The sequence below is a fragment of the Pholcus phalangioides genome, unplaced genomic scaffold (genome assembly GCF_987345545.1).
Source record: "Pholcus phalangioides strain wild (caught in Gottingen) unplaced genomic scaffold, Ppha-v1.0 ptg000022l_1, whole genome shotgun sequence".
Lineage (NCBI taxonomy): Eukaryota > Metazoa > Arthropoda > Arachnida > Araneae > Pholcidae > Pholcus > Pholcus phalangioides.
In genome coordinates this window covers 106,714-231,351 of record NW_028301615.1, presented here as the reverse complement: position 1 = coordinate 231,351, position 124,638 = coordinate 106,714, and the positions used below count along the sequence as shown (strand labels likewise).

Sequence of the window (124,638 nt, the reverse complement as noted above, 5' to 3'; positions counted from 1 at the left end):
TGCGGCACCACAACCTAGAACTACCTCTTACCCAATCGATACTGGTGTCCCCTTGTCGAGGCAGTTGCTTGATGATGCATTAATAACTTATGGTCCATTTATTCATCCCGTTGAAACTGTTAAGCACTTCAATCATATCCCCCCTCCCACACCTGCACTCTTCCAACGTAAATATTTTCAAAAAATCAAATCTCTCTTCATAGCTTAAGCCCCATGTGCCATCAAGAGCACTCGTAACTCTTCTCTGCACCCCTCCAACCAAGTCGATGTAACTATAGTCCCCAAAACCTGACGGCAATCCAGGACGAAGTAAGCCCCGGAAAAATGGAAGGATCACTTTAGGAGAACGCGAAGAGACCTTGCTATAAATCATTCGTGGAGTGCACGTGCAACTTCGGATTAGATCGCAGTCTGTTTTTTTGTTTGTGCAAGGACCACCAAGGTTATGTTGCGCCAGACAATGATTAAGCGGTACAATGACGTGTGGTAGAATTTTCGTTACCCAGGTTGCACCATGACAGGGGTTCTTAATCGGGGGGTGCGCGCGCGCATTCCTAAGGAAGAGAATTTTTGAGTGCCACGCGGGGGGGGGGATTACATGTTGACTAATTATTCAGGAAAATTCAAATGAAGTTGAAAATTAAATTGTTCAATTTTGAAAAAAATATGAATCATACTAACATTTCGACTCTTGCAAAAATATGCCACGAGAAATTCGCGTTGTAAAAGTTTCTTTTTAGATTAGCGATCGTACTTGTTTTCCATTTTGCTTGAGGAAAAAATATCATTGTTTTTTTCTTAAAATATTTCGTGGTTTGCTTACATTGATACCTCGTGTTATTAGCATGTTTTGCTTAGATTTGATGCTGTCGTGAACATGACTCAGGGAAAACGTAAAAAAAATTAGTCAAGTGTCATTTGTCAAGTATAGTTTGTGCGGCTGGAATCAATGAGTGAAGAACTATCCAATGAATCTCCCTTTTTCTCAAATCTCAAAAAACGTTAAAAAATATTAACTTTTTTTTTAGTTTAGTTTTTGAATTAATTTTCAAAAATAAAGGCAAAATTAAGTATTGGCCACAGCCGAAAAGGGCGTCAAATAATAAGTAAAAGAATCCATAGAAATTAATTAATGAATAATTAATGTAATTAATTACAGAAAGAACTAAATTTCTAACAGGTAAAAAACACATTATCCAAGTAGGTGCAGGAAGGTAAATCGCATTGCGCTGGGGGTGCGGGATGGACGAAAAGGTTAACAACCACTGCATCATGAGAAAAAAAGCCGCCTACCACATTACAATACTGTGCACCCTCAAATGGTTGCCCGCATTTGATGCAACAAATCCGTCAGAAAAATGTATTTACTTTTGATGAAGCAATCCCTAAACACAACCTCTACCCAGGGCCATCTTAAGAGCATCATGGCCCCCCCGGGCCAAGTGGTTTTTGTGAGGCCCTACCTGATAAATGCCAGTAAATTTTAATCAGATCTCATTTTTATGAGGCCCTCCACTCTTGAGGCCCCCGGGCTGTGCCCGTGTGGGGCCATGTGTTAAGACGCTGCCTCTACCACGTTTTCTATTGTGATTCGACCGCACATTCTGCGACCAAAATTGCTTGTTTAGGTATCTTATATCACCTCCTAAAGTTTCTTCCATAAATTTAGAATAACCCTGTATAAAAACTTCACCACTATATATGTAGAGGCGCCTTTATATATATATATACATAAAAACCCAACAAAAATAAATAGTATTACAATATATTACAACATAATTGTTCATTTATCGGTGTCTGGCACGCTTTGTATTGCATTGCGCTTGCACTGGACATAGGGGGCATTTCTTTTTCATGGTGATGTTTCTTGTTCAGCAGGTCAAAACCATCCGGAATTGCATATTTTCAATTTCGGCCACAGTTTTTCACTGTTATCCAGTGTCATCTTCATAGATCATAGTTTGTCAAACTTTTTTTGTTCCATCAACCTTTTCTTCAAAAAAAAAATATATATTTTGTCTCATCGCCACCCCCCCCCCCAAATAAAGCGGGGTCGCATAGGATCCTATAATGTACCCATTGGCGTACGCAAGACCCCCCCCCCCCTTGAGCCAAGATTATAGTGTTATTTTTCAGAAAAAAATTTAATCCCCCCCCCCTCAGAAGGGAAAAAAATCTGAACCCCCCTCGAGAGAAAATTCTGCGTACGCCTATGAATGTGCTCATGTCTTCTACCCCCCTCCTCCTTCCCTGGACTATTCCATCGGACCATTTGGGAAACTGGTTTAGATCAACTTATTATCCGTTGAAGTCACAGCCGGTGAGATGTTTTTCCTGCACGACATATTGTTGTGCAAAAAGACCAGCTTTACACTTACATTCACAGGAAAAGAGTTACGAAATAATTCAGTTACTATCTAATAAAGTCACCCACTTCTCCCGTCATAGTTTTACCTCCTATAGTGTCAGGGGGTAGGGGTCATGGATGATGATATTCAGGTTATCCAATAAGTTGCAAACAAAACAAAAACAATCAGATAATCTTTTGATTTCTTCAGAAACGACTTCAATGTCGTTAAAATCGATCGAGCACGAATGAGAAAAATCTCCATTTTACAATTTTTTTTTTATTCCTCCAAAATGAAAATGCCAGAAAATGTGCTAGATATAGCCGTATTTCGTATACAACCGTCCCATCTTAATTTGATCAATCTACCTGCAGATCTAGATAATCGACTAGATATTTCGGCATGCCCAACGCCCTGATCCCGTTCGGCAGCTGCCAGTTGTCGTTCAGCATTTTGCGCACGACGTACCGGCACTGATGTCTGAGCGAAGCCGGATCGACCAGCCTTTCTGGTAAGGTCGGGAGATAACCCTTGAGGGATAGCGCTCTGTAGAATCGCACTGGATCTCTGGCGACGACACCTGGTGACGCTACCAACGACGTCGGCGACGTCTTCGTTCCGAAGTGACGGACCGCCCTGAGCAGGAACCGGAGAGACGGCACGAGTCGCCTCTTCACGTAGTCGATGTCGCACGATTCGAACCCTGGCAGGTTGCTGTAATCGACGATCGAGAAGTTGTATTCGTCGTGCAGGGTCGTGAACAGCAGTGTCAGGCAGAATAAAGTCTGCCGGAGAAACAAAAAAAGCGTGTCGGTGAATCCAGTTGCGTGTACGAAATATCCGTTGATAACCATTGAACGACTCAAGGGCGTATATTTCCAACTGGTGGGTTTTGTGGAACCCTAGGAATCCTTAAGAGAGCTTTTCTTTTTGGAAAGGGAGTTCTTTCTTGGTTCTGAGCTTATTATAAGTCGTAAAATAAAGATTAGTGGTTCTTTTTTTTGTTTCGAAACTAGCAGTGAGGATATTTAAGAAAATAGGCTTACGCAGAATTTTCTTAGGGTGGGGGGATTCAGTTTTTTTCCCCTTCTGAGGGGTTTTTTACGTTTTTCCTGCAAAATAACACTATAATCTTGGCTCAAGGTGGGGTTAGAACCCCCCCCCCCCCTTGCGTACGCCAATGTTTAAGAACCATGGAACTTATGTGAACTTTACAGGACACACAGAGCCGTCTCAACGCATCAGCCCAACCTTTCACGGCCCTGGGGCATAGGTGGAGATAGACTTGAACGTCTGGGGGGGGGGGGGGCCGTTATGATGATGGTAATGTCAATCCATATATACGCATAATTTATTAGATCAGTCGGTTCCACGTTCGACGATGGGGGGGGGGGGGCATGGGAAGCATTGCAACCCCCTATCTCCGCCAGCGCATGCCCCCTTATGAGATGAGAATAAGAATTGGTTCAACTTTTCTAGAGTTAGCATGTAGGTGGAAATTGATTCAGAAAAATCAATTTGCCCGGGTGCCCATGATGCTTTTGAAAAGTCTGCAGCTGCATAGGGGGAATCAACGATATCAAGATCTGACGTTATGATTTATGGGAAAAAGTACTATATATATATGTATTATCACAAAAATTAGAAACTTTGCCTGGTTTTAATTTATACAAAAATTGCCACCTTTTCAAGACAAATAAATTCAATTGGTCGAATGGTCGACGCGTTTCGGCTCTTCAGTGGAGAGCCGTCAGCAGGACCTCGTGGTCAGAATTCACACGAATGAATCGTCAATGGGAGACTGATTGATTTTCTTTTGAACCAATTTTAGAAGGCTAGGAGCTGGATCCTTATTAGCCCCGTTCACAAGTGCAAGATTGGGGGTCGCTTTGGTGATAATTACCGGCATGACAACTTTTTTCCCCTCGTAGGGAAGAAAGAGGTGGGAGAGAAGTTCATCAAAAAAAGCCCATCTTTCTTGGGGTGGATTGGAGGTCGACACCGACCTTCTCTCCCATAATCCTTTGCGCCGCGAAAACTGCTATAAGCTCCTTCGTCAACCATCTTGAATCAATCACTTCCGTTCAACCTACGTAACAGTGACGACTTCCGGAAAGAAGAGGGGGGATTACCGGCATAAACTTAACGTCACGTGAACGGTTTGTAGCGAAAATCCCCGTTACCGGGAAGTTCCCGGGATGTTTTAATGTACATGTGAACGTGGCCATTGAGACAAGTGTATATAGTCCATCGTTAATTAATTTTTCAACCGACTCTTGATAGATGGATTTATCAAGTACAACAATTTGGCCACCTTTGTGAGCTTGAGTGATGAAAATATTGTTGTTTCGTTTAAGTTCTCGAATGGCAGAGATCTCAGATTTCTCAAATGGTGAAGAAGTGGTTTTTAGATTGGCCGAAAAACTGAAGAGGAAATTAAATGCCGAAGAGATTCTTTTTGATCGGGAGAAAGTTTACTGTTGAGAAACGACCGTTCGATGGCGCAAGAAGTTTTGTAGGACAAAAATGAGGTCGGGTGATGTGAAATTAAGTCCGTATTCAAGTACTTTCAAATGGGCATCAGACAATGTTTCACTCGAAAGATTGACAACTTTTGGAGAATTCGAGAAGTCAGAAAATTTATGAGAACGTTTTTTTCGAAGAACTTCTTGCAAAAAGCTGGGTGAACTTATTTTCCAAAATTTCTTGATGTTGGCGATACACGTGAAGTGCCCGGTCGGAACGATCTTGCGTCAAGTTGGGCGAAATCGTCACGAGAATGTGCGAGAGAGAGAGATGCAGTTTGTACAAATCCAATTCAATTTTAGCAAGATTGCAACGGTGACCATGGATGATCGATCGCAAAATTGCAAGTCGACAATTGAAAAGGTTGCGTTTGATGCGAACGGAAACAGGCTGATTGGAAAAAACTTGTAAAAATTGTGGCATTACCTTGTGATCTCTGCAACGTTTCAGGAATGCAATCTTGTTAAGAATCCGGAGTTTCTTGATACGGAGGGCACAAAAGTGGTTGATCGAGTTCATATTGGCGAAGTCCCAGGAGTCAACGGACGTAGTATGAAAAGAAAGCACACGTTGGGCTTCACACGACTCATTCGTGTGAATTCTGACCACGAGGACCTGATGACGGCTCTCCATTGAAGAGCCGAAACGCGTCGACCATTCGACCAATTGAATTTATTTGTCTTGTGGTGCCCCCAACATATCATTTTTGAACGGATGAAATGATGCTGTGCCAACCCAACGGCGGCAGGGACACCCCTGTAGGTTAGATAAAAATGCACAATTTGTGTACGTTCCATGGAACAGACCTGTAACCATGAAAGGCTAGCTGTCTTTCAACTATTAAAGGTTCCGCTAGAGTTTTTACGTGGGAAATCTCTGCTCTAAAAGATCATAGGCGTAAAGTTGCACTCGGCCGATAGGCCAGCACCAATATTTGTTACCATCTCCATATACCTATACCTATAGAATATATTGGGATTGAGCTCTTCCTCCCCCCCCCCCAATAGTTTGAAGCTCACCAATATTTCCAGTAAGTTTATGCCTATGCTAGGATGTGTGATGATTTAAGAGTCGATGAAAAGGAAATCTAGTACATAGGAAAGACCATAGGTGACCTTAGAAGCATACTTCTAACTAGAAAAAAGCATCCAAACAACGTGTAGACCTCAGATATGTCATTCATGTTGAGAGGGGTTGTATAGTTATTAAAATACAAAAACTTACTTTTTATACATACACCCTGTCCTCAAAAAACCCAGTTAGAAAGTTGTTGCCCTTTCTTTCCTGAGGCCAACAGAGAAAATCCCACGTTTCTAAGAGCAATACTCACTGAGATATTCGAATTCAAAAAAATGGGGGAAAGTTGGGAGAAAAAACAGCGTAAACGAGGGAAAGAAGCGTTGTCCGTTAGGTTGTGCTGGTCTTTCCAAACTTTTCTCAGATTTTCGAATTCAAATACCTCAGCAAATATTGCACTTGGAAACGTAGAAGACAGGGCAACAACTGTCTATTTGTGTTTTTGGGCACAAGGGGACCATATAAAAAGTTAATTTTTTATTTTAATAACTATACAACCCCTTGCGATATAAATGACGTATCTGAGTTCTACACGTTATTTGGATACTTTTTCTAACTGGAAGTATGCCTATCTATAGGATCAACGGTTCATCAGTAAAATGTTGCCAAATGTTGCCTTTCCTTACTACCCTGTATAACGATATAAGAACACGGTACAAACCTCTGCTTTTGTGCTGCTCGTGGCGCTGGACAGTCCGGCGCCGTACCTCAGAAGAAGTTCCGTTTTGACGGGGTCGGCTCTGAGTAGAGCGGTCTTCAGCGGGAAGAATTCGGGTGTGGTCTGCAGGTCGACGAGCCTCTTCTCGTCTCCACCGTCGTAGAAAGTGATCTTCAGCTTATTGCTCTGCTCGACGAAAAACTTTTGTAGCACGTCGTCGTTGATGGTCCCGTAGCGCAGCAAGGTTCTCGGCTGGTTGCTTCGGAAGGATATCCTGTTGTGTATCACCGAGAAATCTCCCAACAACTCCCACACGCATTCTAGGATCTGGAATAAGCACAAGAACGCACAGACATCGTCAACACCCTTTGCTCAGATGAATCGGGGGGGGGGGGAGGCATCAACCGCTGACACAACCCGGGCCATATTTGATCCTAAGCGGATACAAAGGGTGGTGATAAGAGCGATAGTACTCCCCCACTCTGTAAAAAATTGAATTATATTATTGTCATAGACAGAAAGACGGAGGTGAAAATTCACCGCACCCCCCCCCCCGTTCACTATAAGCTCCCTCGGTGATTCGCCCCACCCCTTGAGGAGCCTGTTCCTACTTTCGACGTTTTAGCTAGGCCCTGCGGGCTACTAGGGTATGCTACCGTGCCCCCTCCAATCGGGCTTTTTTTTCCTTTTTTCAAACCAAGCCCAACCAACACCATCTATAGCAGAAGGCCCCCGCATGAAGCTCATGACGTCACTGAAGAAGGTCTCACATATAGCCAATGGATATATAGCACCATCTTTACCCTTTCTGTCGTCTGCATGCTCCGGTTTGAAGGAATGGGGAAGAAAACACAACCAAAATGAAGAGAAGATCGGCGATACACGCGGCACACGACGCATTTGACTTCTCTAGAAGCAGTCCATCAATCACGCCCGACGCAAACCGCTACGTGAAACCTGTTGCACTCTGTAGGAAAACAGTCGCACCGCTACTCCTATTGATGAGAGGACGGCGTGTCGCGCTGGGCGATTCACGTTGCGCACGGTACAGAAAACCTTCTCCTAGGAAAACCCGGCTTAATACCCTTTTTTGCCATCATCCCTTCCCCTGTATTCACCTATGCCCATATCGATGTCCCATCGGACTTATGGTAAGTAACTGTTTGCATTACTTTTACTATAGGTTTTCAAAAAATGTCTGCCCTCCAAGAGTGGTCCTTGCCAGAGTATTTCGTGACCTTTGAGAGTATCTCAGTCAAATCCATCCTAACATCCAAGACACGATGTGATGGGAGGGGCGAATTGTGTAAGTTCCTTTGATCGCCCCGTACTTCACGGGACATGCAAATTTTACCATATTAGGCTTTTGAGGAAGGGAAGTCGTACCAATCGTCAACCTCTGGATCCCCGCCTGAGCGGAGGCTGACATCTTCAGCTTCGAGTAGAGTGGGCCCAAAGGCAGGGCTGACTTTTTTCTTTTTTTTTTTTTGAAGCCGAGCACAACTCAGGTCTATCGCCATGGGCAATTTTCTACCTAGTGAGTTGTGCCGGAAGTGTAAGTATGTGTACCTAACAGTCTGAGTGCGTATTTAGTGTTGTGTGATTTTTTTTAGTGCTGCCATCTATATCTCAGAAGTGAAGTGAGTGTAGTGTAATGACTGAATATTTGTACTGTTTGTAGGACTGTTGCTCTCTGTGGCGAGACTTTAACGGGGAGATCGGCTCGCATTTGCGCCTTGAAGTTGGGAACCACAGAAAACCAACTTCAGCCGACCACCACTGTGGTGACGGTGGGGCTCGAACCCGGGTCCCCGCGATGCGAGTCCGTCATTATGACCACTCGACCACCACAGCGGCAGCAGGGCTGACTGGGCTTTGGCCCTGGGTCCCAGGAAGATTCTTACCTTTTTTTTTTTTTTGTTCTTCACATTATAAATTCACTTTGTGGGGGGGGGGGCGGCGTTAAAAATCCCAGTCAGTAGGGGATACATTACCGAAATACATCATTACAGCCCGGCTGCAATATGTGGGGACCATGGGGGTGGAGGCGGATATCTTCAGCTTCGAATGGGGTGGTCGGAGGTATCTCCACACACAACACACAGCTACAAAGAGACAACATGCACACATAGCGCGAAGGCAGACGGATTCAGGGCCGTGCCATCTAGGTCACATGGGCACATCTAGCTACAGCCCGGGAGTCTCAAGACAAGAGGGACCTCACAAAGACGAGATATGGTTGAATTTTTTTTAGAATTTACCAGGTAGGTCTTCAGCCCGAGTGGCGCAGCGATAAGATGCTCGTCTTACACTATGAAGATTACCGTCAAGGTCCTCAGGATCGAATCCGGGCGTAGAACGTCAGAAAAAACTTACTGAGCTTGGGGCGACCACCGATAGATGGCACCTTCATTTCCCACCAAACTCTACTGGTTGGAAATCCCCGTATGGCGATATACATTGGCGTACGCAAAAGGGGGGGGGGGGAGTTGGGGTTCTAACCCACCATTGAGCTAAGATTATAGTGTTAAACCCTCCCTCGAGAAAATTCTGCGTACGCCTATGGCGATATATGACCGGAGTGGGTGTGCGATAAAGTAGGTAGGTCCTCAGAAAAACCACTTGGACCTCATGATGCTCTTAAGACGGCGATGTGCAGGAGAAGCGATTTATTGAGCATGTTCTCCCATCGGATCATCCTGTTATTTTACGGCACCCTCAAATTTTACCCCATATTATTCGGCTTTCGGGAGAGGAGATCGTTCACCTCCCTCTGAATCCGCGCTTGAGCATCATGTGTTCAGCTCCTACAATTCTGTCAACAATTGGTATTGATTGCTATGCAAGGCCATGAACCCCCCCCCCCCCCCCCCCCATGCTGGGCCATGCTTCAAACCAACCCGGTATTCTTTTAAGATTCTCTTTAAGTTATAGACGCTGCAGGGGCTGCACTTTTTCCTACCAAGGGATTCAATCCTTTAGACGAAAATCATCCGTAAACAAAACCTATCAATCCACTCAACACGGTAAGTACACCAGTTCAGAGCCCGCGAGTAGTAGAGTCATGAGTATCCGGCCCGCGGACTGAAAAGGTCGGTACTAGAGATATACGATAAAAACGAAATTAAACTACTTGGATCACCTGTCCGACCACTTCACCATCTTTGATCTCATACTCGACGCAGAAGGAGGTGAGGGCGTAGGCGAATTCTACTTTTATTTCATAGTTGAGCGGTCTCCTGAAGAGGTTCCTCTGCAACTTGAAATCCTCCAGAACATCTTTCAGTTCGCATATGAACTCCGCTTTGTCCCGGGTGTTATGAGCAGCTCTCAGGGTCCTCAGGGCGTTCGGCAACCATTCTATGTCGGGACTGACGTGAAGCGGGATTAGCGACATCTATGAATCGTATATGAATGACTATTTCTACTGAAATTTAGAAGAAAATCTTTACTACATACACATTTAATGTTATCTTACAGAATTTTGTGCTCCTAATCAACGTGCCTGATCAACAGATATAATATGAACTATGGCTGAGCTAAGCGTGGAGGCTATCTAACAAAATTCTTTCAAAAAATGTCTGTTATAATACAGTTGGCGTGGATTGTTGGCTGTGTTTTTCAAGTTGATTTAGGTAAAGTGCGAAATGCTTCCCAATTTTCTAGTACTGTGGGTGATACGGCAAGAGTGCGTGCTCAAACTTTTGGAAATTGTGGGCCACTTCGTTGATGTGAAAGAACGGGTATCAAATGCATAATGGCACCGAGCGACAGGATAAGTTTTCGTTTCTAGTTGCGGCACTGCGGCACCTCTGCCCATGGGACCAAAGATTTTGTCTGCTTATGGGGAGGTACAATATACAGTGGAACCTTGTTTGTGTGTGTGTAGGACTTTCACATTTATACGTGCTGCGGTCACAATTGGTTCCTATACATTTTAATGTTAAAATTCATATGTTATTGTGTGTAAAAGTGATGCACCGGTGGTTATGCATTATTTTTAACCGTACATGATACGTGCACTGCACACATTTTGCAATCAAAATTTAAATAAGTGTGAAGAAAATAAAAAAATTGATAACACACACATTATCAGTATTGTAATGTTGGCTTTCTTCACACGTATCGACCAACAAAACCAACATTGCCACTCGAATATTCACCATCCTAGATCATAGTTAAGTTCAGTTATTAAGTAATTAATTGACGATTCGTCATATTTAATAACACGAGCTTGGGATTAATCATAATCTTAGTTGAATATGGTAAATTCTCGGTGTATGACTAAAAATTAATAAATCAGAGTTTGGGGAAAAAATTAGTTTGTCTGATTTTACTGTCCGCTATCGAGACGGGGCTGACTCCGCTGACGGGGAGTGGAATGCATTAAAGCCCTATTCCACGGGACTGGGGGAATCACAAAAGTGTCCGTTAAAAGGTGCCCGTTAGGGGAGGTTCCACTTTATACATATTAAATGCACTTCTGTTTTGGTTGGGACATAATCGCTGTTCTTTATTGGTACAGAGGTATCATCTGTGGTGAAAATGTACAAGTAGCGCTTCCAAAAGTGAGCGTGCACCTGTCCACATTTCCAAGTTTCGGAATCCGGTAACCCTATGTCGAAAGTCGAAAAAAAAAATGTTGTAGCAGTTTTGTTTTAATTAGAAAACCAATCCGGTCGCGGATACTGTGCAGTGACGCCATGGGGGATGTGAACAGAGGTAAATGAGTAGTAACTGAAGTGGCACAAGCGTTTGCCTCACCTTGGAGTTTCTGAATCGTGTAACCAGAGGAGCATTTATGGTTTTACTGCCTGTGGGCCACACGAATTTCCCCCCCCCCCCATTCCAGTTTCATTTTCTTGACCACTCATTTCTCGAATTCACCTTCCTCTACGAAAACCCGCTTGTGCCCCCCCCCCCCGTTACTACGTCTACTACGTCTGTATCTCTGTCACTCTTTTAATCACTCACACGCTTACATGCTTCCCAAATCCTGGAGCAAGGCCCTCTGTGTTGGGATTTTAGGAGAGCCCCCAACTCAGACGTTCCACAAATCCTTCCATAGTGAATTTATAGCATGAAAAAAAAACAAAAAATTATGGTAATTGTCCCAGACCCTAGGGTTGGAGCCCTGTTAGCCCCATACTTGTGTGGGGCCATGCAGGGCCGGTACCAGGCATGAGGTGACGAGATGGCCGCCTATGGCGGCATTTTTTATGGCAGACTCATTATAACGATGTTTTCACTCTCGCAAATTTTTTAACACCGAAATAATTTTGAAGGGAAAGCACAAAAAGTGGATAAATAAACGCAGGTAAATGCAATACTTTTCAGTGTTGAAATGATATTCAATGCTTAATTCATCTCAACGCTCCTCCTTTCTTGCACTTCCAAAATTTGCCACCTGTCTCTAGTCTAGAAAAGCCGATTTCCGAAAAATAATTTGGTTCCTTTTCTTTTTTGTTAAAGATCTTTTCACTCCTATCACAAAATTGACTTTCCTTTCTTTTGTCTAGGGGCTTAACTAGGGGCTTAGAAGAGTGCGGACCACTTCATTGACTTGAGGTCACGGGCCACTTAATTAAGTGATCTGGAACAGCGCTGCGGATTACTTGAGCGATCTGCAACTATGCCGTGGGTCACTCAAAAATCTTTAAATGCGCCGCGGGCCAATTAATTGATTCATGAATGCATCACGGACCACTCAAGTGATGTGGAACTGCACCGTGGTCACTCAAATGATCTGGAAATTAGCTTCGGGCCACTAAGTCATCAAGAATTATACAGAGAAACCTGTACGAAACAGAACGTCAATGACAGAAATTAGATTCCGTTTTAGACAGATTTCTGTTTATAAAGGTGCAAATTAAAGCACTAATCATTGAACAGACTATATTTTGATTCCGCTGAAGACCGGTTTCCGTCTCATACAGTCAGGACCGTAACTAGGGTTTTTGCCGTCCGGGGCAAACATTACTTTGCCGCCCCATAACTTTAAAATTCGGTAATTTTGTAATGGTGTTCTTTGTTCCCACCTAAAATTGCCACCCATAAATTTTGCTTTCTATTTTATTTGTCTTTCTAATTTACATTTTGTCTATAAAACACCGTAATTCAAAAAATATATGTGATAGACCTTAGATTTTGGTTCATAACCTCAACAATATATAGCAAAATATCATATTAAAATTTCGTAAGGATGCAATGCATCAATTTTTACAAATCATGTTTTAAACTCAAGTAAAATGTCAAAAATAGCATTCTTCGTAAAACACGTTTAAAGTCTTTATTCGCGTATTACTTGTATGTAAAAACGCAACACTAAAGTGAACGTAACTTTGATTCTAAGCATCATATAAACAAAACAAGGCCCGTTTTGGAATCACAACAAACAGGGCTTTTATAAAAAATAAAAAAATGAAAATCCATATTTTCTTCCAAAATGACGTTTTCAACGTAGTCGGATACCTTAACAGAACTAATAACACATAGTTTAAAGGTATTTTCTTCCGATATTTTAATTTTTCACTAAAATATTTGAAAATATTTTCAATTTTGGATCGTCTTGGAGATGGAACGGGCTCCCTGTGTCCATCTCTCCTGCGTTCGTCTTTGATCCTAAACTCTGGACTGCTACTTCGCTAGAAAATTTCACAGCAACATATAAATAAAAAGGTAGGAAAAACTTAATCATCATGCTACGCGTATACAGGCCAATGTTTTTCAACCACCGGGCCCTGGCAATAGTCAAACCAGGCTGTGAGTTATTCATCATTTCATACTTCGCCATTCATTCCCAATTAACCGTCGGACCGGGCCTTCCACTCAAAAAGGACAATCCTAACGGGCCGCTTGCTTCCAAAGGTTGAGAACCACTGGTACAAGCACCATAACGCGGAGAATCACGATTTCAAAAACTAGGAAATGAGGAGAGTGGCACTTGTGTTTTGAATAAATAAATTTTGTCCTTGGATTTAGACAGGGCCGTCATATGTATGTGTATATATATACACTGCTGGCCACCGTAAATGCAACACCCTGAAGGAAGCATGCAAATAATATGAAATTTACAACATGCATTAGCGGAGTACCCCGCATCATCCATACCCTCCCCCTTCCCCCTTGTCATCAAAAGTCAGCAAATCGGGATCCCCCCCCCCCCCATTGATGCTGACGTTATACTTGAATAACCCCTTATCTAAGGGGCCTGGTGCATCTCAATAGTTTCAGACACGAAAAATATTTGCCCGATTCTATATACACTGCTGGCCACCGTAAATGCAACACCCTGAAGGAAGCATGCAAATAATATGAAATTCACAACATGCATTAGCGGAGGTGAGATATGCAAATGATTAGAATTTCAGCGCAGACGCACTTCGCGCGCGCCTGTGGCGCCACTTCAAAGCGCTATTTAAGGCTTGGAGATTTCGACGATTTGAAGTACGGCAATTGTGTTTTTCTTGTGGTTTTTTCAAAAAAACGATCATGTTTTCTACGATGTCTCGTAGAAAACAGCGATCATCTTTTGATCAAGTATCCGAGTTCGACAGAGGAAGGATAGTGGCCTACCGAGATTGTGGATTATCTTTCAGGGAAATCGGTAGTCGTGTTGGACGAAACCAAACAACTGTAATGCAGATGTGATCGTTGGATGCAGGAGGGTACGACGGACCGACGTGTTCGATCGCATCCACCTCAGTGCACCACTTCACGTGATGACAGGCGTATTGTGCGTATGGCAGTGACGGATTGCTCAGCCACATCACGAACCATAGCACAGCACATTCAGTCTGTACCGCATCATCCAGTGTCTGCGCGTACCATTCGACGCCGTTTACAGCAGAGTGGTCTGTCCGCATGACGTCCATTGCTTCGTCTACCCTTGACGCAGAACCACAGACGTCTCCGCCGCCAATGGTGCGATGAAGGAAGGATGTGGACGGCACAATGGAATGAAATTGTCTTTACTGACGAGTCACGCTTCTGTCTGCAACACCACGATGGTCGGATTCGAGTCTGGAGACACCGTGGAGAGAGGATGCTGAACAGCTGCGTTATGCACCGCCACACTGGTCCTGCACCGGGTATTATGGTATGGGGCGGTATTGGATATCACTCTCGCACTTCTCTAGTACGCATTGCCGGTACTTTAAAAAGCCAGCTCTACATCTCCGAGGTGTTGGAGCCAGTTGTCCTTTCTTACCTTCAGGGCTTGCCCACAGCCATATTTCAACAGGATAATGCGCGACCACCAAGGGCGTAGCGAGGGGGGGTTTATGTTGAATTTTAATTCGCTATCTGATGTACCGCATTTTGATGTGCGTAAGGAACCCCATTTTTGAAAAAATTGGGGGCCCGAAAATAGCGGGGGTTTCTTATACACGGATAGTCTTACAGATACATCTTTTTAACTTTTTTCCAAGGTTTAAGACTAGAAAATCAGGGGATTACATATACACGAGGGTTTTTATACACGTTGAAATACGGTATACGTGCTAAATAGCTCAATTAACCATTTGATGGGCATACATGGTTTCAAAACCCTCAGGAAAAAAATATAAACAGGTGCGCCCACTATGGGACTACCCTCCCCCTTCAAAGAAGGGTTAGTATATTGATTTGATATATTTACTCTCATCGGGACGTTTTTATTTAGGAAATTCTCTCGTGACATTTTAAATCATCAACGTTACCCCCCCCCCCACTTCCAAGGGGGCCGTGATCAACATTTTGGGAACCACTATATTAAGGTAATACAGGCGAAGAAAGAAAACTCTTTTCAGATTAATATTCTTATTTATAATTGTAATTATCATAATTTCTGAGTGGGAAAATAATTTCATCCTTTGACTTCAATAAAGAATAAAAATTCAAGTAAGGTTCGTGTAAAAAACGGAAAAACCGGGGCACTTTCGCTAAAAAAGTCGGGACGGCCAAAAGAACATAAAAAACCGGGACTGTTCCGAGAAATACGGTACGTATGGTCATTAGATAAGGATAAATTTTCTTCAGCGGGGTGATCGAGTAATAAAAGCGTGATGATCAGGTATGAAGTGTTGGATATGAAACCTAGATGGCAGCATCAACTCCACCTTCTTGTCAAATATTTCTAAACAGCTGAGTGGCAACAGTCACTCCAAAGTTGATGGTTTCCAGATCTCTTTGATGTTTATGTGAAGAAAAAAAAAAGAAATCAAAAAAGAAAAATGTCTAGACATTTCCACTGATTAAGAAAAAGATCCCTACGTGACACTCATGTCGATGCATTGTGCCGATTCCTGACATTGTCTTTTATTTATATTTTTACATTGTTAACTTTCTTTTAATCAGAATTTGAAATGTAAGTTGTTGAAAAGTATAGCATTGTTGTGTTTATTGTTAATTTATTAACCATATATGGTCTTTGATCATCATTTGAAACAAATATATATATTCACCAATATATTTGAATTGCTTGCATGTTTTTTTTTATCAGCCTTTATTTGATCACTTTGTTTAATGATCTTTTTTAAAAAGATCTCAATGTTTATTGTAGGAAAACTTTTATTATTATCATTATTTATGAAATATTATGGCAGCCTGTACTTTTTGTATCTTTGGCGGAAGGAAATTGTATCAAGTTTTTTTTCCCCCTTTTAATGATATATTTTTTCAAGCCTTGAAGACTATAAAGTTTTCCATCGTATAAAGTCTTTTTCAAAAGTTGAAGCACCAATCAGAGGCGGATTTGTTGTTTTTCCAGCCTACAGGCCACACAAATTTTGCTGCCCTTCTCCTATTCTAGTGTGGTTTTCGGGTTCTCACATTCTATGAATTTGCCGCCTTGGGCTATAACCGGCTTAAGGCAGTATTCACCGACATGGTTTAAACTGTAGTCACAATTTTTGGATAGATTGGTTATAACCTAAATTTAACCAATCTGTGTCGATCTCTTATAAAAAAAATTGTGACTAGTTTAAACCATGTCGGTGAATATCGCCCTTAATCCCCCCTCTCACCCCGTAAATACACCTCTGTCTTTAAATCACACACATATTTTGCACACTTTCTTGGTAACTCCCATGTTTGCACATTCTATATGTGACTGGTATATGCTTGTACACTTTTTGATCATCCATTTTGGTTATTCATGAACCTGGTCCCTCGCTCACTCACTCTTTTGGTCAGTGGTGTCAAAGCTGGGGTTGCTGTGGGTGCTCAAGAACCCCATGGTAATTTATAGAATGGTTCGGAGCAGTGAGCACCCACTAAATTGATTCGGAAATCAAAATTTCCTTCTCATTAATACAATACAATACAAATACGCCGCCACAACAGGCAAATTGCCCAACGAGGTGGCTGACTTAAGAACATCATGGATCCCCGAGCCATTTTTTGGAGGCCCTACCTACTACTGCTACACCACACATGCACCCCCTTCCCCCCCCCCCCCCCGCGGAACCCCCCAACGAATCGGTACATGCGGGAATGTGCGTGAACGTGTAGTGCAACCTGACGTAAAGTTTGCTTCTGTGTAATGCTGTCACCTGCCCCCAGTTTTAAGGCCAAGACAAGCACATAAGTTCCAAACACTTCCGACTCTCCTCCTTTTGGTCACTCCCATGCTTACACATTCTTCATTTCACTCTTTCTCTCAGTCACTCATACGCTTGCACCTTTTTTGGCCACGCTTTTTGGTTATTTACTGATCTGGTCCCTCACTTACTAGATCCTTTTGGTTATTCGCTGACCTTGTCCTTTGCTCTCTAGGTCACTATTTTGGTCACTCCCATGCTTAAACACTCTAGGCCACTGTTTTGATCACTCCTATGCTTTCCACTCTTTAGGTCACTCCTATGCTCATACTCTCTAGATCACTCATTCTGTCACTTCCATGCTTATACACTCTATAGATTGCTCTTTTGGTTGCTCCCATGCTTTCCACTCTCTAGGCTACTCTCATATTCATACAGTCTCTGGTGGTCATATTCATACAATCTAGGTTGCTAATTGGCCTGGTCCTCTCACTCTCTGAGTCACTCTTTTGGTCATTCACATGCTTGCATGCTTATTTTGTCATTTTCACACACTCTAGATTACTCACCGACCTGGTCCCTCACTGTAGGTCCACCCTGAGGATATCAGAGCTACCCATGCCTGTTAGAAGAACTACTAGAATAAGATATCAAGTACACCCAAACAGTGACCTGATATATCTGTTTAGACAGGAGAAGCTAGAGTAGTCGAGGATAGATATGATCCATGTGAGCTTACCGAGAAGCTGATTACAGGTAGCAGTTGCCGAGTGTGATGAATGTCTTCTGGACCTGGATGAAATCAAATTATGTGGCGCAGCGATTGGACCAGCCCAGCTCTTGTGATTGATTCAGTTACTATCAGTTAATGAAAAGTTTCAGTGAAAATCCCTAAAGAGAAGCTGTACAAATTTTATCAAGAACTATTCTAGATTATGTGATTTATTTACATTTATTTATGATTTTTTGATCATACATTTTATACTTGTTTACTGGCGAAGTGCATAATGGTACCTGCCTATGTATGTATATCTTTACTTTATCCTACTTAATAAATAGTTAGGTTCCCCGAAGGCACCTGAGTCCCCTGGGACAATGTACTTATATCACCTAATGTGACTCAGCCTGGGTATCTGTTGATGCCTATCATTCTGCAGGTCACTAATTGATCTAGTTACCTCGTTCTATTGACCTCATCACTCTTTTGGTTACTCTCATGCTTTTCACTCTTTAGGACACTCCTATGCTTCTAGGTCACTATTCTCTAGGTCACTCTTTTGGTCATTCACATATTTGTACACTGATTTTGTCACTCACTCTATGGGTCATTTGTGGTCACTGGACTTGGTCCTTCACTCCATCAATCCCTTGTTCTATTGATCACTTGTTTGGTCACTCACTAACCTAGTCCCTCACTCTCTATAGAGCCATAATCATGGGCCTATTGGCAGATTAGGTGTATTAAATGAATGTGCAGCTTAAGCTTAGTTATCGAAAATTATAATGCCAAACTCATTCTGTATTGACTTCAATACGGAAGAAGTAAAGATATACATACATAGGCAGGTACCATTATGCAACAAATGAGACTTTAAAATAAATCAACAAATGGCCTCAGCACCTTAATCAACAAATGAGACTTTAAAATATCACGAGAAATACACACTATAGCTGACTTCAATACAGAATGACTTCTAATAAAAATTTGTCTTGTGTACCCTACACTTGTCAGACGGTTATAAATTTGGTATGTCAGCTATAGTGTGTATTTCTCGTAATAGTTTAAAGTCTCATTTGTTGATTTAGGTGCTGAGGCCATTTGTTGATTTGTTTTAAAGTCTCATTTGTTGCATAATGGTACCTGCCTATGTATGTATATCTTTACTTTATCCTACTTAATAAATTGTTAGGTTCCCCGAAGGCACCTGAGTCCCCTGGGACAATGTACTTATATCACCTAATGTGACTCAGCCTGGGTATCTGTTGATGCCTATCATTCTGTAGGTCACTAATTGACCTAGTTACCTTGTTCTATTGAGTTCATCACTCTTTTGGTTACTCTCATGCTTTTCACTCTTTAGGATACTCCTATGCTTATATATTCTCTAGGTCACTCTTTTGGTCATTCACATATTTGTACACTGATTTAAATCGGATTCACATCTTGTAGTTGAACAAAAGCATATTCTAAGTGTGATATGGTTTTTCAGTTTATAGGCGTTCGTTACTCCCGTTCATCATGCAGCCGAAGCTCTTATTTATCCTCATCTTATGCATATGCATTCATTCATCGTCTGTGACATATGGAGAGGTCTTCACAGCTGTCGTAGACCTAGAGAAGTTGCTCTACACTGAAGGCGAAATCGTGAAGACCATAGAAAAGTATCTTGAGGTTGAAGAGAAACGGTTACAAGAAATCAGGAAGTAAGTGGAAACTTTTTTTTTAATGATAAGATAGTGAATGGCATGCCGAGTTATATTGCAGTGAGGAATATACGTAGCATGTGAATTATATTCCTAAATTTGGAATCTATCTGAACTTGCTGCTATGGGCTATAGTTCGCTTCATCCCTCCCCATAAATATGCATTGTTGTGTGCTGGTGGTTTTAATGTTTTGGTCTATTTGTTACAGTGGAACTTTCCATAATGGTTACCTCTGAACAACGGCCAAAATTTTCTTGGAACAATTGTGATCCATTCATTAATATTAAGGTTAACCTCCTAACAAGGATTTCTAAATAATTGCCACTTTCGGGAATGAAAAATAAAAGATAAATGTTAAAAATGTAAAATTATGTTAAAAATAGCCCTGCATATTTTCTCTGAAGGAATTTTTCTTCCTTGAACCCTACGAACATAAATATAAGTATGGCTTTTTGCCTATGTATATATTCGTCCATTGCATTCCAGAAGCATAAATGTGAAAATTTTCCCTTTTTTATCAGCTAGTTGGTTACCTTATTTTGCTATTTGTAGCCTCATTTACGTGTGGATATAAAATAACCTGGGATGTTACCGGTAACAGATTTTCGTCACAGCCTTTTTACTTGGCATTTAGTTTATGCCTGTATCCCCTCCCCCTTCTTTCTGGAAGTTGTCACTGCAGTGAAGCCTCCCATAATGGTCATCTCAGAACAACAGTAACTTCTAACAACCATGACCACATTTTCCATGGAACAGAACACGTCCTATTGGATTAACATTAAAGTCAACCTCTGAAGAAGAATTTTTGAGTGTGCGAAATTCATGCATATTCAATGAAAAATAGTGCTGCAAAACAGCTTCTTTTAATTAGTTATAGCATTGATTCTTATATATATAACTATGCAGGAAATTAAAAAATTTAATATTTTGAAATACTGAACCTCTTAACGATAACCACCTCCCAATAACTGCCACATTTGCTCAGTCCCATTAGTGGCTGCTATTGGTGAGGCAGTAGCAAGAGGGGTGGACCAGAGAGTCTGATTTCTTCCCGAAATGTTAGAAAATGCCCCCTCCTCCAAAATAAATATCTGGCTATGGACCTGGTTATTATGGGAGGTTTGTACTATATATTTCTTTTGATTTCACTTGCTTCACCAGTAGTATTGAACATTTTAAATTCTAGCATGTATTGATATCTTGTTGTTTTCAGGCTAAAAGATGATTACGGGAAACTCCATGAAGTTGCATCTATCGACAGCAAGTCTTTCCTAGCTAATCCAATCAATGCATTCGTACTAGTTAAAAGGCTGACATCGGACTGGAAAACTGCTGCGAATCTAATGTTGCAAGGTGAAGGGAAAGGTAAGAAACATTTCTAGTGTATGAAGGCTGAGATTTGTGTTTGGAATCGGTCAAATTTCATTTCATCTCAGTTTGGAGATCATAATTTTTTTTCTAGCTTAGGATCAGCTATAAGCATAAGCAGAGATAGACTTGAAATACTGGGAGGGGCACGATGATGATGTCAAGGATGAGGGAGTACGTGGATGGTGATGTAAAGGCTGGGGGCACAATGATGATGATGTCAATTTATATACATTCCTTTACGTGAGATAAGTCAGCTCTGTAATTGGCCCATGGGGGGGACATGATCATACAAAACATAGTAATGTCACTGAAATGCTATAACAAATTTTAGTAATGTAGTTTAGTTTAATGTAATGTAATATTAGTTTAATGTTATGTAATATTAGTTTAATGTTATGTAATATTAGTTTAATGTTATGTAATATTAGTTTAATGTTATGTAATATTAGTTTAATTCTTGTATTACACCGTATTTTTACTTAGTAAGAACACAGGACCCTGCCTGCTTATGAAATCCTGAAAAGTTTCATTCAAGTAAACATGTTTTTCCTGAATGCTTTTTTAAATGCAGTCAAAATCTGTTTTAACAAATATCGTTATAGCAAAAAAAACTCGTTTAAACGAGCACTTTTCTAATCCCTCAGATAAGTTTACATAGGAACAATGGAAAAACCTGGAATTCCTTTATAATGAAATTTCATTATAACCGAAGGGATTTCTCCAGTCTCTTGGAGGTCATTATAACAGGATTCGACTGTATATGTTTCACTGCGTCATTTACTCCTTTACATTCTATTCCTTTTAAAAAATTCATTTAGAATTTTTTTTTCATGAAATCATGAATATGTATGATTTATTAATAGATTATATTCATTCAATAGCTCTCATCGAGAACATAACCCAAACCAGAGATGATTTGAAATTTCCGGAGGATGAAGATTTAACTGGAGCTGTAGAAGCTTTACTTAGGTTGCAAGACACATATAAGCTGGAGACATCCACGCTAGCTCGCGGGCAGATATCAGGGACCAAACATTCTCATGAACTTTCAGGTTAGTTTGCATATACAGTTCCCCCCCCCCCCCCAATATTTGCGGTTTCCATATTCGCGGTTTTTTCCTTTATTGGAATTTTTCTTAAAATACTCAGCAATCGTCGTTCACGTGTTTTATTTACAAAATTTGAGTTGTGCTTGTTTAGGATGGCTCATTTTTCTAGTGCTACTGATAATGCTTTGAAAAGGTAAATCAAAATGAAAACTTGACAAGAAAAATTTGATATATTGACTGCTTGGCGAAGTCAATACCTTCTGTGGTCCGCCATTACGGAATCAACGAATGTTCGGTGAGTTATATCAAGAAAATGGAATCTGAAATTCGTTCAGCGGTAGCTGTAGCCGCACCTGTGGCAGTCAAAACTTTGCAGCACCTATGGGATCCATGTGTTTCACGTACAGAAAATGCTGTGTTTTGTGGGTACAAGACTGACACAAAAAAGTATTTCAATTGATTGTAATATTATAACAGAAAATGCGAAAAATTTTACTATTCCATAAGGAAAGGGCTGGTGAAACGTCTATTCCATCAGAATCTTATGCAAGTAAAGGTTGTTTCATAGGTTTAAGAAACGATTCGGATTGTGCAACGTAAAAAGCACTGGCGATCAAGCCTCTGCCGACCAGGAGGCAGCTAGAAAATTTAGAAAAATTTGTAGAAAACTATTAAAGAGAAGGGTTATGCACCTCACCAGGTGTTTAACGCTGACGAAACTACACTATTTTGGAAGAAAATGCCGCAAAGAAGTTAAGCAACAGGAAGAAAGCGAGCTCCTGGTTTTAAGGCAAATAGAGATAGACTTACTATGTTGTTTTGCACAAATGCTTATGAGTACATGATAAAGCCCACCATCATTTTCAAATCTGCGAATTCGCGAGCTTTGAAGGGAAGGATAAGCCAAAGCTCCCAGTATTTTGGACGAACAATAAAAAGGCTTGGACTATGAAAACACTTTTCCTGAATTAGTTTAAACGGTTTTTCGTTTCGGAAGTCAGGAGGTACCTTGTTAGTGAATACATGCTATTCAAAGTTCTTTTGATATTGGGTTGACCGAGGAGGAGTTAATGCAGCTAACTGTTACTGAAACTGAAGCAGTACCAGATAAAGAAGTAGAAGACAAGTTCACCACAAGTAACATAGCGAAAGGGATTCGCAAGCTGAAATCAGCAATAGATTATTTTCATAACATAAATCCCTCTATTTTACGTTCTTCATATGTAGAAAAATTAGTAGAGGAAGCCTTGCCAACATACTCCTACATACTTAATGATATGAAGAAGACACGACAAACAGAAAAATGACAACAACAACAACATTCTTTCAGAAAACATCGCCAACAATCGCTGCATCCTCTTTTACATTCCCTTCTACCTCTGCGTCACCCTGCTCTTTCTCATGATATTCAATAAACGAGATATACAATGAAAAACCTATGGTTTCTGTTATTCGCGGATTTCCGTATTTGCGGCCACTCCCGGAACGTAACCCCCGCAAATACGGGGGCCGACTGTACACTGAAAATCCAATAATCACCTATAATTATGATATTACTCTCTGGTTCAGATGTACTTTTCCTAGTGTTAATATATTCCATCTAAAATTATAACTCCTTCATAACAATACATTCCTTCTGCCCCCCCCCCCCCTCCCCAGAAGCATATTACAGTGGGGCTTAGTGAACAGGGCAGCAAGTTTGGGAAGGACTGAAAATTTGGGGAATGACAACAGTCAAGAAAATTAGTAGAATTGGAAAAAAGTAAAGTGAAATTTTTATAGGTCACAGGCAGTAAAACCATAAACTCTCCTCTGCCAAAAGAGCAAGGTCAGTGAGTGACCAAAACATTTTGCAAGTATGTGAGTGACAAAAAGAGTGACCTAGGCCAAAGTATGTGCAAGCATGTCAGCGACTGTGAGTTAAAGATTGATGTAAAGAGTGAGGGACCAGGTCGAAGAGTGACCTAGAGCATTTGCAAGCATGTGAGGGACCAAAACAGTGTGCAAACATTTGAGTGACCTAGAGAGAATGGGACCAGTTCAATGAGCAACCAAAAGTGTGACTTATAGAGTGTGTGAGCATAGGAGTGACCAAAACAGTTGCCTAAAGAGCAAGGGGACTGAGGATTCAGTGAAGGACTGAAAGAATGACCAAGAAAGCGTGCAAGCATGTGAGTGACCAAAACAATTTGCCAACATTGAATAACCAAAAGAGGGACTTTTTTTTAGCGTATGAGATTTTAGATTTTTAGATTTTTAGTATTAGATCAGTGAGCAACCAAAAAAAGTAACCCAGAGAGTGTATGAGCATTGGAAAGATCAAAAGAGTGACCTAGAGAGTGAGGAATCGTGTCAACAAACAGCCAAAAGAGTGACCAAAAAAGTGAAATGGCATATTTACATGGGTAGAGGCTAAGCAGGCTGTAGCCCAGGGTGGCAAATTTGATGAATGAGTGATCAAGAGAATTTCACTAGAATTGGGAGCAAGGCAGCAAACCATAAATTCACTTCTGCTGTCCCTTGAGTACCCTTATACAGATTTTTTGCTGTATTACTCTTGTACAGTTCTTAAAAATCATTTCTTCATTCATGTGTTGTGATATATATATATATTTCCAATTAACATTGTTTTAAGAACTTAGAAACTGTTTCTATACAATATAACTTGAATTGAATCTTCCAGCCCATGACTGCTTTGAACTTGGTCGACAATCTTATAATAATGGTGACCATTACCATACTATTCTCTGGATGCAAGAAGCATTAGAAAGGGTCGATGAAGAAGACGAGAAAACAGTGAAAAAATCTGACATACTAGAATATTTGGCATTCTCTACTTATATGGTGTGTATAGAAATCGGACATGTCACATGTATATTAACTTTTACGCTGAATAGGGAAATCGCTCTACATTCTTTTACTGAATTAGATATTTAAATTCTGTCATGTCTGTTAGGAAAAATAATCAGTTGAAGTGATGTTTATAAAATGTTGAAAAAGTTTAGTTCATAAAAGTCATCATCATTATTAAACATTTTAGTTTGATGTTGTTAGTGTGCTAACATCAGTGTTTATTATTTTACAGCAAGGGAATACAAGACATGCATTGAAGTTGACCAATGATTTACTTGAGCTTGGTGAGTTTTTGTTGTGAAAATTTGTATATATTTTATAAAAAATTTATGTACAGAAATTAATTTTGTTTGTATAATTTGCAGCTTATGCGTTAAAAAATTTGTTCTATCATCATTGTTCATATCAGCTATTATTATATCATATGCCTTAATTTGTCAGCCAAATAAATCTATCAACCACCTTTCCACCTTTCGAGTAGAGCTGCGGGTTCAGACACGGCTTTACAGATTACCTTCTACTCACAGACAAAACAGATTAGCTACGAGTTTGTCTTCTCTTGAACACTCTCACATATGTATACAAATTCTTATGGTAAAGATTGATGCAATTTTATAAAAATAAAACACCACAAGAAACTCAAAGACCAGATTTTTTTAACCAATTTCTGTAGTATTGAGAGAGTGAGTCTCCTGTAGCTCCGTAGTTGATTGGAGCAGTCCGTAGAAACTACAGAAATCCGTAGCAGTTGACCACTCTGTGTTAAATATATTCGGCACAGAACTTTTTTTCTTGTCACTTTATATTCTAGTTTCTGAAAAGCTGCCACTCTGTTTTTAATATTTTCATCAATACATTTTTAAAATTTGCTTGAACAAATTCTCATTTCTGAAGGAAATGTTCTCCTCGTGGCTGTCCCTAGCCCATTTTTAAAATTTTAAAATGATATTCTATCTTAAAACGAAAATATATTGTATTTTTTCCAATAACATATATTTGTAGAGCCTTATACTTTCACATTTCATTTTTTTTTTTTCAATTTTAAATATTTTTCATCACTAGTTTATAGCCAAATGAAAAATTTCCACAGCTTTGACAGACTCAAACCGCGTGTGCTTACGAGGACATGCATAGTTCTCTGCACTCCTTCAACCAAGTCTATATCCCTCCGTAGGTATGGTCTCCAAAACCTTACAGCATACTCCAGTCCACGACGAACTAAGCCTTGGAAAAGCGGAAGAATGACTTTAGGAAAACGCGAAGACATCTTTTTGAAAATAAAACCGAGCATTCTATTTGATTTTTTACCGCCGCTGAACAATGTTCAGAAAACCTAAGTCGCTCGTCAATGAGAATTCCCAAATTGGTCACCTTAGTTACATAATTTTTATTTATATTTTTATACAAATACAAATTTATCTCTCAACATGGTTAAATTTAAATTAACTTTTTTTAACCATGAATTTTTAACAAACTTTATTGCTGACTATATTTCATTCATCAGCAGGTAAAGAAGTGTCCCTAAGAATTTTTTTTTGACTTTTTTTTGTTGACATTTATTTTTCATAATTTTTTTCCCATTTCTTATCTAATTTCGTGAGAATGACCCATATCTGTATTTCTTGGTAGAGATTATAGACAGCTGTTTATTATCTGAAACATTTCTTTCCCCTCCTGACAGTCTTTAATTAAAATATTTCAAAAAAATACTTCACAAAAAAATATTTTTTAACGATAATAAGTGGTGTTTGTAGATCTGAATAGAAGAATCACCATTTTTTCTAAAAAAAAACCTTACCAGCAACTTCATTGCTTAAGGTTTCATTATTGGTAAAATTTACATATATAGAATGAAAAATGAATTATTACCCTCAAAGTAAAAAAAATTGAATGCTCAGATTATACACAGGAAAGTACGGTATTTTATTTCATCAAATGAATTTTTTTACCATTGTCTTATTAAATTACTTTTTTTTTCCTCTCCCAAAGATCCGGATCATCCACGAGCAGGTGGGAACAAAGTTTATTATGAAGACGCGATAAGACAAGCTGCTTATATGAAAAGAGGAGATGATGGTGATGTTGAAATTGATAGCAAAATAAGTTTTTCAGAGCCTAGTACTCTGAAGGATGTATCTGAGCGTGAACGTTATGAACAATTGTGCCGTGGTGAGTCTGTTGCTGTAAGTATTATGTATTATTTTTTCCCCTGCAGTTTGAAAAATTATTTGCATAAGAAAAAGAAACTTTTTTTAAATTAACTCATCTAGGTTGAAACACGCCAATTTCGAAGAAATTCATTTTTTTTTTAGAATATTTGTGTCTGAAAGAGTTTGCAAATGTAACCAATAAGAGTCTAAAAGAGAGAAAATTGGTTGAAGCTTGTTTTGGCTGTTGTTTTATGCAAAATTTTTTGAAGTTAGATTTTTAAGTTTTGGCACTCCTGGCATATTTTGCGCTACAATATGATCTAACGTATCAAATACTCTTTCATGTTTCAGCCATCTATGAACAGCAAAGATTTGAAATGCAGATATAGAACATTTGGGAATCCAAACTTGCTGTTGCAGCCCGTCAAAGAAGAGGAAATGTTCAAAGCCCCAAGAATAGTCATTTATCACGACGTCGTCTCTGATAGAGAAATTGATGTAATCAAAACTTTGGCCTTACCTAGGGTATGTAAAATATTATTTTTGTATTTATCATATGGGTGTGTTTTTTGTGTTATATAATTTGTACACATATACGATGTCTGTTATTGTAATGTATTTTTAGAGCGCTGTTGACCTCTCCAAAAAAAAACTTAGCTAAAAACAGAAATGAGTAGTATTTCATGTTTATGCCTAATATATACAAAGTCCTGTATGCTACATGAATTTATATTATTAAACTTCTGAGAAATGTTTTGGTAGATGTTTTCTGAGTTGCTTTGCTGTCATTTGAGTCTTGATCCAAGTAAACACACAATGGTTATTGACTGAAATGATAATTTGGGTTTTTGTGCTTTTCTGATTTTGACCTGCAAGTGCAAAATTCCCTTCCTCTTCAAACAAAAAAGTGTCGCCATAGCTATGGCAGACCCACAACATCCAAAAAATATATTCTTTACACATTCATCCTTTGCAGATTATGATAATAGATGGCAGCAGCTGCTTAACACTAATCAAACACTAGGCATAACACACACACTATTAACCATACCCCCCACAAAATACAGTGAGATCTTGATATAAAATACTCTTGGGAAACAAAAAAAATATTATGAAGGGATTATCATTATATCAAGTGGCAATTTAAATTTTTTAAAAATGTTAAAATTATTAAAATTAAAATTTGTTAAATTTAACATTAGACTATTTCCAAACAAGACTTGAAGAGTCGTTGTAGCGAGGTTTCACTGTATGCCCACAAAAATCATCTCTTTCTGAGTTAAAATGTTAGTGAATCACCTCAATGGTGATAAATAAGCTTTTTGGGCTACCCAGAAAGGAAGGAGATATTTTCCCATTATGTTCATTTGAAATGTTTTAAAACCCATTTTGGAGTTTTTCCCATAACAGTTTTAATTATTCTTACAATTTTACAAATTTGAAAGAAGTCATTGAGACTCGAAAATTTTTTTAGTATATGATATGTATGTTATGGTAAATGTGATAAATCCAGTGATTGTGTGTAATTGCTGGCTATTATATGTAATTACCGATCATTTTGGTAAGTTTGATCAATTTTGCAAATTTATCACATTTACCGGTGATTATGCATAATCCATAACTCGTATTGTTAAAAAGTTGGTTATCATTAATGGATTATTTAAAATTTACCTGATGTTATGCTCAAACTTCAATCTAGTATGATAAACTTCAGAGGTATTGTCAGATTTATTTGCACATGTTGATACATGTGAAGAAAACCAACATTACAAGACATAATTTTTTTTGTTTCTAACTTTACACTTATTTGAATTTAATTTAATTTTTGTGGAAAATTATGTGTAGTGCATGCATCATGTACAGGACGAACTAATAAATGGTAGAATTTAAGTGATATTTCCTCCACATAATTTTTTACATATTTATCATACTAACTTCATTTGTAATTTATGTATAATCATCAGAAAAAGTTATAAATGTATTAAAATTTATCAAACTTACAAAGGTGATTGGGAATTATGCATAATTACTGCTGGCAAGAAAAATCACCAATTTATCACATTTACTGTAACATATATATGTTTCTGATAATTTCATTGTACTGTGGGCTCATTTTGATGGATTAATTTTAATTTTCTTATTACAGTTACAAAGAGCCACTGTTCAGAATTATAAGTCTGGAAAATTAGAATATGCAAGCTATAGGATCAGCAAAAGGTAATTATTATGTGTTTTTCACAAGCTTATATAGTCTATGTAGGGTTTTTGTTGATGATAGGTTTTTTTTCTAAGCTACAGTAGTCATCTGTTATTTGTTATGAAAACTAATGATGAATTTCGCTGAACCTTGTCCAACCCCTGAAAAGCAGTGTTCTCTTAAATGTGCATCACAGCTGGGGAAAGGCTACTGCCTCCCTTACCAGAGGCAGGGGCCCAGTTCAAAACTAATAGCGAGGCCTAAGGTGTCTAAATAATTTTGGGGTCCCAATTTAATATATGTATATTGTGGGAGAGGGGAATCAGAGCATCCAAAAATTCATGTACTCCTGTTATTTCAAATATACAGCAATGCTGAAAAATATCCATTCAAGAAATATAGATGCAAATAAAGATTTTGGATTAGAGAAAATTATAAATCGAAAGAAATGATTCCAGAATTTATGAAAATTCCAAATTTGTTAAAGAAATAATTCAGTAATTATTTTTTCCAGACGAAAATGCAGAATTCCAGAATTATTATTTTTTAGATAAAACTGCAGATTTCCAAAATTGATGAAAAATTCAGAATTTATGAAAGAAATTATCATTACTGTAAGTGCAATGCCTGGTGCGACCACACCTGCTGGACACCCCTAGGGGCGGCTATGGGAGGGGCACAGAGCCATAGATTTGCATACCTAAAAAATTAGCACTTAGACCAGCGCTGCATATGCACCAGTGACCTTTCCAGCAAGAGACAGAAAGAGTATGGGTTCTGGCAAAAAAAAGGGATAGCAACTAACCTTGTTATGAGTGGGTCATTACTACTAAATTAAAAGATAAATTTGTTCTTGATATATTTGGAAGAATGTGCTAGGGTCACATGCTTTATGATGTTCCGGGGATACATTCCTGAGTGGTTGATCAAGGATCATCCTTCATTAAATACTTTTTTTATCTTTGATAATATGGTTTTTTTTTTCTCTAATTTTTCATCTTCATGGAAATTTCATCTGTTTATTTACTTTTAATGGTTTTTTTTAATGTAAATACTTATGCTTATTAATTGTGAATAAAATCCTAATTATATTTTTCTCTTTTCTGGTGTTGATATAGTTCATGGCTTAGGAATTCAGATCACCCTGCCATTGCTCGTATTTCAAAAAGGGTTGAAGATGTAACTGGATTGACAGTAAGCACAGCAGAAGAGTTGCAAGTTGTTAACTATGGAATTGGTGGGCACTATGAACCACATTTTGATTTTGCAAGAGTGAGTATGATTCTTCTAAAGCATGCTTTATCTCCTCTCCCCCCCCCCCCCCCAATGTGCTGAGTTTTGGTCAAAACTTTTATGCAATATCCACAGAGCTCCCACTCGTCCTACTTTTTGATAAATACAAATACAATTACCTCCAATGTACCTGTAAATAAACATCAGAGCTTGTTATTTGCACATTGTGCTTTTGAAAGTGGTCTCGAAGGAGTGTCATTCTTAAAAATCTTACATGCCTTCATAATTTGCTGTGCATTGTCGAAGAGTGTCGACAGATTGTACTGTGGAAGACTCCAAAAAAAATTAATATATATTGTGAGGAAAGACAAAAGAATTATCTGTGGTTGCTAGTGCACTGTTTTGGCCAAAAATTATTTTTCTTACTGTCATTTCTGCCATTTTGCTTTGACTTGAGTCAATCTTTTACTCAATACTGTTTTTCAGTATTTCAAGTTTATTAACAAACACACTTGTCTGCATGAAGTGCTATTGCAAACTGAATAGCATGGGAGGGTTGCTTTCTGTGTACAACGTCAGGCACTCCTAGTCATCCACATTGCTTGCTGTGTGTGCAAGCAGCCCAAGTCACAAAACTATTCCAGACGTTTTAAAATAGCTTATAATTTAAATCGAGTCCTGATTCTTCTATGTTTATTTTAAACAGTCAAATGGTTCTAGAATTGTATTTGATTGTTGTAGGATCCCATGAAAACGTAGCGTTTTTTGAGCTAATTAATTAGATAAGTTTTTGGAAATAACACCAGATTTTCTGTTCCACAGCATTATACCCTTGGGTGAATACCAGGGATGTAATTAGGAATTTTTGTGGGTGGGGGCAAACAGGATTTTTCTGCCCCTTCCCCACTGTAAAATTTTATAATAGTTTTTTGTTCTTCCCTAAAATTTGCTGCCCATTTAAGTTTACTACCCAGAACAGTTGACACCCCCCCCCCCCCCATTAAGTGTTATGACATGCACTTCAATAAGCTGCAAGTAGGGAACTTGTTAAAGCAGAGTTATTTTCATTTGTTTCAGTAGCATACAATGATAAATATTCACTTCATTTACTATTTATAAACATGCTTCTTCTCAAAATGTGTAAAATTGAGTTACATTGTTGTAATATTCTCTCAACTATATTTATCTCTCTACAAAATAAATATTCATAACCACCTCATGTGGCAGTTTTTTTAATCACATGTAGCGAAAAATTTATTAAGCTGGGATTACACTATAAAAGTTTAATAAAAAATCTTTTATAAAACTTTTGAAATTCAACACATAAGCACATTGGTTATATTCACTCGAATGTAACCAATAGGCTTACTAGTTGTTTTTGCAAGTTCTGTAAAAGACTTTTTATCAAAATTCTATAGCGTAATAGCCTTAGGTATATTCATAATATTTATTCATTTTTACTCTAGAGGGAAGAGAAAAATGCATTTCAAAGTTTGGGTACTGGTAATAGAATAGCAACATGGCTGATGTATGTAAGTATTAGACCGTTGCCCTCTTTTTTCTATATTTCTGTGAAAACATTATAACTCACGCAACACTACATTTTCAGTTCCAATAGATACACAATTTGTGATTTACATTATTATTGACTTGCATCAATTTATATTGTTACTTTTTTAAACAAAACTTTCTAGATAAGCGATGTCGATGCTGGTGGAGCAACAGTCTTTCCACAGATAGGAGTCACTCTTTGGCCTGAAAAGGTAGTTTCATGGTTTTCTTTATAGATAAATGTAGGTAATCTTGGCCACAAAAATGTCGTGAAGCTTCAAACATGACTGTGATAAGATACCACTAAAAACTGCAATAATTTTGAAATTTCTCCCATTTAGTTTTATTTTCATTGAATGTGAACAGACATACATTCTTTTTCGAACAAGAATAAAAATTATTAAACACAGTAGTGCTTCATAATTCTATATGAATTAGTCACCAAGTTGGTACAAAATTGTGGCACAATATTTTCCATGTATATATCTTTCCTGCACGACTAATTTTGCTGCTATTTAAAAAAAGGTCGCTGTATAATCCCCAATGTCATGTAGCCTGCACATGCAAATTTCCATTGCTATATTTGTGCTACTGGTGGGTTATCAGGACAACGATTTGAACATGATTTAAAGCGAGTTTGTTATACTTGTGGTAGCAGAGTAATAACTTTTTGTCAGCTGGGGCAAGCACGTATTTTGGCTCCCTCCTTGTAGTGTAGAAGGTGCAGTTAAAAGGTAAATTTGGTGCCCCCTCTCTAGTCCACCTGCTCGCGGCCCGGGATGGTAGTCTTGCGTTTCTATTCATGGTAGTGACGTAAGTGGGAGCTTTTTTAAAATAGTTAAAATTTTATTGTTTTACACTGTTTATATTGCAGTGTTTATTGTTGTCTGGAAGCATTGCTTGTTGAAACATTCCCTTATAAGACAATCAGCTGTTATTTTGTTTTCTTACAGCATAAATTGAATGTTAATGTAAATAGAACTGTCCCCGCTGCCTGACAGTTCAGTGGTTAGGGAGCTAGCTTCTGACTGTGCCGGTCTGTGTTCGAATCCCGGTTCGGACATGGATGTCCACTAACAAATTCCCTGGACAGATCGTAAAGATATCTTGGGAATACGTGATGATCAAAAAAAAGAAATTAATTAAAAATTGGCAGTCGTTCAGATAACCAGCCAGTACCACTTTTATTTTAAATTGTAAGGAATGGAAAGGGGGCAGAGGGTTGTGTTCGCCACGCTTGTTTAAAAGATATCTATCTGCTCCGAGAAATTCAGATGTTTTTAAATTACAGTGGATCCCACTTATAACATTTTTCACAAAACCTTCATGAAAAACACAGCTAAGAAAATGCTTTCAACGGGAAATCTAGATGAGCATTGTTAAATACAAAGCAATATCAATTTGCGTTGGCCACAAAATTGCCCATAGTGCCATCTGGCAAATAGGGTTAGCTCCCCGGTTTGACTTACCCTTATACATTTTGAATAACTCACTCTAGGACAAGATTCCCCCCCCCCCCCCAACTAGTTTGATGACTAGTAGGGGGAAGAGTAGGGTAGGAAGTAGTGGTGATAATAGAGAGAGGAAGAAGAAATCTCGTTTTCAGAAAACACAAAATTTTTGTGTGCGATTTCCAGATACATACGTGCAATTGGTGAATATTATCTCTTTTCAGGATTTAAAAAAATTCCCTTATAAACCACCCTTCAGACTTGAAATTCCTCTTGCATCCTAGGAAACAGCAATAATTTGACATTTCAAATCCCGTTGAAGTAAAGGAGAAAAAATAAACTCGAAAGAAATATTGTAGATACGTAAAAAATAATAATTTCACCTAGCAAAGGGGCCTTCTGAAAAAAAAAGTTAAGGTAAATTTAAGATGAAATGAAAAAGCACCAGAAACCATGTGGGAAGGGTAAAAAAAATGTAATGGATGCCACAAGAGAAGATGCATTTTATAGTAGTTTTCACTCCTCCTGCTTTGGCACAAGCATACAACCGATTTCACTATAAGTGACAATGCTCTATCCTCAACCGCTTACACTTTGAGTAAAATGTTCTAAAAGTGAACTTTTTGTAAGTGGGACCCACTGTTATGATCCAAGGTTTGTAGGCCAAAAAACACAATAGTTGGTTACATCAAACTACAGGTCAACAGACTTAGATTCATATCCTAGCATGGAAACATACAAGTGGACATTCTGAATCAGTTTAAATTTCATTGAATATAGTTTTTCTGGGATGTGGGTGTAAAAATGGCTGTGATGAGATACAAATAGTTGACACTCTGTAATGACCCCTTGTCCCGTCGAAAATGGATGTTACATCAGGTGGCTGTTGCATCAAAAGGTAAACGTACATGATAGTGTCTATATGAAAACATATGAGACTTACCCTACCATTCGTTGCAATGGTCTTAATGTGGGGTCGTTGTAACGAGCGTCGACTGCATAAAAATATTTTTATATATATTTAGCGACTCAGAGGCAATCAGAAATTCTTGTTACCTTCGAGCATTAAAATCTTAATTTTATCTCATAGGGAGCTGCAGCGTTTTGGCTTAATTTACATCGGAATGGGGAAGGCGATATGCTCACAAGGCATGCAGCTTGTCCGGTACTAGCTGGATCCAAATGGGGTAAGATTCTATCATTTTAATACACAACAAAATGTTTTTTGAAATATGTAACAATAATGTGTTTGTATATGATTTCTAACACAAGTCAATATTTGCATGTTCATCTTGTCTATAAAATACAAGCTGTGTTTCAAGACAGTTTGATAGAATTGCTTTCTTATTTCAATGACTACTGATATTTTGTGTTATCACAGGTCTTATATATATATATCCTATTTCATTATCTGTAGTTGCAAACAAGTGGCTTCACGAGAGGGGACAGGAATTCCTTCGAAGATGTGGTCTGGCTGTAAATGACTGAACTACAGCTGGAAACGTGCAACAAAAAAAAAGTATAAGCCAGCTTCCAACACTTACAACCATGCTGTGTTTGGTTGCGTGGATGATGAAAACCTGTGCCAAAAATGGAGAAACATATTGTTTCGATAGCAGCTTTTTTATTATAATTTTCTTTTACCGTTGTTGTTTATGACTTTTTTGATTTTGTATGACTATAACCTGAAATGTGCCATCTTTTCTCGCCTGTGTTTTCAATTTTTCATTTTTATTTCGTGTTACTTTTTTTCAGATTTTTTTTTTTTACCATGATTGTTTTGCATGATTCGACATTTTTCCCCCTCAGAATATAATTGTTTTGCATTTTGATTTTTTCCCCTAAATATGATTGTTTTACGTGATTTGTTTTTTTTCTCCCTGGATTTTGTGCCAATCTTTTTAGTTTAGCTTTGTTGAGTTTTGTGTCATTTTCAACACAAGAAAAAGTATCTATATAAAAGTAATATTGTCTATGAAGAAATAAATATTTTATCCAATTTTAGCATTTTTTTTTGCATTTGTAAAAAATTATTTTTTGACTGAGGGAAAAAAAATTAAGAAAAAGTTTGTGGGAGCCTGAATCATGGGTATCAACAGCCTAGTTCAAAAGGGGAACCCAATATCCTGCATCTTGAGAAATCAGTATTTTAAAGAAACTGAATGAGTATCAGCTCAAATGTAAGGAAGGTGTATATACTGAGTTGGGAGTGGTTGCTGTTTTGTAATATGTAGATGTATTGTTCACTGGGGGGTTCTCTCATGGCACATGCGTAACTCAGAAAAATTCCATTTTCTGAGTTGCTGTTTAGAACTGGGCTATCGATATAATGAGATAAGGCCTTGACAAAAAGTCTCCATGCTAACCTACTGTTACAACAGTGTTTCCCAAAGTGGGCGATATTGTTTCCTGCAGGACGATAGAAGCTACAGATATTACACAGGATCATGTGAATTCGGAAGGGGCAATGAGAGAAAAAAAAAATGAATAAAGGGGCAATAGAACAAAAGGTGGAAACTACTGGCAAACTTTTTAAGAGCGGGCCAAAAAACAAAGAGTAAAAAATTTTGGTGGGTCAGACATAGATTCATACTTGCAATTTTTATGCTTAGAAGTGAAGTGGCAGAATGTGTTATATACTTTGAAGACTGCCGTGGTTTTATTGCAAAAAACAATGGTTTATGCATTGCAACTACGAAAAGATAAGTATATTTTAACAACTTAGTGCATGTGTTCCATATGCAAGTTTTTAAATATAATCTCAACTATATTTTCCATATTAAACAAGTTTTGTTGTTCAATTGTTTTTTGAAGCTTGGTATATATTTAAATAAAAACAAATGAATAGGCAAAAAAAGAACACCCTTTTTACCTATTTTTTTAATATTGAAATTTAACATTTCTATACTACCATTTTGAAATCTGTGATGGGCTGGATAGAACCTTTAACCTTTTCTGACTCGGTGCAGCCGTCTGAGAACACCTAAAAAAATTCATTTTTCACACACTGGAAATAAACTATAAATAAAATGGAAATTCTTTTAGGGATTACTTTGAACCCCTTCTTCATCAACACTGGATAACAGCACCACACAAGCCAATCCATAATTTTGGCCTGTGTGATTATTTTTTGAAAACACTCATTTTTCAAAAAAATTGATTCAAATTTCAGTTTTTTTTTTCAATATAAAGAACAACACTGGGGGAAAAAACCTTATTTTGTTCGCTGTACACTAATCTCTCTATTCTGCACGTTTTAACTATTTACATTCAAAGCTGGTCTAAAATCAAGTTCTGAATTCAAGTTTGGGCAACACCCACAAAATTAAACCAAGTCCAATCTTTACAAAACTATACCTGCGTTCTCTTTCTCTAGGCCTGAATAGACTGCCTATATATTTTCTTCGTGAAATTCCCACTTTAAAGGGTAGCACGCCGGAAAGGGTTAAGTGGGCTGTAGATTGCCCATCACTGTTAGAGGAATTAAGGATGCGTTTTAAATTGTAAATCACTGCAGTTTGATTGTGGCACATTGTTTTGGAACAGGTGCCACTTCACTATGTACTACATGACTGGATCAAATCTCAAAAAAATCTAGGCACCAGAATTTTTAGGCATCAAAATAATTTTTACCCAAAGAAAAGGATAATGCTTCTTGACTTTTTCGGGGCATACTGACCCTCTTTCATGTTGCCAGATATGCCGCTATAAATTTCAAACATTTTGTGCTGCTCTCATCCTGCAATCTAATAACACAAAAGAAAATTTTAGGTGCCAATACCATTTTTTAAATAGCCATGGCAACCTGGGATTTGTCCAGCCCTGGTTTACATTGGGGGTTCTTCATCCCTTTTGAATCCAAGGGCCACATTTAATAGGAGGGATGAATCAGAGACTGCCCCTGGTGACCTCGCAATGAAAAAATTGGGGTTAGGTTATATTTGTGAATTATATTTATTTTATGACATGAATGTCGCTCTCCACTTGTTAATACAAGATACACGGAAGACTGGATGTTGTGAAGATATTTATTATTTGAGATGTTAATTTTTTAAGGAAGGAAAAAACTCATCTCTGCCTCTACCGGGAGTCGAACCCGGGTCCCTCGGTTGCCGGACGAGTGCTCTGACCACTAAGCTACAGAGGAGATAGAGATTTTCCTTCGCTAGAGCGTATATATGCCGAACGGAACCGTGCAATGGACGGTGAAACCGATCAGCTAATAGCTCATGGACGACGAGCCACCAGAGGGCTATATATATGACATGAATGTCGCTCTCCACTTGTTAATACAAGATATAAAAAAATTAACATCTCAAATAATAAATATCTTCACAACATCCAGTCTTCCGTATATCTTGTACATTTATTTTGCAAAAAAAAAAAAAAGAAATCAACAGGTCGAAGGATTTAAGATTCAAATCCGGGAAATTTTAGTCTTTAATTCTAGAAAACAAGGATCAGAATGAATAACACTGTCATAAAGGTAAAGTCTCAAATTGCTGATCAAAATTTAGCCAAGAGTTTTAATTTCTTCATCTTAATGCTAGCTCATCAATGCAATGAATGACGCCAGGACTCAGAAAACAGATCTATCCCGTTGCTGAGATCTCTTCCAGCTCAGCTTCGCAGCAGAGCCTGGAACAAAGTGTGTGGACCTAATAGTCTGAACGAAATGATGGAACCTCTCTACTAATTATATGAAGTACAGATGCCGCTGGATACCAAGCAAAGATAATTGGAAAGAAAAATCACATTCTTCTGTGGGGAATCGATCCACCAACTTCGCACTTTCCGGGTGTGTGCTCTACCATTAAATTACAGAGGACATTTTCTTTCTTAAGAACACTTCTTTGTTTGTGCTGAATAGAACTGTGCAATAGACAGACTCCTAACTCAGTGACAGTTACTAACAAAATTAGCCTTCGAACGTAGCCATAGAAAACGAAACGTAGCCATAGAACGAAAAACTATGAATCTCTCTCCACTAATTATAAATCTGTAGCTTAATGGTAGAGCATGCGCCCGGAAAGTGTGAGGGTGGTTTGATTCCCCACAGAGAAATGTGAATTTTCTCTTCCAATTATCTTCGCTTGGTATCCAGTCATCTGTACTTCATATATCGTCTGAGTTAGCCCATGTTCTGCCATCTATATTGGAAATTGTGAGCGAAGTGTAATGATTGAATATTTGTACTGCTGTAGGCCTATTGCTCTCTGAGATGATCAGATCGCATCCCTGCTTCAAAGTTGGAAACCACAGAAAGCCAACTTCAGCCGACTATCAGTGGGGTTTGAACCCAGGTGTTCGTCACTATGGCCACTCACCCGATACAGCAGCAGTCCATCAATGCAAACATCCACCTTTTTTTTATAACTTGAACACAAAATGTGTTCAAATAAAAAAAAAACAAATTTCCATAATAAAAAAAATTCCCGCAAAATACGAGACTCACTTTATATTCTTTATACAAATTTATTGTGTGAAATTCAACTTCACAAAAAAAAAGAAAATGCTTTTATGAATACAACAGCACATGCATATCTGAAGTGTGACGTTACATGATTTTGAGCATATATTTTTTCCCCGGGAAGATTTCACTGTAACTAACAATAAAGGAAAAAAAAACGATACGATAAATATGCAACCGAAAGCCATTGGAACTAGTCATTGAAAATACACGTTAAGTTTTCATATATATATAATATTTTGAACTTTTCCTTCTTCCTCCACTTTTTTGCACTTTATACTAGAAACATCACAGTCCTATGCATAGTTAACGGCACAAGATATGAAGAGAAAAAAAATGCTGATAAAACAAAACTACTTTGAAATTGCTAAATAAATAAGTCAGTCAGCGAGTGTGGCACCACGATTATTATTTTCTCCTTGCCTTCGAAGAACTTTTCTCAGTTCATAGCGGAACGTTTCTTCAATGATTCAATGTACTCCTGCTGAGATTCGGCCAGCACTTTAGCCAAGATACTGGAATCTTCCCACTCAGTCAGACCAAAAACGGAAGGTGGCAACTCGTCCATGAATGATGCCGTCTCGATGAGAGAAAAACCGAGGCTACTCGAAGCACTGGATGCACAGGGCGATGGTGACTGCGTCATGGTAGCAGCAGCTGCCGTGTCTGCAGTTGGACTCTTCCTAGCTGCATAGCCACCAGAACTAAAGCCAGAAGTTTCCGCTTTAGGGCTCTCTGGCGGTTTTGTTTCCTTTTCCCCGCTGAAAGTCTCGTGTATGTTCGGGCTGGAAGATGCTGAACCCCCACGATTTCGAGGCATGAGTCGTGTGCCAGACTGAGGAGACATTCCTCCGGATACCACAGGGTCGACTAAACACGAGCTGCTAGTCGCCGTCGCTGTTCGCGTCGGAGTCTTTCTAGCCCTGCATTCATTCTCTCTCAGCCACTGTAGATATGATTCTCGAGCAACTTGCTCCTCGATTGCCTCGTTCGTCGCTTCCCAATCGGAAGCTCTCAACTTATCCTCCAGCATGGCTTGCTCCAACTCAAGGTTCTCAGAAGCTCTGATGGCATCTGTGATCAATGTTTTGTTGACGTGGTCAGGCTTGAACGATGGAAGACCCAAACCCACGCCAACAGTAGCCTTGTATGGATCGACAATCGAGTTATAATGCACATTTCTATGATAACTCAGGCGTATCGGCTCGTTATCGCTGTTCTGTTTGCAATGAAATATGTTGATTGGCTCTGTGCTGTAATGGTAAACTTCAATCTGCCGGTTAAACATTTCAGACAAGGCTTGCATCTCGACATGATTCCCATGAATATGTTCGCAGCGTTTCCTCTCCAGATATTTCTGAAAATCTTCCGTCACATACTGAGAATAGTGATCCGAGTTCTTGGCCATGTAATCCATGCAAAGCTTTCTCACCACCCCGTGCATCTCCTGGTCACCATAGATCTGGTCTGCAACCGCTCTAAACATGCAAGCTCCATCCTCGCCCATCTTCTTAATCGAATAGCCCTTCTTCACAAGCATATCTTCGAACTGTTTCTCCTTCGATTCCAATTCTTCCGGAGTGATGGAATCGAGATTCCGATCATACTCGTCTCCACTGTTATATCCAGATGGGTCTTCATTGTTATTGTCTGGATCAACATTCTGCGTGTTGTTCAATTTCCTATCCGAAGAAGTTGACTGGGTGTAGGAAGGTCCTGGATTGGGCAAACTGAGGGAGGTGTTTGCACGATGCGGGTGGTTCGAATGCGTACGGGCTTTCCGTGCGCATCTGTGAGGCGATGTCTGGTGTCGTCGCTTGGAATGACTAGGCCCTGTATCAGCATTGCTATACTCTGCACTGGGTGGACGGGCTGGGCGTTTCTCCTCACGAGAAGCGTGCGAAGACCAAGACGGAGGCGAGCTGCGATTAGTAAAGCCGAACCTCTCTCTGCCTTCTTGGGTATGATTCTGATGTGCATGAGCTTCAACGGGATAAGAATGATTGTTAGAGTCTGTACTCTCAGATTCGGTTTTCTGCTGAGAGGTCTTCTTTTTTGGCAAGATGGTCATCTTAGCTCTCTATCAGTCACGCTCAAGGAATGGCGAAGTCTAATTTTGCAAATAGTTCCTAGTCTATAGACACTCGTGATGTGTGTGCGGAATTCTGCGATCCTAAGTATGGCTCAAAAGCCACAGTTACCTTCTTGCTATAGGGGCATAATTTGAAGTCTCTTCACGAATGAGCACATTAAGCGTTACAAATCTGAAAAGAGAAATGATAGATATGAAAAATCATTTTCATGTCATTATGGAATGTCATCTCGAAAACTCTCAAAATGACAAATTTGTGAAATGAATGCACTACAAAAGCAAGTGTAGTTAGTACGAAACTTCACACATGGAAAATTAATATTCAGTGTTAAATCATACAAAGTTTCATTAATAGCAAAACACATCAATTAGAAGCTACTAATCATATAGTACAAGAGTGGATAAAACGGAAACTGAACAGCGATTATAACTTGGTTTATTTTTGTATAAGTGAGGTGACATTTACGTGTAGAGGCAGAGCAAAGGTAAGGCAACCCCTACTGTGGAATGGACTTGTCCTAGGTAGTCACACAGAAGAATGTGGTATGTGCTGGTGGTCGACCAACAGTATTGTCCAGCAGATCAGTTGTTTTTTCGTCTGTGTCTGCAACATGGTGCTATTATTTTTTTAATGACAGAAGAAGTTAGAATTTGTGAAATACATCGATGAACCGAGGGCAACACAAATTTTCAGAATTTATGTCAATGTGTCTACCAACGGGATAAAAGATCACCAAGACCTTGAAAAAACATAATCCATGGATTTAACTAGAGATGTAAAATTATTGGTAACAACTTTTTGGAGGATCTCTTAAAAAAGAGAAGATCAGAAGAGTATTTCAAAATATCCTCAGAAAGGACTACAATAACAACAAACTTCATCGGAAGGATTTAACTTGTGAATGAACACCTAAAAATATTTATAAAATGTTGAATGCTTAGGAATAAATTTAAAAGGAAAAAGGAAAAACAATAAATACTAAACTAATTACATTATTAAAAAAAACTATATTAAGTTTGATATTTCTGCTAGCAAATGTTAGAATCTGACAATCAGAGACAATCAGAGCTGTCAAATGGCGGAAAAGAACATTCATTGAATTTGACAAAAGCTGCCCCCTAAAATGATTGCAACAACAAGAACTTTCAGTACCCTTATTGCCAATAGAAAAAAGTGGGAAATAAAAATTTTTAGTAAGAGATTTGGACAAATATGCCGCTGCTATTCGGCCTATTCAACCCTTTTGTAGAATATTGCTTAGGGTATTTAGCCGAATATCTGTAAATCTAAATACATCAAACTAATTTTAAAAAATTGTGTTAATTGGAATTTTTCACATAAACTAAAAAATTTATTGATTATATTTCATTGTGTGGTGTATGTCTCCTCCGTGTAAAAAGGTTATGTCAAGGTGAATTTCTAGGAAAACTTGAAACTGAAAATAGAATCCTTCGGCAATAAGGAGGAAGTTAGCATGAATTATATAGGGTGATTCAAAACTCAAAGTACAAACTTTTAGGGGAGGTAGAACACGCAACAAAACAGAATCACATAGGAATGTATCACAAAAAAAATCATGTGCATAAGTGTGGATGATAAGAACTTTGAGCACTTGTTGTGAAATTTAATGCATACACATACTGTCCTTGTGTAAAGTATTGCTAAATAAAGAATTTTTTCCACCCATTATTAGCTTGTCATTTCTGCATCTTCGTTTATCGTCGAGCTGATCAGGTTGGGGTTTCTGGTCATACATTCCTATGTGATTCTGTTTTGTTTTTGTGTTTTCTACCTCCCATAAAAGTTTGCGCATTGAGTTTTGAATCACCCTCTATATGCAAGTTCACTAACTGAAGGATGTATCTAGACAGGATACGCCTATTGAACTACTGAAACAGGCAAAAGGGGCAAAAACATCTAAAGAAAATACAGAAATAAATTGTAAATTTCATGATGCACATTACTACTTGAGAGCAAATAATGGTTGAAGTGTAAAATTGGTAACAAGTGTTCAAAAAAAATTGATTCCGTGTAAGTAACATTAAAATACGTCATTGTTAAATTTGATTGTCAGTATCATGGCAATAAAAATCTTTCAATTACCAGTTTTTTAATATTTATTTAAATAATAGATTTGCGTAATTAAAATTCAATATCGCATTTAAAATTACAAATAATTTTATTTTTAATTGAAAACACCAATTTTTTTTGTGATGAATTTTAAGAAATTTGGTATTCGACCAAATCACTATTTGTCGCATCCCTAGTAAGCATACAATTTGAAGCTGTTGAATTCCAAAGCAGAACAGCCAAAAACGGTGACAGCTGCAGAATGCTGCTTGGAAAGAATTTTAAGAAAAAACTCCCCAGCGTAGAATAAACTATTGAGGGTAATTTCTTGCAGATGATTTTTAGTCAGCTGAGCGCTCATTGCAGAAAAATTCATGAAATTCTGCTTTGGGGTTTTTAAAGTAAAATAATAAAACCAACATGGCCGAACTGGACAACTAGGAATTAAGTACAAGTGATATAGAGTTTGAGCGTTTTGAAGTCCATTTGAAAGCAGTTTTGTATCTTCTCAAAATGAAGATAAAAATACAGTTCTTACTTCTTTGTAAATTTTGATTTTATTTCCAGCTTTGGTTTTATTTCTAAAAATTTGCTTTAATTTTAAAAGGATTTTTATCATAGTTGAAGGTTTTTAAGATCTTCAAAAACGAAAACTTTAATGAACCAACTGAAACCTTTCAACATGATCAACGGGAAACTATAAGTTGTCATCATGCAAGGTATGAAAAAAACATGATTTTTTTTAAATTTAAAAATCAGTTTATTTAAATTAATTGATAATTAATTAAAACAAATCTTGTTAATTATTAAAAATGCATATTTTTTCACCTAATCTATGTCCTGGAAATAATGGGGGTTTTTTTTCCAGTCATCAAAATTAATATACTTTCTACATTTTTTTTCTAGCATCATTTTAGAAAAAATTTAAAACAAAAAAAATTGTTGAAACACACAAACTCTGGTTTAAGAATCATATTAACAAGGATATATATATGCATCTTAAATTTTATCAATCAAAGAATAAGCATAAATTATGTTTTACAAAAGTGTTTAAAAATCAAATACCCTATTGTTCACACAATTGTGTTTGCAATGAAAGTAGCAAATTTTGTCCAAAGTGAATCAATCCTTTCTGAAATAGACAAAGTACAGTAATACCCCCGAAGTTATGTTAATGGGTGGGATTGGCAACAACTGTGTAAGTCTGGGTAAAGTTTTCATAGAAATATACATATAGATATTAATTAATTAGGACCAAATTTTAGAAAGAACATAAATCTGTAAGAAAAACTGTATGTAAGCCATAAAGACATAACACTTGTCTTTTTCTTTCTTACTATGACCACAATGCTATGGTACTCTTCTATAAAGCTTCATAAACTTAACATGCATTGTGACTGCAATATGATCTGGTAAAAAAGACTATTAAAGTCTGTATTTGCACTCTTGAAATCTGCAAAAATGAAAGTTGTGTGTTAAACGCTTTAAATGTTTTGATAACACCTCGACCCAATTAAAGGAAATGAACTGCTCGTGTTTGGAAGCAAGAAAACAGCTACGAGTTAAAGCAGACTACGTGCATTGTCATCTAAGAGCAATACATTAAGCAAAATTATTTTTTAAACTATGCGCTAAACAGGTATAAAATTGCTACTTTCTCTGTGAAAATAGTAGATATCAAACAAGCCTTGGTGACGAAAATAAATTTTTGCCAGCAAAATGCCTAACCCTTGAATAAACTACCAAGCAAACAACAAATATGAACAGCAAAAATCTGTATTTATGTAGCACGAGAAAGGTCCTTGGACCCAAATTAACTTCATGAAATAAAATTTTTCTTGCAGAGAAAAAAAAAAGTGTTTTTATTCATGAGCCTCCCCCCCTATTTTAGAGTGAATGCCTAGTAGCGACTCAGTATCACATATGGGTGCAGGTTTCTTGTTCCGCTCGATGTACAACCAAATGGTAATTCAGCATCAACTAAATGATAATGAGATAATGATAATAAACATATTCTATATTGACAAGATTGTTTCTTGTGCAATTAGTGGATGCTGTTATTATGACGTGTTTCAGACTTGTATGATGTTGCTTGATAATTTAAATGTTCTTTCACAGATTTAATGAGCTAGACTGCTTCAATTTTTGTATTAAAATTTCAAGTCTTATGTATAGATGGTATAAAAAACACACACACATCTACAATTATTTTAAACTAACAATAAGAGCATAGAATTTGACACTTTATAAGAAAACTAATTTTTCTACTTTTTTATATCAGGGGAAATCTATCGCCCCATTGTAATGCATTGAAAATACTTTTAAGCCCTGTTCACATGTGTAAATATTGCGGTAGCACTGGGTGTTCTAGCACCAGCTTGACTACTTTTTTCCTTCATAAGGAAAGAAATTGAGAGCAGTCATTGGTGAAAATTCTTGAAGTGGGTTTTAAACTCGCCTTTTCTATTTCCTATGTGAACGGGGCTTTAATGCAGTTATATCTAAGTTCAGTTCCCCGTATTTATCTGCCATTTTTACCATGCACGAAATCTAGAAATAAAGCAGCTAGCTGTCGTTTCTGTACTGTACCAAGGGATTAGGTTCAAGTCTATATTTACCAGAGATCTTCTATATTTCTTTTAACAAAGATCTCTACCACATTTCAATAACATGCATAAAATACCAGGTGATTTTTACTTCAATATCATTGAAGCTAAATGAAGCAAAAAATTTAAATTTAAACTTTGCAATTTAAATCAATTTTTAAAAAAATCAAGTGATTTAAATCAGCATATACCCCTGTGAGGTGGTTATGTAAAAAATTGTTTTGTTTTAAGAGTTTCAGGCAATGAAAACTAAATTATATTCCATAATATAAACAAAATTAGTAATTTTTTTTTAAAGTGTATTTCAAGAACACTTTCTCCTCACAATCTAGGCCTAACTACTTCCAAGAAGATGAGTAAGACAAAGATAAGTATCAGAACACTGCACCATGGAGCAGTATTATTCACTATGAAACAAAAAAGAAGCCCCCCCCCCTCCCTCATTCTTTCAGAGAAAGAAAGACATCTCCCGGGAAAACGCTGTAAAAAAACAGTGTGACATAAGAGCTTCATTGATAACTTTTTCAGTGAAAGACACTTTTTTTTTTTTGGGGGGGGGGGAGGAATTTTAAATTTTCTGTGACTTATATGATGAAGAGGTAGGTACTCACAAAATAAGGGTGTATAAATGAGAATAGAAATGACATTATTTTTCCTATACCTTTTGATGGGAGATCTCTGGAAACTGGGTCTCATAACTAAGAGAAACACATAAAGGTTAGTATTTTAGAGGAAGATTACTGTATCTATGACATTGTCAAGTTCAATGCAGCAACAATCATAAACACTATCGTGACATAAAAAGAAAAGATAACACACAGCTTTTATCAATAACATTAATCATTTGGATATTTCATGGCACTTATTAGAACAGCCGTGTTATAGTTAAACCATGGCCTAAATTAGAATCTAGATTTACCTATTCGCATTGTATGGTGAGAGCTATACTCACATGAGGTCGTAACTGAGATGTAATTCATATGTGATGTGAATAGGTATTCTTCCTATAACCATACCACTTGGCACCTTTTTATTTCCCCCTGGGTGAATTTTCTCCAAACTTATGCCTCCTGTTCATTTTTGTGTAATGTCCATGAATTTGTTCTTTTTTTTGCAACAAGACATGCAAAAAGAAACAAGTCAAAATGTGTCAATTTGGTTTCGGAAAATCCCAGAACAATCCCAGTCCCGGGCTGGACAAATCCCAGTAGCCATGGCGACTAAAAAATTGGTATTGGCACCAAAAAATTTTCTTTGTGTAGATACTAAATTGCAGACTGAGAGCAGTACAAATGTTTGGAATTTATCAGCCGAGTAGGCTTCTTGGCAATTTTTTTTCTCCCGTTTCTTATATAATATTGTTTTCTTAAAGAATAAAATATATCAATTTATTGAAAATTTATAATAGCATATCTGATAACATGAAAGGAGAGGAGATCTCAGCATGCTTTATAAAGCCAAACAAAGCATTATTTTGGATCTTTTTCTTCCAGTGAAAAAGCTTTGTGGTGCCAAGATATTTTGGCAAATTGTCCAGCCCTGGTTATAACGGAAGAATAAGAATGGGTCAAGTCAGTGTTTCCCAAAGTGGGTAATATCTCATCTTGATGGGCGATGGAATGGCCCAGGGGCAGAATAGAAACTACGAGAGAAAAAAATTTCTGAAGATGGGGGCGATAGAACAAAAATTTTGGGAAGCTATAGGTTAAGTTGTCGGTTGCATCACACTTTTGTATTCTTTTTTTGACCATGCATGATATCAGAGCTTGACAAATCCCATTACTATGGCAACTAGAAAATCTGTATTGGTGTCTAAAATGTTTTATATCAGATTGCAAAATTGGAGTCTAAAGATGACACAAAATTATTTGATTTCATAACTCTTTTTCATTTGTCAACAACAGAAGGACAAGTCATCAAGCCGCAAAAAAAAATAAAAACACATTATTTAAGAATATTTTTCTCTGACAAAAACTATGCTTGGCTTCAAAAACATTTGGCTGGCATCTTAATTTTTTTTTTTTTTTTTGATTTGTCAAGCTCTGCATGATATAGGTAACAAGGGGTGTTTTTAACCATGAAAAATTCCTCAATGCATTATCGATCAACATCAATGAACACATATGATGATAGTTAAAGCATGAATAGTATTGCTGTTCTGCAAGAGTTTCCCATCTAAGGCTCAGTCATTGATCTTCGTATATCAGGCATCTTTAACCCTTTGGCCATGAGCACCACGGTGCTCTCTGAAGCCCCCTTAGTGCTGATTTTAGGCTCGTCAGCACTTGATTGACATTAAAATTAAACAACTTGTAGAAATCGCATTCACGAATTTAAATCATCCCGATTTCATGCATTTGTATGTCAAACTTACAGTAAGAGTTCTCTTCTTTTGATATGCACAGTCAGTGCTCAAAACTGTAAAAAGGTTAAAAAAACCTCCTATCCTAGATTCTAATTAGCAGAAAAGCTATAATATACAGTAGACTCACAATAATTTGACTGAGCGCCAGTCCATCCAGTAATCCAGCGATTTCTGGATGTTCAAAGAGTTTTCTTTGAGTATAGATGAGGAAAACATGTCATTCCATGTCTGTACACAGAATTTCACATATTATTTAAATGGGCTTTTTCAACTAACTTTCAGTAATCCGGCGAACCCTAGTCTGACATGTGCTGGATTAACAGGAGTCTAATGTAATCACTTCTGTTTTTCCCCCTTTGTTCACAATTTTCAGGCAATTCATCTTTTCACAAATGGTGCCATTGTCTTTTGCTTACATAGAGGTTTACGATAATTATTTTCCCATAATCAGGTTTCGCTAATGTAACACCCTAGTTTTCCCTAATGCAACACCATTTTCTAGTGAAGCGCAGGGTGCAAAGATAGTTTTCTATTGAGTCTTGCTGTACGTTTTTAAATATATACCGTTAGTTCATGGAGTAAGGAATATTATTTTTTTAATACACGTGTTACTTGGGTACTCCCCTGTTAGAGCTATGACACACATTTTCAGCACGAAATTGGCACAATTTGGCTCATTTCTTTCATCCTCATTACAGTTATCTTACAGTCATCCCTTACAGTGCACTGGTGACACTGCTTCCAAGTGAGAATCATGATGAATTTGAAACCAAGTAAAGCCCTGAAGAAATTTCCACGGTCTTCAACAATGGTCTAGGATGAATTGAACTGTCAGAATGGAATGAGGAGCTACACACTTCTGTCATACAATCCTTGATCGATCAAACGTTTGATTGCGCCTTTTGCAATATTATGATTTTGTATAACTTTCTATAATTAATTATTACTGGTGCCCATTGCACTTTTGACTTTATTCATTTGATTTAAATTATTTTAATTATGATGCATAATTTTTGACATATCAAATTCTAGTTTTGCCGAAGATGCCATTCTTTTTTAGAGGAAAAGTGCTTACGTCGCTTCTTGTGATAGAGCCTGTGTGTGTGTGTCTCTTGTGGTCTCTCCAGCAAAAATGTCACATGAAGGGCCTGTTCCTGAGGGCCCTGGGCAAATATAAATTTTTGGGACCCTCTTAATATGTAGTCTTCTTTGAGGCAGAGGCGAATTAATACAAGGAAAGAGCACGTGGGCTGTGCCTGAAATAAAATAGGCTGCCAATATCGAGACCCTAGCCACATGCCATTTTCCCTTGTTAGAAACATACCCTGATCACACACAACCATAAATGTAAACTTATATTGGGCCTCCATGTACCCGAGCCATCCTCATTCTCAATATTTGTCATCATCCCATAGAAATAATGAGTCTGAAAGGACCCCCCCCCCCCCCCACCTAATATTTTAAATTACTTTACACCTATGGATGCAACTTCCCTCCATATACAATTCCACACACACAAAAATGTAATAAAATCCTTGAATTTTAAATTTTTTTTTTATTGCTATTCAATATAATTATAAGGGAAAACAATTAGATAAAACATGTTTAAAATTGGAAATTAAAAAAAAAAAGATGGGAATCTGGAAGAAAGGAAACTGGATTGGATCATGTCCAAAAACAAAAAACCCCTGGAACAAATGTCAAGAGATCATCTACATTCACACAAATAAAACGACCCCAGGAATTAAAATTTAAAAAATCTAAAACGATAAAATTCCAAAAAAAAAAAAAACATCGATAAAATAGATAAAATACCCACGGACAAATGAATAATAAATCGTGAAACGTAAGCCTTACCAGCTGATAAGGGCGTCAACAGCACCAAACAGAGTAAAAGTTTATTTATTCTTAACACCATGGGAGAGAGAGGGGCTTTTTTTTTTCCTCCCGTTTCTTTCTTAAATTCAAAATTACCACTGATCGATCAGTGAAATCCTCGATCACTAATTAAAAACAAAAAAAACCCCACTAGCACACTCATGACCACTAATTAAAAATAACTAATGAATTATACGTGTATACATATACGTACCAAGGCAGGAAATGTACGACTGGACTAGTACTCAAACATGGAGGAATTTTTGTCTTCTGCTTTTTTTTGTTTTTTTTGACACTTCTTTATTGCCCTCACTTCGGTGGAGATCTTTATCTCTCAACACGTTCTCGATCCAAAGAAATCGTCCATATTTTTGTTAATGAGATGGGAAAGAGAAGAAAACAATGGGGGCAAAAAAACAACTGTGAATGAAAATTGAAAAGGAGGGGACTAAAATCAATTCCGAGACTCACACACACACAACAAAATGTTTTACTCCCTTTTTTTCTTTACGTTTTTTTTGTTATTTATTTTTTTTACGAAAAAAGCCCCTCGAGGTTGGCACAAAGATGACGAGATCGTCGTAGGTAGCGCTGTCAGCTGTTGATTGTAATGTGGTTGGAGACTGTGACGTAGGAGATTACACAAAAAAAAAACCACCCCGAATCTGACGTGTTAACTAATCACATAATTTTTCTTATTTCAGTTGTTTTTAGTTTCATTCTTAAATTCGTTTTGATTGGTTACTGTTTGTAGAAAGTGGGTGGCAGGTTATGCACGTTAGCGAATTAAAAGAGAGTTTTTATTGAGGTGAACATAATTTTTGCAATAAGATGTATCTTGTGATTGATCGAAATTTCGATGATGATCCTCACGTGTGAATGTCATGAGGCTGATTTTTTGATTGAATTTTGTGGGCAATAGGGAGAAAAAATGTTTATTCTCAAAAAACATGATTTGATTTACTATGAAAATTCATTTTATATCGAAATGTAATTTTTGTTAAAGACGTCAGCACTAAATTCTGCTCTTGATTAGCATCATGACCATATTTTAATGGATATTCTGTGATAGGAAATACGGGAAAATACGGAATATCGTCATTCGTTGCCAGAAAAATTTCCAAACTCTAGTGAAATTATATTCCATAAAGTAAATGTTGAAAATGATGTATATGTTTTGAAATAAATTATACAATAAATAGATATTTATTTTTATTCAACAATGAACTGTTTATGTAGATTAACAGGTCGTGCTGCCATCTGTTAAATATAACATCAACATTAGCTGGAATTTTTCTTGTTGCGTTATTGATTAATAGATGTCAGTAGCAGTCCCATTTACAAAAAAACGGAAATGAATAAAAGACTCGCCAATTTCAAATCGTACATATTTTGAATTTTGAAATTTCCAATTTTTTACATTTGACTACTGAGCGAATCAATTCTTTGTGAATATTTCTTTGTAAATCTTTTCTTTGTGAGACGTTCCCTTTACTTGCAAAGTTTTAACATGTTTTTTTCTTTTATTATATGAATCACAGTTAGGGCCGCAGCCGTAGGTGGAGATTGACTTGGAAGTCTGGGGTAGGGGGGGGGGCAAGGTCATTATTGTTGGGGGGCACGATGATGATGATGTCAATTGATATATCCATTAGATCAGTCGACTCCACCGTTGACGCTGGGGGGGGGGGGGGGCAATGCCTAGAATAGATACTTGCCCTGGGTGACGGCTAAAATTTTTGTTTCCAGTCGTGGGCCTGGTTACACAGTCTGATGTTTCATTATATAAAGAAACGCCAAACAGGGCAAGTCCTTACCAGACGCGGTGCCCGTTGCGAAAATAATAGGGGCACCAGGGGCCACTATCATACCCCCAAAGGGCGGCTCTGATGAAAATTAGAGTAAAAAAAATTAGGTATTTTCACCGGTAAACAGTTAAAAATTAGAAACACGCAGCCATAATATGGTGTGGGCAACTGACGAAGTTGGAGCGAGATGAGACTGGATGATTCTCAAACTTTGGTTATTCGCGGCTTCCTTGTATACCTGATCACATAGGTAGGACGACTTCATAAAACTCATCATAATTATATAAATCAGGTTATGGGGGAACCCAGGGTCGTCTTAAGGGCATCATGAGTCCCTGGGCCAAATGATTTTTCTGAGGTCCTACCAGGCAAAGTTTCGAAAATCTCAACCAGATCCCATTTTTGTGAGGCTCCCTTTTCTCTTGAGGCCCCCAGGCCGTGCCCGGGTGGACCCATGCCTTTAGACGGCACTGGGGGGACCCCCCCCCTTCCCAGCGTCAGTGACGGAGCCAACTGATCTAACATATATGCAAATTGGCATCATCATCATCATCGTCCTGTCCCCCCCCCTCCAGATTTCATTGTCATGTGTGCCCCCCCCCCCTAAGCCTTTCATGTCTATCTCCGTCTACGAATAAAGTTAACTTTGATTTCTTCCAACATCAAACATCAATAATGTGAGCAAACATCAATATTCTGGACACTATGCCCTTTCCAATGCATGGAGGCTTCCCTTGTAACCATGATGCAAACTTGAAGGGGTGCCCTTTGGACTCAAAGTTTGACTGGACTAGAAATAGATTTATGGTTCAAAAACACTGGCATACGCAAGGAAAGGAAGGGTTTTAGGTTCAAACTAAAACAAAGAACCCCCACAGGCCCTTGATAAAATCCTACGTACACCACTCATGGTTCCCACAACCTCTCTAGCGTGGGAGTCCGGAACGATTCTCATTATTTTTTTTCTTTCGTTTTTTTTTTTTTTTTTTCACGCTATAAATTCACCATAGAGGGACCCGCCAAAGTTGTCGGCTTTGGAAGGTTTTGGGGACCATGACGCGACCAAAGGTGGATTTATGGTTTTTGTTACCCTCCGCCCATTCTTGTCGGCGTTTCTGAACCACTTATTCTTTAAATTTGCAGCCCTGTGTGCCATAGCCCGCTCGACCCAACCCCTGCCCTTGTCTCCAAGTCACTCTTACATGCTTGCATAACGTTCTTGATCATTCTTTTGGTCGCCCACGAACCTAGTGCCTGAGGCTGTACGTCACTCTTTTGGTTGCCCATGAGCCTAGGGCCTGGCTCTGTATGTCACTCTTTTGGTCTTCCACTGATCCATCGCTCCCCTAGGTCACTTACATACTTGAAAGCTCTCCGAGTCACTTGGTCACTCATTGACTCGGTTCCTTGCTTTCTGAATCACTTTTCTGATCCCTCTCATGCCCCTCTAGGCCACTCTTCTAGTCACTCACGAGCCTGTTTCCTAGCCTTCTAGGTACATGCTTCAAACTCTCTAGGTCTTTCGTTTGATCACTCACTTATCTAGTCCCACGTTCTTTAGGCAGAGGGTTGTTTTGCTGACTATACTACTTTTGCCACTTTTCTTCCATTCTGTAAATTTTCTTGCCCACTCATTATTCATATTCACCGCTCCTTACGATTTGCCTCTCTGGTCTATAGCCAGAGCTGCCCTTATGGGTGTGTGGCAGGTGAAGTCGCACCGGGTCCTGCGGTTTGGGAGATCCCGCAATTACGGTAATGGAAGTGAAAAATTTTTTTTTTTTGAAAATACATTTTTTTCGTAGTAAACATTATGTCTAAGCGTCCGCTGATTTGGTTCTAAAATTTTTTCCTGGAATGACTCATCATTTCTGGGATTTTTTTCCCCTCATTAATTCTGAATTTTTATCATTTCTGGGAGTTTTTCTCTCATTAATTCTTGTATTTCTTTCTCTCAATAATATTCCGAATTTTCATAAATTCTAGGATATTTTCATTAATCATGAATTTTCATCAATTCTTGGAATTTTTCCTCTCATCAATTTTGAATTTTTATCAATTCTGAGATTTTTTCCTCTCATCGGATTTTTTTCCCTCATTAATTCTGGGATTTTTCCTCTCACTATTTCTAAATTTTCATCGGTTCTAGGACTTTTTCGGTTAATTCTGGATTTCCATCAGTTCTGGGATTTTTACTTAATTAATTCTGACTTTTCATTGGTGAGTAGATATTTTTTAGCATTCTTGTATATTTTGTGACAAATGACAATGCATGAAATTTTTTATGCCCGATTCCCCCCCCCCCCACAAGAAAAATAAATAAAATCAGGACTAAAGAGCCCCGAAATTATTTTCACACTGTTCCCCGCTTCTGATAAGGGTGGCCCTGTCTATAACCCGCTAAGGGGACCCCCCCCCCTTTCCGTTGATACGCTTTTGTACGCCACTGCTTAAAATATCCACCTCTTATACTGGAAAAAAGATGGGAAAAACAATAAATACTTCAACTCATAAAGATATCACGTCAATGGAATCTGACAAAGAAAGCTGTTGGTATATATCAGAGTAGAAGATGGCACCAATTCATTCTAGAAGGAGGCACTTAACCTCTTCGCTCACATGCGTGTGTACCTCATTTTTAACGGTTTTAAATGATTATTTTTTTCAAGTTAAGACCTGAGGACTTTAAGACCTAACTCGAAAATGGTCCTAGTAAAGACATATAAATCGACCAATCATTTTCTTTTTTCCTTTTTAAAGGGCATTTTGCCATAAAATAAACATTACGGCTCAGGTTTGAATAGGTTAACCAATCAAAGCAAATAGCTGTAGCTCCATCTCCCCGTCCCATTTATTTTTTATTTTTTTAATTATTCTGATAATATTCGATTGATCAGCATCGCTCGATTCTCTGAAGCGATTGCAAGGCGAAAAAAAAAAGGCATTCCGGCAGTGAAAGCTGCATAAAACAACAATGAACACGGAAAACCATTGTACATGCATGCTTTTGGCCTCATAACGAAAAGCAAGACTGACCTCTTTTTTTTTTTTTTACTTTTATTATATTTTTCCATTTTCCCAAATATGATGTAAGTTACTCGTAACATTTTTTTTGCTCCACCTTCTATTTCGGAATTTTAAGAGGAGGGGGATCTATTTTTTAACCTAAAAATTACATTAGTGCTGAATCAAACAACACGACGTCGAATCGCATTGCATAGGCTCGAACAATCGTCTAGGAATTCCCGGCTACATACATAGTTATCATTTATGGAAATTATTCGAATGAATGTATGTACTGGGTGCTCCCTGTTTATAGTTGTCCAATTGCTAATCTTCCAGGAATAAATACTAAGTAAATCATGCTCTTGGACCACGTGAGTAACGAACGACAAAAAACTGTGAGAAGTAATTTTCTGGTAAGGATGACCTCGAAAGACCGTGGGAGATTGGAAATAACGTTCCAGGAAGACCACGGGAACCGACCGTGATCAAGGAACACTGTGAATCATGTTCTGGAGAAGTCTCCGGAAAACCACTGTATTCAAGCTCCAAGAACACGGTAATCTAGTTCTGCGATGATCTGAATACATTTCGTTTTAAATAGCTCTAGAATTCATTTTTCGCGTTCTATGAATAAAATGCATTTCATGTTCTTGAAAAACTACGCGAATAAAGCGAACCATTCTAAGAAGACCACGAGAATAAAACCAGGAAATTGTCACTGGAATAATACGTAGCAATCAAGTTGTTGAATTACCGCAAGAATCAGGTACTAAGTAAACAACGATTAAGTTCTGTGATCAGTGCCGCCTAAACGCATGGGCCCACCCGGGCACGGCCCGGGGCCCTCAGAAAAACGAGTAGTAGTCATAGGCGGTCCTAGACTTGGAAGTCTGGGGGGGGGCACTGTCATTATTGCTGGGGGAGGGGAGCACGAAGATGATGTCAATTCATATACACATTAAATCAATCGACTCCACCTTTGACGCTGGGGGGGGGGGGGCGGGTCTTGCCTCCGCCCATGGAGTAAATTTTTTCGAGAATTTCCCGGGTAGGGCTTTCAAAAAAAAAATCACTTGGCCCGTGGGCCCATGATGCTCTTAAGACGGCGTGATCTGTGATGAGAATTAATGACCGAGAAACAATTTTTCGAAGACCACGGGAATCAATATTTTCTTCCTCGTAATCATTATCTCCACAAATAACCAGTCATCCGTCTCGATGAATCTTGAATTAACAAGTGGAGAGGACATTTCTATATAAAGAACGTTTTTAGCTTTTATCATATTCATGCTCCCCCCCCACCCCCTGCGAAAACGGGGGATGACAAGTTTCCAGTTTATCATTTTTTTGTTTTTTCACACTGTAAATTCACTTTAAAGCGGCCCGTGAATTAGCTGCCCTGAGGGGACCATCAAAGATCTCAGCCTAGTGTCTTTTGCTGCTGGATGTGGGGGCCCATGATAATCACCATCTAATATTCAGATAGAGTTTGACATTCATTCTACCTGATAATTTCCCAAAATTCAATTGATAGCCAAATACAATGGTGTCCATGAAATTCCCCCCCCCCCCTCCTCTCCTCTCCTCTCCTCGTATATGATAGACATCTTACTTTCAAAGTGCAGAAGAGATGTCAGATCTTATTACTTTTGTTCCGCAAGATATCACCAGCAAAAAATAGCGGGATCTTTTTTTTATTTTCCTCAACGTTGACCCATTCATTGTGTAATGATAATCACGTGTCATCTCTGGTGGTCAAGGGATGGCCTGCAGTCAGTGGATCGTGAATTTTTGTCATTTATTTCCCTTTCTTGTTATTATTACGGCGAGTTGATCGACAGGTCAGTGGGGGAAAAAACACCAAACAATGCCCGAGAACTTCCAGAGACAACTTCACACACACATAGATATAAATAAATCCTAGATTGGAGAGATATAGAACAGAACGTTCATGGGGTGTATCAAGGTTCTACATACAGTAGAGCAGTGGTTCTCAACCTGGGACCATACAGGCCCCAGATCTGAGATTGGATCCTTCGAACTATGCCATCGCAGAAGCCGACTGAAGAGGGGCGATTTTTTATCACCAATACATTACTCGCTTACACTTGAAAAATGTCCAGAACCGCACCCCACCGCCTCGCGGTCTTGGGATATGAAATAAAGCTTTCAAGTGAAATATGGTGGGGGAAAAAATGGGACTATATATGTTCATAGAACCATGAGAGCCAACCTGGGCCATAATAGCTAGTCTTGTATATAACCTCACACACCCTTATACAAAACCTCACGGGAACCAAAATAATACTAGGTAACAGTGGACCATTTCGATTCCCTTGGGGTTTTGCTATTCAAAATAGTCCTCTCAAAACTCGTCGCATAAACAAGCGGACAACATAGAGGAGTATTCAGTTGCTCAAAATATTCCCTTGAAGCCTCTCAAAACAATTTTGAGGTATAAACGTTTAAATTTTCAAAGAAGCGTAGCCCCACGGTAACCAATAATTTGCAATAACAGTTGTACTCTAGTTCCACACACTCCCCACTACTGTGTTAGGGAAAATAAATTCTCCAGAATGCATTTAGGAACGTTTCCCGTTTTACAAGCCCGGACGGATCTCTCTGCGTCCCTGGACTGCCACTTTTCTTGTTTGCGGCGAGAATTAGTCCCGTCTTTGGGATTTCGGAACGCTTCTAGTTTAAAGAGCTACTTTAGTCTTGATTCTATCAGGCTTGCGCTTCAGTAAGCACATTGTTAGCGCAAGTCTAACATAGACACCTTCAGCTTGCTTAGCGCACTTTCAGACGCTCGCTTCATTCCTCTTTATTGACATTCTGCCCCCATAAATAGTTTCGAAGTTCGTAACAACATCCATTCTAATTCTGTTTCTCCCCACCATCCGCCCCCCTCCTTAGTTGCTGGGAAGCCAACTTCAGATCGATCTTCATATTGGTAGATTTCGGTCCTTCACTTGTGTAACATTTTGAATTTTTTCTTCTCATTTCCCACAACTCAAGCCAACCCATAGGATACTGTATTAAACCCTAAGCTTCTACCACCCCCCGCACTCTTCCATCGCCCCCGGGGATGATGAAAGTGGGCAAGCGACGCAATAAGTGCATTTATAACAGAAATTATACAGAATTTATAAGTGCATTTGTACGACTCATTTAGGAGCCGCTGCCAATCAAGTTTGGGTCCTGAGCCATAGCTCCAGAGTCCTTGACTGTTAGAGGATGATGAACTACTCATCTCGGAAGCCCCTGTGAATCAGATTTAGGTCGTGACCCATAGCTTCGCCACAGAGAGCATCAGGCCTACAAACGGTTCAAATATTCAATCATTACACTTCACTTCACTTCATAGATGGCAGAACTGAAAAATCAGACACAACAGTAGATACGCACTAAGACTGTTAGATACACACTCTCACACTTCCGGTACAAATCACTTGGTTGTAAATTGATTGCCCATGGCGATAGACCGAAGTTGTGTTCGGTTTGCAAGAAAGAAAGCTCAAGAATCCCTTGCTATAAGTGGAATTGTACCATTCATCTCGAAGACCGTGGTAATGAAGTTTGGGTCGTTACCCATAGCTCAAGACAGGGCCGGAACTAGGGGAGTAAGGGAGGGGGAACTGCCCCGGGCCGCAAAATTTAGGATGGCTGCGAATTTTAGGCGGAAACAAAGAAAACCATTATAATCATTGATCATTTGATCATTTTTGTCGCACCACGGTCATTTTCTGCACACGAGGGCTAATTAGACCGGGACCTACAATTTATTGCCGATTCCGAACGGCAGGCTTGTTTTTCATACTCATCGAGAGGTTGGTGCGCTAACCCCTCGATGGGGGACTCCCTGCGGTAGCAATTTTTGCTGCGGTCAAGTCGCCGTTTTTTTTTGTTGTACCCCTGTGTCAGTAAAGTTTTCTGACAAGGACGAACTGGGTATCGAACTCGCGACACCTCTAAACATCCTTTGGTACTTTAGGCGAGCATCTTATCGACCGGGCTACCGCGCCCGAAAACCATTATAAAATTATCGAATTTTAAAGTGGTTGAAGCAGCAAAATAACACAAAAACCAATAGTTACGGCACTGCTAATAATCCGAGACTATTCAACCACTCGATTCAGAAGCCTTTGCGACCCAAATTTGAATCGCAACCAAAATAAAGAACCCCCTAAGTTTAACGCATGGGCCCGGGGGCCTCAGGAGAAGAGGGGTCTCACAAGAATGGGAACTAATTGAAATTTTCGAGAATTTTCCAGGTAGGGTCTCAGGAAAATTCAATTAGCCCGGGGCCCATGTCGCTCTTAAGACGGTCCTAAGTTATGGAGGGACAATGGTTATCTGTTATTCCCACCGTCTCCATCACCCATCCACATAGGCATGAACTTGTAATGGGCACCCCAATATATGCCGCAGATATTATACTAGTATCTATTGAAACGCGTTAGACCCGATGCAAGGCTAACTGATTTTTAAATACAAATACAAATACAAATACAACGCCACAACAGGCAAAATGCCCAACGAGGTGGCTGATAAAAAGATGCCCATAAAAATATGGATGTCATATGTTTCAAAAATACAGCAACCCCATTAAAAATGCAATTAAACACAAATTATAAACAATATATACACATGATAAAATATTATACAATGCCCATAAAGAATACTTATGGTTGTCTTATTCTAAGAATGGATAGCTTCTCGATTTACCCCAACATGTTTATCGTATTTCTTTTTAAACGTGTCAATTGTGTTACAATTTACTACCTCCGGGGGTAAGCTATTCCATTTATTAACAACCCTATTAGAGAAAAATTCCCTGCGACACCATAACCTTGCATTGTCCCTCACCAATCGATACTGGTGTCCCCTTGTAAAAGCAGTTGATTGGCGGTGTACTAAAAGTTCATGGTCCATCCTATCCATCCCATTGAAAATTTTGAACACTTCGATCATATCTCCTCGACACCTGCGTTCATCCAATGTAAACATAAAATGGTTGACAATGGTTGATTATGGAATGACATGGTTAAATCTATTGTTCCATCACTTTGTTCACCCCCCCCCCCCGAAATAAATGTCTGGTACGGCCCTGGCCAAAGCCCTTCCCAATATTTTCTGTCAGGGCCGTAACTAGAAACGAAAATTTACTCTGTCACCCTGGACCAGTATCCGTTTTGATGCCTCCCTCGGTGTCGTGTCGTCTTAACGCATGGGCCCATGCAAGGGTGGGGCTGACAGAGAATACCTGGACAAGCCCTGGAACTCGGGATAATATCATATTTTTTCTCTCGTGCTATATATTCACTACAGCAATGCCCGTAAAAAGTCTCACTTGAAGGCCGGCCGAGGATACCAGCCTAGGGAACTCCTGCTCCAGCATGTGGGGCTATGCCGAGGGTCTCAAGTGCAGAGGCAGCCTCATGAAATTAAGACCTGGTCAAAACTTTTGAGTGTGAGCATGTAAATTGGAAGAAGAAAACATTTATATCTAGGTAAGAGAATATAAGAAGAGATAGAGGTAAGAATAAGGTAAGAGAATAATTTATATCTAGGCCTCAAGAAAAAATTACTTTGCCTGACGAGCCCACGGTTCTCTAAAGACAGCTCTGTCCCCCACCCCCCACCGCCTCTTAATTTTGAACGGAAAAAAGTAAATTCGGCGTGCCATTTCTGATCATGGGCGGAGATAGATACGGGGGGGGGGGGCGTGGGGGGCATTGCCCTCCCAGCATCAAAAGGGGAGTGGGCAGATATAATGTATGTGTATGTATATGAATTGACATCATCATCATCGTGCCCCCCCCCCCAGTAATAATGACCTTGCCCCCCAGACTTCCAAGTCTATCTCCGCCTATGTTTCTGATCCAGCGAGCGGGGCACCAGATCCCCCTATCCTCCTCTAGTTGCGGCACTGTTTTTCAGTAACCTTGCGAGAGTCCAAAGTCCCGATTTTTTATATGTTTTGGGGGAGAAGAATCAAGCATCCAGAGATTCGTGAATTATCATATAATATACAGGAATACAGAAAAATATCTACTCACTAATGAAAATTCAGAATTAATGAAGGAAAAAATTCCAGAATTAATCAAAGAAAAAAATTCCAGAATTAATCAAAGAAAAAAATTCCAGAATTAATCAAAGAAAAAAACTCAAAATTGATAAAAATTCTGAATTATTAAGAGAAAAAATCCCAGAATTGATGAAAATCTAGAATTACTGAGAGAAAAAAATCTTAGATTGATGGAAATTCAAAGTAGAGAAATTCATTAGTAAGAGAAAAAATTCCGGAATTGATTGAAATTCAGAATTAAAGAGCGAAATAATTCCAGAGTTATTCTGGAATTATTTCATCAATTATTGATGAAAGAAATAATTCCAGAATCGATAAAAATGCCAGAATTTAATCAGTTGAAGCTCAGACACTTTGTTTCACTGAGAAAAAAATGTATTTGATGCATGTATATTTTTTACTCGTATTACTTAAACAACCCCCTAAACCGCGGGGCGACCACACCTGTCGCACATCCCTTAACAGCTTTGACTTGTCCGATTATTAAAAATAGTTTGGTGACCACCAATGAGCTCCTAAGCGAACCTATGCTCTTCCAACTTCATAATATTTGTATTCCCCCCACGTTTTATAATGCGACAAGAAGAAGAAGAAGAGAATTAAACCGGTTTGGACTCTTTTGGCACGTGGGGGCAACGACTGAAGGTCTTCAAGTTCCCACCGGTTTTCTGCTGGTTGTAGATCTATCTACCTTCATCATTACACAAGAAAACCTGTGAGATGCTGATAGAGGTGAGCAATGTAGTCACCGTCACACCAACGTTGGGAATAATGCTGAAGCGACGACTCCTCTGAGACCCAGACTCGGGCCGCCTTTTCTTTGTGGTGGGCTCTGTTGAGAAGCTGTAGCAGCAACTGCTGACTCGACTCACTCGGGCGACTCCCACTGAAACTACAGGGTTTTTCTCGGGAAATTCAACACTAGACATTTTTTTCTCACCGTATGTAATTGTGCCTGAATATTTGGATATTCTTTCGTGTGGACCTTTAAGTGCATCGGAATATTGTGGATTATACATTTGTGTTTGGATTTATGGGAGTAGAGAAAGAAAAGTAAGAAAATTATATTCTTGAATTTTCTTTTTATTTAGTTTCAATAGCTGGTTGCATCAGTGATAATTCTCGAATGCTAAAGAATGGGAGCCATTATCTTAATATATAAGTGCTTATCAATTGATCTGAAGATGGAAAAACATCTGACATAGTGATGACCATTGGAGGGGGGGGGGGTGAATGGTCATCATAAGGGTGGAGATGACAGGACCAGAGCCGCTTTAAGAGCATCAGGGACCCCCGAGCAAATAGATTTTTCTGTAGCCCCCCCCCCCCCCCAATCTGACTAGAAATGCCTCTGCCTATCCATTCACATGCTTAATCTCGGAAATCTTAACCAGATCTCATTATCATGAAGCTCCCTCTGCACTTGAGGCCCACGGGCAGTGCTCGGATCGGTCCCATTCACTAAGATTGCACTGTCTGGAGCCCGGGATTATTCTTATCTTTTTTCTTTTTTACACTTTATCATCACTATGGAGGGATCCGTGGGAAAATCGGACTAGGGGTGCCACAAACGATTTCAATCTAGGGCAGAGTGCCTTATTTTCCTAAAAAAGTGGTTCTCTAACTTCTGTCACCCGCGGCTCTCTTTCCCAATTCATGTTTGATCTGCGGCTCCCCACATAACAGTTTAGTATTTTCACTTATAAAAGAACCGCTTCAAAGCATAAATAGGCACAAAAAATTAATATCTCCAGCTCTCCATGACATCCTTGACAAAGGTTGGTGACGCCTCTAGAGCCGCGACGCACACTGAGAAACACTGCCCTAAAGGCTAGACAGTTTGCAGCCTAGGACCCCGAAGTCTGCAGAGGGCCGCAAAAATCTCAATTTGTTATTTCTTAGAGAAATTGCTCAAAGCAGGGTCGTCATTTGGGGGGGGGGTCAGGGGGGGCCGTTGCCCTCCCACTGGTTTTTTAAAATACACTAAAAATGGTATATATATATATATATATATGCATACACAAATATACATACATTGAGTACATGTTCTTTGCCCCCCCCCCCCCGGAAAAAGTTGAAATGACGGCCCTGGCTCAAAGATAAAATTGTGTTACTGCTGTGTATAGACACACAAAAAGAGCGACAATTTTTTGTTGCCAAAAGACAGCCGGAGTTGGACATATAACGAACGTTCCCCCAGCCTAGGGCCCCATAAAACCTAAATTCGGCCCTTTCTGGGATGGGGCCCTTCAGCAGGATGTGGGGGAGCCATGGTGATGACACATGGTTTTTGCTTCTCATCAGTGCCGTCTTAACGCATGTACCCACCCGAACATGGCTAGGGGGGCTCAAGAGAAGAATGGAGGGTCCTCACAAAGATGAGATCCGGTTGAAACTTTCGACAGTAAAATGTAATTGAGAGTAAGCATATAAATTCGTAGGCAAGCATATTTAAGAAGGTAGGGACTTCTAAAACTCTGTAGGACAGGGTACCAGTGGAATTTCCTAGGAGCCAAGCGCTATTTTTTCTCATGAAAAACAATCCTAAATTTTCGCCTTTTCCGGCACTTAATGACAACATAATTCTTATGTTGAAAGGCACACACACACTGCAATGAAATCAGAAAATTTTGTGTTATCCTTGGACTTCAATTTAGCAATCACATGTGATGTGCAAAATTTTAGGAGCCAATTTTTTTATTCGCTATGACGACCTGGTGCCTGGGATTTGCCATCCCTGCTATAGGGTACTCATCGCCAAACAGTTCGTATATTGATATGAGAATTATACTCATCCTGATCAGAGGCGAATTAACGGTTTTTCCACCGGAAGGGGGAGTGGGGGGTCACACGAAATTTGCAGCACATTAGGCAGCAAAAATTGCAGCACACTATGATTTTCTTGACCACTTATTCCTTTGAATTCGCCACCCTGTGCTATGACATGTTTGCACACGCTCTAGGTCACTTTTTTGGTCGCTCATTGACCTGGTTTCCAGCTTTCTAGGTCACTCTTTTGATCAATCGCATGCTTACACACGCTTGCTTGCACACACTCTAGGTCACTCACATGCACACTGTTTTGGTCACTCACGTACATGGCCTCCTCAAGGATGGGTCTGACAGGTCACTAGACCTGGGGCGGAGGAGAATTCTCACCATTTTTTACTGTTTCACGCTATAACTTAACTACAGGGCTCGTGAAACGTCTGATCGGAGCGCCCGCCAAGGATCCCAAGATAGAGGCCTGGCAGCCGAGTGGCGCAGTGATAAGATGCTCGTCTTCCACTATGAAGGTTACCGTCAAGGTTCACGGGTTCGAATCTGGGCATAGAACGTCGGAAACAAGTTCTTTACCTACCGATCCTGGGGCGACCAGGGGGGGGGGGCATGCACACTGTTTCGGTCATTCACATTCTCGCACACTCTTTGGTCATTCACATGCTCGCACGCTTTTTTATTGACTCAAATTAAAATACAAAACTGTTTAGGCCACTCGTTTGATCACTCACTAGCGTAATCCCTCGCTCTCTGAGCAGAGGCAGATTCTGGACAGGAAGATAAGTCGTCAACGGGATAAGTCGATAGAGTTCTGGTGTTCATTCAGGGCAGAAGAAGGTTTATGGTGGGCTATACAAATTTTGTCGCCCTTCTCCCATCCCAATTAATTTTCTCTTGGCCATTCATTCCTCAAATTTGCCGCCCTGGGCTATAGTCCGCTAAACCTATATTCCGCTATAACCCCCCCCCCCCCTCCTGTACATGGCACTGATCAGGGCCGCAACTAGATAATTCGTCACCCGGGGCAAGCCGGAATTTTGTCGCCCCTTTGCATGTAGAGGAAGCAATTAAAGGGTGAATTCGGCGTCCCTTCTGGGGTTCAGTGCCCGGGGCACTAGACTCGCCTGCTCCCCCCCCCCCCCCAGTTGCGGCCCTGCCACTGCTGCTGAAAAAATATATAAGACTATCTTAACAGCATCATAAACTACCGGGCAAACCGGAGGAAGGCTCCTAGAAGCTTACCATAGTTGATTTTAATTTGAAAGCAGGATTATAGAGAAGCCCCTTCATATGCACCAAAGGCCCTAGGCCATGCACGGATGAGCCCATGCGTAAAAGACAGCCCCGGAGGTTGTTGTTAAAAGTATGAATACAAAAATAGAAAATGTTATTTAATACTTTTTCAATCTTTTACAGCTTATGAAAAAAGAAAAGTCCTTCAAATTTGTACTAAATTATACTGCTTGTGAAGATTTAAGAATTCTCGAAATATTTCTTAGAACCAGTTAATGTTGTATTGGCGAGTTATAATATTCACAATCTTTAACCTCCTTTTCTCGGTACTCACGCCCAGCATTGGAATCGTTTGTAAACTTGCTTAAAAGAAGACACGCCCCCTTTAGTTAGAATAATGGCTGGAAAAAATGAGAATCCCTGATTTATAAGGGATAACGATAACTTGTGTAAACAATTACATTTTTTTTCAATACTTCAAATACATTCCCAGTCTTCAAACTCTGTAGGCAGGAGCGTAGCCAGAAATTTCGTTCGGGGGGGACCAGACCCCCAAGTCACCCCTCACTACGCCCTTTTCTCTAGGTCAACCGGTAGGTGACCGATTAGGTCACTCGCTGACCTAGCCCCTCGCTGTCTAGGCAGAGATGGATCTAAGGTTTTACTGCCTGTGGTCTATACAAATTTTGCCGTTCTTCTCCCATCCTATTAATTTTCTTGACCACTGATTCCTCAAATTTGCTGTCCGTCCGAATTTCCAGCTCTGGGCTATAGCCCGTTAAGCCCCTCCCCCCTCCCTGTAAATACGCCACTGCTTGTGACTAATGTGCTTCTAACACACCGTATTTTAAAGCAGGGCCCAGTGCAAAATTAATAGCGAGGCCAGGCGCGTCTCCACAATTTCGGGACACCGAAAATATTTAGGACCCCTTTTACCCCGATTTTATATATTTCATGAGGGAGTATTCCTGTATATTTTTGAAACAATATTGACATCCGTTATTTCAAAATATACAGGAATACCGAGAAATAACAAGAAAAGATGTTTTTAATCACTCAATTAAATGTAAACTAACAGTAACGTTGATGAAAATTCAGCACTGAAGGTAATTTGAAACAAATGAAAAGAACAATTCCGAAAGTAATGAAAATTTTAGACGATGTGTGGATTGAAAATAATAAATGAATTCAGAATTGATGAAAATTCAGAATTCATGAAAGAAAAAATTCCAGAATCGGTGAAAATTCAGAATTTACTTAACAAAGAGGTCCCAGAATTAATGAAAATACAGAATCAATGGTAGAAAAAAATTTCAGAACTAATGAAAATTCAGAATTATTTATATATATATATATATATGTCTATATATACTGTATATATATAAATACAAAAAATAATTTCAGAATTGGTGAAAGCCTCCAGTAGTTTACCGTGAGTGCGGGGTCCGATGCTACCACACCTGTCTCATACTCCTAAGGGCGGCTTTGTTTTAACGTGTCTAAGGAACCGCCTGATTTTTTTGTGCTTAAAATTTGGAAAAAATTAGAAAAAGATTGATCTGTAATACACTATCCATGTATAAGAAAACCCTCATATTTTTGGAACCCAATTTTAGGCAAAAAAGGGGAGTTCCTTATACACGCTAAAATATGGTAATTGTAAATAAAATCATCAACGTACAGAGCTTGACAAATCCCAGGTGCCAAGTCGTCATGACAGCTACAGGGTGATTCAGGAAAGATGGGAGTAGAGAACATGCAATGTGGACATCGTCACAGTGGGCTTGTGCGATGTTTTCCGACGAGTCCAGGTTTAGCTTGCAGTCTGATTCCCGTCGGACTTTCATATGGAGAACGCCAGGTACCCGTTACCGCCAAGACAACATCATTGAACGACACCGTTACGGTGGTGCAGCATTGCTCGTTTGGGGTGGAATTATACTGGGTTCCAGAACAGATCTGCATGTTCAAACCGGAGCCATGAAAGCCCAAATTTATCGGGACATCATTCTGGAACAACATGTACGTTTGTTTAGGGGTGCCATGGGCGCAGAATTTGTGTTTATGGATGACAACGCCCGTCCTCACCGAGCAAACATCGTAAACGAATGCCTTGAATCTAAGGATATAACTCGTATGGAATGGCCAACATTCTCACCTGACTTGAATCCGGTAGAGCATGTGTGGGGCATGCTTGGCCGACGAGTTGCAGCCCGTCAACCAGCTCCTACATGTGTACCAGAACTTCGGAGAGCATTGCTTGCTGAGTGGAGTGATCTTCCCCAAGATCAGATCGATAATTTGATACTCAGCATGCCTAGGCGTTGTACGGACTGTATTTCATCGTATGGGAGACATACAATGTATTAACCATCATACCAACCATGTAATAGTAAGTTTTTGTAAAGGAGATATTTTTTACAATTGCTCCAGGGAGCAAAAATCGTAGTTTTTATGAATGGTATCATACATACACCATCGTTTTTGTTCTTTATCTTTTGTTTAATAAATGGGCTTTATGAATAAGTAACGTTTGTTTTGTTTCTGAACCTTTATTTGCCGGAGCTGGCATTATCCTTAATTTATGGACATGAGTGTACTTCATAAACATTGAAATTCTGGCATGGACAATTTTCAAGTCAAAATATGGGGAAAAATAGGATGGCAGCACCACTGAAAAACGAAACATGCATAACTCTGACAACATAAATGCAACAAAACTGCACCAATTCGTTAGAAATTCCTGCGAGGAATGTTTACGTATTGTATGTACGGTTAAGTAATAGTAGTGCAGAGAAATCCAAAACATAGAGCTGGACGAACAAACAGAGCTTACGAAATCACCTTCAAAAATGACACCATCGGTTTCTCGGGGCTTCTTTGACCTGTGTGTTATGCACTTGCGGGGCCGTCGTGAAGATAAAACTTGTAAATATTGGATGAATACTGTGTATAACACACTAAATAAGCACTATTTAGCATATCTCAAGTGCCAGATCACCATAGCAACAAAGAAATAGGTATTGGCGCCCAAAATTTTCTACATGTGATTGCTAAATTGGAATATGAGGTGAACACAAAATTTTCTGATTTCTTTGCAGTGTGTCTTTCAACATGAAAAAGGGTCATCAAGTCCCGGAAATATTTATGACTGTTTTTCATGATAAAAAATCATGCATGTTCCCCAAGGAAATTTTGCAGGCACCTAAATATTTGCTGCCAAGTCGTGGGCACACGTCCTCAGCTCGGCACCTCAACAAAATTTGGAGAACTGCGCTGCACACTCTTGTCAGTTAGTGACAGTTTATTACGAAATTAACTGAGATCGATTAATCAACTTCGTTTCGTTCGGACATGTGGTAATAGAGGGGAAAAAAAAAAAGGCGGGGATTAAAAGACAATCAAAGAGCTGATTGTGAAGACTATAACAGTGTCCTTCACGGTTTATGATAATATATTATATTCCGCTTGCTTTTATTTTCATTTCATGTCCTCCAATATAGTACTATAAGTGAAAAAAAAAAAGAGAAATATATATATATAAGAAGCTGACATCATTGCCGGAAATAGTGTGTTGGAATGTCTTCCTTATTATGGTTCTCATATCAAAAAAAAAACTTTTTCTTTTCCTCCATCTTACCCATTTTCACGTTCTCCCGCATTCCGTGAAGAATTTTCTCTTCCTCAATTCTATTCTGTCTGTAGGGTAAGAAGAACTTGTCTCTCGTCATTATATCGTGCCTTCCTATAAGGCCCTCCTCACACGGGGAAACTAAAATCGAGCTCGAGTTGCTTCAACTTGAGAGTTGAGTTGACTAGAACGAGTTGAGTTGCCCGTTCTCCCTCACACGGCGCTACTAAAAAAATATTCAAAGCCCGGGAAACTGAGTAAAAACAGCACAGTCTATAGTTTTCCTTCTTATCTTCCGGTACTATCTTGTTAACCGGGTTAGGAAAAATCGAAACAAATAAATAAGAAAAATAATTTCTATTATACGTGAAATTGCTAAAGAGAATTTCAGCTCACAGGTAAATACAAAATTTCATTCTTTAAATTGATATCATTTTGAAATGACAATAAAATGGTAAAAATTAGATAATTTTTTGGTATAATTTCATGTTTCATTCGGAAAAAAAATTCGCAATAAAATGTCTGTTTTTCCTCTATAAATGTGCCTTTCAGTACCTATATATGTTGGATTTAATATATTTTTATTGTTTATTAGTTAAAATATTGTCACGCAGAATTTTAAGTAGTTTCATGAGATGAAACGAATCGTACTAATAGGCAAAACTAGAGACAAACAACACATGAATTGTTGTTTATGTTTCAGGGAATGATTTTCCCCGAATACTCCCACACACAGATGTGCGTGTACGTGACCTAGATTACAGACATTCCAAGCAAGGGGGAAAATCAGGGACCATCCCTATGGAACACGTGCTTGTTTAGGTACATGTAAAAGTAGACAGTATTTTGAAATTTTCTGCAGGTTCTTATCCAAGGCCGTCTTAAGAGCAACATGGGGGCTCCCAGCCATGTATTTTTTTCCTGAGATCCTACTTGGCAAATTCATTTGGTTATTCCTGAAATTTTTTACCAGATATAATTTTTGTGACGCTCCATCTTCTTTTGAAATCGCCCCAGCGGGGGAGTGCCCGGGTGGGCCCATGTGTTTACCACAGACCCGACATCTAGGGGGATCAGGGGGCTATTGCCCCCCACCCCCGGCTTTCAAAAATACACTATAAATAGTATATATACGTACATACAGTGAGTATATGTTCTTTGCCCCCCCCCCCCGAAAAAAGTTGAAATGACAGTCCTGGTTTACCATTTCATTCAGTGGCGTCAGAGCCAGGGGTGCAAGCTGAAGCACCCACGGTAATTTGTGGCATGGATCCGAGCACCCCAGAATTGATTAAGAAATTAAACTTTCCGATATAAAACTAAAGACGAGCACACACACCCAGTTTCGAAACAATTCCGACGCCCCTGATTTGATTATAATTTCAAAATAATATCAATTTAAATAAAGAAATCGTGTATTTACCTGTGAACTGAAATTCTGAAGAAATTTCATTATATTCTTTCAACTGATAATTTATTATATATATACTCTGGATTGTTTTTCAATATGAGTCCAAACTCGCATGACGAAAGTATGAAGGAATGCCAAAGGCAGTTTCTCTAGTTTCTTCAACTAAAGTTGGCGGCCTAAGGCCCTCCTCACACGGGGAAACTAAAGTTCGGCAACTGATGAGAGAAACCGTCTCCCGAAGACCAGTACGTATATCGCTCTAGACGCCCTCACACGAGGAAATTAGCGTCTTGGCGACGAAATATCGAACGCGACTCGGTCACTTGGCGACTGACATGCTAGTCGCCGCCAACTTTTGTTGAAGAAACTAGAGAAACTGCCTTTGGCATTCCTTCAAATTTTCGTTATGTGAGTTTGGGCTCATATTGAAAAACAATCCAGAGTATATATATAATAAATTATCAGTTGAAACGATATAATGAAATTTCTTCAGAATTTCAGTTCACAGGTAAATACACGATTTCTTTATTTAAACTGATATTATTTTGAAATTATAATGAAATCAGGGGCGTCGGAATTGTTTCGAAACTGTGGGTGCTCGTCTTTAGTTTTATATCGGAAAGTTTAATTTCTTAATCAATTCTGGGGTGCTCGGATCCATGCCACAAATTACCGTGGGTGCTTGAGTTTGCACCCCTGGCTCTGACGCCACTGAATGAAATGGTAAACCAGGACTGTCATTTCAACTTTTTTCGGGGGGGGGGCGGCAAAGAACATATACTCACTGTATGTACGTATATATACTATTTATAGTGTATTTTTGAAAGCCGGGGGGCAATAGCCCCCTGATCCCCTAGATGACGGGTCCGTGGTAAACACATGGGCCCACCCGGGCACTCCCCCGCGGGGGCGATTTCAAAAGAAGATGGAGCATCACAAAAATTATATCTGATAAAAAATTTCAGGAATAACCAAATGAATTTGCCAAGTAGGATCTCAGAAAAAAAAAATACATGGCTGGGTTATGTTGCTCTTATGTTATGGCCCCATGTTGCTCTTAAGACGGCCCTGGATAAGAACCTGCAGAAAATACTGTCTACTTTTACATGTACCTAAACAAGCACGTGTTCCATAGGGATGGTCCCTGATTTTCCCCCTTGCTTGGAATGTCTGTAATCTAGGTCACGTACACGCACATCTGTGTGTGGGAGTATTCGGGGAAAATCATTCCCTGAAACATAAACAACAATTCATGTGTTGTTTGTCTCTAGTTTTGCCTATAGTTTATTTTTTGCCTCTGGGAACCAGTTTTCGTCGTTTCATCTCATGAAACTACTTCAAATTCTGCGTGACAATATTTTAACTAATAAACAATAAAAATATATTAAATACAACATATATATAGGTACTGAAAGGCACATTTATAGAGGGAAAAACAGACGATTTTTTTTCCAAATGAAATGAAATTATACTAAAAAATTATCTAATTTTTACCATTTTATTGTCATTTCAAAATGATATCAATTTAAATAATGAAATTTTGTATTTACCTGTGAGCTGAAATCCTGTAGCAATTTCACATATAATAGAAATTATTTTTCTTATTTATTTGTTTCGATTTTTCCTAACCCGGTTAACAAGATAGTACCGGAAGATAAGAAGGAAAACTAATAGACTGTGCTGTTTTTACTCAGTTTCCCGGGCTTTGAATATTTTTTTAGTAGCGCCGTGTGAGGGAGAACGGGCAACTCGACTCGTTCTAGTCAACTCAACTCTCAAGTTGAAGCAACTCGAGCTCGATTTTAGTTTCCCCGTGTGAGGAGGGCCTAAGGCCCTCCTCACACGGGGAAACTAAAGTTCGGCAACTGATGAGAGAAACCGTCTCCCGAAGACCAGTACGTATATCGCTCTAGACGCCCTCACACGAGGAAATTAGCGTCTTGGCGACGAAATATCGAACGCGACTCGGTCACTTGGCGACTGACATGCTAGTCGCCGCCAACTTTTGTTGAAGAAACTAGAGAAACTGCCTTTGGCATTCCTTCAAATTTTCGTTATGTGAGTTTGGGCTCATATTGAAAAACAATCCAGAGTATATATATAATAAATTATCAGTTGAAACGATATAATGAAATTTCTTCAGAATTTCAGTTCACAGGTAAATACACGATTTCTTTATTTAAACTGATATTATTTTGAAATTATAATGAAATCAGGGGCGTCGGAATTGTTTCGAAACTGTGGGTGCTCGTCTTTAGTTTTATATCGGAAAGTTTAATTTCTTAATCAATTCTGGGGTGCTCGGATCCATGCCACAAATTACCGTGGGTGCTTGAGTTTGCACCCCTGGCTCTGACGCCACTGAATGAAATGGTAAACCAGGACTGTCATTTCAACTTTTTTCGGGGGGGGGGCGGCAAAGAACATATACTCACTGTATGTACGTATATATACTATTTATAGTGTATTTTTGAAAGCCGGGGGGCAATAGCCCCCTGATCCCCTAGATGACGGGTCCGTGGTAAACACATGGGCCCACCCGGGCACTCCCCCGCGGGGGCGATTTCAAAAGAAGATGGAGCATCACAAAAATTATATCTGATAAAAAATTTCAGGAATAACCAAATGAATTTGCCAAGTAGGATCTCAGAAAAAAAAAATACATGGCTGGGTTATGTTGCTCTTATGTTATGGCCCCATGTTGCTCTTAAGACGGCCCTGGATAAGAACCTGCAGAAAATACTGTCTACTTTTACATGTACCTAAACAAGCACGTGTTCCATAGGGATGGTCCCTGATTTTCCCCCTTGCTTGGAATGTCTGTAATCTAGGTCACGTACACGCACATCTGTGTGTGGGAGTATTCGGGGAAAATCATTCCCTGAAACATAAACAACAATTCATGTGTTGTTTGTCTCTAGTTTTGCCTATAGTTTATTTTTTGCCTCTGGGAACCAGTTTTCGTCGTTTCATCTCATGAAACTACTTCAAATTCTGCGTGACAATATTTTAACTAATAAACAATAAAAATATATTAAATACAACATATATATAGGTACTGAAAGGCACATTTATAGAGGGAAAAACAGACGATTTTTTTTCCAAATGAAATGAAATTATACTAAAAAATTATCTAATTTTTACCATTTTATTGTCATTTCAAAATGATATCAATTTAAATAATGAAATTTTGTATTTACCTGTGAGCTGAAATCCTGTAGCAATTTCACATATAATAGAAATTATTTTTCTTATTTATTTGTTTCGATTTTTCCTAACCCGGTTAACAAGATAGTACCGGAAGATAAGAAGGAAAACTAATAGACTGTGCTGTTTTTACTCAGTTTCCCGGGCTTTGAATATTTTTTTAGTAGCGCCGTGTGAGGGAGAACGGGCAACTCGACTCGTTCTAGTCAACTCAACTCTCAAGTTGAAGCAACTCGAGCTCGATTTTAGTTTCCCCGTGTGAGGAGGGCCTAAGGCCCTCCTCACACGGGGAAACTAAAGTTCGGCAACTGATGAGAGAAACCGTCTCCCGAAGACCAGTACGTATATCGCTCTAGACGCCCTCACACGAGGAAATTAGCGTCTTGGCGACGAAATATCGAACGCGACTCGGTCACTTGGCGACTGACATGCTAGTCGCCGCCAACTTTTGTTGAAGAAACTAGAGAAACTGCCTTTGGCATTCCTTCAAATTTTCGTTATGTGAGTTTGGGCTCATATTGAAAAACAATCCAGAGTATATATATAATAAATTATCAGTTGAAAGGATATAATGAAATTTCTTCAGAATTTCAGTTCACAGGTAAATACACGATTTCTTTATTTAAACTGATATTATTTTGAAATTATAATGAAATCAGGGGCGTCGGAATTGTTTCGAAACTGTGGGTGCTCGTCTTTAGTTTTATATCGGAAAGTTTAATTTCTTAATCAATTCTGGGGTGCTCGGATCCATGCCACAAATTACCGTGGGTGCTTGAGCTTGCACCCCTGGCTCTGACGCCACTGAATGAAATGTTAAACCAGGACTGTCATTTCAACTTTTTTCGGGGGGGGGGGGCAAAGAACATATACTCACTGTATGTACGTATATATACTATTTATAGTGTATTTTTGAAACTCGGGGGGCAATAGCCCCCCCTGATCCCCTAGATGACGGGTCCGCGGAAAACACATGGGCCCACTCGGGCACTCCCCCGCGGGGGCGATTTCAAAAGAAGATGGAGCATCACAAAAATTATGTCTGGTAAAAAATTTCAGGAATAACCAAATGAATTTGCCAAGTAGGATCTCAGAAAAAAAAATACATGGCTGGGAGTCCCCATGTTGCTCTTAAGACGGCCCTGGATAAGAACCTGCAGAAAATTTCAAAATACTGTCTACTTTAACATGTACCTAAACAAGCACGTGTTCCATAGGGATGGTCCCTGATTTTCCCCCTTGCTTGGAATGTCTGTAATCTAGGTCACGTACACGCACATCTGTGTGAGGGAGTATTCGGGGAAAATCATTCCCTGAAACATAAACAACAATTCACGTGTTGTTTGTCTTTAGTTTTGCCTATAGTTTATTTTTTGCCTCTGGGAACCAGCTTTCGTTTCATCTCATGAAACTACTTAAAATTCTGCGTGACAATATTTTAACTATTAAACAATAAAAATATATTAAATCCAACATATATAGGTACTGAAAGGCACATTTATAGAGGGAAAAACAGACGATTTTTTTTCCAAATGAAATGAAATTATACTAAAAAATTATCTAATTTTTACCATTTTATTGTCATTTCAAAATGATATCAATTTAAATAATGAAATTCTGTATTTACCTGTGAGCTGAAATTCTGTAGCAATTTCACATATAATAGAAATTATTTTTATTATTTATTTGTTTCGATTTTTCCTAACCCGGTTAACAAGATAGTACCGGAAGATAAGAAGGAAAACTAATAGACTGTGCTGTTTTTACTCAGTTTCCCGGGCTTTGAATACTTTTTTAGTAGCGCCGTGTGAGGGAGAACGGGCAACTCGACTCGTTCTAGTCAACTCAACTCTCAAGTTGAAGCAACTCGAGCTCGATTTTAGTTTCCCCGTGTGAGGAGGGCCTAAGAGTCGAGTCCTACTGCACCTGCGATGCCTCCAACTTATTATTCGGCTTCCTATTGTAGATGCAAATTTGATGTCACGATATGTATGTTGTTTGAACACTATGTATGTAAACAGGGGTTCTTAATTTTAAGATGCGACCCAAAATCAACAACGTGATCTATTTTGTTACCCATGAATCTATTTAGTTTAGAAATGCTTGTTAAAATAACTCTGATTTGCACACAAACTCTGGGAACTTTAACTATTTTGTCAAACTCTGATTTGCATATTTTCAGTGATTTCTTTTCGTGCAACACCCTCTATCGACAAAAAGTAGAGCTAATTTTTTCTATACCAAAAAAAAGTCCCTCTTTGTGAGAATAACGTTTTCGCGCTAACCGCATTCAAATATACTAATTCATTCAATTTTTATGAAGTTTTAAACTATTTACGAATTTAAGGGACATCCTGTATGTGGTGTTATGAAAATCTGTGGATATAATATTGATTTTCTGTATACCTGTGCGCTCAAGTTCTCTGTACAAATCGACAATTTTACCGTCTACAATCGACTGCAATAGTCGCCAAAAATTTTGCTTATATACCAAACAGGACCTAAATTCGTCAGAGCTGTGCAAATAAATGTCCGAAATGGGCAAAAAAACTGTCGGGTAACAATGGTTCGTACACCTCAATAATGACTTTGGGGGAGCGCGGTTGCCCAGGCCGATAAGATACTCCCCTAAAGTACCAAAGAATGTTGAAAGGTGTCGCGAGTTCGATACCCGGTTTGTCCTTGTCAGAAAACTTTCCTGACACGGGTACAACAAAGAAACGGCGACGTGACTGCAAAAAAAAAAAAAAAAAAAAAAATGCTACCGCAGTGAGTGCCCCATCGAGGGGTTAGCGCACCAACCTCTCGATGAGTATTAAAAATAAGCCTGCCGTTCGGAATCGGCAATAAATTGTAGGTCTCGATCTAATTAGCCTTCGTGTGCAGAAAATGACCGTGGTGCGACAATGGTCTCTGAAACTTCTCCAATTCTCCCAGTATATAGAGAAAACCTGGGCAGCTGCCGGGTATTATAGCTAGTAAATTCATGAAATTTAAAACTAGTTTATTCAGATTTCTATCTCATTAACTCTTAGCCTCATCCGTAACCGTGTAATATGATAAATTACACTAATTACGATTTATTCAACCGTTTAAGAATATGTTACCTACCTACTCACTTTGGGAATGAAATTTGCTGGAAAAAGAAATGATTCCCTTATCCGATTATAGCATTTAGCATTTGAATAATTTTGTGATGGAGGATATTTCCCCTGCCAAATGCCAATAAATTTTGATTTGTCTGGGTTCGAGATAAATACCGTTCTACGTTCGATGGAATTACCCATTAGCATATTTAGGGCAGGCTATGGTAGAGACAAACTCCACCATATGTCTCTGTATGTGAATAAACCAGCGGGTTTCTTTTTCTTCTCCGTTGAATATTCAAGAGAATAATAACTTTACTTACAGTGGGTCATTTAAAGAGATGATTAGGCAGAGTTGATCCAAGCTTTTTTTCCATGGCGTTGTTTTGAAATCTAGAGCGGTGGTGATGGGTTCAACTCCATTTTGCGGGTGAAAAAATGATAGAGAGGGCAAAATTAACATATTTCAATTAATACGCAGTAATACTCATAGCGTTTTTTTGGAAGAAATAATGCGTTTTGCTGATACTCTAACACTATTAGTTGAACCCCCGAGCATTTTTCTGACTTTAATGATTATTACGATGCCCCCGAATCTTGAATTGAATAAATATTTATGACGCGATATAGGATTTGAATGGGGTTTCTAGAGTTTAAAAAAGCCGTGAGATATTGTATGTGCATTTCATAGCCTGTAGGAGCTACATCGACGTAGAGAAACATTACCTATGAAAGAAAGTTGTGGTCCTTGGAGAAATTTCACGGGGAGGGAGGGGCCTCTGTGAACTTGGATGAAAAAAAAAACTTATGGTATTCTATTCTAGTGTTTCTCAACCGCCTGGCCCTAACACTAGTCACACCGGGCCGTGAGTGATTCGCAGTTTCATTTTCCCATTAATTTCTCGTTACTTGTGTGCATGACCGGGCCGCGGGCTTCCAAAGGTTGAGAACCACTGTTCTATACCAGTGGTGCGCAAACCATGGGTCGTGACCCCGAGGGTTTCAATGAACTAGGATGGGGGATCGCGAGTGTTTCTCCAAAATAAAAACTTCCAAATAAGAAATTAATTTTTATTTAAAAATATGTCAATACTAAAGAATGTCTTCATTCAGCTGAGCTAATTACCATGTATCATACAGTGTAATTTTATCAAATTCTACTTGTACAATAATCAATATATCGGCTCCGTCATGACAGAATCACGAATGTGCAATGTCCTCGCAAAAAAAAGAACGTGGGGGAATGACGTTTGAATGTTTACTCTACCCATGTTTACTCTATAGAAGTTATTTTCCTAAAATAATTTTGTAACGTGTGTGATACACATTCGTGTTTCAGGCACAACTTAGATAGCAAAACAAGGTAATCCAAACAGCTGATAAAAAAAAAACAGGAAAATTTCTACATTTGTGCTTCTGGCATGCGGTGGACGATATCAAGTTAGTACTTTTACAGGGTGACTCAGAGAGAATCACCCGATTTCAAAATTTTATATTTCTTGAAAAATTAAAAACACAGAATAGAATGATAATTAATGTGTGAATATATGGAGGAAAATGTGTCTACGTTTTATGAACAATTTTTGTTAATGGTCGCTTTCAAGTGTAGAATCATTTTGAAATCGGATGGTTCTTTCTAAATCACCGTGTATACGAAAATCAAGGACCATACACCTCGCTACACTTCCATCTTGCATAAGGGACACCAAGTACATTGAAAAACAAAGTAAATATTTATACGATATTAAAAGAAAATTGAGTATCTTTGGAAGTCAATATCGCCTAATCAAAATCGAAAAAGCTTTCCGAAAAGTGCTTCCGGGACAGCACATTTATTGGCGAAAAATCGGAATGTTCCTGTCAGCCTATGTAGGGGTCACCGATAAACACTTTGGTCAAAAGGGGTCGCGCTTCAAAAATTTTTGCGCATCACTGTTCTATACCATTACTTCAGGGTCGTAGCTAGAAATTTATTTCGGAGGGGAAACGAAGTGATAGAACAATAGATTGATGTTTATTCCATAAAAATTTCATTTTCTAACATTTCGGAAGAGACCCCCCCCCCCCTCCCTTCCCTACGGCCTTGTAGTACTTGGTAAATTCGTAATGCTACTTGTAAACATGCTGTGGAATCACCTCTGTGGAATTTGTAACGAATTGATTCGTGCCGGAACGAGTTGTGTGTATATAAAAATATATTTTTGAGTCCTCCAAACATTTACAATAACTTTAAGCCTATGGCATCTTCTATCTACGATATGGTCTGACTACCCCCCCCCCCCCCCCACATCCTGCTGCAGGGCCCCTACGCAAATTTTTCGTAGGCCGCGTCCATTGTAAATTTACAGCTTGGGGAAAAATGATGAGAATCACCTCGGGACTCCGGGCTGGAGCCTTATGTCAGCCTCACCCTCGTTTGGGCCATGATCGGATTATTTGAGTTCCGATCAGGGCCATTTTCTAGCATGAGCCAACGGAGTCCCACATTTCTAAGTGCAATATTTTCGGAGGAAAGTTGGGAAAAAACAGCAAAAAAAACTAACGGAATACTCTTTTTCTTCATTTATGCTGTTTCTTCAGCCAACTTTTCTCCGATTTCTGAATTAAAATATTTCAGCAAATTTTACGCTTAGAAACGTGGATTTTTTTTTTTTTTTTTTTTTTTGGCCTCAGGAGAGGCAGGGAAACAACTTTCGAACTGGATTTTTGAGGACAGGGTATCCGTGTATAATTTTTTTTAACAACTATTCAAACCCTTGCAATATGAATGACGTATCTAAGTTCTACACGTTATATGGATACTTTTTCTGATTGGATATATGCCTCTAGGATCAACAGATCGCCTGTAGAATGCGGCAAGGGAAATGAAGGAATCACCCTGTATATAATAAGCTCCGAATATTCATATTTTCCCAAGGTCCGAAATTGGCCGAAATAGGCCCTGGTTAGGGTGAAAAATATTTTGTTAGTCAGTAAATATATTTGTTTAAAATTGGGGTCTTTTCAAATTACTGGATCCTAAACGCAAATGCTTTTTTTTTTTATCAATGCTGAAAGTATCAACTAGAGTCGAATTCAAAGAATCAGGAAGTTTCATTTGCAAATTCGAATCATTATCATCCTTCTCGCTCCTATTATTTTAATTGGGTGTAAAGGAAATCGTTCGATAATCGAAGTGTTAAAATAACCAAAAGAAAATCTTCTTCTCATTATTATTATCATCATCAATATCATGAACCTACCCGCTATCAAAATCGTTTCTTGTAGGGTCGACCGCAGCAGTGAAGCAAGGATTGGAGGTCACAAACAAGAGGTTTTTCTTTTCTTCTATTTTTTTTTTCTTTTTTGTTTAAAAAAGAAAGGAATAAAGGATCATAATCATTTCCTTCTGCCCACATTCTTTTCATGTGGGTAGGAAAAGAAAACATATAGAAAAAATAGCTGGAAAAATGAACAGCAAATGAAGCCCAGTGGTACTACTATCATTATTATTGTTGTGGCCATTGCTATTGGAACATCCGTGTTCTGATTGGATGGCCATCAAACAAACTAAAAAAAAAAAAGAAAATCTTTCATTCCGTTGAATAAGATTTTCTTGTGCTTTTATTCTTTCGAGGAATAAAATCTTATTATAACCTTTGTTATCAATTTGATATACTGTGGAGAATCGTTTAGCACTTCCGGCTGAAACTAATCGCGCTGAATCTGTTATTGTGGGTTTTTCTGCGCATTTTTTTCAATCATTTGTCGGTTGACATAAGAAAAACAAAATTAAATGCTTAAATTGTTTGAGGTAAATTTTGTCTTCTCGAAGTTTCGGCTTTTTGTCGTTCACACATAAAAAAATATTCGTATTTCTTTATGGTTTTCGTGACTGAGATCATAGTAAAATCATTAATTGTTTTGACATTAAAATCATTAATTGTTCTGACATTAAAATCATTGATTGTTTTTACATGAAAATCATTGATTGTTTTTACATGAAAATCATTGATTGTTTTGACCTGAAAATCATTAATCAAAATTTAATTGATTAAAGCCATTAATCTGTTAACCGATTCGTTGAAATTTGTTATGTTGAAGAACTTTTCTATTTCTTGGAACTTTATTACTGTACGGCGGAACGCATTCTGTTGATTATTAAAGTATGCTTGAAAGAATGTTACTCTCTATCAATTATATAATACATTTTTCCACAAATGATGCTGTCAAATAATATTTGGTTTTTTTTAAAAGTTATTTTGGATTATCTAATATTATCGCTGATTATTGATGCATTTCTGAAAGAGAATACGCTGGATTGTATTTATGTAATTGTTGAAGAAAAAAACTAGTTTTTTTGTCTATTGTAGATGCATCGTTGAAATAGAATTTTCGATGATTATGATGCATTGTTGAAACAGAGTTTCTATCGATTGTCGACATATAGTTAGACAACAGTTTCTGTCGATTGTAGATTCATTGTTGAAATAGAGTTTCTGTCGATTGTAGATGTTGAAATAGAGTTTCTGTCGATTGTAGATGTTGAAATGCAGTTTCTGTCGATTATAGATGTTGAAATACAGTTTCTGTCGATTGTAGATGTTGTAGGTGTTTTGCATACACAAACACCGTCGATTGTAGCATTGTTGAAATAAAGTTTCTATAGATTGTCGATGTATGGTTAAAATAGAGGATTCGTCGATTGTAGATGCATGGTTGAAATAAAGGTTCTGTAGATTCTCGATGTAATATTGTATAATATTATTCTCGTTTAAATATAGTTTTTGTCGATTATCAATGCATTCTTTTCCAAAAATTACTATCGATTAATCAATGCATTGATGGCAAGGCATTCTCGATAGAGAGCATTTTTGAGGGAAGGCATTATAAATGCATTGTTTAAAGAAGGTTACTGTCCATCACTACATTTTTGACAGAAATTTATTGTCGATTATAGATGCATGTTGTAAGAAAATACCTTTGTTTGGAGAAAAATTGTTGCATTTTTATGTGAGGGGCAGAAGATTCAATAATTTCAATTTGAAAACGTTTTTTGCATACACACAAACACCGTATACTTTTATAGTACAGGTGGAAAATCAAAGTTGTTTGTTTGTGTTTTTTTTTTATATGGAGTAACATTATTTACAACTGCGACCTTGCAAAGAGCTCAAACATGATATTTTTTTTGTTTCGTTTCGTTTTTTTCAATCATTGACATCCCACCATAGTCATCACTATGATGTCCTTAGTTTAAACTGTGAATTAAGAAGTGGAAGAAAAAATATTATCATGGAAATAAAAAACGAAAAGGATTATTATTTCCTTATACAGTAGAATTTTTCAAAACTGATTTGTCTCATCAGCCCCTTCACAGAAGAAAAATATTTTCATCGTCGCCTTTGCTAATCCACCCATAGGATCCCATATTGTAACGTAACTGTAGCTTCTACCGCACCCCTCCCCTCACGGAGGTAATATCGCTCACTTCAGGAAACACTACTACTACTTAACGGCAGTATGTAAACATAAAGCATTACTCAAGAGAATTTCTAAAAAATCGCTGAATGCCAGAATATTGTGTGTAGATATGTTTGGCCCTAACAACAACAACAACAAACCGACCATGACCGCCGCTCTGTCCCCACAAGGTATATAAATGTTTTTCCTAACAGAGAGATTTATGATACCAGACTTATGGATGTTTTGTGTTATTGTGGTGCTGTCACGGTCTTACATATTAGAAAGGAAAGTGGTAGATATGCTTGAAGTTTCGTGGTTTATGTGAGTATCCTGTTGAAGGTCTGTCTGCTCTCTCAGGAAAGGCATTCAAATGGGAGAGACCGATTCGAATTTGTCCTGTTTGGAAAACCTGTACGAAACATTGGTGTGCAGCAGACATCTTCAACCCGTTGCTCGTGAGCACCACGATGCTTCCTGAAGCACTCATAATGCTCCATGCCTGTGTCTGATTTCGTGCTCGCGAGCACTTCCAATCAACCTCCCGATTAAACACCTTGTATAAATTATAATCAAGGATTAATATCATCTTGATTTTATGCATTCGTATGCCAAACTTGTCGTAAGGATGCTCTTTGATGATGGGTACAGGCAGTGCTCGCGTCTAGAAAAAGGTTGAAGACCTCTGTTGTACAGTACGCGGTTCCCAACTTCGAGGCGTGAATGCGAGCGGATTCTCCAGAAGTCTCGCCACAGAGAGCAACAAGCTTACAACGGTACAAACATTCAATCGTACAATTCACTCATAGCTAGAAAAATTGATGGCAGGTGGCAGCACTATGTAACAAACATTACACAGAAACAAGCTTCGTTAGGTACACAACACATACAACCACATTTTCCAACATGACACAGGTGGTCTTCTTCTACCACCTGCTTTTTTTTCTTTATTGAGACATAGTGGCGGACCCATGATCTGATAAGGAGGTGTGCATGGTGTACATGTACAGTATGTATGTATGTGTTAAGCTTCAGTAAACCGTACTTTTTTAACTGCTCAAAAAAATGTGTTACTTACTCTTTCTTCGCAAATGAAGCCATGCTGGGATGGCAATTATGGTGGAAGTTTTTATTTGATGTGAAATATATATATATATATATATAGAGGCCTTTTTCTTCTCTTCTCGTTTGTGGCTGCTTAGCACGAGCAAACACCTGAGGAAAAAGAACGTGTGATTTTCTTTTTAAAAAAAACGTCACTGAAGCAAATCCGCCGACGAATGCGAAATGCGTTCTCTTATTACGTCATCATTCGGCTGTGACGAATTTTGGTCTGGAACTTTTTCTCCAATCTCATCTTCATGAGAAAGTTCGTGTATAAGAGGAATAATATGTATAAAAAAAGTCTTTCCCGAGGGGTGAAAATAAAGACCTCGACTGAATCACTGATATTACATACCCAAATCTTTCCCCGGGCTTTTTTATTGTTATTATATTACGCTTAGTTACGTACTTATTTTACCATCTTGTAAGTATGATGTTGTAAAAAAAAAAGCCGTGTTCCGATTGCCATTTTATTTCATTTTATTTATTTCAGATGCGCTTGATGGGATCCGGGGAGTGAGTGATGCTCAGTGAACAGGCGAAATCAAGGCGATGCCTGGGAAACGGAAACATGAGCAGATTCATCGTTACAGTCATTTTCACTTTGTACATAGCACTATCCAGTAAGAAGATCATCTTTGATTATACTTAATTTGTATGGATTTTGATCTTTTACCTTCTCTTTTTTTTTACAGTTTAGCTCTCATAAATGTACGGGGGAAAAAAATGAAATTGACTGAGCTATCGATCCTGCTATCTGAAAAGATGTGTAGATTCTTTGACAATGTTTTCAAAACTATCATTGGAATTTCGTGACATTGTGGTCATCTAGGGTTTATTAACTCCAGTAGTCAGTGAAGTCTGAACGGATGGGAATGGGAACCGAGAGGAACAAGACATAAACTACTACTAGTAAATCAGACATTCACCTCGTCCATATTCCTCTGCAGAACTTCGAACGAATTGAGATCTAAACTACTGTAATAAGTCCGTTTTCCCCAGAAATTTAGATTAAGGCTAATCACATCCAGAGAATATATTGGTCTTTTGTTCTATCTATACCAATATTGAAAAAAAAATTATTACATGTATTTGACGCTCCACCTCAATGTTTAATGGTCACTGATATGACCACTAAAGGTTTTCATTAATACGCATTATGCATTCAGAGCATAAGGTCTTCCTTTCCGACTCTAAAGGTTGTCCTATTTTGTATCTTCGCATCCTCAGGTATTAAATCCGTTCTTACTTCACTTACCGTATTTTCCTGAGTATGATCCGTAAATGCAAATTTTACTACAGTCAAACTTGGTTATGACAGTCTCGGTTGTAACAACGCGGCTACAACGTCAATAACTTGTGGTCTGGACTAATTCCCATAGATAATAATGTTAATGAACCTTGCTTATAAACAACGATGAAAAGCAACTACCTCGGATATGACGACACATTTTTCATCACTTTTTTTTCAGTTTTAATGTTGTTTTTCCCAGAAATTTCTAAGATTAAGGCTGATCACATCCAGAGAATGTTCGTCTTTTATTCTATCTATACCTAATGTTGAAAAAAATATATTTTTTATTACATGTATTTGACGTCCCGACTGGCTCATTGACATGACAACTAAACACTTCCCCCATATTTTGCCCTTACCGAATTTTTCTTTTCAAAAGGTACCGCTTTTTTCAACGAAGCTCGCTTTAATTTCTGGCCTTCACTAGAATCCTAGAATCAGGAATGAAAGTAATTTGTAGAATTTACATACATAAATTGTGTTATAATGTGAATATGACCATAAATATTCATCTCACATATTTGCAAAGTTCATTTTTCCCTATAAAATACATTTTAGCAGACTTGATTTAGCACTGTATTACTCGCCATTGATTATTTATAAACAATAATTGGAATTTTCACCGACGTTTGGCAAAATGTCTGGTAAGAATCGTGATGTCCATATCAATTAACCAGATTTTCCTCGATCAAATGTAGCCCCCCCCCCCCCCAATCATAAAGAAATAAAAACTTCATGCACAGTAATTGATAGCCTCTGATTATATTTTTTTGCGATAAATGCCTTAGAGGCGTCATCCTCGGTTGTAACGGCAAAATTTCGTGGAACCTTCAATATCGCTATAACCGAGTTAGACGGTATTCGGAGAAAAAAACGTCGTCGTATATAGTCCGCACAATGCGCACATTTCATTCATAAAATCTTAAAGGGGTTGTTGATCACGCCCTCGCGTTTTTGTAGAAAAAAATTATACTTACATCTATATGCATACATGCCAACATTGGCTTAAAGTTTGTCAGTAGTGATGAATGTTCAGCTTTGCCATGGGGGTACCCCCAGGACAACATAATCATAATACAATAAAAAATAATTACTCAAATTATTATTTTTTTAAATTTCAATTGAAAGTTCATTAAATACAGCACCTCATTGGCACTAGAACCTAGAAGGCTCAGGCCAGATGAGCCCCACCACCTCCCGAAGCAGCGTTCCGACGTAGCCGAGTCCCTTATATGAAAAAAAACCCACAAGAAACTCGATTTTTTTAAACCAATTTCCGTAGTATTAAGAGTACCTTCCGTAGCTCCGTAGTTTATTGCGGCCGCCCGTAGAAACTACGAACAATCCGTAGCCGTTGTGTAGATAATTCTGCATAATATTCAAAACATTCTTTCTGAATAAACCAATTTTTTAAAATATTTTTATTTCAATCTCAGAGAAAAAACACCTCAGATGATACGAAGCAGTATAATAAGCACCAAGAAATTACGTTTTTTACTGTATAATCCGCGGATCACAATCGGATTTCGACTTTGACCTTGGCTATTCCTGAAAAACAAAATATTTTGGTTCATCATCAAAAAGAAAAATCGTAATACTTACGCTTAACACAACTAATCTATAAATTATTTTCATCTATACTGAAATGAGAATCGCGTTCAAATATAGCCGTACCCAGGGACGGTCCGAAATAATGAAATTCTCCCAAGTGCGAGAGATTGTTTCGGCTCCCCTCCGGCGTATAAGCCGCACCAGTTAGACGATCCAGAAGGTCCGAGATACACATGCTACGTAGCAGCACAAAAGCACGCTACTTTCGAGAAAATGCAACCAACAAGCTTATTCGCAGCATTTTTTCGATTGCTACTAATAATTCCGGGTTTTCATGCGCCGCCTGAACCGAATGGGGTAATTTCGCGTCGTCAGCAACGTGTAACTTTTAGCCATTTTTGACCCCCCCCCCCCCCGTCAGCAAAAGTCAGCAAAGCGCTGACCCCTTTCCCCCCCCCCCCTTGTCAGCAAAATTTCGTCATCAGCTCTGCCCCTCTGAATCCTAACTCATATTTTCATAAAGGGTGGTTGCTGACGTAAGCATTATCCAAACTCCACCCTCCCCCCTTGTCATCAAAAGTCAGCAAATCGGAAACCCCCCCCCCCCCCATCGACTATACTACCTCCATGATACTACTTCTAGGAGGCTTTGATATGACTCCTCCAGAAGCAGTCATCCAATCACGCCCGACGTAAAGCGCTGACGTGAGGCGTGATGCGCTCTTCAGGAAAAGAGTCGTACAGCTTTTCCTATTGGCAGGTGGACGGCGTGTCGCGCTGCGCAATTCACGTTGCACGCGGTACAGAAAACCTGCCCCTAGGAAAAGCCGGCTTAAGCTTATCACTTCCAGACCCTGGATGCCATAAATGCGTGTGTTGCTTTTTTCTTACTGCAGAATTTTTTCTTTCGACCTCAGGGTGTTAAGCCCGGACTTATCGATTGTTATGAGTTAGAAATATGGTGAATATGAACTTTGGGGCAGGCGTGGGTCCAGAAAAACGTATTAGGAGGGGCAAGTTATTATGTAGTTTCCATCGTCCTGTATTTTACAAGACACCCCAATTTTTTGCCCATATTATTCGGCTATTGGGAAGGGTGATCGTCCACGGCCCTCAGTCTGCATCCGCGCCTGCTTTGGGGGCTTTCATCAGAGAGCAGCACTCAAAAGTTGAACTTTCACAGGGTTTTTACATAACACAAAAATTGGGCATTTGCCATTTTCACTTCGAAATATGGGAGACAGATGGCAGCACCAGTATGTCATGAAGCGCCCTAGCGTTACAATGGTAAGCTGAGGGTCCACGGGTTCGATTGCGGGGAAAGAACATCGAAAATAAGTTCTTTGCCTTCCGAGCCTGGGGCGACCACCAATAGATGACGTCTTCATTTCCGACCCAATTCCATCGGTTGGAAATTACCACATGGCGATATGATTGAAATTGATCCTAGGTAAAGTAGTATAACATGAAACAAGCATAACTCTGACAACATAAATACTTTAGGGCCTCACTTAGGCCAGGATACACTATAAAAGATTGATAAAATCCTTTTTATAAAACTTGAAAAATCCAACCAATAAAGCTCATAGGTTACATTCGAGCAAATGCAACCAATAATCTTACGGGTTGAATTTTTCAAATTTTATAAAAGAACTTTTAGAAAACTTTCATAGTGTAATCCTGGCCTTAGACAGGGTGTCTCATAAATTCGTAAATAGTTAAAAATTGAAGTAATTGGTTTTTTAATGCAATTTGTAAAAAAGTAATTCTCGTGGAGGGAGGATTTTGTACAAAAACACACAAGCACACACACACAAACATGCTTTCCTACATGTACCAATTCATTAGAAATTTCACCAGTGAAATGTTTATGAGGTCCATGTGTAGTTAAGTAGCACCATAGTGAACTTGACTTAAAATGAACCGATAGATGTAATGAATAAAATTGTTATTCCTGTCTCATAGGATATACTCTCATTAGATGAGGCATAGCGATACTAATTTTCGATCTCTTGAAGTTCATTGTAGCAAGGTTTAACTGTATATATCCCCTAATTTAACTCGAAACTGCGCATTGTAATGATCTGTGAAATCATTTGAAAAATAACTCTCAGAATGTCTTTCTGTAAATAAGTGAACAAATAAGCGTATTGGTTGCATTCAAACGAATGCAGTAGATATGCTTATTACTACTCCACCAAACACCTCCAACATAGATATAATTAGTGTTTCATTCAATAATTTCCAATTGTCTAGCTGTGAGTTATTCATATTAGTTTGATTATTATAAAAGATATTATATTATTTAAGAAATTTCTTGATCTGCAGGGTGCTTGGGGAATTCCCTTTACCCTTGAATAACTCTCAAACCGTTGATTCTAGAAGCATATTTCCAATTAGAAAAAAGTATCCAAATAACATATAGACCTCAAATATGTCATTCATATTGCAAGGGGTTGTATAGTTATTTTAAAAACTTTCTATACGGACCTGTGTACTAGAAAACAAAATTAGAAAGTTGTTGCCCAACCTGTCCTGAGCCGAACCAAAAAAAAATTCCATGTTTTCAAGTGCAATATTTGCTGAGATATTTGAATATAAAAAATCATTGAAAATGAAGGAAAGAACAAAATATGAAGCAAAGTATGAGCTTTTCCATTAGTTTATCACGTTCTTTCCTACATTTTCAGCGATTTTGAATTCAAATATTCCAGCAAATATTGCATTTAAACTGCTTTTTTTCGTTAGGCTCAGGAGAGATAGGGAAACAGATTTCTAATTTCATTTTTTAGGATAGGTGTCCATATAAAAATTTATAAGTTATTAGTTAATTTTTTTTATTTTCATAACTATACAGCCCCTTGCAATATTAATGATGTATCTGAGGTTTACATGTTATAATTGGATACCTTTTCTAATTGGAAGTATGCTTTTTCAGGGATCAGCGATTCATGAGTCATACCAGGGTATAAAAGGACTTTCTTATATATATGAATCCTGTATACTCCTTTTAATAATATCGTTTCATTTTTAACATTTACAGAAAAATGTATAGCTCAAACGAATCGACCTCCAGAATTTCTGAGAGGTGGAGATATGGCCAAATTTACTATAAAGGAAGACACTGTCGTAGGTAAGACTGCTGAATGCTATACAATTTTTATTTCCATACAACTTGAAAAACATGCTGTTAAATCAATGAACGTGTGCTTACTTTATCTCATCACATTTTAATCTTAATATGCTATCATGTTTAAAGAAAATAGTCAAAAATTCATTTTTAATAAAGATTTTTTTGGATTCTTTGATAAAATTAAAAAGCTTCAATAGCTATTTAGATATTTTTTATTATCACATCACCAAATTTTATGTTGTGGTTATGATTTATTCTTTCTAATTAGCATAATTCTTTTTTCAGGTTCATCAGTTTACACTCTGAGGGCACGTGACCCAGAGAATACAAAAATATCGTATTACATCAGTGGCGATGTTCTTACGGCAGAGAGAGATACTGGCGTGGTTCGTCTGGTACGACCCCTAGACAGAGAAGCTGACAGTACTGTGGATGTAATTATTAGTATTACTGATGAGAGATTTTTCGGACTCGAACCAAACACTGTAAGCATTTTTTATACTTTGATAATAATAATTTTTATCCGTGAATTTGAATCTTTAAAAACAATTTATTTTGAGTCTCAAACGCAAGATAAAAGAAACTGATGATTGTAGCTTTTAGCTGGACTTGACAACAAATCGAGAATAAAATCTAGGCCCCCAACCAAATATTTTAGGAGTCAAGTGAATTTCTTTTGCCTGAGAGAGCGCTAGTAATCACACATAAAAAATTTTAGGTGACAATACCATTTTTCTAGTCACCGCAGCAACCTGGCACCTGGGATTTGTCAATCTCTCCTTTTAGTATCATCCCTTTTCTCCCATTTGACAAAGTCTCTCTGCAGAGAGCAGGCAAACCTTCGACAGGATCCTTCCATAACATGAAAAATTCAAGCACTTATCATTTTCACGTAAAAATATGAAAGGCACATTAAACAAGCAACTTATTCAAAGATTCAAAAACTGAGAAAGGAGGACGCCTGCACACGCACCCTTGGTGACGTCACTTATCCTAATTTTCACAACAGATGGCGCCACTATTCCATTCGAGTAATGTGAACCCGGCCACAACAATAATTTTTCCCAACTCTAAAACAGAACCGCTAAAAAGAGCAAGGAACAGAAAAAATTCTTGAAATTTCGACTGCTGTTGGTGAATGCGTGTGAGAAAAAAAGCCACAAAAACACTCATACAATGAAGAAATATATGTTTCAAAGTGGAGAAAATTAATAATTCTGGAAACCTGAAAAGGAGGGAGAAAAGGCAAATTTTCCAAAATATAGAAATACATTCTCATATAACACATTCCAGCATGTATTTATTCATCAGAAATTCTGTAGAGGACTGTGCATGAGGTCATGTTTGGTTAATTAGTAGTATTATGTGTATTATTAAGCAAATATCAAGCTATGAATATATGTTAATGTCTGCTACTTTAAGCTACTGATTAGTATTAAAATTATACAGTCAGACCTCTGCATAACATCACCCCTGGGAACTGAATAAAAATGATATCATAAGAGAGGGTGGCTTAATAATGAGCAATCCCAATTCACTAATTATGTTGGCAGGACCAATTAAAAGTGACTTTACAGGTCAGGCGATGTTAAAAGTAATTACGTTATACCAAGATCTTATTGTATTATAAAAGTTATTGATAACATCAGAAATACTGTCCACTTTAGAAGGTTTTGCAGTATTTTAATTAAATGAGAAAATTTTGATGTGTTTAAATTTCTTTTGATGCACTTTCAATAAATAAAAATAATAATACTTTAACTTTCAGATATCAGTCAAACGAGAAATCACAGTTTTGGATGTCAATGACAACCCACCAAAGTTTCAGAATCTACCGTATCGAACAGTGATTGAAGAAGTGAGTAAAATTTTATAAAAAAGTTTCATTGCGGATGTTAAATTTTCCATGTCATGAAGTTGTGCTGATTAGAACTTCATTTGTATCTCCCACAGACTGCCATACCTGAATCAAAAGTGTTCGATGGAATTTTTGTGACCGACTCGGATATTGGAATTAATTCAGAAATCAAGCTGTCATGTGCAAAACACCTGGCAAGAATTTTAATTAATTCTCTTATAATTAGAAATATTACTGTAAATGTTATTATCTAATAACTCCCAGCTTCTAGATACAGTGGATCCTGCTTATAAAGTTTTTTGCAAGACAATCATGAAAAACTTTGTAAGGGAATTCCAGATGAGTGTTAGTAAGAGTTGGGAGACTACGAAAATAAGTCATTCTCAGCAGGATCCACTGTCAGAGCCACCTTTAGTGGGGTGTGTGACAGGTGCAGTTGCACCAGGCTTTGCACTTACAGTAATTCGGACATTTGTCATTTTCCATTCTAAATATGGAAGACAAATGGGAGCACCAGTATAACTGGATTATACCGGTGTGTCAGAGTGGTGCAGTGGTAAGATGCGCATGCACCCCCATGAAGGTTGTCGTCAGGTCCGCTGGTTCGACCCTGGAGATAGAACATAGATAACCAGTTTTTTCCCCTAAAACAGACCCAAGGCGACCACTGATAGATGGTGTCTTCATTTCCCACCGGATATAATCAGTAATAAATTGCCATAAATCAATATGACTAGAGTTGGTGTGCTTTGAAGCAATAGTAGTAGTATCAACTCGAAACAAGCACAACGCTGACATTATTACATTATGACCAAACACATGTACCAATTCCTTAGAAATTCTTCAAAGGAATGTTTACGAGTGGGTGGTCCTTGGAGAGATTTCGGGAAGGCTATGAGCTTAGATAATTATCAACTAGTTTTTACATTGCTATACATCAAATATTATTTTATAAAGGGATCTGGGGTTTCCATTTTATTGGTACAAAGTGTGGGGGTCCTTGGAACTCAGAATACTAAGAATCCCTGATTTAACCATTCACATTTTCTACATTAATAGGTTTTTTTCCCTTCCAGACACCAATTGCTTGTGAAACCTTTGAAGTTCAAAGTTTCACTCATAGTGATGGCAGATTGTATGGAGAATTGGTTCTGAGAGAAAAATTAGATTTTGAAGAGAAGTCTTCGTATGTGTTGACCTTAATAGCTGAGGTCAGTATTTTAAAGCATATTTAATGTGTGAGTGTGTGTGTGTCATATTAGCTAAAATTATTTATTAGTATCAATTTTTATGAAAGAGCTACATATAATATTAGCATGGCCTGATATATGTCCTTACATCTATCTCAGAATGTCAGAATTCAAATGCTTCATGCTTATTCAAAACTATCAAATTTCTGTCATAGTACAGGGTGTGCATAATTAAATTATTCAAAGAACATAATAACCTATTCAGGGCTGTCTATAGCCGTAACTGTTCATAAGAAATTATGAATATTTGCATACACCTTGATGGAATTAAGGAAAAAAAAAACTGTTCTGGCATCCATCGCAAGAGGGTGTTTTCTATGCAAATTGTAGTGTAGGGCTTATTTTTTGTGAACACGTGACCAAACTGCTCAAGCTTCATTGCAGGGTATCTAAACATCTCCAGCAGGACCATTTCCATTATTTCTTCATTAAAGAGTATAAACTTGAGTTTACAGAATATGCTTTGCTCATGAAACTGCTATACAAACACAGTGATTCACACCGAAAGCTATCAAAGTTTTTCGGTTTTCAAAGGGACTTTGGAAATTATTTCCCTTCTCTCATTAAGACATTCTTAAGATTTCATAATTTTCTGATGGGTATTGGATGTAGACAGCTCAAATCATGCTAACTTGATTAATAAAAACCTTGTACTTGTATCTCTCAAATTGAAAAGCCAATACTAATCTTGAAAAAAAATCAAATTGCATAAAAATGGTTTAACATTTTTTTAAAATTCATTTCTCATGTAAATCAGATCACTTATAAAGTTATATTACTGATATTGTAATGGAGTCCTTTGATGAGATTTTCATGATTATATTATTTGTATATCAAGATTACAGATGATTTCAATTTCTAATATATTATATAGGACCTAACACCTTCAAACAGTCTGAGTTCAACAGTAGATATCACCATTGATATAAAAGACGTCCAAGATCAGCCACCTGTTTTCCAGAATGCACCATATACAGCAACTATTCCTGAAAATAGCCCAGAGGTAACAGATGGTTGATTTTTTTTTTAAATGATTGTCCTATCAGTTTTTCACGTCTTTCTTCACCAGAGCTGTATTCTATAGAGCAGTGGTTTCAACCTTTCAAAGCCAGCAGCCTGGTTGATGGATTTTTTTTTTTTTTTTTTTTTGTGAGTAGAAGGGCTGACACACAACTAATGGACATGAAGTGAATCACTCGCAGCCCAGTTTGACTGATGGCAGGGCCCGGCGGTTGAGATACACTGCCGTAGAACAATGCTTCTTCAATGGTATTTCTCGGTTCCATGACACAAGGATGGGGGGAAAACAGCAATGAAAAGCAGTGACAATGCATCTTCAACCAGTTGCTTGCAAGGACAATGATGCTCAGAGTACTTGATGCTATTCAAAAGTTTTTTATGCTTATCCTTATTCCAGTGGGCTTGATCACGAAACAAGAACACCAGCCAAATTTCTTAGAAGCCAAACATATTTGTTTTCTGAGAAAAACGTTAAATACGGTGAAAAGCCTGTAAAACGATGCCCTCTATAATGATAATCACCTGTATAACAATATCCTATACAGGACCGTAACTATGATTTTTGCCACCCCAAGAATTTTATAATTTTATAATGGTGTTCTTTGTTCCCTCCTAAACCTACTGCCCCCCTGAATTTTGCTGCCTGGGGCAGTTGTCCCCTGCCTCCCTCTGATTCTCGCCCTGTTTTGTATATCGATAATCACCTATACATATAACAAAATGCCCTCTATAACGATAATCACCTATATATAACAATATTACTTTCTGGACCCAATGCACTTTTCGGTGTTTAATGTATTTCGACTATAACGATACATTTCTCTGGTTCCTTCAGTATTGTTATATTAACATTTCACAAAAAAAAGTATTATATAGTAATTTTCTCCTCCTATTTAGTGTTTTAAAAAAATATATTTTTTTACTCTTCAGGGCGTTTCTGTTCTGACTATCTTAGTTAAAGATGGGGATTCAGGTGACCCAAGAAACATCACGTTAGTTACTGTAAATGGTGAGTTTGTCCATAAATTTTCACATTATCTATATGATTGATCGTTTTATTACTTTATTTTTAATCAGAAAGCCCACATCTTTTTATTACCCAATACACTAGCTGTTGGTACCCTTAAAAAATATGAAAATAATAATTCAATTGATTATGACTCCAATTTATATATTATTTAAAAGCATATTTGATGGATATTACAGAAATATATATTTATTAATGTTAACCAAAATTTTTCATTTCAGATGAAATGAACTTCTTCAAGATAAGCGTCAAGTCTGTGGATGAAAGAAACTTGTTAACTGCAGTCATTGAAACAGAAAATCCTATGGACAGAGAAGATGATAAGATTCTCAGCAATGGAGGTCTATATGTTTTTCAACTGAAAGTGAGAATCAGCGTTATTTAGTTTTGATTGAAGTTTTGCTATTATTCTTATTGAATCTAGAGAAATGTAATTGAAATATTATATACACATCGGCACCTCCATAATTTATGTTTAAATTTTGGCCCCTGAAAGATTCATAAAAAAAGAAATCTTACAGGAGAATTTTTTTTAGCTTAGATAGGCATTACTAAACAGGCTGTGTCCCAAATTGTTTGCGCAGCAGATATTTCTGCAACTATTGACTTTAGAAACACATTTTTCAGATACAAAAGTTTTCAGCAGTTACTTAAAATATCATAATATTTTTGAGGGATCATATACATGAAAAATGAAGAAATTAACTGTTTACACACAGTCCCCATAAACTAAAACTTCCAGCGGTTGAAATGTAGATTCCCACTGTGAAAAGTCGTTTGCAAAATATTTCATATTTTTAAATGCAATATTCATCATGGTATTGGGAAAAAAAACTGTTTTGGAAACTTATCACTGTGTTGGCAAGTTTACATTGGCTCAAAAGTTGCCATTTTTGGGGGGGCTGTACACAAATAGAATGAACTCAACCATTTTATATTTTCATTCACAATAAATAGCAATTACATTTTCAGACAATTATTTTGATAGTTTTAGAATTTTCTCAACTTCGAATTTAATTTACATTTCACAATTTGCAATTCCACACCCTCAATCATTGATTATGCTGAAAACTTCAAAGTCAAATATCTTTGTTAATATTGCATTTAAAAATATGCAATTTTTTGTAAATGACTTCTCAAAGCTGCATTTCCATTTTACTAATAAGAAGTTTTAGCACACAGGATCTACATAAAAAGTTAGTTTTTCTATTTTAGTTTATTTTTTTATGTATACGGTTCCTTGGGAAATTTAAGACATTTTGAGTAACCGTACATCATTCTAAAACTTTTTGCAATTGAAATTCAATGGTTAAAGAGATATTCGCTGCTGAAATAACTTTGGACACTCTGTACAGTAGTTTAACTCTTTATAAGCAAGACTTACCAAAAAATATTTGGTTTGAATACTCCATAATATTGATTAAAAAAATAAATAAACTATTTGATGTGAAGTATTAAAAATCATAAACATTAGAGTTTTATTCCCCTGGGTCTGAAGTCAAGCTCAAGTAAAAGATATATAATTTTCTCTTTTCTTTATCTAACCGTATGTGCACTCTATAAGTCTAAAATATGTATTTAAATTTGCGTCTTTTTTTTTTTTTTTCTTTCTTTTATAGGCTATAGAATTGATAGATGGGCAGGCTGTTGGGGATTCTTCTTTAGCTAATGTCACTGTTGTTATCGGTGATGTTAATGACAGAGTGCCAATTTTCAATGAAAAAGAATTTCACACAACGGTTCCAGAAGACATAGGAACTAACACACCCCTGCCAGGATTGAATATTGTAGTTTCAGATATGGATGTTGTAAGTTTTGAAAAGCATTATATATAAACATATAAAATATAAGTATAATAAAAACATATTTTGTTTCCTTTGAATATTAGATTGCCTAGTAGTTTTCATGGGTATTCTAATTTTTTTTTAAGGGTGAAAATGCCAAATTCACTTTGCACCTGGAAGATATACAAAATTCTGATGGCGTATTTACTGTGTTTCCAACCTCAGCTGTGGGAAGAACTCCTATTGTTATCAGAGCAGTCGATTCTACAAAGTTGGATTTTGAGAATCCAGATAGAAGAACCTTCAAATTTTATGTATGCATATTAAAAAATGTATTTAATTAAATAGAAATGGATTAGACGAAGTAATTGTAGTGATACTCCCAAACACTACTATTATTATGTTGTTTTTGAAATGAGAAACATTCAATACATTTCAGTTTCGTTGAGACTAAATAAATACAGCTAATTGCTAGTGTTTTCATTATTATACAAATACCTTGAATTTTCAGATTTAAAACTGTCGATTTAACGTCAGCCCTTCAGTATCAGTTAACAGAATAATTATGTTTCTGTAACTATACCAAGCCATGAAGATATCAATTAATACTTCAATTAACTCATAAACTTCTAATATTCACTCTATAATATTTACGCCCAAGGAAATGACTCATCCATTAACCACTAAAATATATTAAATTACACTTTTTAGTATTACAAATTTGATTTATATGAGAGTAACTATTATTTATGAAACAATTGAGGGTAGAAAATACCAAGCCAATAAGCAATTTTGTACAGTTCTGAACCAACTTATAACATAATTAGTTTGAAAGTTATGTTGCTGTTTATTATTAGAAAACTGTCTTTAATCTGTTTTTCACATTTTATATTTCTCCTGTTTTATATTTTTTTCTTATGTCTATAATTAGTATTATAATGGGGGGGGGGAAATTGAATGTGTTGATTTTTGGGTATATATGCTTTATGAACATAATAAAATAAATATTTATGTGTTTTTTATATAAAGGTGAAAGCTGTTCAAGGTGATTTTAGTAGCTCAGCAGTAGTTACTGTTGATCTCTCTGATGCTAATGATAACTCTCCAGTTTTCGAAAATGATCAATATGTATTTCAAGTTCCTGAAAATGCACCACCAAGTACAAGTATCTTCACACTCAAAGTAAAATATATTATTACCGTTTTTTTTTATATATTTTTTTTTAGTATCATTAATTTACCTTTCGGTGCTTTTTTTTGCAAATAATCGTTTACTGCAGTGTTTAAGCATTACTCTAAAGATAGCATGTTTTTCACATCAACAGAACTTTTGAAGCAGTAAAATGTAAATACTGCATGTTTTCTCTACCAATTTTCTTTTTTGACTTGAAAATATATAAAAACTATCCTTCACTTAATTTTTGAATTTTATGGCAAAAAAGACAATTTTTTCTTTTTTCAACACTAGGACTGAGCCAGGTATTTTGATCGTTTTCGATCTTCTCGCTCTGTTTTCATAATGAACCAGATTGTTTGGAATGCCAAAATTTCATGACTTTTGCGTAAAAACACTGAAAAATTATGCTGCTGTCCAGCAACAGCTTAAAAAAAACTATCAGTCAAAAGAAAAATGAGCCGAGATATTTTTAGTTATACCTGAGAGGATCATGGCAGGTCAATTTGACCAGTAATGTTATAGGCACTTGTATTGCATGCACAGAGCAAATATTTCACCAAATCGTGGCATCAAATTTCCTCTAATATAGAGGTTCTTGTTTCAGCTAATTGAAAACATTCTTACTGTGGCCAACTAATGATGAAATAAAAAAAAGACTAGTTTTTTTTTTTTTTGACCAAAAATGTAGTAATGCGAATCTGAACCTTATCTGAAAGCTCGTAGAAATGTGACCACTTGATGATTGTTTCACTTCATCAGTACTTGTTGAAAAACTGCAGCAGAATAATACTACCTCGGTAGGTTTAATGATAAAAGATCAAAAAGGAATTTCAAGTGAAATTTAACAAGGACCCCTTTATACGAAGCACGTTTGACACAGGTACAAACAAAGATGTTAAATTTTTTTTCCAGGGTAAGAATAAAGGAAAATATTCTTCTATGATGTTCAATGCATTGAAATGTTGAGAATATATATTGTCAAAGTGAGAAAAAATTCCTGAAACCATTGAGTTGAATGAAACAAAGTAAGGTGTTGATCAGATAGCTTGTAAGCATTTTGTGCAAATTTCATTTATTTGCCTTTTACAAGAATCAACTTAGCTTCAATAAATGTTTGTCCAATTTGTAGAAGAAGAAAAAAACTGAAAAGTTAATTTATTTTTCTCTTTTTGAAACTAACTAAAAAGCTTAGAGAACCTTATGTGTTCAGAAGAAGAAAAAAAAAAAAAAAAAAAAAAAAAAACACAACAACAACAACAACAACAAGTGCTATTGTACCAGGAAAAAGACAGCCATGTCAGATAGTGTCTTAACAATAGCAAAACAAGCAGTATATTTTTAGTGGGTAAGAAATGTGAGAGCGGAAAATGCATTTCCAATATAAAAAATATATTAGAAATAAGATGTACAAATACAACTGCAATTATAATGTTTGGGCTGCAAATATACTTCATTGTAGGCAATAAGAAATTTTTGCCAATTTAATTATGTAATTTTATTTGAAAAAAATCCTATAATGCATATTTCTATTGCTTACCAACACTCATATGTACATTCAAACATAATACAAGTAAAACTTAAATGAAAATCGAGATTGTACAGTCAAAATCAACCTTCTGTCATTTTGACGGTATCTGTCCTAGGTAGAATGAAACATCGTCTTTCTGGTATTAAATATTATTATGGAAAAGAAATTTAATATTTTAATTGGAATCACAATAAAATTTCTAATTATCTTAAAAAGAATGGAATAAAGAAAACATAGGTTACCTTTACTGACACTAACCATTATCATTTCTATTGATTTTTACTTCATATATTAATATCACCAAACTTTTTTGTTCGTATAGGCTTCCGATGCTGATAGTGGTATCAATGGGCAAGTAAAATATTCACTGAAAGGTTTTGGGTCAGATAAGTGAGTTTCTTTTATTTTTGCTCATAAACATTTGAAAAATTTGTATAGAAAGTTGAGAGAATTTTCATGTAATCAAATATGAAGACATTTGAATAATTAATTTTTTAATGCATATATTCACTGCTCATTTTTTAATTCTGTTTATTTTCAGTGTCATCTACAGTTTTCACCACACATAATTTTCTTTATTTTCATTCTCAAGGTTGAAAGTGAATTCAGAGACAGGAGAAATAAGGGTAGCGGATTGTGGAAAGCCAACCTGTTTGGATTATGAAATGCAAAAGAGTTATTCACTAACATATGAGGCTCAAGATGGTGGTGGGAAATTTACTTCAGTTAATCTTTTCATTGAAGTGATCGATGAGAACGATAATGCTCCACAGTTTCCCAGGGAAATATATTCAAGAGAGATCCAAGAAAATGTGGCAAAACTTCTGCCTCCTTTGTTCATTAAAGTAGGTGAAATCACCCAAAGTGTGAAAGACGATTGAAATCTAAAAAAATAGAAATCACTTCATTTTTCAAATTGTATTTCATTGCATTTGGCATTAAAAGATGTAAGATGCATTTTAATTTGTATTAAGGCCTTTTTTGTGAACACGGGGCTGACCTTACCAGATACGAGGCTTGGGGCGAAAATAAATATAAAAAAAAGTAAGAAGGCCAGGTATGTCTCAACAATTTCGGAGTCCCAAAAATGTCTAGTTTCCCCCTCCCCCACCCTGATTTTATATATTTTGTGGGGGAGGGGAAGCGGTATCTATTATTTCAGAATATAACAGGAAAGCTGAGAAATCCATACAAAAAATTTTGCACAAACAATTAAATGTAAATTAACACAAAAATTGACAAAAATTCAGTACTGAAAGTAATTTAAACTAATGAGGGAAAAAATTCTCAAAACTAATGCAAGTTTCTGAATCAATGAATTAAAAATAATTGAAAGAAATAATTTTAGAATTGATGAAACAAATGATTCCATAGTACATGAAAATAATGAATTATTGAAACCAGTAATTCCACAATTGATGGAAATTCAGAATTGACAGTATAAAAAATTCCATAATTGATGAAAATTCTAAATTAATGCCAGCAAAAATTTAAGAATTGGTGAAAGCTTCCAATAATTTACGCTGAGTGCTGGGCCTCTCGCAAAGTGCAGGGCTCTGTGCGGCTGCACCTGTTGCTTGCCCCTAAGGGCCGCTCTGTGTGAACATCATAATTTGGGGTTTGTTTCTACATAATTTAAGCTGAAAAGAGTAATAAATTTCTTATATTACAGTTCTTTATATCAATCCCAAGCAATACTTAATAATTAATACCATGCAAGAAAACTAAATAATGTTAAACTGCAGTTTTGCATACATGTTAGTTTTTTGAAAGTTTTGAATTTTTTTTTTTTTTGCTTATTCTAGGCTTCTGATGCAGATGGTCCATCTCAAGGTGGGGGGAAAATATCATATCGAATTGCATCAACTGATCTTTCAGTTACAGATATCTTCACTATTAATGAAAATACTGGAGAGTTGACCATGAAGAGACCTATTAAATTCTCAGAAGTGCCAAATTCTAGTGGATTAGTTACTGTAACTATTGAAGCCATAGATGGTGGAAATCCTCCACTTTCTTCTACTGTTGATGTCATTGTCAAAGTTAAGGTGAGAGAAATTCAGAGAAGCAGTCACAAGATGTATCAGGATCCAAATGTTTTCACACACACACACACACACACACACTCTGTCTTCATATTTTGTACTTCTTCAAGCCAATGTCCAAACATGAAGTGCCAAGACTTTTTCTGACCTTGACTGTAACATTAATGAAAACAAAGTACTCATAAATAACATTGTAGGGGGAAAATATATTTTAGGATTTTGACAAACATCTTTCATTAGTATATTTTATAGTGCATGATATACATCATTCTTCAGATTTTCATTGTTTTTTTCCTGGTTTGGATATCATTTTAATAATATGAAGCCAACTCTAACAATTATTATGAAATAAAGATTGGCACAAATATTTTCCTGCTGTATCCACTGTTGAAATCTATGTTGTGCAATCTCTTGCTTTTTAGACAAAGTGAAAGCGCGAGACATTTAAAAAAATATTAATTTTTTTATTACTAAGTGATATATATATATATACTTAAGGATATACTAAGTTAAATACACGTATTTGGATGCGGTAGCCCAGGTTGATAGGATACTCACCTAAACTACCAAAAGATGTTCAGAGGTGTCGCGAGTTTGATACCCTGTTCATCCTTGTCAGGAAAACTTTCCTACCCCTGTGTCAGGAAGGTTTTCCTGACACAGGGGTACAACAGAAATGGCGTCATGACCACAGAAAAAATTGCTACCGCAGGAGTGCCCCATTGAGGGGTTAGTGCACTAACTTCTCGATGAGTATAAAAGACAAACCTGCCATTCGGAATCGGTAATAAATTGTAGGTCCCGGTCTAATTAGCCCTCGTGTGCAGAAAATGACTGTGGTGCTACAAAAATGATCAAATGATTAAATACACGTATTTAACTTGTTCATATGTTTTTGTTAAATACAATAGACTCTTGAAAGTTCAAGGTTCTAGATAATCCAAGGAACTTGAATTTTTGGAAATTTCTTCTCAAAGCAGTTTACACATTTCTTTTGTTTAATTCTTCCAATGAATGGGAGTAATTTCAGTTTTAAGGGGTAATGATCCCTTAATTTGAAGTTGTGATAACTATTAAGAGCAATTTAGTTCCTTTGTTTTTTTTGTTTTTTTTTTTGTTTGTTCTGTATTTGTGTTTTTTAATAACTAATAAATTGTATAACAATAATAAAACATTCATATCGAGGGCCCTGAAATTATAAAGAAGCCATTGGTCTTGACAGATCTAATCTTAACAAACTGAGTCAGTGGTTCTCAAGGTGTGCATTGCGCCTCCTAGGGACATCATCAGCCTCTGTGTGAGGGGTATCACAAGGAGTTAGTGCAGTGCAGGGATCTTCAGCTGCTGACACAGTGGGCCCCATTTTGAGTTTCAGCCAAGTCTGCGGGTCACTAAGCTATACTACACATGTTACCAAAGAGCTCTGTGGGCTACAAGTATCTTGCGAGCCATGTGTCGAAGACCCCTGGTCAGTGATTTGTGCCTGTTCAGTGCTTTGAAGTGATACTTTTCTATACTATTCTGGGGAGCAGCAGGTGGAAAACATTTGAGAATCACTGAACTAAGCCATTGAATTGAGAACAAAAGGAGCAAGAGTAAAGAGTAACTACAAATACATAATTCTAAGTGCCCCACCTCCCTAAAAGCTAATTTCTATTGGGGATTTTTTGTGGATAATCTGAGTGTTCAGTACTCTGAAACTGCCTCGGTCCCGTTCACCTTGGAGTATCGAGACTCTACTGTACATAAAAAGGGTGCTATTACAATATTAATTGTCCTTTATGGGTTTTTTTTTTTTAAAATTAGATTTGAGCATAGCTGCATTTTTTTGTATTCTTATAGAAAGAAAATGCTGGAGCTCCTGAATTTGTAAATCAGCCATACAAAACCACTGTGCCAGAAAATGCACCAGGGGGTAGGTTTAAAGTATTTAATTTATAACATCAACTTTTTTTTTAATATTTTTTTTAATTTTAAGTTACACAATTCTGTGTAAAAGTATTGTTAACTTTAGTGTTGATTGTTTTCCTTTTAGGAACTAGCATCTTCAAAGTGTCAGCATCTGATCCAGATGGGCCAGATTCCAGCTTAAGTTATTTCATTGACAGTGGAGCAAAAGACAATTTTGTAATTGATGAAAAATCTGGAACTTTAATAGTTGCAGAGTTTGCTGACTTGGACAGAGAGCTCTCTGGAACAGAATATAAGATAGTGGTAGGTCAACGTATTCATTTTTCATCACATACACAAGTTATGTTTCTTCTTGTTGAAGAACAATTCTATTTTATTCTTAATGAAAACTGATGATCAAAGATCAAAAATATTTTTTCAAGTGAATTTTCATTGAAAAATATTTGGATTCTTCTTGTGAATCCAAGGGTGTTTATATGGACTCACAATTTATTTTAAATTTTGACGGAGGAAGTAAAGGTTAAATTAATTTCAGATAAAAACTCCACTCAATAAAAGACCCTGAACTCAATTAATAAACGTTATAAAAATCAGGTCAATGCAATTCACATTTTAAAAATTATTAGCTAACTAACATTCACGACATGATAAAGTAACAGACACTCACCTAATGACAAACAATCAAGCAAGGATCAGTCTCACTACCATCACCCAAAAAAGAAAGACCTTGCTCTTTAGCACTCTTAAAGTTTAGACTTCTTTCCTAAAGCTCTTAAGTGGGTGTGTGCTTCTTCCCCTCTCTCTCTCTCTCTATTCATCACATCATGAAAAACTTAATTTCTTTGTTAAGAGTAAAACTCCTTTGATTCGTGATTGAATCACAAGCTTTCATTGAAGAAGAGGATTGGCTGAGATATATCAAGAAAAATATATCATGAGTCAGATATGAGTGCGAGAGCATTTTGGATATGGGCACCAATTCTGACTCTTATATCTTCAGTCTCTTTGACCCCAGAGATATCATATAAAACAAAGTATATAGTGGTACGACAATTTCTGTCTCGTGTAAACAAAAATTATCTTGTCGCAGTTGAGATATAGAGAAAAGAATTTAGGAATGTGTTATTCTCTAATTAATATACAGTGAAACCTCAATATAACAATATTCTGGGGACCAAGAAAAAATGTTGTTGTAGAGGGATTATCGGTTATATCAATCGAGAGGCATCATTATCATCACGTCATCAAATTTATGCTTTTGTTGTCATCTTTTCTAAATTGGCATTGTTAGTACCACTAGAAAATGCTCTTCCATGTATTTATTCGACACAAAACATTGTAATTGATTAGTTGATTAATAAAGTTCAATTAAATGCATCGCCCCATAAATATTTTTACAGCATTGCACTTTTCTTTCATACACAGAAAGTAGCAATACCAATTACTTTCTTAGTGCTTTCGGTGATTATGTGGTGCAAAATACCGATGTAATAAGACACATTCAGATGAACGATAACAAGTGATGAAGTTAAAATGAAATTCAAAATGAATTTGAAAATGAATTATTAAAAAATATCTTTGTAGCAGTTTTGGAAAAATATCATAGCAGCGAGGTTTCACTGTATTTGAATCGACTATATGATCGCCAAGTATTTTACTTTTAGTTTGCATATTTTAAACAGGACATTGCTCTGAAGACATTATTTTCAGTGTCTTATTCTTCATTGATATAGCTATGATAGATAATATATTTTTGTCTTTTTTATGTTTTCCTATATATTTAGTACAGAACATTTAAAAATTTCTTCATTGCTTTTTCCTCTTAAATTAACATATTTTTCTTCTTATTACTCTATTTCTATTAAAACGAACATAATTTTTTAAGCTTATTTTGAATTTAATGTTTCTAGGTTCAAGCAGTGGATGCTGGCATTCCTGTTAAGCAGACAGCAACTGCCACAGTTCTGGTTAACATTGAAGATATCAACAACAAACCTCCAGTATTTGAGCAAGAATCTTATGTCGCTTATATATCAGAAAGTAATTCTTCATTTTCATACATAATTTTTTTTTTTAATTTTGGTGTGATAGCATAATTTTGATATTTTGGAGAAAATAAATTTTTACAATACCTAAACAATATAATTATATCACCAAATGAAAGTGTTGCGGATAAGTTCTATAAGACTTCGAGATTGCAAAACAAGAAGTGGTTCGATGGACAAACACAGATTTATTTACAGAACAGCAATTTACACATATTTACAAGCTAATCAGACAGCTAACAACTTTCTCGCAAAGTTCAATCACAACTGACTTTTCATCTAGTCTCCTTAATCTGGAATCTCTCCTCACTATTTATAGCTCTGGTCGAAACTTCGAGAAAAAGAATATTCCACAAATTTCTATTTCATAGTACCAAGTTTGTGGCGCCACTGTCTGGATGGGCGGAACCCTCTGGAATATTCTGGCCAACCCTCCACCAGTTCTCTGCCAATCGCACATCTTAGCGCAATACCGAAACCGGTATCATCTGCCATTGCCAACAGAAGATTGTGATATTTTTTACGGGCTCTACAAAAAGAGGAATCGCGTCATCTATCATCTATAGATCGTAACAAAAGCAAGATTCATTTTGCAGGGACAATGTAATGACTGAGAAATCAATTTTTTCGAAGTATTAATTTCTTTAATGATCTAAAGAATAAAATATTCGTCCAATTTATGTAATTATTGCCCTTTTCTCATGGATTTATTTTATTTTATAAAGATTTAGGAATAGGAGAAGAAGTGTTGAAAGTTGCCGCAAATGACCTTGATCATGATGCTAGATTACGTTATTCAATTGTGGAGCCGATCTCTGCTACAGATAAATCAGGTGCTCATGTGAAATCATCAAGTTTCAATTTCAAAGTGAGTTGAATAAGAATTTTGGTTAGGAAAAAAATTATGTGAAGCAATAAGTTTCACATAGGAGTATCTAAATGCATCTCATATCAGCCTTCAATATATTTTTCTTATTTTTTGCAAAATCAGAAAACACATTGGTGAAAATATTCAAACCAATTTGATGACTTCTGATTTAAAAGTTTTTAGTTTATGATTCATTTAAATGCTAGTTCTTAGAAGAATTACCATCTCCATGAATGTAATCAAGTTTTTCCAAGGTCTGTCATTAGAATATGCATCTGTATGCTTATATAAGAAATTATTTTCTTTTAGTTTTTATTTCATTTTTTAAGCATGTACACTATTCTTCCCTTATTTTTATCTATATTAATATTCTTCATATAATTTTTAGTGCACACAATAGATACTTTTATTCAATGTTTTTTTCTTCTTTTAACATAAATCTAGGAAGCATTTAAGATTGACAGTGTTTCTGGAAGAGTGACTGTTAACCGTTTATTGGATTACAACTCTGCAATAGCTATCATATTCACAGTTGAGGCACTTGATCTTAATGCTGTGGATGCAGCCCTTGGAAAACAACAAAGAGGTTTAGGTGAGTGGTATCAACCATAAATAAAAGGGGTTTGAATTTTTCTCAATGCAAGATGCCTATTTGTAAAATTTTACATTTAGAAAAATGCATGGCAAACATCATATATGCAAAGAAATGGAAATGAAAGAAAATGAAAATTGGTCTTTGTATATTAAAAAAACAATAAAATATATTGAAACCGAAACTATTGTTTAATAATTGCTTAATATTTTCTAAATCCATAGTTTCTTTGTTGTTCAATTTATGCTTATGTGTATTTTATGCATGAAATTTTATGTGGGTAAATGATCCTGATGTTTCGTCCTTGAATGTTTTATACTTTTTTTTATTTATACTTGTAATATTTACAGCTGAGGTGACAGTGTACATAAGAGCAGAGGGTGAAATGAATCCAGTATTTTCTCCTCCATGGACCCAAGCTAAACCAGTGATTGAGATCACTGTACCTGAAGAAGCAATCATTGGCTCAACCCTTCTAACAGTATCTGCAAGAGATCCGCTAACTCACCAGAGTGTGACTCAGTATGAAAAAATTTCTGGGTCAGATCCTGATAACTATGTGTCAGTCAGTCCAGTTACTGGTAAGTAAATGATAAGTTCATATTAAAAATCAATTAATTCCACACATTTACCAGTCATTCTGTGAAAGTAGAATAAACTATGAGACATTGTTATGATAAAAAAAATTGAATTCAAATGAATAATGAACTATAAATGAGTAGTGAATTCTAAAAAATTGTGTAATGATTTTGAAAAAAAAGATAAAATAAAAGTTCTCTCAGAAAACCATACCTTCAATTGATAATGCTTCCAGCTATTCTTTCATTTCATCTTTAAAAATCAAGTGATATATACAAGCTGTCTTTCCTCTACCAATATAAAACTGTGATTTAACTTGCAGATCAAAGAAGTAATCATGTATCTCTATAAAAGCATAAGAATAATTTCATTATATTAATTCAGATTCTTGATTTTATATGTCAGGGATTGACAAATTGGTAAAAATCTAGGTGGCAACCGAATATTTTAGAAGAACCAAGTGTATTTTTTCCCTGGAGCCAGTAATCACATATAGATTACTGGTTATAACTGTAGGCGGAGATACCAATTTTTTTGTCGCTGTGGTGACCCGGCACCAGGATTTGTCATGTCCTGATATTTGTACAATATATCAACATATGCACATATACATCCATGCATAAGTACATATTTCAGTAACGTTTTTACTTTTCAGGTGTTGTATCTTTGAACAGACGCTTAGATTTTGAAGAACTTTCTCCAAAATATATAAAATTCCAAGTGAAAGCAATCATTGGTGATGCAAGAAGTCAGAGGTCTTCAGAGGCAACTGTTATACTAAATGTTCAAGATATAAATGATAACAGCCCAGTATTTTCTAAGGATGTAAGTTTTTCTTTGATATTCAGTTCACTTTATGTGTGTGTGTGTGATGTTCAAAAAGTCTTCATGATAGACAGAACTATGTTTTTAAGTATCAGCTTCAAATTGCAACCACTGCAAAGTCTACAACAGCAGAATGATGGTGATATATCAAAGCTGGCAATTCAATTGGCCATTGAAATAAATTGAATGAAAAGTTTTAGTGATTTGATGTATGATTTAAGTAGAAATCATTTTATTTATTATAGATTTCTATTTTTTTTTTCAATCTAAATATTAAAAAAATTGCATTTCATTTCACATGTATTTTACATACATATTTTTCTTTTGTTTGTAATATATTTTTTTTGCATTTATTTTCAGTCATATATGATAAGCATTTCAGAATACACATCTTATCCAGATATCATCATGACAGTAGCAGCAACTGATAGTGATAGGCAAGAAGAGTTTGGAATTGTAAGGTTTTCAGTTTCAGGAGATGGAAGAGACGTTTTTGACATTGATCCAATTATGGTGAGTTAACATACAACTTTTATGAAGATCTGCTCTATTTGCAATACTATTCGATATAATGATTTTGAAAGCAAAATCGCCTTTGCATTAATTCATTTCCCAAACCTTGCAAACTAAACTATCCCTTTCAACATAAAGAATTATCTTTTACATTTGATAGTTCTTGCAGCACCACATCATTTTCTGCACATGAGGGCTAATTAGACCACGATCTACAATTTTATTGGCGATTCAGAACAGCATTTTTTTTAATACCAACCAAGAAGTTGGTGTGCTAACTCCTTGTGTGGGACTTCTTACAATAGCAATCTTTTTCTGTAGTCATGTCAACAATTCTGTTGTATGCCAGTACCAGGAAAATTTCTGACAATTTTCTTTCACATAAAAGCATTTTTGTAAATAAATTTAGAAATAAATTTTCATTTAAAAAGAAATCTCTCCTTGGTTTTCTTGAAGAATAAAATAACTGACAATGAGCATAGTCTGGGTTTATACTTTATAAAGACTTCATGCTATTGTGATATTTTGATAGTTTAGCCATTGAGAATAAAGTCTGTAAATATTATTTAGACATGCTTGAATGACCACGTTTATAACAGAAATGGGATACATTGATGCAGTCATTTATATACCCCAAATAAAAAATTGGGGTAAATTGTTGATAAACTGTGAGCACCCAAAAACAATGTAAATATTTTTCATTAGGCCTGACATACACATGCTACTTTCATGCTGCTATATGTAGCATATATATCTTGAGCCTTGCTCAAACAACTTCAGAACTTGCGCTTACAAAACAAAAATAACTTCTGAAGCTCCATTAAAAAAATCTGGATGAATGTTTTATTCAAAAAATAGACTTCCAAAAATGAAGCTGAAAATAGCACGAGCTGTTATCAATAAAAAAATTTTCCCTCTCTTCCTGACTTTGAAATGACACTCAGAGCTTTGATTAAACAAAGTGGTAGTTATAATATATAGTGTTATTATTTCATTCAAATTATTTATATTCATTTGTGCTTCCTTTAAATGGTCAGCACTTCCTTTATTTCCATATGTCAATTTAGTTTTTTAAATGAAAGAACTCTTTAAAATTGTTTTTGAAAATCATAAATAAATGGGGTGTTTTTAAAGCTTAAAAATTTTTTTTTCGAAAATTTATTCACAGGGTAACCTTTTTGTGAGGGAAAATGTAACTCTGGACAGAGAAAAACATGCAGTCTATTATTTACAAGTATCTGCTACAGATAATCCCAACAGTACTACGAATCAAAGAAGAACATCTGTGATTGTATGTATAATTTCAATACTTTACCATCATAAAGATTTTTTTAGTTTACTGTTTGTACGATGTTTTGGAATTCATATGTTTTATTTTATATTGTATTTTTCATGTAGTTTTCTATTGCATAGAAAAATATAAGCTGTGTATATATATTCAAACCTATCAGTACAAAATGGAAGGGGCAGTGGTTGAAGAAAATTTCTATACATTCTTATCTTAGGCTGAGATTACACTATAAAGTTTGATAAAATATATTTTACAAAACTTGAAAAACACAACCAATAAGCCTATTGGTTACATTCGAGCAAATGTAACCAATAGGCTTATTGGTTTCATTTTTCAAGTTTTATAAATGAACTTTTCTAAAAATTTTATAGTGCAATGCTGGCTTTCGTGTCATTTCATCTAAAAAATGGAAAAACTGCATTATAATCAAGTGATTTTCCTCTCATAATGACTTTACTAGAACCAAAGTGTGTAATACATAATTTTCATTACTTGGGCTATTATGACAAAGATTTGATTTTTGGCATTCGTTCATAACCTTTTTGAAGTAAGTAGTGAACAATTTACTATAGAACTAATTTTGCTAAGCAACTGTCAAAGTTACAGTCCTGCACTCAGAATTTTATTTCAGATATTCAGTATTGTCTTATAGAGACCAAACTTTTTTTGTCTAGAAATGATCAATAAATGAATAATTAGTTTAATGAGAGACAATATAGACTGTATAATAGGTGTAAACAGAAATGTAAAATTAATCAATATGGTGGTTTTTATAGTAAGTGTTTTTTCCCCAGTAATTTTGAATTGTTTACATTGAAAACATCTTTTTTCAAAATCTATTTTAATAGGTTGTGTTGAAAATTCTTGATGAAAATGACAATCCTCCAATGTTCAATCAACAGATATATTCATCTGTAATTCCAGAAAATGTACCAATCAAATTCAGTGTAGTGACCGTGAAAGCCAAGGATATCGATAGTGAGAAAAATGGAGATGTCTCATACATGTTTGTTAATGATGGTGATGTTAAATTGCTCAGTAAGTTTTATTAATATTTTAATCTTTTTCCGTTGATTGAAGTTATGTGCTGATCCAGTTGATCATGATTTTATATGAATTATTCATAGTAAGGCTCATAGATATTTAGTGAAGTAGTACTTTTCGTGGCTGAACTCTCATCATGGGAAGCTAAGGTTCAAACTCTGTTAGTGGCACAGTGGTGGTCAGCTGAAGTTAGTTTTTTACAGTTACCCAACTTTGAGGTACAAATGCAAATCACCCATTTAAAAAGTCTCTCTGCAGAGTACAAGCAGACCTCCAACATGATACTTACATAACATGAAAATTCAAGTATTTACAATATTCACTTCAAAATATAAAAGCCAGATGGCAGCACCAACAAGAATATGAAACAAGCACAATTCTGACAACATAAATGCAGGGCCACACATACACTTAGAGAACACGCATTCCAACATGTACCAATTAGAAATCTCTCCTAGAAATGTGTAGGAAGAGTATGTATGGTTAAGTAGTAGTAGTATTTTTCTTGTTACTGAAAAAACCAACACTATGATTGTTGATGACAGGTCTAAATACTTACTGTATGTAAAATATATGAGTAATTAGTACTTTTTCATTCTAATTGCTGAGTTGTATACAAATTCAACTTTTTAATCATATAGCTATTCAAAACCTATTCTGTGGTGAAAAAACAACAATTTTTAAATTCTCTTCATTTCTAGAAAGTGACATTTAAATGAAATTTTATCATCTCAGTTTAAAACTAACTTTTTCGCATGAAGTTGATAATATTTTACAGCTTCATCTTTTAATATTTAATGCTGGTGTCACATCGTCAGCTAAATGTATTTTGCAAAGATTTAAAAACAGAATATTCTGAAGGCATTTAGTTTAATTTATATAACTTTATGCTTTTCCAAGATTTTTAATATGTTTTATATGTTCGAAAGTGAAAATTTTTATTTACTGACATAAAATTTTTTATAAACTGACACTAATACACATAATTTTCTTTTCTTTTTTTTAACAATTCTCAGATTTTTTTGCTATCGATTCAAAAAAAGGAATAGTATCTGTGGTAAGCTCCTTGTCAGGTAAAGGCAGATCAGAGCCCTATAAAATTCTAATAAGAGCCACAGACAATGGGTCGCCTCCTCTTCATTCAGACTGCCATCTTCTGGTTGTGATTGCAGACATATCTACCAATGATGGAATGCCTCAGTTCATTAGACCTGTAGCTGGTGAAGTTGCTTATATACATGAGGTAAATTGAAAACCTTTTGAAATTTAAAAAAAAAATGACAAACAACTTAAAAATTTTTTTTAATACTTCAAGAAAATGTAACTTTTCCCCCACAATTTGCAAGGATTGTTACACAACTTGAAGTCATAGGAGTAATTGGTACTGTTGATTGCTTCTGTTTCTTCACAATTCAATTCCATTTAATTTTTATTGCTTTTAAATTTGATATTCTATTATATTTCTTTTTTTTTCCCAAAGAATGCTACAGTTGGCACAGAAGTGTTTCAAGTTGTTGCATATGATCCAGATAATCCTAACACTGCAAATGGGAAGGTGGCTTACAAATTAATTGAGGACCTTGGTTTACAAGGAGATCGCAATGATTTTGTTATTGATGCAGCAACTGGTATTATTTCTACAAATGCACTATTAGACAGAGAGACTAAAGAAAATTACACTGTAAGTACATATAATTTATTTTGAACTATTTTTTAACTGTATAATTTCTTTTTACTTTTCTCTCTCTTTTTATGCTTACACACAGTTGAAACTGATATCATATGAATTAAGAAGTCTATTTTCTGATTAAGTTTTAGTAATTCATGTGAGGGATGAATAATCATGCATAGTAAATAATATCAGAATGGCAAAAAAATAGAAAAAATTTCTGGCTTAAAAATTTATTTCAAAAACCGACCTTTGGGAAAATTTCTTCAAACGAAAAAATCTGGGAGAGACAGAATTCAAATTTTTTTTTTATAACCTCCACTCGAAACTTTATATACACAGTACCATACCATTTTTCATTCAATATTTTTACACTGTTCTTGCTCCCTGTAATTAAAAAAACACACTTCTCAAATTAAAAAAAAATAATAAATAAAAGTTACTGATTAATCATTAAAAAAATTCATGCATTCAAATACAAAGGTCGCAACAGGCAAAACGCCCAACAAGGCGACTGAAAAAAGATTCCCATAAAAAATATGGGTGTCGAATGCAAGTAGAATACAGCAACCCAAAATAAGAGCAATATCATGAGAAAACAAATACGAACTAATTATTACGACAAAATAAAATATGCCTGCCCATAAAAAATTATTGTTATCTTATCTAAGTACAGATAGCTTCTCAATTCATCCCATTATAAACATCATATTATTTTTTAAACATGTCAATTGTGGTAGAATTCCTGACTCCCTGAAGTAAGCTATATTCCATTTATTTACAACTTTTCTCGAGAAAAATTTTCTGAGACATCACAACCTGAAGTTGTTCCTTACTAATAGATACTGGTGTCCCCTTGTCGAAACACTCGGTTGATGACGTATTAATAACTCATGGTCCATCCTATTCATTTATTGGAAAATTTTAAAAACTTCAATCATATCCCCTGGAGATACCTTTGTTCCTCTAAAATTTAAACATTCAAAATTTTCTAATATGAATCATTTGATCATTTTTGTTGCACCACAGTCATTTTCTGCACTCGAGGGCTAATTAGACCGGGACCTACCTATTGCCAATTCCGAACAGCAGGCTTGTTTATTTATACTCATCGAGAGGTTGGTGCACTAACCCCTCGATGGGCGGATGGGGGAGACTCCCTGTGGTAGCAGTTTTTTTTCAGTCACGTTGCCATTTGTGTTTTACTCCTGTGTCAGGAAATTCTTCTGACAAGGACGAACTGGGTATCAAACTCCCGACACCTCTAAATATCCTTTAGTACTTTAGGCAAGTATCTTATCGCTTGGGCTACTGTGCCCCTTTCAATATGAATATATATTATGACATTATTTATCTTGATATTGCAGATGATTATTGTTGCTCATGATTTTGGATTCCCACCTCAAGAGTCACAGCAAGTGCTACACATTCTTCTTCTAGATGTCGATGATAGTGATCCTCAATTTTCAAGGCCTTTGGTGAGTTCATACATCATAAATGAGTTTAAAAAAAACTCATGCATATAACTATAAGTGATAGATCTTAGTACAGCGATACCCCAACTTTTACGTCAGTAATTTGTTCAAAGACATTAGTCAAGATAAACTTCTCCAATGGGAAAGGGGTTCCCAAACCCCTCCTCAGGAGGTTTTTGCAAATTTTCTTAATTCTTTATTTCTCTTTCTTCTTATGTGCTTTCTCTTGTGGAAACATTTCTCTCTAAGAATGTGATGTCAAAAGCCTTCGAGCTTTGCTCAAACTGCATATAATTGAAAGAAAGTATTTTTAGGACAGGGTGGCTTAAGTTGCGTTATTAATGTGTTATAAAAATATATCTCTATAAATCTATAACATATGATTCAAAAGATTTCCATTGATTTATTGTGACATGGTGATACTGTATTGGAGATTTTGTTTAAAGCTAGAGGGAAAAAAGTGATTAATTTAAATAATTGAATAATAAGTGAAAGGCAAAACCTCTCTGAAACTGGCACTTAAATTCTTGTAATATATTTAGGTATTCAAATTAAATTATAGATTTATGTAAAAAAAATTGAGTACAATTTTTTCCTTGTTTTTCACTCCAGAGAACTGTCCCAATTGAAATGGTTCTAAAAGAAGAAATGCCTGTTGGTACTATAGTTGGCAGAGTGCATGCAGTTGACAATGACACAGGAGTGAATTCTGTAATTGGTTATTACATAGTGGGTATGTAATATCATTGAGAGATGATTTTTTTTTTTTATCATTTCCTGAATTCAAGGCTTAGAAAGAGATTGTCACATTTTCACTTTTTTAGGAGGAAATAAAGATGGTTATTTCGGTATACGTCGTACAACAGATAATGTAGGTGAGATTATTGTGCAAAAAAGGATTGATCATGAAAATGTTACAGACTTTGTGCTTACTATAAAAGTCAGCAAGCCATCAAACCCTTTGGATGATCTAGTCAAAGAATATAATTATCAGGATCTTTCTGAAATTCAGGTTTCAGTTCGAATCGAAGACATTGATGACAACTCTCCAACTTTTGAAACATCGAGTTATGTTCTGGGTAAGTTTCTATTTTTAGCGCTGGGAATCGATAAAATTTTTAACTGGTTAAGCAAATAGTTTTAATAGATTAATCAAATATTTTTGAATGTAACCATTTATACAATCGTAGTGATGATGACTATATAATATTAATTGATGCTATAAAAATATATTTCATTCATGATCATGAATGAAGGTGCTTATCGATAAGCACCTATTTTCTAGATGTGAACAAATATAGGAATAGATTAAGAAATTCTGGCTGCCTGCATGAAGCAATTTAATGTATCATATCCTGGAATTTTTTAACTCGGATCTTGTCTTTTTTATTTTTTTTTAGAAAATAAATTATTTTAGGTTAGTCACTGATTTTTCAACAACTTTCACTCTTTATACTGTTGCTTGTCTCCTTTAGAAACTGCAGAAAATATTTAAGACAGGGTTTTGTTTCCAAGTGGTACTGGGGGGGGGGGGGGAATGCTTCCTGAGCATCACAAGCTGATGTTCACAGTGAAAGAAATACATTTTGAGTTTTTCTTTTAAAACTCCAATCAAACTCAATTTGGAACTGAAATCCTCTCTAGTTTCCATTGAATCAACTTGTATTTCTCAATCCCAAAAAATTTGAAGTTAATTAATAAGAATATTTAAATGTGGTATCTTATCTAAAATGTTATGAAGAGGAACATCATATAAGTCATCTAATCAGTTTCATCAAGTAAATAGAGTTAATTTACATATTTTTAATGAAAATTTTAATTGAAGCTATTAACAATTGATCAATTAATTGACCCAATTAATCTATTCATTGGACCAGCCTAGTTATATTTCATAAATACATTGAATGCATAGATTTTTTTTTATATTATTCCTTTAATTTGCATAATTGAATGCTTTTTTTACTAAAAAAAGAAATTTCAATTTCATTTCAGAAATTTCTGGTTTAATTTTTGGTCTTGATGCTCTTTTCATAATGTTATTCCAGCTACACATTACGCATGTATAATAATAACTCCTTTATACAGATACTTTTCTTCAGTCCATTGAGTATCATTATATAGGCATTTTTCATTATATTTGATCTTTATTTGTTTGCTTTTCTTCTTTTAAGGCTTTTGCTTTTCTCGCATGTTTTTATTATCTTTAATATATAATTCAAACTAAATTTGTTTTTTTTACAGGAGCCAAAGTTGACACAGAAGTAGAGACTGAGTTGGTTGTTCTCAGAGCTTCAGATCCAGATAGTTCATCTGGTCTAGTCACTTACAGTATCAAAAACACAACATTTATTCGGGTAAGATTTATTGATACACAAATATGCAAATACAAAGCCACAATAGGAAAAATGTCCAGTGGCTGAGAAAAATATGCCCATAACAAATATGGATGTCATATATTTCTAAAATACAGCTACCCAATTAAAAATGCAATTACAAAAACTATATACACATGATAAAATATTATGCAATGCCCATAAAAAATATTTATGGTTGTGTTATTCTAAGTATGGATAGCTTCTCGATTTACCCCATGTTTTTCATTTTTTCCCTTTTTGTCATTTCATGTATAAAATTGATTTTTTTTTCCATGGAAGAAATTTTCTTAAAATAAATTGTCTCAATCAACAATCTTTTTTTTCATTTAAGCCAATGACTGAGGAATTGCAGTATCTTTCGGATGTATTCCACATTAACAATAAAACTGGAGAATTAAGAAATCTGCAACATCTTGGGAAATATGCAGCAGGGTACTTTGACATACTTGTAGAAGCCAGAAGTGCTCCTGGAGTGCAGAATGTTGCAGTCGCTAATGTAAAGGTAAGTCTCAATGTACATTATTTTACAAATTTTGCTACTCTTAAACATTTGTAAATAATATGATAATCTTCTTTTCTTTTTCTGCTGTTGTTGTTCATTTTCTGTTTTTCCTGCTCTACTGTAACTGGGTGAGTGGCTGGTGTGCAATTTTTTCAAATGAATAAAACTTCACATGCATTCCTAAGCAGGGCCGTCTTAAGACCATGATGGGCCCGGGCCAAGTGGTTTTTTTAGAAGCCCTTCCTGGTAAATCCTAGAAAATTTCTTCTCTCTTCTCTTGAGGTGCCCGGGTGGATCCATGCGTTAAAACGGCACTGTACCTAAGTAAATCTAACAAATTATGAGCTGCTTTGAGAATTTTTTTTATTTTTTTATCAGAGTTTTAAATTTATAAATATGGTCTTGTGTGTGTCAAAATCTTATCATGTCTATACCGATCATTTTTTTAATTAAAAAAAACATCAATCTGCAAAAGCAAACAAACTAGTTCTGGCTCATGTTTTAAGATATCTTTGCATGTCTAAATTGTTTGTTTTTATTTCCTCAAATTTGGATAACTTTATTTCTCATATGTTGTGAAAAATATGGTTGCCATCAAAGACGTTTTTAGTGGCGAGCATGCCATTAAATCTGAAAGATATCTCCTATGTTTCTATATGATTTTGTTTCCAAGACATGGATAAACTTGTGTTTCTGAACTACTGGACATAATCATTTTAAACATTGTCCTCACAAATGATAACAAAAGCAATCTGAATTAGATTATTTATTAAAATTTAAATTTTTTGCATCACTGGGAATCAACTCCCATGCAATTTTTCATTATGATGCAACACTTTTTTTAATCCAAAAAAAAACAAAATTTTTCATATTTTTCTAAACATTTCAGATATAACACAGCCATCTATCTCTCTATATTTCAGATATACATTCTCCAAGACAAGGACCTTCTAAAGTTTGTGTTTTATAAGCGTCCTGCTGAAGTGAAGAATTTGGTTCCTCAGTTTCAAAAGTAAATACTTCTAAAAATGTATAAATTAAAACCAAACTAAAAATCATTGTCCTAAATAAAATTTATAAAGATTTAAAGAAATAGTTTTAAAATATATATATATATATTTTGAATTAATTGTAAAACACATTATAATATTGCATTTACAATTATACTTACTGTACCTTCTTGTACCATTTTGAAAAAAAAAAAACAATTGTTTCATTTCAGAACATTTGAACATGTGAAAAAATAAACAATTTAAAAATCAAACTTTTTCACCTTGAACGGAAGACGCAGAAAAAAAATCTCATTTCAATAGTCCTTAAATAATTATTTTTTATTGAAGTTAGGTTTTTCCAACCTATGAAAAAGTTGAAACTTTATTTCAAGTTTTAAATCCAATTGCAATTTTCTACTCCCTGCCTTTATCTCAAATCATAAGGACTTTGTTTTTTAACGTGCATTCATGATAGTTTCAGACATTATAATTTATACAATTTAAATATCTTGCTTGTTTCATTGCTATACAGCCGAATCCCATTATAACGAACTCCAAGAGACTGGAGAAATTACTTTGTTATAATGAAATTTCATTATAAAGGAATTCCAGGTTTTTTGCATTGTTCCTATGTAAACTTATCTGAGGGATTAGAAAAGTTCGTTAAAATAAGTTTTTTTCCCTTCTATAACGGTATCCATTAAAATGGGATTCAACTGTATCTCATAATCATAAAGTATTTTGGCTGGAGGGCTGTCATGTGTTTGAGTACTTATTTGACGTTTATTCAACTCCTGTAATGATGTCATCTCACTATAACCATCAGGAAAAGTTATAATCTTAAAAATGTTGTTAAAACCACCACTGCTCTAAAATTTCCAAGCATTTTCCAGTAATGCCCCAACTAAAGTTAGACTGGTGCCAAAGAACATACTCAAACACGTGGCTACCCTTTAACCCAAAAAAATTTTGTTCATTAATAAAGCACTGGTAAAATCGGATCAGCTAGTAGCTTAATATTTACTCTCCTTTGTTTAAATTTTGATAGAGACCTTAGATCAGCAGTTTCTCAGCCTGTTTCTGTTAATCTGTATGATACACAATTTTATACTCGTAAAGATGGAAGTCTGGATTTTGAAAGGTGAGGACTACATAATTTCAATATATTTATGCGCATTTTGAGGGCACATTACTCATTGAACATTGCTTTTATGCATTATTTTAAATTTTAGTGCATTAAATGAATTTTGCAGAAACTATTTATTTAATTCCTATTGTTTATTTTATTAATCAAACTTTTTAAATAAATAAAAAATTTAGTTTAATTTCAGAAACCCAAATTCATACATGAGTATTTCATGTAAAAAATGTTTTTTTTACACACACACATCTTTCTCTCTCTCTCTCTCTCTCACACACACACATCACATACCTGAATCTTGATTATTATTTTTCTCTTTCAGCACAAGTTCGTGTTTTCAGCTTTTGGAAAATAATGTGCTCCTTGAACCAAAGAATGTACTAAATCTTTTAGATGAAAAGAAATCTTCGAGTGTTACGCAACTATTCCAAAATTACAGCATTGCATCTGTTGAAGTAAGCATTTGAATTAAACAAATTAGTAGCTGTATTAATATCATACAGTCAATTGTATAATATTCATAAAACGTTTCATTCGATATTACATTCTGATCTGACAAATAATTCAGTGATAATTAGGATTATTTCCTAAAATTTGTACATAAAATTCATGCAACTACAAATCAGAAGTTTATACACTGTAGCATGCCAATGTGTAAATAAACTGGATTTATTAATTGGATAACACATTCAAAATAATTTCATCTATATTTGGGATGCACAACAAATATCAAGGTCTTTTCCTCCATAAAGCCTTCTTATGAACACATTAGTCAAAAGTGTAGGTGCGAACTATTATTATCAAGCCCGCAGGAGCGGCGCAACAATATTTGCCACCTTCATAGCACATATTTGTATTTAAAAAGACTTGGGTTGATCAAGTTTAATTTTATTTTATTGGTAGTTAGTTTTCTGTATGACATTAATACACAATTTGATTACTTTATGAAATTATAGAGTTGTGCAGCTCCTCGAGATGTCTATAGAATGAAATGGACTGAAGTTATGGTGCTTGTCATAGCTGGCTTTATTGCTGTTGCAGCCTTCATCATGTGTATAGTTCTCTGTGTTATGTATTCAAAGTAGGTTTTTATTCTTTTATTTCCATAATCTCTGCATTCAATAATCCTTATTTATCTATTTTTTATTACTGAAACATTTATCACACGGTTTTTTTTTTCCTTTTCATTAATATGTGGACTTGGTGAAAAATTATTCCAACAGGTTTGTGATAAAAAGTACAGCCTCTTCGCAACTTACTAACAAATCCCTTTCCAAACACTTGGACGTAAGTCAAATTATTTGTAAGTTGGCATAAGAAGCGGTGCTTTCTTTTCTGGTGATAGGTACACTATACTGACTTTTCTTTTTCAAATGTTGAAAATCACTGCGATAACATATTCATGATGAGCACTTTTCCTTTTTTTTAATGCACCAATATGAAGTTTAGCGTAACCTGCTTGTACCTTGCTGAGTAAAGATCTGATTTTGTTCAGAAAAGTCTCATATTTGACTTATAGATTTGAATTATAGATTTAATATATATCAATGGGTTCTAGTATATTGGAACATACTATGTATTAACAAATTTTTATATAGTTTTGCCTGAATAAAATACAATTTGACTCTTAAATTCTTGATTCAGTTATCAAGAACCATATAAGCATTTAATAAAATATTACTTTGATTTTAAGTTGGAAATAAAAATAGCTAATGGTTATATTTATTGTTTCAGATATAACGAGAAGCTCAAACAAACCTCTTATTGTAAGTATTCATTAGTAGTACCAGATTGATAAGACTTTTACTTTTTGCCAAAGTGAGTTTTTTCAATATGCCAAGGAGTAGATATTTTCATTTATTGGTGGAATAATAAATGAAAGAAAATAAATTGGCATATATTCAATTAATAAAGAGATTTCATATAATTTAAATGCAGCAAACCCTCCTTTGTTTAATGATTTAAAAAAATGAATTCAAGATGAGCCAAACCCAGGGCCATAGCATGTCGCTTGGCAAATTCGCTTGATTCACATGAATTCAAAATTAGTTTGTAAAGTATTTTTTGTTATCTATTATGTTTGGTTACTGACCATTTGTACAACTGCATGTACTTTTAAATACGTACATGCAGAAATTATTTTTCCTGCCCCTTTGATTGGGAGGTTTTGTCATGTTCTTGAAAGTACAGATGAATGCAGAATCTTAACATGGACTTCTAATTTACCGAAAATAATCAGGTAATAGCTGAATCAAACTAAGGTATTTTTAGCTGATATTGCCTAGTTTTTTTTGTGCATTTAAGCCAGTGGTTATTACACAATGAGACACACCTCCCTGAAGCGACAAGAAAATTTCTGACTTTTTAAAACTAAACAGCATCTTTACTTACCGAACAGTTCTGTTTGAAGCTAATTTTAAAGTAAAACTTCACATTTGACCAATATATACTTGGTCCATGAGGAACACTTACTTATCATATATTGAATGTGATAAATCTATTGATTAAGCATAATCACAGACCATTTGGGTAAGTTGATAAATTTTACAAATTTTTATTACAAATACCAGTGATTATATAAAATTCCCAGGTCATATTGGTAAATATGACAAATTTTCTATGAATTATTTAAATTTTCCAGAAATTACTCTGGAATGATTTAATTATTCAGTAATGTTGGTTGTGTTTGTACATGTAAAATTAATATGAAGAATACTATTGCATTTGTTTTTTTACATTCTAATTTTTTCTATGAAAGCTATGTATACATAACAATTATTTATGAAAATTTTGCCTTTTATCTTCCAGTCCATACTGTGTATGTGTCAAAAGCTGGGTGAGTGTGATTAGTTTCTTTTATTGGATGGGGGAAATTTTTTTATGGAAATTGTGTATTTCATTTATGAGTAATTGTTATGTTTATTTTTACATGTTAAACTATTTTGGCGTAGTAAATTTTCAATACTATTCGAACAGAACTAAATTTCATTGAAATTAAACTTTTTTATGTGAAAGCACATTGAATAAAACTAGATTATTGCAATAAATGGCTATTTATGTCCCACATCCAACAATTTAACTGAGCAAGCATTAAATATATTTAGCTTGAAATTTTATTGAAAAAAAAATTGGGACATTATTAACTTTACATTGTTTCCCTGTATTAGGCAGAGTGCACACTGGCGCGATACTGCAAGTGATGCAACATGCAATACGCCGTAGATTATGTAAAAAAAACCCCTGAAATTCAGGTTTTTAACCAATCTATGTTGAGTTGCAGGCTGCATTGCACTAGTGTGAAATGTGCTTTAGAATTTTTAGATACATGTCAAATACATTTCATTTGGGAGAAAAATTACAAAAGGAAAAGACAGCTTGTTGGTTTTTCATCCATACTCTTTAAGAATATCATTTATACTTGTATTATGTGTGTTTATGTGTCCTTAACATATTTTTATGAATATTTGATGTGTGTGTGTGTGCTTGTTATGTATTTGAAGTAGTGTCCTCTTTTTTTCTATACAACTTTCAAAATTTATATCAGATTGAATTGCTTTTTATTTCCATGTAATTTATTGCTAGTTTATAACATGAGAGAGATTGTTTTATATTTCACTCTACCATAACTTATCATTGGATAATTATTTTGTAGGGGTCGACCTTCAGGACTAAGTGCAGCAGAGTGAGTTTTTTTTTTTGCTTATTTTTTAGTCTAAAAATAGAAAATGCTATTTATAAAAAACACTATCATAGACTTGCAAACCTTCAGAAAGTAAAAATCCTGCAACTTTCTTATGAAAATCCAGCAATTGTACTTTAGTATGCCAAATTTTTAATGGCCATAATACACTGCTTAAACTAATTAGGGAAAATGTAGTTATTATTTGTAATTTTTAAAATTTTTAATTGATAAAATATTGATAAAGAACATTATTAGGCAAAGAGTAACAAAGAGTTTTCACAAGACTTAATTATCAAATTTTATTTTTAAATATATATATAAATTTAAATAATACATATCTCATTGTTTTGAGCAGTGTAACAACTAACATAAAAAGTAATGCATAAGGTGACAGAATTACCTATATTTTACGGGACATTCCCATATTTTCGTCATCATTGCTGTCCAACAATTCTAAAGGAATGTTCTCTTTTTTTTTCAATGATGCTTTCTTGAGTGATATTTATTGCACATTTTCATTGTTAAACATTTTTTTCGTGAAATCATTATAAATTAACAGATTTATGAAAGCACTAAATTTCACACCCATCTGTAATCAAATAATTTTCCCACAACTAGCAATGCCCTGTATTTTTGGTATATAAATCATGATTTCTGTAATTTTTGCTATGAAATATTGTCCAGCACAGTAATACTATATACCAGCTGTCCTACAATCACACTTATAATGTGAACAGGCTGCCACATTTGTTCATGTTCATAGATTTTGACCCCAAAGCAGAATGTGCCAAAATCTGTGTCGTGCGTTGCAGAACAATAAGTGCTACTGTAGAACAATCTGAAAGAAAAAGTGCAGAGAACACTATTATGGGGATTCTTACAGCTGAATATTTCCAGTCAGCTGAGGGCTCATTGCAGAACAATGAAAAACATTGTTTTGGGAGATTTTAACTGCTTTGGCTACCGTTCATGAAGGGCGACGCGATGTCACTAGAGTTTTTCCATGCAAATGGGGTCGGTTTCTAAATAAAAGAAAGTGGCAGCAGCAAACTCAATGTTTTTCTTTATTTTTCAAGTTTTCATTTTTTATGTCGATGGTAATAATTGAAATATGGAAGCCCTGTAAATGTGGCAAAATCTGGTATTTCCAGGCTAAATCCAGAAAGCTGGCAGGTCTGCAATCATTTATACTGTGACAGAACAGAAACATTTTTAAATACCCCATTGTGCAAGTATTTTTCAAAGCCCCAAAACGAATTTTTTGAAATACAGTTTGCATTTATTGGCAAATTTTGAAAAGCAAATAGCAAATAATGAAACGAAATCAAAAACACATCTTTTTATCCATAAATTATGAATAAGCAAACATATTTTTAATGTGTTCTTCAGCATATGCGATTTTGTTGGATTTCATGATTTCATTAATTTCACACATTAACTATGTGTTTCACAATTGTGTTAACACTATGCGTATTTATATATATAGCATTTAACACTACGTGTTAACACAATTTCACTCCAAAGCCCAACTCAGACATGAGCCGATGGCATCAGTAAGAACTGCACATGCAAAAAAAAAAAGGTTTATCTTTTTAAGGGATTTTTTCCCCTCTTATGATGTGCTAGTCAATGGGTTGAGGTAAAATTTTATGTTGACTAGGAAGTGAAATGGTGTATCATGCACATTTAGATAGATATGAGCACTGGTGTATGCACTTAAGTTTATAAAGATACAAAAACTAAAATATTCACCTGGATCTTTACTTAATGCAATTTTAGATTAGTGTTTCATTATCTTTTGCAATTTATTTAATTTTTCCAGGCAACAAAGGATATATGAATGGCAAGAAATGAATGCACCACTTGCAGATGCTGCATCATTTAGAAGTTACCCAACACCAGGGCCGCAACTAGATGCTTGGTGTGCCGGACCAAGCACACATTTTGACGCCCCCATTGCAATGTGTGATTAAAGAGTGTAATTGTAAGGTGAGATTAAAGAGTGAAATTTGTGCCCCCTCTGATCCAGCGCACCAGACTCACCTGCTCTTCCCCCTCCCTAGTTGCAGCCCTGCCAAATACTGATAATTTTACGTGTGCATTTATTCAAGACTAGTGTAAATATTGGTTTATTCTAGAAAAAAAAACACTGTTTTGTATTTAAAAAAATCATATATATATATATATATTTGTACTGACTTGTCATGATAAACTTTGAAAACATTTGTCGTTAAATTATTAATGAATAAAGCCATTTGTTGAATTTAGTTCCTTCAATATAATTATTTATGAAATTTTAACATTTTAAAATTCATCAATAGTCAAGCATTCTTGACATGAAACAAAAAAAAAGATTCATTTTATTATTAACCACACCAAAATAGCAAAATAGTTTAATTTTTTAGACAGGGGCTTTACAAATCCCAGGCGCGAGGGCAACGGAAAAATTCCTATTGGTGCTAAAAATATTGTGTGGATTTTTGAATTAGTCTAAGGACAAAAAAAAGCTCCAAATCAATATTCAACAATGGGGGAAAGGGGGCTCCAAGTAGTACCTGCAACTGAAAACAAAAATTGTCTTCAACCATTTGTTTTAAAAACAAAATATGTTTGGCACCTAAACCTTTTCTTGATGTCAAATCCTGGTTTTAGCAAGGGGAGACAACATGCACAGTACGCGTACAGTGCCGTCTTAAGGCATGGACCCACCCGGGCACCTCAAGAGGAAAGGGGCCTCACAAAAATGAGATCTGATTGAAATTTTAAAGAATTTGCGT

The 124,638-nt window shown here is 36.5% G+C and overlaps 3 protein-coding genes across 6 annotated transcripts; 2 read left to right on the top strand and 1 right to left on the bottom strand.

The window, feature by feature from the left end:
* Window positions 1-15,745: 15,745 nt before the first annotated feature.
* On the top strand, window positions 15,746-35,413 carry PH4alphaEFB (prolyl 4-hydroxylase subunit alpha-1). Its single transcript, XM_089249685.1, has 14 exons — window positions 15,746-15,955; window positions 19,340-19,553; window positions 20,768-20,919; window positions 21,807-21,977; window positions 24,658-24,818; window positions 25,060-25,111; window positions 26,817-27,010; window positions 27,329-27,502; window positions 29,124-29,194; window positions 30,293-30,446; window positions 31,874-31,939; window positions 32,102-32,170; window positions 34,500-34,596; window positions 34,827-35,413. Exons 2-14 carry the CDS (start codon window positions 19,369-19,371, stop codon window positions 34,895-34,897), a joined length of 1,617 nt encoding a protein of 538 aa, XP_089105811.1. The 5' UTR covers window positions 15,746-15,955; window positions 19,340-19,368; the 3' UTR covers window positions 34,898-35,413.
* Window positions 35,414-38,859: 3,446 nt separating this feature from the next.
* Window positions 38,860-50,500, bottom strand: Duba (Deubiquitinating enzyme A). 3 transcript variants are annotated; one of them, XM_089249669.1, is made up of 3 exons: window positions 50,106-50,500; window positions 46,310-46,346; window positions 38,875-41,143 (listed from the first exon to the last, which is right to left on the bottom strand). In XM_089249669.1, the coding sequence occupies exon 3, from the start codon at window positions 40,948-40,950 to the stop codon at window positions 39,319-39,321; it is 1,632 nt and encodes a 543-aa protein (XP_089105795.1). In that variant the 5' UTR covers window positions 40,951-41,143; window positions 46,310-46,346; window positions 50,106-50,500; the 3' UTR covers window positions 38,875-39,318. The 3 variants fall into 3 exon arrangements, with proteins under 3 accessions (XP_089105794.1, XP_089105795.1, XP_089105796.1); XM_089249668.1 differs by lacking the exon at window positions 46,310-46,346 and having other exon boundaries at window positions 38,860-41,143; window positions 50,106-50,478; XM_089249670.1 differs by lacking the exon at window positions 46,310-46,346 and having other exon boundaries at window positions 49,871-50,134.
* Window positions 50,501-61,522: 11,022 nt separating this feature from the next.
* On the top strand, window positions 61,523-124,128 carry Cad74A (cadherin 74A). 2 transcript variants are annotated; one of them, XM_089249869.1, is made up of 41 exons: window positions 61,523-61,849; window positions 83,185-83,314; window positions 88,580-88,669; window positions 88,955-89,154; window positions 90,438-90,527; window positions 90,623-90,721; window positions 91,604-91,738; window positions 92,652-92,780; window positions 93,728-93,806; window positions 94,046-94,188; window positions 95,444-95,632; window positions 95,755-95,922; window positions 96,638-96,790; window positions 98,635-98,702; window positions 98,905-99,157; window positions 100,118-100,360; window positions 102,200-102,272; window positions 102,393-102,571; window positions 104,179-104,308; window positions 105,039-105,181; window positions 105,626-105,773; window positions 106,124-106,354; window positions 107,008-107,177; window positions 107,538-107,690; window positions 108,859-108,981; window positions 109,830-110,019; window positions 111,042-111,268; window positions 111,506-111,706; window positions 113,062-113,172; window positions 113,782-113,902; window positions 113,994-114,248; window positions 115,411-115,523; window positions 115,876-116,046; window positions 116,970-117,058; window positions 118,087-118,179; window positions 118,502-118,634; window positions 119,136-119,260; window positions 119,914-119,945; window positions 120,988-121,015; window positions 121,832-121,861; window positions 123,684-124,128. In XM_089249869.1, exons 2-41 carry the CDS (start codon window positions 83,215-83,217, stop codon window positions 123,832-123,834), a joined length of 5,559 nt encoding a protein of 1,852 aa, XP_089105995.1. In that variant the 5' UTR covers window positions 61,523-61,849; window positions 83,185-83,214; the 3' UTR covers window positions 123,835-124,128. The 2 variants fall into 2 exon arrangements, with proteins under 2 accessions (XP_089105995.1, XP_089105996.1); XM_089249870.1 differs by lacking the exons at window positions 121,832-121,861; window positions 123,684-124,128 and adding an exon at window positions 119,403-119,466 and having other exon boundaries at window positions 61,739-61,849.
* The last annotated feature ends 510 nt before the right edge of the window (window positions 124,129-124,638 follow it).

Coding starts and splice junctions, on each gene's coding strand:
- Duba (XM_089249669.1), bottom strand. CDS start 40,950: ATGACCATCTTGCCAAAAAAGAAGACCTCTCAGCAGAAAACCGAATCT.
- PH4alphaEFB (XM_089249685.1), top strand. CDS start 19,369: ATGCAGCCGAAGCTCTTATTTATCCTCATCTTATGCATATGCATTCAT. Junction 20,920..21,806: donor GTTGCAAGGTGAAGGGAAAG/GTAAGAAACATT, acceptor TTCATTCAATAG/CTCTCATCGAGAACATAACC. Junction 31,940..32,101: donor TAGCAACATGGCTGATGTAT/GTAAGTATTAGA, acceptor AAAACTTTCTAG/ATAAGCGATGTCGATGCTGG.
- Cad74A (XM_089249869.1), top strand. CDS start 83,215: ATGCTCAGTGAACAGGCGAAATCAAGGCGATGCCTGGGAAACGGAAAC. Junction 95,923..96,637: donor GAAGAACCTTCAAATTTTAT/GTATGCATATTA, acceptor TTTTATATAAAG/GTGAAAGCTGTTCAAGGTGA. Junction 117,059..118,086: donor TTGGTTCCTCAGTTTCAAAA/GTAAATACTTCT, acceptor AAATTTTGATAG/AGACCTTAGATCAGCAGTTT.